Genomic DNA, 105,301 nt, shown 5'->3' on the forward strand with positions numbered 1-105,301 from the left:
AGCACATCGTCTTGATGACTTATCTGGTGATGAGAAGTCATCTTATTTCACGGAGTTCAGAATAAATAGCAACTCTCTGCCATTGAGTTCAAACACTCTGATTTCTTTTTCTTTTCCTTTCTTCTTAAATTAAGTAGAGTTGATTTACAATGTTGTGTTAGTGTCTGGTGTACAGCATAGTGATTCAGTTATACACACATACATTCTTTTTCATATTCTCTGTCATGATAGGTTATTAGAGCTTGGATATAGTTCCCTGTGCTCTACAGTAGGACCTTGTTGTTCACTCCGATTTCTAAAGAGATCTGTGCTCTTGCTCAGTTTACTTTTTTTGTCATCTGTATTTGGGAAGTGGGGAGGGTCCGGCAATCTTATAGCAGACTTTGTGCACAAGAGATTATATATAGCATTCTCTTTCTCTCACACATACGCCCCACCTCCACGGCCTTGATTAAACATAACCAAACACTAACAGTTGTGACAAATACAGCCAAGCTTCCCACTGCAGTGCTGAGCAACAAACCACACGTGGTTGCAGCCCAAGGGCCTCTGTTGACACATATTCCCCCAGGCACTGGCCGGCGCGGGTGAGGCTGGGGCGGGCAGCTGTGAGGGGCTCCAAGTCCCCAGGACATCCAAGAATTAGACCAGGTTTGACTCCCTGAGCACGTACTGGCAGTATTATCTGGGCCAGGTTCCCTCACCCCCCTGAGCCTTGGTTTTCCTATCTGCAAAATGGAATACCTCACCAGGTGATTGTGAGGACCGGATATGGGAATACATGCAAATCGCCCAACCCAGAGCCAGGCACCAAGAGGACAAAGTGTGTGTCAGTATTAGTCACACTCTGTCAGAAGCAACAGATACACAAGGCAAATCGGCTTCAACAGACAAATAATTTACGGTTCTTTAACTGAAAGCCAGGAAATCTGAGATCTGAGATCCCTGACAGCTGCATCTGGAACTCACGCATTATCACAGGGGCTCCTAATCTCCCTCAGGCACCTTCCACATGTGTTCACAGTCATCACTAGCTCCTTAAATCCAGTGGTAAGAGAGGGGCTCTTTTCCTATAGTTCTGGCAAAAAAAAAAAAAAAAAAAAAAAAAAAGGCACAAGGATGATTCTGATTGGCCCAGCTTGATCATGTGCCCTATCCCAGAGCCAATCACTGTGGCCAGGTCTGGGTCACATGATTTCCCCTGTGGCATGGCTCCCCTGTTAGTGAAAGGTGAAGCAGTGCAGGCAAAACCAGCAGACGTCCATCCCGTTCTCTGTCCGATGAGAGTTTTGGGATGGGAGGAGATGTTGTATGAGAAGTTTCTAGCACAAGAGCCAGGATGTGGAAGCAACTTAAATGTCCATTGACAGATGAATGGATAAAGGAAAATGTGATATATACAATGGAATATTATTCAGCCTTTAAAAAGGAGGAAATCCCGAAATATGTGAACACATGGATGAAACTGGAGGACATTATGCTCAGTAAAATAAGCTAGTCACAGGACAAATACTACATGATACCACTTACATACGGAATCTAATAGTCAAACTCAGAACCAGAGAGCAGAACCGGGATTGCCAGGTGGTGGGAGGAGGGGGAAACAGGGAGATACTGGGTACAAAGCTTCATTAGGCAAGATGAGTTAAGTCCTGGAGAGTTAATGTACAGCATGGTAATGATAGTTAGTAATACTGTTCTGTATGCCTAAAACTTTGCTAAGAGGGTAGATCTTATGTTAAATGTTCCTATCACAATAAAAAAAAATGATAATAAGGAAGGCGAGAGGGAATTTTGGAGATGGTGGATATATTTATGGTATAGACTGTGCTGATGTCTTCACAGGTGTAGACTTATCTCCAAACTCATCAAGTTGTATACATTAAACACAGACAGCTTTTTGCATGTCACTCGTACCTCAACAGAGTGGACTTAAAAATGAAAACAGTTCCTGGCATGCGATAGGAACTCAGTTCGTGGTGGCTGTTTGCATTCGGTTTCTGGAGGTGAAACATGAGAACGGCCCTCTGTGGTGCCCTTACCATCTACATGTTTTAAGGTCCTTTACATGCAGCCTCTACCCCAATACCACATTCCATGGCATCTACTTTTCCTCCTTCGCTTTGCACCAAGCTTAAGAAATGGCATGGGAGAGGTCAGTCTGGGGAGGGGGGCGGTTTGAGGCATCCTCCTGCCCATGGCAGGGCACCATGCTGTCGTCTGTGGTCAACCATCACAGACCCTAATATTTCTGTCGCAGACCCCAACCTGGTGACCCGAGGATTCCCTGTTCCTCCAGGACCTCTGGCATCCCCTCAACAGCCTGCACTCCAGAGAGAGAGGCAGACAATATCAAGAAAACAGGTTTTATACAGTTAGACAAAGACCTTGATGGCTCATAACATCAGGGAGAAAATTCCAAAACCCTGGGGCAAGCTGTGATGTGGATGCTCCTTTCAGCAACTTGCTTCTGATTGGAGCTGCCCGGAGCCTCCCTGCCAATCAGCACGGGTGCTGCGAAACCTGGAACTTTATAGCTTAGCAATGAGAAATCTGGAGGAACTCTGGAATTAATTTAAGGAGAGGGGAAGGAAAAAAAGATCAGAAAGAAGAAGAAGGAAGAAGAAAGAAGAAAGAAGAAAAGAAGGAAGAAGGAAGAAGGAAAAGAATAAGAGAAGAAGAAGAAGAAGAAGAAGGACGAAGAGAAGAGCATAAGAAGTACTAATAAAAATAATAAGAAACGAGAAGAAGAAGAAGAAATAATATCCTCCTAAAGACTCCTCTCCATCCTCAATCCTCGGCTAGACAACATTCCGCTCCTCCCTCCGGCAGATCCTCCTCATAAAGTATATTCATCCTCCTCGCCTATATCTCCTCTCCTCCCCGTCTCATCTCCCCTCCTCCGCTTCTCTTCCCCCTGCTTAGCCTCTAATCTACTTCATATTTTTTATTACCCTCTTGGCCAAGGCAATAATGAACATTTTTTTCAGCATTTTTTCCAATTACAAGCTTTTACAGAGAGGGAACCAGCCAGCTTTCTTGGCTCAACCTCTGCCGTAATGTTTTGTTTTGGTTTTGTTTTTTCCTGAGCTGGTGCTGGGGTGGGGTGTGTGTGTGTGTGTGAACCGAGCCAAGAAAGAACAGACAGAACAGGTACAACAATTAAAGAAAAAACACACCCGATCCTGTCCGCCAGCCTCTTGGCCAGTTTTTCTCTGGAAACACCTTCTGTCGTGTGACCTCACGGATACTAGCCTGTCTGAATGGGAACTGGAGGTCACGGTGGCTACAGAGGATTTCTGCAGTCTCGGATGGAGGCCCAGTCAGAGGTGATGGCAGCTTTGGTTGGTCCGTCAATGACTATTTGTCGAGTGTCATTCATGTGTCACCACTGACTCAGGGGCTGTAAAACAGAAGTGAACATCACATATTGGTCCCTGCCCCCATGGACTGATGGTCTAGCTGGGGTGGTGGGAGACTAGATATTAATGATGAGGTAATGGAGGGAGGGTAGAGCTCAGTGGTAGAGCCCTTTCTTAGCATGCACAGGGTCCTGGGTTCAACCCCCAGTACCTCCCTTAAAAAAATTTTTTTTTAATCAGTTAATTATATAAAGCGTGAAACCCTCGTATTTCTGTGGGGACTCAGTGCTGCTTCTCAGCCACATGTCTTGGAAAACATCCATTTAGATGCCTCACTGTGAAACAGCATGATCAACTCATCTCAGTTAGCTCAGGACTTTCCTGGCTTAAATGCCCAAAGTCCTCAGTCCCAGGAAATCCCAGGATGGCTGGTCACCCCACCCTGGCACAGGATTAAATGGGACAGTAATGAGGGAGGGTATAGCTCACGTAGTAGAGCACATGCTTAGCATGCATGAGGTCCTGGGTTCAATCCCCAGTACCTCCATTAAAAAATAATAATAATAAATCTAATTACCTCCCCCCACCAAAAAGAAAAAAAAAAGGGGACAGGAAGAGTCAGCCTCCTTCACCGTGTGAGACTTCCCTGCACCTTCTCCCCTAGCAGCCTGGACACAGGCTAAGCAGCTCGTTGGCTGTGTGGCTTGGAACAAGTTACTTGGCCTCTCTGGGCGCTGTTTCCTCATTTGCAAAACGGAGTTTGACCTGGAGAGCTCTTGGTCTCCTGTTAGTTCTGGTTTCCTGGCCATGCTACTGCATTTCAGAGCTTAATCAATGCACAAGGCTGAGCAAAGAAGACAGGGCAGTGTACCCACAGGGCAGTGTACCCACAGTGCAGCTGTGGCCAAGTCACCTCACCTCTCCATACCTAGCTCCTCCCCCATGAAATGGGAAGAATAGCACTTACTTCATGGAAATATGAGCACACAGTTAAGTGAAAATATTCTGTGGGTCCGGCAGAGCTGGATACTCAGTCGTTGGAAAGTGTGGAGATCCTGATCAACGAGAAGTATGACTGAGAGTTATACGTCCTAAGGACGGACTGCCAGTTTTCAAAAAAATTTTTTACAACTTGTCCTTTATCATTAGTACATACTTTTAATATTGTCTTCTTACCTCCAAGTGTCTAGTTCCATGAGACTAGGTCCTTTTTGCCACTGTCCTCCCATAATAAAGATTTGTTGAGTTAGTTGATGTCACATTATGCCCGTTTTACAGGTGAGAACATCGAGGCCCGGGGAAGTTCAAGGTCCTGCCATTAAGAGGAGAAGTCAAAATTTGAACCTGGATCCAATTCAGGGTTCTGTTCTCTCCACTAATTGGCCTCTACTTCCTCAGAGGGTCAAAGGGAGGGCAAGGGTGATGGCAGAGGGGTACAAGGAGGCAGATCTGGGGGCTGTGATGATCTGACTAGGAATTCTCCAAAGGGAGCAGCTATGGTGGGCCGGGCACAACGCCAGCAGCCTGGCCAGATCCTCATGTGGACAGGAGCCTTTTGGATGCTGCTTCCTCACCTCACTGGTCACCATGGAGACAGGAGGGGATATGCACACATGATGTGCTGAGAAGTATCTCAAGCCTGCTCCCCAGGCTTGCCCCAGAGATGCCAGCAGTGGGTGGGCGGGCCAAACCAATACCCTTGAGAGAAGGGAAGGAAAAGGCTGATTCTTATTTATCTTTATCAGGAAAAAACTTTAAGTGTACACAAGAGTAGAGTACATGGTACAATAAACCCCAGCTACCCAGTACCCAGCTCCAATAATCACCAATTCTTGGCCAATCTTGTTCCATCTATACCCCCTTCCCCTCCTCCCTCATCCCAGATACTTAGAAGCAAATTCCAGACATTACCCATTTCTTCTGCAAATATTTGAGTATATAACTCCAAATAAAAAGGTTTTTTTTCCACCACCATCACCCCTACTAAAACTGACAGTAATGCTTTAATATCAGCAAATATCTAGTGTTCAGATTTTTTTAGTTGTCTCATAAATGTTTTCTCTACAGTTGGTTAACATCAGGATCCATATAAATCTCATACATTGTGACTGGTTGATACGTCTCTGATATCTTTCTTAATCTGTGGGTTTTCCCTCCCTCCCTCCCTTTTCCTTCTCTTGCAATTTATTTGTTGAAGAAACTGAGCTGGTTGTTCTGTAGAATGTCCCAATCTGGATTTTGCTTATTGCATCCCCATCTTGGTGTTACACGTGTTCCTCTCCCTATTATATTTCTTTTAAATCAGTAGTAAGATCTAGAAGTTCACTTAGATTCACTTAGATTTAGTTGTGTGTGTGTGTGTGTGTGTGTAGGACTCCTTCCCAGTGGCTGTCTCGTATTTCTATTTGAAGGCACGTAACGTGTGGTTGTCCCTCTTCGAGGTGTTGGCAGCCATTGATGATCGCTGTCTAGATGCATGAGAGGTTGCAAAATGGTGGCTTACTACATCTCTCTTTCTGTCTTTGTTTGTTAGCTGGGGTTCTTCTATAAAGAAACTTCCCCATATCAACTCTTTGGTTGCTGTAGAGTATGGTTCATACCAGAAAGGACAAATGCTTGATTCTTTCCCTTTATTTGACAAAAATAAGAGGTTGGTTTCCCAGCCTCCTCCAAAGATGACAAGTGAGTTTCTGTTTTTCTCAGTATCATTGTGGACTTGCAGACTTGGATGTTTATGACACGTTTCCATCCCTTGCAGTTATTATTCTTAGCGATGCTCAAACTCTCCCATCTTTGGCCAGTGGGAGCCTCTTCATGTTCCCTTCCTGCCTCCTTTTTGACGTGTCCCCGAAAGTCTCTGACAGCTTCCGTGCAACCAGATGACAAGATGTTCCAGGCTCATCTCACACATTTCCTGCCTCAGACCTGGAATCAGCCCTCTCTCCACAGAACCTCCACAGAGCACATCTGCTTAGAAGTGGTGCTTAGAGACCGCCCTGTGGGTGCTGGGGGTGCTCACTGTTACAGAACTGCCCATTATTTCTCAGCTTTTCAGTGAACAGAGGTAGGAAACGCATGCTTTATTTTGTAAGGCAAAACATGGATGCTTTCAATTCAAATTTGGGACTCCAGTTGTTCACTTCGTCTCCGTAATCTTACATCCACATCTCCTTTCTGCCATGGCAGTGCTCTGGGTTGTGTGTCTCCATCCATCAAGCAGGAAGCATGTGAGAAAGTACTCAAGTCTTTCCCTCAGAAATGAACCTGAGCTCTCTGACGGCTCAGGAGGCTTAAGAGTGGCTCTGAGAGAGGGTCAGGGTCCACAAGGGTCCACAAAGGACCACATGCTCATGGCAGACGAACCAGTTCCTTCCACCATCCTGTGTGTGGACCCTCTCATCTAACTGCCCTCAATCCTGACTGCACACTTAAGTTGCACGGGACACTATAAAAACCCCTCCCAATCACCAGTCAGCATCTCTAGGGCTGGGAGCCTAGCAGCGATACTGTATTTTAAAGCAGTCCAGGTAATTTTAACGTGCAGCCGCACATAGGGTTTAGAATCGCTGCTCGAGTCCCTGCTTCTCAGCCAAAGGAGAAAAAGGAAGCAAGGCGGGGTGGAAGATGCTGCCCTCAAAGCCCATTAGTTTGGGTTTGAAATCTGACCCGGCCAGTTTCTACCTGTGAAATCTCTGGAACGGCACTGGTCAATGGCACAGGACCTTCTGCAGTCATCAAAACGGTCGCGCTCTGCGCTGTCCAGTGTGGTGGCCACTAGCCCCATGTGGCTATTGGGCGCTTGAACTAGTTATTGAGTGCAACCTAGGAAGTGAATTTTTAGATTTTTTAAAATGTGAACTATTATACACAGAAATAGCCCCAAGTGCCTAGTAGCTACCATCTTGGACAGCGCCACTTTGGAAAATTATTTAACATCTTGGAACCTCATAGCTGTAAAGTGGGGACTTATATAAGAGTTACTTCCTTGGGCTGCTGTCAGGATTAGAGATGATGTATGTTAAGCGCCCAGTGCACACAAGGCATTCAGTAAAACACCGCTGATTTTCCTTATTAACATCAACCCGTCACTCTTTAAAGGCAAAAAAAAAAAAAAAAAATGCTTGCCTGGAAAATGAGTCCACAGAAGCACCCCACCACAGACTAAAAATTCTGAGCTGTTCCAGAGAAACTCTCCGAGAATATTCCTTAATTGTAGTAGAAGTTCAATTGCAGCAGGAGGTTATCAGTTGTAAGGGCTGTATTTCATTACAGATCTAGCCACAGCTCAATAAATTAAGCAATCACTCAAAATAACATGTTGCTTTAATCCCCTCTTGGAACTAATTCAAGTTGCTTGGTTTTATATTAGCACAGCTCTTGAAAGGCAACTCACATTGGCCCCATTTCTCTTTCCTCAGTTCATCAGCCCCTCTCTGGATAAATCTTTGTGTCTCCTGACTAGCAGGACGGAGGAGTCCAAGCCGAGCAGACCTCCTTTTATCAAAACCGGAGCGTTTTCCATCCTCTGGCCTTTAGGCATTCCAGGTTTCATTTGCTAAAATTACTGGCAGGTTTATCTGCAACAAAAACAGAAAGAGACTGAGAAGCAGCAGCCCGGTTCTGAAACATCTCTCAGCAGCCCCGCTCGGACGCGCTGAAGCTGACGGCGGCGGCTTTTCCATCCTCATCTTTTCTCTAGTGGTTTATAATCTCATAGTAGAATTTCATTTCCCCTAGAAACTTGGCACCAGAGGTGTCAGCCTGGGAACATATTTGTTTGTGTAAATTAAAAGAAGAATATGTTTTGACCATATTTAAGTTCTAACTGCACTGAAGAAATAAATACTGAGCTGCATAAGGCATCTCGCAGCATGGTTCTGGCTCATCTCCCCAAGCCCTGCCTTTGTTTATTAGACCCAAATGAGAACCCTGGATGGCTTAGCGCCTCCACAGGCTAAAGGGACAACCTTGGAGGCTGTGTCCACCCCTACTCAGGCCCACATGGAAAGTCCACTTACCTGAATTTGGGATTTGCTTCCCCCGATGTGCTGCGTCCTTGCCAGGGTGGGTGAGGGTGATGGAAGCAGGTACCCTCACGTGTGTATTGCTGATGGGTGTGTGGCTGATGCCACCTTTGTGGAGGGTACTGGGCAGTAGCTACAGAAATTAAAAATGCACATATCCTCTGACTCAGACATCCCAATTCTAGGACTGTATCCTATGAATATACTTGGCCAAGTGCCAGGGAGTCTATGTGTTATAATGGCAAAATCCTGGAGTTGAATGGAAATGTTGGCCAGTAGGGGACAGGTTAAGTATGGTGCATTGCTAGAAGTCATTAGAAAGATTGGGGTGGATTGGAGGGCTGTCAGGTCTTCAGAATATATTGTCATGCCCCCAATTTTCCTAATGTTATGAGCAAAAAAAAGTGTATGCTCTCGAATATGCTTAGAAAATTTATGGAGTATGCCAACTGCCTATAGTGGTTACATTTAGAAACTGAAATTGGAGTTAGAGAAAAATTGCAAAGGGCTCTTGCATCTCCCACAATTCTGTACTGTGTTTCTTATCATGAGCATGGTATTATTATTTTTTTAATTGGGATAATTAAAAAACATAAAATGGTGTTTTAAAAATCATTTCCAGGGTCTGACTGAAGCAACATACTCATTACATATCTGTCAGGCCAACAGAGTGGCAGTGGGAATCTTTGCTTTTCTGGTCTTCGTGCAAATAACATAGTGGGCTGAACAGTGGCCCCCAGAGAAAGAAAAGCTATACCCACTTCTCAGCCCCAGAACCTTTACAGGTTACCTTATATGGAAAAAGACGAGATTAAGTTAAGGATCTTGAGTTGAGAGGTGGCGCTCATCCTGGATTATTTGGCTGGACACTAAATGCAATTACATGTATCTTTACATGAGAGCAGCAGAGACAGACACAGAGAAACCGTATGAAGACAGGGACAGAGATCAGAGTGATGCGGCCATAAGTCAAGGAATTCTGGAGCCACCAGAAGCTGGAAGAGACAAGGAACAGATTTTGCTCCGGAGCACCTCGGGGGGTACTCAGCCCTGCCAGATTTTGGACTTCCAGCCTCCAGAACTGTGAAATAATACATTTCTGTTGCTTTAGGCCACTCCATTTGTAATTTGTTATGACAGCCCTAGGAAACTAGTACATCACCTGACTTTTATTAACACATGTGAAATGCATAAAGTGCATCGGCACTTTGAGAAACAAATTTGGTAAGACTGGTTTTGGTGAATTCATCCATTGATTCCACAGATACTTACTGAGCACCTAGTAGGTGCTGAGGATACAGTGGAGAAAAAATCAAAGATGGCTGCCCACTTGGAGCTGACGCTTCAGTGAGAGACAGTAAATAAAATAAATAAAACATGGAGAAAGACCGATGGTGGTGGATGGGAAGAAGAAAGAGAACAAGAAAGGATGGAAGAGGGGCAGCGGTCAAGCAGGGGACTGGGAGAGGGGGGAGGGTATAGCTCAATGGTTAGAGCACATGCTTAGCATGCACGAGGTCCTGGGTTCAATCCCCAGTACCTCCATTAAAATAACTAACTAAATAAAATACTAACTAAATGAACCTAATTACCTCCCTCCAAAAACCAAAAACCCTACAAAGTAAATAAAATAGATATTAAAAAAAGAGGGGAAAAAAGGGGTCTGGGAGAATGTAGTTCACTGGGAAGGTAACATTGGAGGAGAGGCCTGAAGGAGGTGAGGCATGAGCTGTGTCCTCCTGACAGAAGAGTATCTGGCAGAGGAAACAAGTCTAGAACATGACTGTGACAATGTGAGCAACCAGAATCAATAGGAATGAGCGATCCTGTCTCCCCTCCTCCTCTCCTTGCCTCCTTCCCTCCCACAGGTGCTGCCCCCTTGCTGCATGCCAGCAGCTGAGGGTGCAAAGATGAGTGACACCTGGGTCTCCATGCTCAAGGTCACCGCTCATGCGGGGCAGAGTCCTAAGTAAACCTTTACAACTATAACATGGCGGGGATCAGAGCAGAGGCCAGGACAAGCTGCAGGCTCCGTCCTTGGTGGAGAGCAGGGTGGGCCAGAGAGGTGAGTGTGTGTTGGGAGTGAGGTCGAGGAGACAGAAGCCAGCAGCAAGAGGGCAGGACCAGAAGTCCGGGAGCAAATGTTTAGCTCTGATTCAGCGGTAAATTAACTGGGGGAGAGGCAGTCGAGGCAGGGTATGGAGATGTGTCTGGAGAATCTCTCGTTCTCCAGCACAGCAGGCAAACCGAGGGGAAAATGAGTTCTGAGGATAATATACGCCATTTAGCTTCACATAATCCATGTGAGAGAAAGAAACGGTTCCCAAGTCCTGAATTTTGGGATGCTTTGGGCCATCGAGAAACCAGTTGATCTGACTGAGGCAAGACGGGGGATTCATCCCTTATGTAGCTATGATGAATGAGAGGCTGGCTGCTCTTGGATCCAGGGAACAGCACACAGCGCCGGTCTCTCCCGTACTCCCCTACCCATCCCCCCCATCCTGTCCCTTCCTTATCCCTCCCTCCATTCTGGCCTCAGTCTCTGGGGTCACAGGTAGCTCTGGATGCTGGAGAGGGGGTGGGGAAAAAGCAACCTTCCCTCCAGCTAGTTAGGACAATCCTGGACTGGCCCTGCTGGGTCACATGATCACACCTGGCCCAATCACTGCGGCCCACCTCGAAGTGAGCAGCTGTGATTGGCCATGTTAGGTCACGCGCCCACACCTGGACCAATGACTACAGCTGAGGCTTGGGTGTTGTAAGGGGCCACCTTTGGCTGTATTCCCATTGGGCACTGCGTCCGTTACCACAAGTGGGGTAGAAAGTGCTGGCGGTGGAAAAAAAACCCCAAAACAAAACCCAGAGCCACCTACCTCCTCCCCCGGGGCCTTCTCCTGGCTGGGCTGCTTCTGCATCCGCTCTGCCGAGAATTGCTTCAGTCCTGAGTTGGGCTTCGGTTTAAGATCCACTTTGTCTATAAACCCCCAAATTGCCAGTGGGATTTACTCAGACTTGTAGCTGTTTTTTGCCATTGTTAAGACATTATTTTAATCAAATATAAAACGTTTTCTTCTTTGGTTTATGATGGCCTCTCCTGCCCCTGAGGGTAGGGACGTATTGCGCATGCCCAGGACAGCCCCTAATGCAGAGTAGGTACTCAAATAATTGAATAAATGAATGAGCATTCACTCATTGGTTGAACATCCCACAGAGAACAGGAGGAGCTACAAAGTCCTTATCTGTTCTCTCCTCAAGGAGTCCATCTCTTCCACGCTCTCTCTCCTTCCCAGTGGAGTTCTGTTCCCCTTCACGACAAGGTCCTGTTAGCCTGAGTGCATCCTAGAGTGTCATCCCAATACACAAGGTAGGCTCTGAATCTCTGGGTGAATTCTTAGGTTGAGAGTCTAGATAAGCACAGGAAATGAGGTTCCTTTGCTGCCGGAGGCCATGCTTCGAGGATAATGGAGCTCTGTCTGAGCTGGGAGGGACTGGGTGCCATGATTGGATGCCAAAGTCTGCCGTGGCCACCTGCCTCTAAGGGCATCCCTGGTCCTGCTCTGAACTGTTTGCTCACCAGCAGGCCTCTGTTCTGAAGACTGGCCCTGTCATTTGCTGTGATATCAGAGTACACGACAAAATGGTGTGGCCAAACAAAACAAATGCAGGCTCTTAGGGAAGAAGGCTTAAGACAGATGGCTATTTTTCTAATATACTTATAACCCACATGTCAACTGGGGTCATCTTATTTTTGGAGATTCAAATGGAATGGGCTTGAATCCTGTCCTACATGCCATGGGAGACCCAGCTTCCCTCGGAACCTTTCCAGGGACTGGGGAAGAGGGGTGCTTGTGTCTCTCCTAGACACCCAAGGCTCTAAACTCCTGCACCGAATGAACCAGTTCTGCTTGAGTGCTCTTTTGCTGGCCTCATGGCCACATGACCAGTGCAGTTGAGCAGGGTCTACGTTCGGTTTAATGCTCTACTGGTGTCATCTTGAGCTTCTTAAATCTTGAACAAAGGGCTCCACATTTTCATTTTGCAAATTGTGTAGCTAGCTCTGCGTCACTCAGGAGCATTCCTGTTGCACCTCACACTGACCCAATCTAGACTCTGCCCCAATTCCTCCTTTGTCCCCCAAGTCCATCCACATGAGGAGGTGGGTATAGGAGACCTGGACTGAAGGTCTGGTATGGAAGAAAACACTGATCTCTCAGCCAAGTTAACACCATCAAGTGCAAGGTAGGAACTGGCTTCCAGCTACTCAGTGGGAAGCGACAGTGGAGGAGGGAAGGCAGAAGGAACACGACCAGCAAAAGGTTGATTGTGGTTGACCCTGGATGATGGATTCGGGGTGCTTCCTCATTTTCAGCATCGCAGGAAATTTCCATCACATAAGGTTGAAAAAGGCACTATGAGATGTGCCCTGGGCAGCCCCTCAAAGTGTTAACGCGGAGCTGCATATGACCCAGCAATTCCACTCCTGGATAGAACCCCCAAGAGAAACGCAAAAACGTACATCCACACAAAAACTCACACATGAATATTCATGGCTGCGTTCTGCATGAGAGCCAAATGTCTGTCAGCTGAACAAATGGATTAAATAAAATGTGGATGTTATTCGCCATAAAAAGGAATGAAGTTCTGACATGTGCTCCAGCGTGGATGGGCCTTGAGAACATCACGCTGGGTGGAAGCCAGTCACAAAGGCTCACATACTATATGATTCCATCTGTACGAAATATCCAGAACAGGCAAATCTACAGAGACAGAAAGCAGATTAGTGATTGTTTAGGAGTAGGGTTGGGGGAGGGATTGGAAGATTGTGGGGGTAGTGTGTTAAAGGATACGGGGCTTCTGAGGTGATGAAAATGTCTTAAAAGTGACTGTGATGATGGTCACATAGTCCTGAATATACAAAGCCACTGAGCTGTGCACTTGAAACGGGGGAATTATATGGTAAATGATTTATGTCTCAATAAAATTGTTAGGGAAAAAAAGTCATGCCCTCCCTTCTGTCCCCTTCTCCTGCCAGAAATCCAGCCTCCTGTCTTTAGGAAATCTCTTTCTCCTCCACCCTCTCTCTGCACATGTGCACACATGCACGCGTGCACACACACACGCATGCACACACAAATTTCCACCTCCCCTTCCTGTTAACCTTCTTCTGCCTTGAGACATTTTTCATTCTATTTCCATGCTCACCAACTACAGAGAAGTGCCTTCTCCAAAGAGAAGTTCCTTCCACTGTCAAAATGCCCCATTGAGGTATTTTCCTAAACTATAACACCTTCTTCTGTAAAAGTTAACTCAGTTGACAGCTATTAAAGTGACAGTTTTAATGTCCCCATGGTGATCCATCATGGCAGCCAATAACAAGTCCTAATAGTTGTAAATTCCAAAAGCTTCATAATCCCTTCAAGGAAAGAGGGGCCAACTCAACCTCTCCCCTTGCCCACTGGTCTCTGTTCTGAAATGTAACTCAGTCACCTCACAGGAGCAGGGAGATGGGCAGGAAGGCCGTTGCCAGGGCCTGACTCTTCCTAACTGGAAGGCAGGTCTTATGGTCTGGAACCAGGTAGGCAAACTAGAGCCTGGGGGCCAAAGCGAGCGCACTTCCTGGTTTTGTAAATAAAGTTTTATTGGAACACACAGCCCCATCCAATCATTGCACTTACTGTCTATGGAGGGTTTCGGTTCCTCTCTCTACGCTTACTTCTTCATCAGGAAGCCAGAGACAGTAACACAGCCTCCCTTACACACGGCTCGTGCAACTAAAATGACTTCGTACGTGTAAAGAGCTTAGTTCATATCGAGCACTCAGTCCACGGTGGTGGCTGGGATGTTATTTAGAAAATGAGGATGGTAACTCCTACTTCACGTGGTTATTATCTGAAGCACTGGCAGCCAAGCCTGTGAAAACAGTTGGCAAAAAACACGTTTATTATTGTTATAAATATCTTAAAGGCTTTTGAGATGATTCTTTGCTTCTTAGTAAAGCTCAGTAAGGTTTTTGTGGGGAGCAAATTTGGAACTGTGAGAACGTAGGAAAACTCTAATTCAGAGGAAAAAGGACCTGCAATCCCCAAATCTAAACCCTCTCAGTTAGCAGTCCAGGAAACTGGGCCCTCTGGTCCTGATCGGGGAGCTGAGCCTGCCCCGAACTGAAACTGAAAAACCTGAATATTCTTTTGGCTAAGCTCTGCATCTTCCCCAGTGACAGGCGCTCAGGAATCCAGGCCTGCGTGTCTTCAACACTTGTGTTACCTCTGAGGTCCCCACCAGAACCTGTTTAAACAGTAAGCTGCTACAAGCTATTGGCACACAGGTTTGCAGCCCAGGTCTGTAGCCAGGGGATGAAAGAGACCTTTGTCTCCACACCCTTCGAGGGATTGTCACAAGCCGGCAGGGGGTGGCCACCACTAATGACCTGCTTTCCTGGTGTCATTTAAATCTGATTTAGTTCGGAAGATACAGCAGCCTCCCATTCATTTGCTTCATTTCACAATTATTAACTGAGCAGCTAATACATGCCAGGCCCTGGGGATACAGCAATGAATGAGTCACCCCTGCCCAGGCAACTGTCCTGCCTTCCTTCTAATGGGGGGACAATCAAATAGGCATTTGGGCAATTCTGCCCCTTAATATGTCTTTGTGTTCTCCACAGGAACTTCAGTCCCACACTAAATACTGTACCAATGAACTGGAAAACCAGTCTGGACCGGTTCTATGATATATGGATGGGAGGAGTTATGAGTGATGGCTTTGGAGTAAGTCAGATCTGGGCCGGGCTGGCTCTGGAATGTGCAAAATTAAAACGTGGGCCCCTTGTTCCAAAATTATTCAGAATTTAAGGATGATGATCGCAGAGCATTTAATGATACGGAGGCCCACAACCGTGAAGCCAGCCCTACTCCTGGGGTCAAACTGCTCTCCAGCTGTGTACATCTCTTCACCTGCCTGAGCCTCCGTTTCCTCAATGGAACAAGGAGATGCTAAGGCCTACCTGAGGGTTGGTTGTGGCTATTAAGTGAGATGAGGCAGGTGAAAGGCGGGGCAGGGAGGGTGGGCTCCACAATATTGGTGCTGTTCTCAGCCAGCGGTCACGGCTGCATTTCATCCTATGAGAACAGCACACATTATTATTCTTAGATAATAGGTAAGATGTAGACAGTACCTGGTTGACACCAGGCACTGAATTTAGTTCTTTAAGGATGTTCATTTCATCCTCAATGCAGCCCTATCACGTAGGTACCATTATTCCAGCAACTACAGATGGGGAAACTGAGGCCCAAAGGGGAGAGGGCACTTGTCTGAGGTCACACACCAGTTGGTGGAAGAATCCAGATTCAAACATGGGACACCTGGCCCCTGGGTCTGTGTTCTTAGTTGACCTATGTGTCCCAGGGGTTGACGTGTTCCTGGCACACACACGTGCATACACATGCGTGTGTGCACGCCCCTTCCCTGAGATGCTAACACCAAGCACACAGTGTGGAATTGTCCCCATGACGTGGGATTCTTTTTCTTTGCTCTTTTGTCCATCTCCCCCAACTCGACTGGGAGCCCCCTGAGGGCGGAGCCTGACTCACCCTCTGCTGTATCTCCGGCACCCAGCACACAGCAGCACTTGATCCAGAGTTAACAGCTGCAGCTCTCAGACCCTCAAGAGCGCATGGATTAAGAATTTGTTTTGGGGAGATCTTGTGGCTAAAGGAACCATCTCACCCCCTCCTGGCTTTCCTCACTGTGCACAGCAGGGCGTGAAAAGCGTTTAAGGGGCGCCCTGAGGGCCCAGCCCCCATCCCAGCAGGCTGTAAGGCGGGCGTGGGATGTGCTTTGGCAGCTGGGCTGCAGCTGTCCACCAGCCTCTTGGTGCCCGCCCCAGCTGGCCAGCTGGGCCTTGATGCCACCCCCCCACCCCATGACACAGCAGAAAGTGAAACTGGAGCCTGCCCCTGCTGGCTGGGGCCCAGTGCCTGCTATTTCCCCATCCCAGGGGGTGGGTGGGGAGCTGATGCCCAGCCCCGGTAACGGGAGGCCTGGCCAAGGAGTGCCCCTCCGGGCCAAGGGTGCTGCTATGCCCCCTGCCTGCCCCAGGGCCGCTGGTGCCCGCTGCCTTCTGAGCTGTGCCCTGTCTGTAAGCCATCAGAGCTGCCCCGTTGAGCCCCATTAACCCCTGGTCTCCATACTGCCCCGAGACAGAAGGTTAACTATTCTCATTTCACTGAGAAAACTGAGGCTCAGAGAGGCGCCCTGGCCAGGAAGGAGAGTGCTCGGGCACTGTGATCCTAAAATAAGAGACAAATCAGAGCTATGGGTGGGCACAGGGGCAGAGATCTGAGGGGTCTCACCACTGCTGGCAAGCAGGGCTGGGTGGCAGTGGGGTGGGGAGACATGTGACACTTAGGTTGTTGGGGGTGGAGCCCTCCCCAGATTGGAATTGGCAACCTACCTCTCCCTACACCGACTACGTGGCTGCAGACAGTCCCTAAGACAAACAAGAATTCCTCAGGCTGTGGACGACGAAACTTTACAAACCATCATCTTGAGTTCTGCCCCATCCTCAGGTCACCTGTCCTATCCTTGGCCTAATATTTTTCTCAAGCAACTCACCCTCTTTAACTTACATAAACTGATATAAAAAAGATCCCTCCTTTCTTTCCCTACCCCAAACTGAAAACCGACTGCTTGCCATAAATAGAAATTAGCTGTACAAAGAAATACCTATTAGAATAATTTACACTTCTAGCCAGGTACTACTAAAAATCATGGAGTAGGTGTACATGCCTATCGGACTTGGAAAACTTCTGTTCCAAAACATGGGTTTCCTGCGTGGGGAAATGGAGGCCCAGAGAGGTTGAGTCACTTGCCTGGGGGTGACACAGCGAAAGAGTTGCAGAGCTGAGGTTGGCTGATTCCATGATTCCAGAAACCGGTGCTCACTGATGGGCTGCCGTCTCCCCTCCTGTCTGAGTTGTCTCAGCATATTAGGCGTGTATTAATAAGTATCAGCGCTACGGAACACCTTCCAAACGCCCCCATTTTCAAAGCTCCTTCTGAGCTTGTACATCACTTGAACTCACGATAACATTCCAGGTACAAGTGAGAACCCTCTCGGGCCAGAGCATGGAGAGTTGCCCCTCCCTTGCCCAATAAGGAAACTGAGGCAGAGAGTGGGAGAGTGGTCTGACTCAGGGAGCTGGGGAGAAAGTCAGGACTGTCCAGGGACCCTGCCAAGGTGAGGATCCCAGAGGCTCTGCTGGAAGGACCAGGCTGAATGTGAATCACCTCGCCAAACAGGTAGCACTTGTTTCTTTCCCGCTTTCCCCACCTCCCCTGCTTTCCCCACCTCCCCTCCGTGAGCCCCCAGAGCAATCGCTGACAGCAGCCACAGCTGTCCTGTTTCCCAAGCCTCATCGCCAACATTCGGCCCCTGGAGGGTAAAAAGCATGTTTCGCATTTAACCAGCGTCCACGGACGGCATCTTTTTATTTGTCCTGATGGTAACCAGTTCTGAGTGCCGTGAGGGGAGCTCTACCCGGGACCAGAGAGGAGGATTTGGGGGAACATCTTTCTCTCTTCTTTCAGTTGCTGGAGGAACTCACGGCTGGCCCAGGGACCCCCGAGGAATACTGCAAGAGCAATAAGGATTTTTAGGGGCATTATGATAGTGGAATGGAAACACATCTGCCCCCAAAAGTCCCTCATTTTCCCTGCGGTAACGAACCAGCTGGGCAGGAAGTGGTGGCTCTTGGAGCACCAAGAGCCAAAACTAAAAAGGAAAAAATGTACAAAGTTAGAGCAAACTTTAAACAAGCCAACACTTTCCTGGTGCACGGCGGCGGCTCCACCCAGGCTCCCGAAAGGCTGATAATTATTGGCTGATAATTGGCTAAATGTGTCTCCACACAGTGGCCTCAGTACAGCCGCAACTCCTCCGTGCCCAGAAAACCAGGATCCGGAATCCCAGCGCAGGTTGCTAGGATTAATCCCTGCAGCCAGTGGCGTCTCCCTGAGACCCCGGATGATTATTCCAAACTCTCATGAACGATCTAAGTGAAGCACGGACATCAATACCTCCTCCCTCTGGAATGTGGGAAAGTTATCAACTTGGAAGCCCAGATGAAAATGCATGGAAAGCAAGCAGCTCTTCCCTGGGCTGTATGAACAAGTGAAGGGCAAGCGGTTAGGGAGGGGAGCCTGGTGGTTATTGCTGATGGGGCCAAAGTGGGGAAATCACCTCTAAGCTCCAGGGAGCCGACCCTCAGGTCTGGCCACTAATGAATGAGAATTGAGGAGTGAAGGGCAGGGGCTCCACTGGAGTGTGTGGCCTTCAAGGTCTCCATAGGCAGGGGCCCCCATGCCAGCCAGCACCCCCAGGCCTTGAAAGGGTTAACTCCTCCACAGCTGCTGACACCGGAGGAGGAGGCTGCTCACTCAGCAAGCTGGGAGATCACACTGGGCCATCGCAGAAGACAGGGGCTGAAAACAGCCTCTGTGAGTTCTGTGAATGGAAGCGGTCTTATCGCCATCAGAGTGAAAACGGGGCAAAAAGGCTTCCCAACACAGAACCCACGACCCGGGCGCTCGCTGGCTCCTTGGCCCCTGACATGTGGCCCCGAAGCTCTGGTCGGGACACTGGGCATCTGTGGCGGTGAGCACCGGGCCACCTCGGCCAGGCCTGCGAGGGAGCGAGTCTACACTCGCCATGTGACAGCCGGCAACCTGGCCCAGAGCTCGCCTTTCAAGCACCAGCATCTAAAATATTCTCCGGATGAACCTGAGGCTAAATATGGCCTGGCCTATGAGGGCCTGGTCTGGACCTTTTCATGCCATTCGAAGATACAATCTGGAACCCACGGGGACTTCTGGTGGCCTGGAGTCCAGTTACTGAGGCCAAATGAGAGTCTGACTCGGGGCTGGGAGCAGCTTCCCGCATCGGGCCAGTTCCTGTGCCAAGGCTGAGCAGGCATGTCTTCTGCATGTTTCATCCCGGAATGCCCACCCAGTTCTCTCTCTCTGCCGCCCCCCAGGGTGGCTCAGATGTAGGGCTCCTCATTGACTTCCCTAGTCTTCCCCTAAGACCTCCTGATAGTGCACCAAAGCCTTCTCCCCACTTCCAGGCTGCAGCCCTGCCCCTGCCTGGGTTTTCCTTGCACCCTGATGGAAAGAAGAGGGCTCAGCTCCCCAGGGTGGATGGGAGGCCTGCTAGCTAGAGAAGCCAGGAGCAAGCATGCGTGCGCGCACACACACACACACACATACACATACACACATGGGGTAACTTGCACGGTAGCTTAGATGCGTCTGTGCTCTGTGGCTGGCCCTGCGCCACGCCCCCTTGGCCTACCCCAAACGGAAGGATCACAGCCCTGTTGCTGGAGGGCGGAGAGAGCTTCAGCCTGAGCTGCAGGAGCACAGCTCTGCTCCAGAACCTGCCAGACTCGAGCCTGCGCTTAGCAAAGTGGGGTTCTGCCCTCTCCAGAGCCCACGTGGTAACCAGGACAGTCAACCCTGCAGGGTCTCTGGGGAGGCTGTGCTGGGGAGCCTAACACCCTTCCCTCCTTCTAGCCAAGAAATGCTGCAGGGGGGGCCCCCAGGTCCCAGGGCACCTGTCTGGGGCTTGTCTAGGCTCCGGTGGTGGTTCAGGCCTGGGCTGGCCGCGGTCCAGGCTGTTTTGGGCAGAGATGCCAACAGGCCCGGGCACTGATCTCACGCATGATTCCAACAAGACAGCCTGGTTTTCCGCACATCTCTGAGAAAACTTTCACACCACGCTGCACAGCTACCTTAAGGCTCCTGTCCCTGTCTGGGCCAAATCCCCCAGCAGAGGCTAAATTTGCCCCCATCTTTCCAGGGCATTTTTACAATGGCTTTCCTCGGAGACCAACATCAGTTTTCATTTTCTAGGTGTGTCTCCCTTTCATGCTAGTGGTGCAGCCTTTCCAGAGACACTGAGAAAAGTTTGCTTTGTGGTTCCTTAAACTCAGATGTTTTATATAAGGAAGATGATGTAAAGTCAGAAACTTGAAAGCTTTGTAAATATTTGTGCACGCCCCCTACAACTGAGGACCCTGGGAAAGCAGCATCCAATGACTGGGTGTTTTGGAAAGAGACCCCGAGGGGGAGTGGGGGGCTTGGGGGTGACAGGGACCCCGAAGTCCCCTCCTTTCAAACTCTCTTCAACAGCCACCCTTTGGCCTGAGAAGCCTACATGACACTAGGCCTGAAATCTGTGGTTGTTTTACGTCATATTTGTGGCAGTGTTTTTCTTGGGCATTTACCTTCACCTTGTCTCAAATCTAAGCGGCAAAAAGGACTTTACCCTAGTTTGGGATGCTGGGCAAGGAAGAAAACTCCAGAAAGAAAATGGATTATTTTGTTTGCGTATGCCCTTTCCGGCAAGTGATTCTAAAGACCAAGTTTGCCTTAACTTTTCATTAGCCTCATTTCTACCCTCATGTCTAATACTAATAATAGCTGTATTTACTCTACAATCCTAATTACAAGAGGCTGAGCTGCTGTACTCTTAGGAAGCTGTAAATATATCTGGCAAGAATCTTCTTTCTGTCTGCATATAAGGGGCTGGGAGCAAGGAACAGAGGGAGTGTTCCCTTAGGGACTTTTCCAACTTTCATTGGTTTGAGTCATAAACGCATGTTTTATTTTTAAGGAAGCAGTAGTTTCATTGCAGCCCCTCCTCTAAATATTTTAACCACCCCCCACCGCTATTCTATATTCTTTTCTATCGAAACGTTTTTTTTCCCCCTAAGAGATTTGCCATAGCTTGTGTACTGCTATGACCAAAATTCAAAGTTGCTTTTTATTTTTTGATCCACAATTCTTTGCGGGGGGTGGGGGGGTGGGGATAGCAACTGCTTAATGAAATTTCACACAGAGGGTCAAAAGGAGAAAAGCCAGAATGTATTCAGCAGTTTCACCGTTGAGGTTTTTTTCTTATTGGGGGCGGGGTGGGGGGGAGGGCGGTGGTAAGAATATGAAAAGAAGCTGTGATTCTTTGCCGAATTAATGACGACTTCCCACTGCAAAGCACTGATTTATAATCTCTTCACCATACTACTTTGCCTGTTTCCAGACTCGGAGCGGGTCGGGGGGTCGGGGGAGGGGGGGAGTTTGCTAAATGTATTCATAATTACATGCACCCTTTCAGAGGGCTGAGCATACGCAGTGACTGTACTGTTGCGAATACTCGAATTAAAGCAGTCCTTGGTTCACATTCAGCACTACATTCTGATTCTCCACATTTAACAATTCAGTAATTTTAACACGCAGCTTCATCGCCGCGATTATAGCTCAGTATCTTGGCGCGACATTTGGTGTTCCGGCCTCGTTAATTCACGTAAAACACCCTATTTGTAGAAGTATCATTAGAGGCTAATTTGGTGAGATATCCTTATTTAGCAAAGCAAATAGGATCTGACAGTCAGCTCTCTGGCGCTACGATAGGGGTGACAATTCAGCAATTCACAACGTGACAACTTCCCATTGCCCAGCCACGCTGGAATTGTGGACTCCTGAAAATTGTGCTGTTTCATCGCGTCCCATAACAAAGGGAAAGAACTCTGAAAATAAAGAACTGGTTTTTGCCAAGGCCCCGAGAGTGCAAATGTCATCAGGGTGTACATGTGCCATGTCTGTTAGACATGAATCTTCCATCAGGGACTTTGTGTTCAAAAGTTTCTCAGGTACAGCTCACTTTTCTATGCCCTGCTGTGAACACTTGATTGAAATCCAGGTTTGCAAGTAAATAAACTGAAGGTGTGTGGGTGTCTATATAGGTTACAACTGGAGGGCAGGGATGTGCATGTCTGTGTAAATTAACACGAACTAATAAGGTTAATGTTCTGGGAGGGGCATTTGGACCTCTCTCCCACCCTTGCCTTAGAGAATTCCCTGATGACAGAGTTTCCTATAAAAATGACTAAAATCTAGGTAGCAAAGAATTGCAAAGAAATATTGCTCCACGTGGGAGCAAGCAGACAAATGTAATGGGACTACGATTCACAACTTCAGCGGTGTTTGATTTTGGGGGTGTTCAGCGGTTCGACATAACCTATGTATCACTTGTTCCCTTAAATCCTATCTACTAAAACATCTCATTAAACCATTGGGGGAAAAAAAAGTACTTTTGTCTTCTCATAGGCTTTTTGGCCTCCCAAAGAAAGGCCCTTGAAAACAGCAGGTTCAACAAACAGAACACATACACACATATATACAAGATTATCCCCCAGATGGCATTTCACTTTTTTACCAAAAGTAGCAAACCTCCCCCCTTTTCACCAACTAACTTTCAGAGTGAAGCTAGCTCTCTGCCCCTCCCTCCAGGGGCTGCTGGGGCCTGAATCCCTCGCTGTTTAGAATGACCCCAAAAGCGGGACTTTGTGGGCCAGTTGGATAAAACATAAACTCATCTCGCCCTCAAAACCCCGATTCTGGGACCACAGCCTCCAAAACCTTCTTTCTCCAGAAGGATGTTCCCCTCCACAGCTCACAGTAGGGGCAGGCTGCCTTTGAGACAGGATTTTGGAGAATCCTAGATAATTAAAGGAATCATTACTGGGTTTTCCTGCAGGGATGACGGGATGACAGTTTCATCACTCATAAGCCAGGGATCCGCGGTGGGGAAGGGGGTGAGGTGTATCTTTTCCCTCTTTTGCCCCCAGACCCATAGTTGGGCCTGAAATCTTCCCAGGGAAGACGCTGAGCGTCCAAAATGTCCCTTAGCAAAGCGCAAAAGGAGTGCCTGGGGTGCTTCGTGCAGTTCCACCCCACCCCCTTTCTTAAATCAGGCTAAAGTTTAGTTATTTGTGCCCTTAATTGTCTTATTAAAGTCAAATTTGCTGCTTGCCCAGACTGGGGGAAGTGATTTCCATCTTAATAGCTCAATTAGCCTCTGGGTTCTGGAAAGGCCACCCCTCTACACACACCTTTTCTCCCCATTTTAAACCCCCTCCCTTTTTCACAACTTCTCCTAAAAATAAATTATAAATATGGATGTGTCCTCAGAGGATCTGAGCGGCACATTCCAACGCTCCCGGTGGGGCTTGGAAGCAGGAGAAACCAGAAACGCCACTCCCCCTATCCCCAAATCAAAATGCCTTTTCCTTTTTTTCTCCTAACTTTTGCCAGAGCAACTTGGTGTGGTTTCGGGCCCTGACACCCCGATCCGCACCCCGGAACCTTGGTTTTCTAATTTAAAAAAATTTTTTATTCATGTTGAGCAAAAGCTACAGCCAACGTACTAAGGCCGTCTGCTCCACGAGGGAGGGGGCAGCAACTTTACTTCGGGAGGTGGTAACTCCGGGGACTGTCCTCCGGGCTTTTCCGGATGTCCCCAGGGCCCGGCCCCTGGAGGCTGGCGCTGGCCCCCCTGCCCGTGCCAGCGCGGCCCCGGGCGCACGTGGAGTGAAGAGGCGCGGCGGGCGCGGACCCGCGAGCGGGCGGCCTGCTTCTCCGCACGGCATTGATATCGGGGTCACGCAGCGAGTCAGTTTCCCGAACGGGCTTTCTGGGGTGGGGGCGGGGTGGTAGGCTTTCAAACCGCCTGGTTAATTTCCAAGTCCCAGCATTAGGGAGGTGGGGGGCTGCCTCGCCCCCCATCCCACCTCCTCGCCTAACACGCCCCTCTCGGGAGCCAGGGAGCGGGCAGAGGGGGGGAGCCCAGCCCTGCCGCCTCGGGGGGCGGCAGCGGCGGCGGATCGCCGCCAAGACAAGCGTCTAGCGCCGGGTCCCGGGAGAGCCGCGCGCTGCGCCCGCCGCCACCTCCCCGCTCGTGTTGCCACCCCCCCCCCCCCAGGCAGCCGCCCCGCACCCTCTTCTGACCCGGGGGCCTGGGCACCCACCTGCCGCGGCCCCTGCCCTGGCCAGGGGGAGGGGTGCCATGCAGAAAAAGGGGGAGACTCACCGCCGCTGCCTCCGCCGGGGGTGCTGGGGGCCCCCCGGGGCTGCGCCTTCCAGGGCTCCGGGGAGGCTTGCGCGGGGCGGGGGGCGCCCCGCGGGCCCTGCAGCCTCCGCCTCGATTGGAGCCCAGCCTCAAATCCTTCACCGTGGGTGGGGGGAGTACTTCCAGAAAAAAATTCCCCCCGCCCCAGACCAAGTCCAAGTGATGGGCGGGGGGCGTAGAAAAGCCTTTTCTGCCCAGAGCGCGGAGCCGACGGGGCTGCACCCGGCCTCCACGGTCCGCTGCCGCCACAAAGCCGCGCCCCCGCCCCCCCCAACCCCGGCCCGGCCCCCCCCTCCCCCGCTCCCCCCCACCCCACGCCCTATGGCCGGCCCGGGGCGGGGGCTGGGCCGGCCCGGGGTTGGCCGCGCTGGGGAGGCGGCGGCGGCGGCCCAGGCGGCGGGGCGGCTCCTCCCCGGCCCGGGAGAGAGGGCGAGAGCCTGGAAGCCGAGCGCGCCCGTCTGCCCGGCGTGGGGGCTGGGGCGGGGGCCAGGGTGGGGTTGGGGGGGCCCTTCCTAGAAACCCTCGCCAAATATAGTCAGCGGATAGGGGCATTCCTAGAAATGCGGCGGCGATGTCAGCTTTGACCTGTGGGGGCAGAGCCTGGGGTTCTCCAAAGTGGGGGGGGGGGCCCACAGGAGAGGGGAGATTCCCCACTTCCGATACCCCTGTGGCCCAGAGGAGGGAGCCTAGGCGGGCCTCCCTCCTGGGGGGCGGACAGGATTCCTCCAAATGCTCCATAGGGATCCCTCAGCCGGGGGTGTCTGAATGGGAACACATCTACTTAAGATTCAGACTCACCCCCAGATCTGCCCCCCTCTTTCGGGAACACTCAGTGACAGTGCCAGCTGGCGCTTTTAGCCCTTCGTGCGATTTGTGTCACTCCCCCTACCCCCATGAACAAACAGAAGTAGGAGCTGCACCAAGACTGTCTCCCACACCTGACCACCCACCCCTTGGCCGCCCCTAACCTCCACTGGGATGACTGGAGAAGCCCCAGGTTTGAAATTGGATAGACATACTCTGTTCCCAAGAATTCCCCAAAATACCAACCCACCTTCAGGCCAAAAAATAAAGTTGTGCTTCCCTTCCCTGTTCCAAAGTCCCTCGGTTGCTGCTGTTTTCACAGTCCTAGGCTCTGGGAGATAGGCTGGAAACTGGGGGCTGGGGTATGAGGGAACCCTCTCCCTGGCAAAGACCTGGTCCCTGGTGCTGACACCCGCTCCCCTCCCCCATAAGCTACTCCCCACCTCTAAACTACAGAAGGTTCCAACAGTAAGGGAGACCCCCACAGCCAGACCCCTCCCAAAATCAGCCGGCCTGCTCCCCTTTCCCAGAACCCCCAGATTATCCCAGAAGTGTCCCCTCTTGCCCAAAAAGGATCCAAATAACTGAGACTTGACTTGTCCCCTTTGGCTGCCCCAGCCTCTTTTCAAGTAAACGTGACTAGACTGAGCCTCCCAGGATCATAAAAAATGTATTTGCTGTCCTCTGTTGGCCGACGTGTGTCACACTCAGAAAAAACATCACCCAACCCTGTGGGTGCTCCTGATGCCATGGGGTGGGGGACCCAGGGACCCTAGTCAGAGGAAGTGAGCCACACAGGCCCCTCCTCTCCTGTCTCCACTACATTCCTACTCTGCCCCCTCCCCCCTGGGAGGGGGTCCTGGCTTGTAGCCACTGCACTGGACTTTGACCCACTGGCCTTGTGGCTCATGTCCCTTCTCCCTCGTTGGCGTCTGATTCCAGAAGTCTGGAGGGCTGTGCTCAAGGGGAGGCAGGGAAGTCTGCAGTGGGGTCCTCTGGGTTCACTCTGGGGTGGGGACCCCCCTCAGGGGATGGTTTCTCCAATAGCAGCTTGTAGCAGGTGAGGCAAAAGGAGGCTAGGTCAGACCCCTCTTAAGGCAAAGGGCTGATGACTGATAATCATCAGTCCTCATTTCCTCCTGAGGACCTACTATGTGCCAAGCACATGGTATATACTATCCTACCGAACTCACCCCATCACCACCTACTTCAGTTGGACGAAAAGACTGAGGCTGAGAGATCAGTTGTTCACTGGACTAACGCTTGCTCGCCCTCTAGGCGCCAGGCACAGGGCTGATGCTGGGGCCACAGTGGCAAACAGGACAGCTCCCTGCCACTGTGGAGCTTCTCAGGGAGCGACCCAAGGCAGCAGGGGATTATCATGCTGCTATCATGGTCCAGGGCACAAGTTCTGATGCCCAGCTGCCTGGGGTCAGGGCACCGCGAGAGACAGGCTGGGCTGGGATGACCCCCTGAGCCCTCCCTACTGGTCCCACCCTGCTGTCTCCATCAAGCCTGCAGTGTCCTCTGTGTCCCCTCTTGTGGTGGTCGATCCGGACAGAAGCTGTATGCCCCCTGCCACTTCCCACCAGCTGGAAGAGCCCTGTTTAGCTTCTCTGGGCCTCAGTTTCCTCATCTGTAAAGTAGGAATTGTAATACCCGCCTTCTAGGACTTTTAGGGGGATTAAATGAGACAAAACCCATGTAGGAATATTTGGCAATCAGAAGGTTTCTTTTCTCCTGTAAATATTTTCTTTTTATTTATTTTGTGCTTAGAAGTTGTCGTTTTAAGTAATTCTAGCAGAAAATACATAACAAAAGCTGTCTGAGAAGCGAAAAAATTATTATAAATGCTGAAACAATTTGCCTGATTCACATATTTATACTTTTAACTTAATACATACTCCACTGGAAATTAATTATATGACTTTCATACAAGCATTAACATTTCCAGATCATTCTGAGCAGGGAGCACTTCAGTTCTTTACCGTCTATGCCCAAAGTGGAAAGTCACTCAGTTTCTGAAGGCAATGCTGACAAACATCAGACATGGTCAGTCTGAGATCCTGCTGACATATTGTTCTGTTCCTTCCTCTAAAGGTGCTTCTGTTGAGTTAAGTGTCCCTGTGCTGCTTTTTCCTCTTTGCTCTGATCTTCCTGCAGCTTCAGAGTTATGTTTTGGGTTTCTTCTCTTTTTGCTCTCATTCTTGGGGGAGGAAACCAGTTTGCCAAATTTATTGGTAGTTCAAAATTGAGAGCTGGATTTCTCTTTGAATTTGAACATTGGACTGACAAGGGGCTCTGAGTGAATTCACCAGATAGTTGTTGGTGCTCTGTATTATTACCTGGAGGAGGGGATGTCTGCGCTGAGACTGGAAAGAGGAAAAAAACTGGGCCAGTGGGAGGGGTGGAGTCCAGGCTGCAGGTGTAACATGTGCAAAGCTGGCCCTTCTGGGGTCACCTCCCCGGGAGCCAGAGCAGCCTGGCTTGGGGCCCTGTAGGAGCTGACCCCCACCCATGTTTATGCGCTGAGCCATGGGATTCTGGAAGCTCACCTCATCATCCCTAGTTCAAGCCCTAAGAGCTGGATGCAGAAGGAAAAAGCAGGCTCTGGTGGGACCAGCAGGGCCCGTGGGCAAGGTCCCACCAAAGGCGGTGAGGGCCCTGACTTTAACCTTGCACTTTAAAAGCCCCCTTAAAGATGCCCCCCTGATCCCTTGGAGGCCTGACCTCGCCTGTTCTGGCTCAGCTTCCCATGACTCAAGCTAGTGGCAGGCTTGAAATCCAGTTAAGCACCAGAAGCGCCACCAGACTCCGGAAAACAACCCTCTCCTCCCCAGAGGCCCACTCTGGCCTTCTCCCAGGAAGGAGCCCCAACCACACCCAGGTTTCTGGCCCAGGAAGGATGCCAAGGCCCTGGCCAGAAGTGCAGAGAGAGCCTCCAGGAAAGGCCTGGACTCTTGGCTCCCAGGCCCGGGGAGAGACAGAGAAAGCCAGCATATGGGTGTGCACAGGCCTCACCCTGTCTCTCTGTAGGTTTTCCTCGGGGCCTGCAGGAGGGAGACCAAAGGAGGTTGCCAATGCCCGGACACTGCCATCTCCTGAGACTCCTAGAATATCAACAGTGAAAAACTTCCAAAGCAGGTGTACAAAAATCATTGTACCATAGGTTTTAAACATTTGCATTGAACAAATGAGCACTCTTATAAAACGGATTCACACCACCTCGCACCGGTCAGAATGGCCATTGTTAAAAGGTCCGCAAATGATAAGTGCTGGAGAGGGTGTAGAGAAAAGGGAACTCTCCTACGTTATTGGTGGGAATGTAATTTGGTGCAGCCACTATGGAAAACAGTATGGAGATTCCTCAGAAAAACTAAAAGTAGACTTACCCTATGATCCAGCAATCCCACTCCTGGGCATATACCTGGAGAAAACTCTACTTTGAAAAGATACATATACCCCAATGTTCATAGCAGCACTGTTTACTATTTATTGTAGCAAAGACATGGAAGCAACCTAAATGTCCATTGACAGATGATTGGATAAAGAAGTTGTGGTATATATAATGGAATACTACTCAGCCATAAAAAGGAATGAAATAATGCCAGTTGCAACAACATGGATAGACCTAGAGATTATCATACTAAGTGAGGTAAGTCAGACAGAGAAAGTCAAATATATATCACTCATATATGGAATCTGTAATATGATACAAATGACCTTATTTACAAAACAGAAACAGATTCACAAACAAACTTACAGTTACCAAAGGGGAAAGAGAGGGGAGGGATAAAGTAGAAGTTTGGGATTAGCAGATACAAACTACTATATATAAAGTAGATAAACAACAAGGTCCTACTGTATAGCACAAGGAGCTATATTCAATGTCTTATAATAGCCTATAATGAAAAAGAATATGAAAAGGAACATATACATATATAACTGAATCACTATGCTGTATATCAGAAATTAACACAACATAGTAAATCAACTATACTTCAATTAAAAAAAAAGATACACACAAATAGGAATACAGTCATAGCAGTGTAGTTATGCTGGACATGAGACAGGGCAGGAGTTACAAAAAATACATTTTTAGGTGCTTCCAGTGAACCCCTTCATGGGACCCAAGTTCGGTGGCCAATATTTGTAAATCAGGAAGTTTCATATTTAAAAAATCCAGATTGCTGGCTTTTCTTTAAAAAAAAAAATCAGATGATCAAACGATTTGGCAGCCACAAGCCTACCTTCCCATAGGGCAACAGTTGGTTGGAGCAAAATAGTGGATAATAGGATATTAATCAGCAAAGGATAGCTGCTGTAACAAACATCCCCAAGCTTTCAGTGGCTTACCACAAGACAAGTTTATTTCTTGCTCATATCACAGTCCAAGAAGTAGGAGGCAGGGGTGTCCGCACGTTATTTAGGAACACAGGTGGCGTCGTGGCTCTGACATCTTCAAGAGCTTCATTTTTTCTGCGCTGAGCTGAAGGATAGTGAAGGAGGCAGTAGGAAAGCAGACCAGCTTTTAACTGCATCAGCTGGCCAGTGTCCCACACTGGTGAGAACCAATCATAAGGCCTAACAGGGACCCAAGGGGGCTGGGAAATGTGGTACCTGGCTCAGGGCCCAGGAGAAGGAGGAGAACACAGCAGCAACTGTTTCAAGTGGCTGCCCTACCTACTTTCTCCACTTGGTCCTGGAAGTTCTGTTCTTCCTGTTGTCCTTCCTCACCCCTTCCCAACTCAGCCATTTGGCTCAGGGGAAATGACCAGTCATTAGTTGGAGAATGACCATGTGATACAATCCCAACCAAAGAGACAAGATGAATTTGGATGTGATGCCTGGAATTGTAGCAGACACTTTGGAGCCAGCCTTGGCGTGAAACCAACACAGTGATGGCAGAAAGGCGAGATGGAAGGAACCTCTGTCTCTGGTGGCCTGGTGGAGCTGCTCAAACAACCAATCCAGAAACCAACCCTACTTCCAGATTTCCTGAGAATTGCATAATAAATTGTCTTACTGTTTAGGCCAGTGTGAGGCAGGGAACTCCTGTCTCCTGTAGAATAAAGTATCCAAACAGATAAGAGCATAGTTCCTGCCTGGCTGGATTCACTAAGGTCACCTGCCTGGCCCTGTGAGTATTTGAGTTTTGAACTCTTGTCTTCCAATTCTTTCTTCTTCTAGCCAGAGCTGAGGTCTGTCAGGCAGCCCTGATCGTCATGGCCTGGAGTAGAAATTACCCAGCATCTTCAGGATGCACATGCAATTTCAGCGCTTCCTGGTACAATGTGGGCCTATTCAGGGCCTGGATCTTCACCTGCATCTCAGGGATGCAGCATTCTGTGAGCACTGCTGACTCCAAGATGAGCAGGTATGGATTTGAGCCTGGGTTCCACCACTTCTCAGCTTCGTGCACTTGGACTTGGGCAAGCCAGTTTACCTTGCTAAGCTTTGGTTTCCTCAGCTGAACATAACTCTGACACTTGAATTGCTGTGAGCATTGCTGGAAGATTCCGTGACTTGACATGTAAAGGTTCTTTGGCAAGGGTCAGCACCCAGAGAGTTCACAGTTAGTGTTGGCTGGTGACTGGTCACTGCCCAGCCGCTGAGATCCACTGAGTGATCAAACCTGGTGGAAGGTTTGCTGTCAACTGTGGGCTCACTGGGGAGACCCAGTCCTAAAGTACAAGGCCCAGATGGTAGAACAAGTCTGCTTTTAGGTCCTGCACGGAGGAGGATGTAGATAGCTATGAATAACCTAGTAGAAATGTACTCCACCTTTCACTCGTCTTATGCCCCTTCTGATCTTGCGAAGGAGCAAGTCTCAGTCGGGTGCATCTCCGTGTTTAACACTTTCCCAACACTCACTAAGCCCCCTGTTAAGAAAGGGAGCCCAGGCTCCTGGCTCGGAACATTTCATCCGTAGTAGCATCAATACACAATCTACAAACACCCTTTTGTTTGGTTGCATATAATTGTCTATTTGTGGCAGATGGTGTTCTTTTTCCATTTGTGGAAGTGAGATAACATTTTTTTTTCAGAGTAAAATTGTCTAGGCTATCAAGGTGAATTAAGTGAAATCAAAATGTTAGCGGCAAGCAGTGCAGGGGGTGCATGGGGGGTGGAAATCCACCAGGTGAAACACTCAAGCTTGGGGCCTCATCAGGGGAAACCGTGGGGCTGGGGGTACAGTGTGAGCAGAGCCTTTCCAGGTGGTCAGAGGCCGGCGGTCATTCCTAAGAGGAGTGATGAGAGCCGTGGCAGCCCCTCGCCAAGGCTCTTAAGAGAGTCCCTGAGGTGACATTCAAACTGGCTTCCTTTGGAAGGAAGGAGAGGTGGGGTGATGTATCGTCCTGGTCTGCCCAGAATGGAGGGGGTTCCTGGGTCACCAGAGCTGCAGTGATAAAACTGGGACAGTCCCAGTCGAACCAGGATGGTGGGTCACCCTGCCTGTCCTGGACGGGGACGTGGGAGGAGCAGAGATTTGCTGTTTCAGGTCTGTGAGAGGCGCCATCCTTGCGAAAAGAAAGAAAGTATAGCTTTTGATTACTCATGGCAGAAGAATTCTGTCTTAGCCTCGGGGGCATGTCCGGCAGGAAAATAGGTGAGGAGACCGGTAAAAGGCAGCCAGACAGATCAGAGATACACGAGGAAGAGAAAGAGAATAGATCATGTGTGTGACAGATGTGGAGCTGGTCAGACAGAGGGGAGGCAGCCCGTGGGGTTGGGTCAGAGTCTGGGGAGAGGCCAGAGGCAGCTTCTTACTGAGATGCACAGGCCACAGAGAAAGAGGAGGGGGGAGCTTTTTTAAAATTGAACTATAGTTGATTTACAATGTTGTGTTGTACAACAAAGTGATTCAGTTATACGTATATATATTTCTTTTCATTATAGGTTATTATAAGACACTGACTATAGTTCCCTGTGCTATACGGGACCTTGTTGTTTACCTATTTTATATAGAGTAGCTTGCATCTGCTAATCTCAAACTCCCTACTCCCCCTTCCCCCTTTGGTAACCGTAAGTTTGTCTTCTGTGTCTGTGAGTCTGTTTCCATTTTATACATAAGTTCATTTGTATCATTTTTTAGATTCCACATATAAGTGATATCATATGATATTTGTCTTTCTCTGTCTGTCTTACTTCACTTAGTATAATAATCTCCAGGTCCATCCATGTTGCTGCAAATGGCATTATTTCATTCTTTTTATGGCTTTTTATTCCATTGTATAAATATACCGCATCTTCTTTATCCAGTCATCTGTGGATGGACGTTTAGTTTGCTTCCATGTCTCGGCTGTTGTAAATAGTGCTGCTAGGAACATTGGGGTGCATGTATCTTTTCAACTAGAGTTTTTTTCTGGATATATGTCCAGGGGTGGGATTGTTGGATCATACAGTAAGTCTATTTTCAGTTTTTTAAGGAACCTCCATACTGTTTTCCATAGTGGCTGCACCAAACTACAGTCCTACCCACAGCGTAGGAAGGTTTGGGGAGGGGCACTTTTAAAAGCCGCTGAGCTGTGTTATCAGTGGAGCCCCCTCCACCTACACCTGCTCCGATATCTCCTGGGAGCCCACAGTGGAAGTTGAAATGGCTGGTCAGTTCCTTTCCCATATTGGACTGCCATATTCTGCAAAAACCTGAGGAAATCTGGCGCAGGCAGGGGTGGTTCCAGGGGAGGCCTCGGCACTGCCCGCGGAAGGACCACTTCTGCGTCTGCCCACGCTTCTCCAGCCGGGCTCCCAACACCGATAAATCCTCTGGGGTGGGGGAGAGTGGCTCCTCCATCTTCCTCTGCGTTATCCCATCCAGAAAGCAGAAGCAGTATTTCCCTCACCAGCACTGGGCCAGGCTCCGTGCTAGCTGGGAAGATGTGGGTTAGACCACGCTTGACCCACTTTTTTTTTTTTTTTTTTTGCTTTTAATGATGAGCTATTTCAGGCCAACCAAAAAGGGTAGGAAATAAGTTAACAAACCTCCGTATGCCTACCACCCAGCTGAATTAATACATAAATCAAATCCAGATTTGACTAAGACCCCTGCTGTGGCCTGTCTCCGTCTCAGCCCATCTTCTGACCTCCCCGCAGATGACACTGTCCTGAGTCTAGACTTCATCACTCTCGGGTATGTTTTACCGCTTTTACTACCTATGTAGCCAGAAACAGCAGAGTATTGTCTGCCTACCATTAACGCTGTGTGCATGGGGTCACGGTGTGTCATCTTTCTATACCTGCCTTTTTTGGCTCCTCTTTTTGTGAGTTTTCTCCACCTTAAGCGATGGAGTTACAGCTTATGCATTTGAACTGCTGAACTGCATTCCACCCTGTTTATTAAACACCATGGTTTATTTTTTCCCTCCCCTTGATGGACATTTAGCTCTTCCCAGCAACGCTGCCCTGAGCAGCCTAGTGGGCACGAATGAAAATTTCTGCACAGTTGACATCTCAGAGTGGGATTCCTGGGTCTTGTCTACAGGGGTTTTCAGAAACGTGCTGACTTTTCACCTGGCATGTCCTCTCTAGTTTTCCTGGGTCCCCACTAGCCCCTGTTGTCTTGTACCCGAGCAGCTTCGTGTGTTCACATGATCTGTCTGGCACCTGTGAGCATTTGGGCTTTCAACCTCTGGGTTCTTGGGAGATCCATGGACACGGAAGCTAGTAACTGTAACATCTTGGGATAGCTGTTGTCAAAGCCATACATCCAGGGTGCTGGTGGTGCCTGGAGGAAATAACAACTAACTCCACCTGAGAGGTTGAGGAATGATTCAAAGTCAGAGTTAAGTTAGTCATAATTAGGCAAGGTTTTGAGGCATGAGTAGGAGTTTTCCAAGAAGATGGAGCTGGAGGAAGGACATTATAGGCCAAGGAAACAGCATATGCACAGGCACAGAGGACTAAAGATCAAGCTGAATTGAAGGAATAACAAAGGCTGGTGTAGCAAGAGCCAGAGGGAGCTCAGGAGGAGGGCTGCTTGAAGCCCAGAAGGGCAGGCTAAGGAGTTGGGATTTATCCTGGTGGTGGTGGTGGGTCTTTTGTGAGGGACCAAAGGATGAGAGTGACATGTTCACTGCTGTGGTTGAGAGAGGTCAAGTGACAGTGGAAGGTGATGGAAGAGGAACAAGACTGAAAACAAGGGGTACCAGTAAGGAGTCTGCAATTGTCTGGGTGCCAGATATCAAAGGAAAATTGGGACAGGGAGGCCTGAAGCAACGCAGAGAGACTGGAGAGAAATTTGGGCAGTGGCCAATTAGATAAGCAGGTGAGGAGGAGGGGTGAGTGAAGGGTTGGGGAAGCAGAATCATGGGCTCCCTAATATCATCCACACCCTCATCCTGGAAGCTGTGAATATGTTATGTTTCGTGGCAAAAGGGATTTTTGCTGATGTAATTCAGGTTTTCGACTTTTAAGTAGAGTGAGTCGCCTGGATTATCCAGGTGGACCTAATCTAAATCCAGGCGCACTTAAAAGCAGAGAACTTTCTTTGGCTCTCAGGAGAGGGAGGTCAGAGAGATCTGAAACATGAGAAGGATTTAGCCCAGAATTAGGGACAAAACCTGTAGAGAGACCTGTAGAGCCAAACAAACAGACGACTCAGGCCTACAAGGGCAGGAAACTGGATTTGGCCGACAACCTGAATAAGCCTGGATGGAGGTTCTTCCCAGAGCCTCCTGACAGTAGTGCATCTGGTCAACACTTTGATTTCAGACTTATGGAACCCCGAGCAGTGTAACCAGCCACAGGTAGGTCTGAGCTTCTGATGTATAAAAACCACACCGTTTTAAGCTGCTAAGGCTGGGGAACTTGGTACAGCAGCGGTGGACAAGGAACCCAGGGGTGAGTCCCACGGTTCTCGCTGGGCTACTGGGCAGATGCTGTTGTCAACTACGTGGGGGATTCGGAAGATCAGATTTCGGTGTTCCATATCAGACTCTCACTGCGTAATAGTGTTTCCACACTTAGCAGCTGACAACAACACATCTGTGTTCTCTCCTGGTTTGGGGAGGGGGCGGTCAGAGTCCAGGCATAGCTTAGCTGGGTCCTCTGTGAGGCTGCAGTCAAGGTGCTGGCCGGGGTTGGGTTCTCAATGCCCCACCAATGTCTCTTTCTGTTTCGGCTGCTATAACAAAATGTCACAGACTGGGTGGCTTAAACAACAATCATTTATTTCTTATAATTCTGGAGTCTGGGAAGTCTAAGATCAAGGTGCTGGCAGATTCAGTATCTGGTGAGGGCTCTTGTCCCAGCTTGCAGGCAGCGGCCTTCTTGTTATGTTTGCATAAAGCCCAGAGAGAGCTATTGATAAGGCCTTAATGCCCTCATGACCTAATCTACCCCTAATCACTTCCCAAGGGCCTCACCTCCAAACCCCACCACAGTAGGGAATAGGGCTGTAACATGTGGATCTGGGGGTGGGGCGCACAAGCGTTCAGTCCACAGCAACCAAGGAAGGACTTGCTTTTGCCTTCGTGTGGCTGTTGACAGAATCCAGCTCCTTGCAGCCTGGTGGACTGAGGCCCTCTGTACCTTGCCACATGGGCCTCCCTAACATGGCTACTGGTTTCATCATATCAGCAAGAGAGAGAATCTGCTAGCAAAATGGGTGTTGCCATCTTATGTGACAATCAGAGATGTGACATCATCCTGTTTGTTGGAAGCAGGTCACAGTTCCACTCACACTTCAGAGGCAGGGGTTTCACAAGGCCGTGAATGCTGGAAGGCTAAGGTAAAGGGGTAGCTTAGAGTCTGTTCGCCAACACTCCAAGGGACACGTGGGCTTTCTTATCTGGGCCTGTTTCGAGAATTGTTACAGATTTTTTTCATCCAGCCAGGCCTTAAGTTCAGGGGTTCCTTTTGAGCCCCCAGTAAGTAAAATCAGCTCAGCTCACCTGAGTTAGAAGGGCAGGGTAGGGGCGAAAGGAAATACAGTCTTGGGAAATGTTTGTCATGTGCCAGCCTGGTGATTTGCTAAGCAAAACTCAAGTCGATGTGACATAAACAATGTCTGTTGCTTCCAGGGGCCTGCCACAATATTTTCTTTTAAGTGCTACTCACTCCTGAAATACGCTTCTGGTTTTGAAATGTGGTTCCCAGCTCATGCTAGGCGACTCACCGCTCAGTCCCTCATTAAGCATCCCATTTTTTATTCTGTAATGTAGGTTTTCTAAGGGCATGATGTCAGTGCAGATGGGAGACGGGCCAGGGCAGCGGAGCAGAGGCTCCCCTCGGAGAGGGTCAGGGCGGAGGGCAGGAGGGAGACTTTTCTCTGAACACGCGGCATCACGTGGTGTAGTGCCAGCCCCATGTTAAGGCCTGAACTCTCCAGAGCCTGACATCTCTTTACTTTTTATGTTTTCTTTCTTTCTTTCTTTTTTTTTTTTTTTGCTAACTTGGTAAGTTTTTGCTGCAAAAATAGTGACTCCAAAGTAACACAGTTTTTTATTTTCCCCATATTAGGAAAAAATTAGTAATTTTGTCTGCAATTCCTCTCCACCTCTTGCCCCACCGGGAGTTAACCATGGTCAGTAGCATGACGTGGCGCCTTCTACCTGGGATGTGGACATCCTTCCCATTCCAAAAAGCCAACGTAAACACCACTGTGTGTATTGATAAATATACTTATTTATTTTTACAAAAACAGGACATCTTAGAGTCACAGATATACAAGATGGACATGTTCTAGACCTCTCTCGTACAACACAGTGCCTGGAGTTAACAGTGCTGCACTGTCTTCCACACTTGTTAAGAGAGTAGATGTCATGTTAAATATCACATACACAAAAAAGCAAAGGGACGCGGGAAACTTGCAGGTGCTGGATGGTATCCCAGGTGTATGCCTATGTCCAAAGGTGTCAAGTTGGATCTATTAAATATGCACCATTTTTGGTATATGAGTTATACCTCAATAAAGCTGTAAGACAAAACCCCCAAAACAGGATATCAACTTTCCTCAATAAGCTGTAGTGATTCAATAAATCAGTCATTCCTTTTAGTATCTGCCCATGATGCCACGAGGCGGATGGTGCTCCGTTTACTGAACCATCCTAGTTGGTAGATGTTTATGATGTTGTCATCAGAACTCCAGGAGAGGGGAAGCCCATGAATGTGTTTTATTTCAGAATGGAAGAAACCGAGGCACAGTGAGGCTCCATGGCTTCTCCGTGTCTCCCGGCGGTTCCCGTAGATGTGGGCCTGAGGTCATTCCAGCGCTGCTCTAGCTTCGTGCTGCCACGTGGGGTCGCTGTAGAAGCCTGCTCCTGCGCAGCCTCTGTTGACAAACAGCCCTGCCCTGCTAACGCTAGGATCACGGGCTCCCCGTCTGGCTTCAAAAGTCCTATTAAACCTTTTCTTGCCACTGACTATCATGATCTGTCCTTACAGGTCTCTCTAACTTTGCAGAACAGGAAGGTAGTTTGGAAGAGTTTCACTTCTTTCCCAGAAAGCCCTGGGCTCCTTCTGCAAATCCACCTTCTCCCCAGTGGTCGCGTTTGCGGTGAGGTCTCCGAGGGTCCCTCTAGGCTCAGTGACACCTGCCTCTCTTTCCTCTCAACCCCAGCCTCAGGGGTCTTCTCTTCCCTTTATGCTTCTAAGGGACACCAGAGTAGGATTCTTCCTAGAACCACGACTTCAAGGTGACTTTCAGATGTGAAATTCATACAGGAGTTATAGGGATCCAAACACGGCTCTATATTCATGAACACAAGTGATTTAAATAAACACAAAACCTCATGCTTATTTAGACACACGATCCGCTTTATCCATTGAAGTGTAAACAGGACCTGAATTCAGGATTTTGCTCACTGGTTTCTCATCCCACAACCTGAGCCACGTTGGTTCTCTAGCTCCATGGCACCCCCAGATTTCAGCCAGTGCCACGGTTCTGAGATTTGAGTGTAATCTTCCAGGCTTAAAAACAAAAAACAAATAAAACAGCAAGCGTTTCTCCACACAGGAATATTTATCCTTAGATATCTTATGAAATTTTTTTTTGCATAAATAGTACCTACGGTACATTATGTAAAATTTTCTGAAGTCCATTGTTCACTTGGGGCAGGGAGGGGTGCCTTGTGTAGGCTGGGGTGAGGGCAGTGGTGGGGGTGGATGAGAACCAGCTCTTTCCTGGGTTGGGGTCACAGAGGAAGGTGTTCTGCTTCACTCTTTGGAGGGAGGGACAGGAAAATCTGTGTGGACAACTATCCATGCTGTACAGATACTGGCCTGCATATGGGGGCAGTGTGGTCTTATTTTTTAATGGGGAGTAATATTTGGGGATATTTTTAATGGAGAGGAACATAGTGTTCTTTTGTGGCATTTCTTAAAAAAGAAATGATGGACACCCCAGGGGAGAGCAGAGAACATTCAAGCATTTATCTGACTTAATTCTCGGTAGTTCTAATTTGCCTGTGCTCTAATAAACTATCTTTGCCTTTGTGGACTTTGGAGGTGACGGAGGGGAGGAAGAGGGGAAGTAATAGAAGAATCTCTTAGAAAATCCAAACAATGTGAAAGCTCACAGGTAAGAAGTGGGGGAATCCTTTCAACAGCTCCCCCATCCTTCTTCCCTCCAGAGAGGCAACAACTTATTTTGAGGTGGATCCTTCAACCTCAGTGAGGTCCGGGACCTGCCACATCAGCATCACCAAGTCGCATGTTAGAAATGCAGAGTTTCAGGCCCCACCCCAGAGTCAGAACCTGCATTTTAACGCCATCCCCAGGTTGAAGGGTGAAAAGCACTGGTGTTCACTGTTTCCATATACATTAACTCTCTTGTTTGTATACACGCATACACGCGTGCTCCTGGGTTTAATATGGCTCTCTTTAGCGGGATGGTTTCTTCAATGTGTGGTCGGGAAACTAGCGGCACCAACATCACCTGGGAGCTTGTTAGAAATGCAAGTTATGAGGCCCCACCGCAGACTTAACAGGATGTGGAAGCTCTGGGGGTGCGGCCCAGTGATCAGCATTTTAGCCGCCTCTCCAGGGGATGGGGATGAACGCTTCCAAGTGTGAGAACTGCTGCGGAGTCGAGGACTCTTAATCCGGGCCGCTCCTGCCAGGCTCTACCCCCACCTCCACCACATCAGTCTCCTCCTCTTTCTGAGAGAGCCCGCCCCTGTTCACTGAGGCACCCCCAGTGGCCAGCTGCAGCAGGCACACACCAGAAGCTCCACGAATGCTTTCTTCCATTAGGAATCTCGCGCTGATACAGGTTTCCCCAATTTAGGTCAAGCTGGTTTTCAGATTATACAATATGCCAGCTCCTGGAGGTTGAGGTAATTGCATAACATTTTTAACTGCATTGGAGCAGCCCCGTGGTGCCTCCTCTGGTGAGGCAAGGAAAGCAGGTGCCACCTTCACTGAGGCCGCCTCTACAGCCGGTCTCTCGGGCGGCTGCTTCACAAACGCCAACGCCGACCAGAGACCCATTTTCCGAGGGGCAAACGGAGACTCCGAGAGAGGGAAGTTTAGATTTTTCATGTCGGAACAGCTCCAAGTCTGGGCAGGATTTCCTCTCTGTAATGTGATGCCTACAATGGATTTCCTTTTAAAAATAGCAAGCCAGACACCAGCTGACTCTGGGTGTGGGCTCAGTATCAGGCAATGGCAGTTCTCTCATTAGAGTGGATAAAGTTGGACTGTAATGTTTAGAAAAATGCTTAGTGGTTCTTGAAGCGCCATCCGCTGTAAGGTTTTTCTGAGCTAAAATTATCGCTCGGGCCACGGTTTCGACGTGACCCCTGGGGCCTTGGAGCTTGCGATTCCCCCTAGGACCAGGCGTCCGGGGACCGCACGGGGGCGCTGTCCCCCGGGAGTAGAACGCCCCGTGGGCTGTTTGTGGCACAGACGCGCCAAGGCCGGACCACCCGGACTCTGACTTTCCGTGCAGGAGGGAGTCTGAACCCAAACGGGGTTAAAACAGTTGGCCCGGTAGTCACGTAGGGGCGTATATTTACGTTCGGGAACCAGGAGGTGTAGACTACTGATGATCACCCTTGAAAAGTGGTCCCACTCCTAAAAAGTCACCCCCTAGTAGGAAAGACAGACGGTAGGCACGGACGGGGTTCGAACCCGTGATCTTCGGTTTACGAGACCGACGCCTTACCACTTGGCCACCGCGCCTGCGTTAAAGTGGTGGCTCGGCGAGCCTCTATTCTGGCGCTACTCCCGCGAGCTCGCCCCGCGGGCACGAGCGCGGGCGCAAGCGCGCCTGGCCGGCCCCGCCCCCTCGCAGCGGCCGGTGGGGCGGGGCTGGGCTCCAGCGTGCGCGCGCCGACAGGCCGGCCGCACTAACTCCCGGCAGCGGACCTGCAGAGAGGTCCCTCCGCCCCCGCGTGTCTGAGCGGACTCAGGGCGGCGTCCCTGGAGTCCCCACGGCCTCGGCGGGAGGAAGTCGTGTGGAATTTGGGAGCGGGCGGGACGCTAGCTGGCGTCTTAGCCTGGGGTTCGAATCCCGGCTCCGCCAGAGAGACTCCGCGAAGACCAGTTTCGGAGCCTCAGTTTCCCCTCTCGGGTGAGGCACCGGGGAGGCGGAGGAAGGGTGAGCAGTGCGGCTACCAGCAGGATCCCGCGGTGGTCCACGGCCGCCCCGCACGGAGCAGACGCTCAACAAGAGCTGCTGAATGAACGTGTAAGTTTTCTAAAACAAAAATCCCAAAGCTCCTCTTTCCCTAGATCGCCACCGTGGAGTGGGTGTGTGCCTGGCTCCGGGATTAGCAGCGTCACCTGGGAGCTGGTTAGGATTGCAGTTTCTTCGGCTCACCCCAGACCTGCCGAATTAGACCTGGTGGAGCCGAGCGGTCTGGGCTTTAACGAGCTCTTCAGGTGATGCTGATGCGCGGGAAAGGCTGAGCCCCAATGCTTTAGACAATTGATCCGCGTATACATATTTATATAGTAACATGTGCTCTTTTGTTTTTATTCAGATAGACTGACTTTACAGTTCTGTGTACTTTGATTTTCCATGAATTAATGTATGAATTTGGTAAATTAGTACAATGGCTTGTAGTACATAATACGATATAATCACAACAAGTAATGGCTTATACTATTTTAAAATTAAGTTTCTCTTATGCATTAATGTGATGTGTACAATCGCAGTATTGCCTCGTGAACTATGTATACTGTGTCATCTACTATAATATTATGCATGGATGGGTTACCTTATTCTCTTTAATAGCTGCATAGTTTCCCAACTAGTGGCTGTATCAGATTTAATCAGTTCTGGGAGTAAGGCCTTGGGTTGTCTGCAGCTCTTTTGCTGCACAGAACATTCTGCTACATGCGTCTTTGCCACCGGGTACCAGTGATGCTTGTAGGGGATGAGACAGAAATTAAGAATGTCCACTGCCCACCCTGTAGGTGTACAAGCAAATAGAAAACCTAAAAATACCAGGAGGGTGTGTTCACCAAGTTGCTTTAAATGTCAAGGTTTGGGCAGGTGGCTGGAAAAGTCAACAACAGTTACCCTCAGATGCTGGGACAGGAACCCTGAGACACTGCATCCGGAGTGCTTGAGATCCAATACCTGCAAACCTCACTGTAGCTCCTTAATTTAAAAAAAGATTGAACATTTTCAGAATTAAAACATGCGTTACTGAACATTGCTTCCAAATAGTTGATGATTAAATTGGTTCCATTGTCCCCTTCCTTTTTTTGGTGTTCACTGAGTTGTTGGAATTATTGTGCAAACGTGATGGGGCTTATAAAAAGTGAAAAGAAATTTGCAGATGAGAGGACATCACATGGGAGCTGAGCCCAGAACTAACTGGCAGGTGGAATGGAGATTAGATGTTAACAGGTGCTTTTTTCAGCTTTGTCTTCTGAAGGGAGGGAGGAGATTGAATGATAGAGGTCTATCTGTACCTTGATGGGCAGGTGGGATGCCCAAGGTACCCAGGGTCTGGGCTGTCCTGAAAAAGGCTGGTCTGCTGACCTTCTGAGCTCTAAAGTAGAGAACACGGGTGCTGGGTGGTCTGATCCTGCTTGTCTCACTGGTGCAAGGAGCCCAGAGAGGCCACAGATCTTGGACACCTGGCTGGAGGATCTGTCTGTCTTGACCCTAGCGTCTTAGAATGGTACCTGCCTAGGTTGGTCCTCAAAAAATATTGCAGAAGAAATTAACATGTGGATTCTCCAGAACGTTGGTCAGTGCCCTCCAACCATGGTTTCAGGACAGTCCTGGTACTGAACTTCTGATTAGCCCTTCCCTGATCAAGCAGAAACTTACAACTTCTCAGTGGTGAGTTGTCCATGGTTCACCCTTATGTTAAGAACTTAAATCCAGCGAATGTTTCCTGTGTCCTTACAGGGTCACTGGGGCAGGGGAGTCCTGATGCAACACAAATAATTGTGACCCCCACCCAGGCCTCCCCAGATGCTGGGGGCAGGAACTAGGGTTGGTTGATGCAGATGATGCTTTGAGGAGTCTGGGAAGGTGATGTTTTAAAAGTAAGCAATGTGAAAACTGAGCTGGTGACAGGGCCAGGTGACATGATGGAATACTTTTGATCTTTTTGTTTCATCTGTATAACTGAGTTGCCTAGTTCTGAATACTTCATAAGTGTCTACATTTCTTACGTGTTGAAATTGTTACTTTTTTTCCATTTTAGAAAAAAAATACAGTTTTAAACCTTTTTTCCCCCTGACCCTCTATTTCTCTGTGCCTGCCCCCCCCCCCCCCCGAGCAGGAATTCTTTATCTGAGGCACATTGCACTCAAGACTAAGAAATCTGTGAATTCCCCAAAAGTGTATGTAAAATGTGTGTGTTTCTGGGAAAGGGATGTCACAGTTTTTAGCAGGAAGATGCAGACCGACTTTGCCTTTCTTACAACCTCCCAGGCCGCACGGTGCTACTGGTCCAGGCGCTCACTTTGAGAACCACTGCTTTAAAGTATTCGTGGAGAAATTCATTTTCTTGCAGAAGAAGGGGAAAAAACCCCACAGCTCTTCAGGCTTGGATATTTAGGTCACCTGAGGTGATGACAGCAGGCTTTTCTCTGATAACCTAAATCAAGAAATGCCTGAAGAAATCTCACTTAGCTATTCACATGTTAGCATCCCCAACAACCACACTGTTAGTGACAGACAGCTTAGACCCCCAGGACCAGGACCAGAGACCACAGCCCCTGTGCATGGCTTTATCTGATAAATTCCAGGTTTTAGAGCAGACGGAGCGCCTCAAATGCTTTGTGGGGCCAGGCAGATTATATGAGCCTGTGAATTGAATGGGTGGAGGACACATGGAATAAGGGGCCGGGGACCAGTGAGGGGGAGCCATTGTGCGTTCCCATCAGAAATATCTGAGTCCCAGTTTGGTCACATCTTTCAAATCGTGTCTTTTTTGATTTTAGCTACTCTAGGGGGCCTGGTGGTCTCTCCTTTTAATTTGCATTTCCCTGATGACAAATGATGTTAAGCACCTTTCCATGCGCTCCTTGGCCGTTTGTTACATCGTCTTTCATGAAGTGTCTACTCAGATCTTTTGTCTATTTTTAGAGCTTGTTTGTCTTTCTATTATTGAATCATCAGAGTTCGTTGTATATTTTGGATACAAATCTTTTGTCAGATACACGTATTGTGAGTCTTTTCTCCTACTCTGACTTGCCTTTGCATGCTCTTAATGGGGGTCTCTCAAAGTGCAGGAGTTTTTAATTTTGATGAAGTCCAATTTATCAATGTTTTTCTTTCATGCTTTGTGCCTGTGTCCTGTCTAAGAAATCTTGTTTACCTAGGTTACGAAGGTTTTCTCCTAGAATTTTTTTTTTTTAATCATTTTAGCTTTTACCTTTGGGTCTATAATTTTGTGTATGGTGTGAGGTTGGGCTTGGCGATTTTCCACTCTGGATGGAATTGTGGTGGTTCCCTTGTTAAAATTCAGTTGACCATGTACATGCGGTCTGTTCCTGGAGTTTATGTTGTGTTCCGTTGATCTTTATGTCTATCTTCATTTTTTATTTTTTTTTAAGCATTTTAAAAACACTTTTATTTTGAAATAACTTAGAAGTTGCAGGGAAGTTCCTTGGGCCCTCTGGGGTCTCCCTTGCATCTTTGCTGTTAGGGGCTTGGGAAGAATTCACATTTAGATTTGGGTGTTTATTCTCCTGCTTCCAGGATTTCTCTTTTAAATTCCCAGCTTTTTTCTCTCCCTGAATTCTGTTCTCTGGCACCTTGACAGGCAAGGCCTGCTGTTTCCGCTGCCATCAACTTAGGTTCCACTGCCATCAAAATGGGTTCCGCTACCACAGCTCCAGGCTGTAAATCCTGTGGGTGCAGTTCATCAAGTCCGTGTAAAGCTTCCTCCAATTTCTGTGTGTTTTGGGGATGCTTTCTGGGTCCTCCAAATAGTTGTTTTAAAATATTTCATCTGAGTTTTATTTATTTTTTTATCTGTGGGAGAATCCATTCACTTGTGCTTTATACTTTTAAAACACTTTCTCACAGGCATTTCTCCACTCTCTTTCCCCGTGTCTTTCTTTTCTCTTTCAAGTGGCTAATTTCTATTGATCTCTTTTCCAGTCCAGTGACTTTTCTGTCATATTTGGTGATTTAAATTTTCAGTTGGTTCCTGATATAGTTACTATCTCTTTTATTTTTCTTTATTCCCTTGATCATATTATAAAATCTGCTTTTAAAAAAGTCATTGTTTGCTAATTCCAGCGTCTGGGTTATCTTGGGTTTAGTCTCCATTGGTTACTTTTTATCTGGGTTTCGGGCTCTACTTTCTTGCTTTTTGGGGGGGGCTTATTTAGGTTAATTAGGGCTTAATTAGGTTTATTTACTTGTTCTAATGGAGGACTGGGGATTGAACCAAGAGCTTGTGCATGCTAAGCACGCGCTCTCCCACTGAGCTATACCCTCCCCGCGACACTTTCTTGTTTTCTTGTATGTTTAGTAATTTTGTATTGTATACTGATAACACTGCAGAGACTAGATTTTTGTTATGTTACCCCAAAGAGTGTAGTTTTTTTTTCTTTTTCTTTTTCAGCAGAAGTTACTTTGCCTAAACTCAAACTCCATATTCTAAGCTACGGTGGACTGCTTGGTTATCTGCCCCATGCATGCATATTCAGGGGCCATCCAGAGTCTTGGACAGAGGTTATATGTAAAATTTGTGGTACCACCTTTGTGGCTCTCTTTTTTTCAGATTTCGTCTTACTTTGCAGTCTCTGTGGTTATATGTGTCTATCTTTATGCCAATTACCACACAGTCTTGATGATTGTATTTTATGGTGAGTCTTGAAATCAAGTATTGCAAATCCTCTAACTTTGTTCTTCTTTTTCAAAATTGTTTTGCCTGTTCTAGTCCTTTGTTTCCGTATGATTTTTTTACATAATTTTTTGAGTCAGCTCATCGGTTTCTACAACATGCCTGCTGAGATTTTGACTGGGATTGTATTGAATCTATAATTGAATTTGGGAGAAATTGATGTCATTGAGTCCCTCTGTCGGTGAATACTAAAGTTGTTTGTTGCTGGTGCTTTTGAGCCTTGGATTCTAAATTCATTTTGATGGCATTTCATTATGTGAGTTTCCTGTGATTTTCAGTGGCAACGTAGCTAGAATGTTTGTGGTACCTGTGTTTACCTTTTTTGGGGGCACTCTATCCAAGCACAAATCCCCGCCACTTGTAGGCAGTATGCAGGCCCCTGCAGGACGTAGCAAGATGAGGACTGAGGCAAGATGTGTTGCTTGTGTAAGCTCTGTGAAAAATTCAGAAGCAGTGGTCTTCCAGCTAGAAAGAGAGGCAATAGTTGTTTTAACACCCTTTCACAAATCACGCCACCCATCCACAAAATGGTAAAAGGTGAATTCTGCAGAAAAATTACAGCTATGCAGGATGCCCTGGGATCACCTCATCAATCACCTAGAACCTCCAACCTTCGAAAAATACGTTTCAGATGGTTCATTCCAGAACCAGAATAAGATCAAGTTTGCAGCTCTGAGTAATAAAAAGTTTTGTTCTTTTTCTCCTACCCCTTTTTTTCACATATGCTCCAAAAAGGTCAACCAGATTATCTGAGGTACAAACATTAGCGTGCAGAGTTGACAACAGTTTTATGTATATTAAAAGCAGTTGATAGTAACAGAATAAAGTCGTTACTTCTCTTACTATTTGTTCTGCATCTGGTGGAGGATTCCCACCCCCTTAGCTTTCACTTCCCTCCTCCCTCTCTTCCTCCTTTTTGAAGTGATCACTCTTAGGAGTTTATTTGGGATCTTTCCATATCTTTTTCTTTTGTATTGATATGTGTTTATACACAGGAAATGTAGTGTTTGGGTGGGATGGTCCCCTCACAAATGGAATCACATTGTACATGTATTTTAAACATGTCTTCTTCTTCTTCCTTCTTCTTTTTAACTCTACAAAGCATCAGAGGTCTAACTGTGTCATTCCCTATGGCTATAGCATTATTTCTTTTAACTGCTGCATTCTAGTCCCCTGGGGGACTGTAGCACAGTATTAATAAATCCCCTATTGCTGGCCACCTAGGTTGTTTCCAATTTTTTTTCATTACAACAGCTGCTCTTGTGTCTTGCACGTGGCTCTCTGTGCACACAGGTGGAAAGTTCTTTAGCATAAATGTCAGGGTCATTGCTTTCCTAAGATAACTTTCTGCCACATTGTAGTAGCCTTAGTAGGCAAATAGTTCTGCAGGTATCTGCTTGCTGGTGAGTGAGCTGGCCGTCAGTGCCGCTGGGCTACAGGAGTGCTATTTCCTCTTGCTCGAGGCTATCTTTTTCAACTTTGTATGGAGTTGGTTAGAGGGAGGCAGAAACAATCAGCTTTGTGTGATGTCTTGGCTGAGGTCCACCCAGCATGGTGGAGGCATGTTATGGGTCTGAGTGTGTTGGTATCAAACCTAACAAATTCCTTTGGCTTTCAATATTATGAGCTTGTAAAAAACATTGTGTGAATGTCCCAAATGGGTTCCTTCACAAATGTTGCCACTTTCTATCAAGTAGAACTAGCATCTCACATGACTGACACATGGTGTGTGTTCCTCAATTCAACAATCATTTATTTTCCTTTAGGTTTATTCATATTATATGATATTTCAAAAACTCAAGCCATTACTCATTAACCAGGAAGTCATTTTGATAGACAGACAGACAGATAGATAAGTAGGTAGGTGTTGACCTTTTTCTAGGCCTCGTATTTTAAGATCACCATTACATAAGTGACACTTGATCGAATAGGTTTCACAAATATATATATTTTTTAACCAATGCAAAGCTTTGGTGAATTATGCTTGTTGCTAGGCTGTCTTCCACATACATGCCCCCCCCCTTAAGATCTAGGAGTTGAAGCAGTATATATATGGTTAAAGATGGAATATACGTTATGAAGTTTAAAGTGACTATTTAAAAATGTCAGCTTCCATCATCAGACACCAATTATCATATCCCCAGCTTTTGGCGTGGGAGCTGATTATTCCCAGGGCTTTTCTTGGCAACTTGAAAAGATAAATGGGTGGAAGGAAAGAGGAGCCAGTGTGATGATAAATTTACTGACAGAACAGAACATACCTTCTACCTTTTCCCCTCGTGGCTCTGCTTTCGTCGTTTAAACCCGTACCTGGACCTGTAAAGCTCAGGTGGAAAAGTTTCGAACACGAAGGATGACTTTTTCCCTTTTCCCTTGTCCCATGACGGGCATGTTAGAATTGCGTTTATGGAAACACAAGAAAAACCTGATCGGGAACATCTTGCTGTCATTCTCTCTCATTTCACGGTTCTTAAAAAGTTGTCACTGTGTTTTCTGGTGATGCTTTATGTCTCCGTAGCTGCTTGCTGGATGCCAGCTAGAGGCCCTGGAAGTGTGAATGGTTTCTCTGGGGTTTACCTCTGTGTGTTTGCCACTTGTCATGGAATATTAGGGAGTGCTGTTTAACCCTACGCTAGCTCTGAGAATAACTACAAAGGAAAATATTTAGAGAAAGTTTCAACACTACATCCAGACCTCAGTTTATCTCAAAGAAAACTTCCATTCAGGTAAAAAACACCTATGGAAATCCAGGGTGGATTTTTCCTTTGAAAATTTTATTTTTTGTTTGTTTCTTCCTGTCTTTGTGTAATCCATCCTGCCACCCTCCAACAGCCATTCCTCTGTCGTTACATGTTAGTTTGCATATCCTAGAATTTTATATAAATGGACTCAAACAGTATGTTTTCTTTTCCTGGCTTCTTCTCTTCAGTGTAATTGTTTCAAGACCCATCCATGTTGTACAGTATTGTGAACCAAGAATCCGTTCCTTGTTAACTGATGAGTAATAGGGGCATTTGAGTTGTTTCCGGGCCATTATAAATAAAGCTACTATGAACGTTTGTGTACAAACCTTTGAAAGGACATTAAAAAGCTTTCATTCCTCTTGGGTGAATACATAGGAGAGGAATGCCTGGATCAGATGCTCATATTTTTAAGAAACTGACGTTTTCCAGAGTTGTTGTGCCATGTTACATTCCCACCAGTAGTGCAGGGCAGTTTCGGTTCCTCCACGTCCTGAACGACACTTGTAATGGTCAGTCTTCTTAATTTAACCATTCAGACAGGTGTGTAGTGTATCTCATTGTGGTTTTAGTTTGCATTTCTCTAATGACTAATGATGTTGAGCATTTTTTTTCATGTGTTTATTCATCTGTCTTCTTTGTATGTCTTACGCCCTTTTGTTGTTGTTGGGTTGTCTGTAATTAATTGAATTTTGAAAGTTCTTGACATACTGGATACAAATCCATAATCAGATACGATTTCCAAATATTTTCTCCCAGTCTGGGGCTCTTTTCCTTCTCTTAACAGTGTCCTTTTAAGAGCAGAAGGTTTAAATTTTGATAAAATCCAGTTTATCTCTTTGCTGCCTTGTGCATCATTCTTTTCTTGTTGTATCTAAGAAAATTTACCTAACTCAAAGTCACAGTGGGTTTTTCTTATGTTTTCCTTTAGAAGTTTTATAGCTTGAAGTTTTATGCTTAGGTCTGTGACCTATTTAGAGTTAAATTTGTATATGATGTGGGCTATGAATGGAAGTTTGCTTTTTTATATGCAGATATCAAATTGTTCTAGTATCTTTTGTTGAAAAGACCATCCTTTCTCCACTGAATTGCCTTTGCACCTTTGTTGAAAATAAGCTGTTGACATATGTATGGGTCTACTTCTGGGCTCTGTTTTGTTTCGCTGTTCTATCTGTTTATTTTCACGCTAGTTCCACACCATCTTAGTCAACTTAGCTTTATTATGAGTCTTGAAATCAGTGTTAGTATTCCAACTTGCCTCTTCTTTTTGGCTGTTCTAATTCCTTTACATTTCCAGGTGAATTTTAGACTCTGGTAACAATTTTTACATGAAGTCTGTTGGGATTGCATTAAATCTGTAGGTCAGTTTGGAGAAAACTGGCCTATTGGCACTGTTGAGTCCTCCAGTCCCTGGACATGATACATCTCTTGATTTATTTACATCTTTAATTTCTCTCAGCAGTGTTTTTGTAGTTCCCAGTGTATACATCCTTCACGTCTTTTGTCAGATTTATTTTTTGTATTTTGGATGCCATTGTAAATGATTATTTTAAAATTTCAATTCCAGAGAGTCATTACTGGTAGATAGAAATGGCCTGGTATTCTGCCACTGTGTTAAGCTCACTTATTAGTATTTTTTGGTAGATTCCTTTGAATTTCTATGTAGGCAGTCATATCATCTGTGAATAGTGACAGTTTTACTTCTTCCTTTCCCGTCTGAATGCCTTTTATTTATTTTTCTTGCCTTATTGGCTAGAACTTGCAGTATAATGTTGAGAAGTGGTGAGAGAGAACATTCTTAGCTTAGTTCTCATCGTAAGGAGGAAGCATTCAGTCTTTTCATGTTAGGCGTGATGCTAACTGTGGGTTTGTCACAGATGCCCTTTATCAGGTTGAGGAGGTTCCCTTCTATTCCTAATTGGTGAGGAAGTTTTTTAAAAAATCAGGAATGAATGTCAGCTTTTTTCAAATGCTTTTTCTGGGTCTGTTGAGATGATCGTGGTTTAAAATTTTTTTTTAGTTTGTTAATATGGTAAATTACACTGATGGATGTTTTTCAAACATTAAACCATCCTTACCTTGGATACACTCCTCTTGGTCAGGAGGCATTATTCTTTTTATATATTGTTGGATCCAATTTCCTAAAATTCATTAAGAAATATTGCATGTTCATGAAGGATATTAGTCAGTAATTTACTTTTCTAGTTATGGCTTTGTTTGGCTCTGGCATCAGGGTAGTACTGGCATTATAGAAAAAGTTGGGAAATATTGGCTCCTTTTCAGTTTTCTAGAAGACTTTGCGTAGAACATGTATTATTTCTTCCTTTAATGATTGGTAGAATTCACCAGGAAAGCTATCTGGGCCTGGGGTTTCCCTTATCAAAAAGTTTTTCACTATTGATTCAACTTTTTTAATAGACAATAGGGCTAGTTAGATTATCTGTTTCTTCCTAAGTGAACTTTCATAGTTTGAATCTTTCAAGAAAATTGTCTGTTTCCTCTAAGTTGTTGAATTTATTGACAAAGTTTTTCATAACATTGCCTTACTGTCCATTTCACGTTTGTAGAATCTGTAGTGATGTCACCTCGCTCACGCCTACCTTGGTAACTTGTGTCTTCTCCACTTTCCGGATTTGTCTGGTTGAGGTTTATCATTTACTGATCTCCGGGGATAGTTTCTAGTTTCATTGGTTTTCCCTGTTGCTTGTCTGTTTATCCTAGTTCATTGATTTCTGCTCTGGCTTTTATTATTTGCTTTCTTCTACTTTAGAATTAATTTGCTTTGCTTTCTCCAGTTCTTCTAAAGATGCACACTGAGCCCATCAATTTGAGAGCTTTTTTCTTAATAGATGCATTTAGTGCTACAAAGTTCCCTGCATGTACTGTAGCAGCATGTCACAGCTTTTGATATCTTTTGTTTTTTTTCATTCAATTCAAAGTACTTGTTTTCTCCTTTGACTTTTTATTTTTTTGACCCACACGTTACTCAAAAGTGTTAGTTTCTAAATATTGGGATTTTCAAAAGGACCTTCCTTCTATTGATTACTAATTTAATTCCATTGTGGTTAGGAAACACGTGCCTTTGAAAAGCATGTGTATTCTGTTGTTGGGTGAAGTGTTGTATAAATGTCAATAAGGTCAAATTGACAGCTAGTATTGTTTAAATCTTTTTTTTTTTTTAATCCTTGCTGATTTTCTGTTGACTTGTTCTGTCAGTTACTGAGAGAGGATATTGATGTCTTTGGCTCTAATTGTGGATCTGTCTCTCCTTGAAGTTCTGTAATTTTCTGTTTCATGGAGTTTGAATCTGTTGTCAGGAGCATACACATTTAGCATTTTTTGACTTCATTAATTTATCATTATGAATGACCTTCTTTATCTCTGGTAATATTTTTGCACTGAAATCTCTGACATTTTGTCTTCTATAAATATAGGTATAAATATAAATAGTTGTGGTATACCCTTTTCTATATGCTTCCTTTTAACCTATACTTGTGCCTTTATTTGAAGTGTGTTTCTTGTAGGCAGTATAGAGCTAGGTTTTGCTTTTTTAGCCATTCTAAAAAAAAAAAAAAACTCTGCCTTTTAATTGAATTATTTAGGCCATGTACATTTAATGAGACAATTGATATGAGTAGGTTTAAAGTTACTGTCTTGCTCACTTGTTTTCTATTTGTCCTATCCATTTTTTTCTTCCCTTTTCTCTCTTTCTGCATCTTTGATTTTGTTAGTTTTTATAGTTCCATTTATACCCTTGCTTGGCTTATTAGCTATAATACTCTTTGCTTTTTAATTTAGTGTTTGTTATAAGATTCATAATACACATCTTTAACTTATCATGGTCCACCATAATATTCAAAAAACTTTATGCTCTATGTGGAAATCCTAAGGACACAAGGTTACTTTTTACCTCAAATTAATATAAACAAGCTTGAATCCAGCATCTTTCCTCTCAAACCATCCCAGCTGTCTACATCAGAACCGTGCAAGTAAACACTGGCTTTTCCCCAGTATAATTTTGATCATCAGTTGGTTTTAAATGACAGTCTAGATTATTTTAAATTCCTAGTGCTTGAAATAAAGTCAAAATTCTTCGACTAGCATTGACTAGCATTCACGTTTGACCCTGATTTATCAAGAGATATCTTAGCTCCCGGCAAAACCCTCTCCCTGTATTCCCAAGGTGCACCATGTTCTCTTGCGAGTCCGTGCTCTTATAAAGCAAGCTGCTTCCCCAAGGGAGATCCTTTGACTTTCTTCACTAGACTAATTTCTTACTTGTCTGTCAAACTGCTCAAGCATCATCTCTTACCTCCTAATCAGCTTCCATCCCTGAGGTTAATTTTGCCTACTATAGTCCTGTGACAACTCTTAAAATGCTTGCTGTTTTACTGTTTTGATGATCAATTCCCTGTCTGTTTCTTCTCTAGGGATGGGATTCTGTTTAACTTTTCTTTGTATCTATCATGGATTCTGACACACAGTGAGAGATTTGTTACTATTTGCAACATAAATGCCTCTTTGATGAACTCATCAAGTGAATAAATGAGTGAATGAAAGCACAGCGGGCTACAACTGGAGTAAATGCGAACCTAGATGATATCTGAGTCATGGTGCATGAGGCAGATCACAAGAAGACTGGACTGAAAATTAGAACTGCCATGCACCAAAGTCAAGAAGTTTTCAGTTTGAATCTAGCTTAATGGCCTCCTAAAAGTCATCAACATTTTTGTAGCAACATAAGACAGTCCAGAATCTCTAAGGCATAGCATTCATAACATCCAGGATTGCAATCCAGTTAGTTGACACAAGAAGAAAGAATATGTAATTCATTCTCAAGGAAAAGACAATCAGCAAATGTCAAGCCTAAGCTGATGTTTGTGGACATTGAATTTATCAATCACAGACCTAAACAGCAGTGATTCTAATTATATTAGAGATAAGAAACCTATTCCATTAATGATTGAAAAGAAAAGAAATTTTACCAGAGAAATAGAATACACAAAAAGTAGCAAATGGAAATTCTAGAATTAAAAAATATATTGTCTGAAATTTTAAAAAATTACTTGATGGGTTTATAAGCAGAAAGGAGATAGAGGAAAGAAAAAACTAACTTAAAATAGATTCATAGAAATTCAACATGAAGAAGAAACAAAAGAACAGAGCCTGTGGATAAGATGAAAACTTAACCTTGGATTATTGTAGACTCAGACAGAAATAACAGAGAGAATGGGGCAGAAAAAGACATTTGAAGAAATAATGGGTGAATTATTCCCCAAATTGTGAAAAGACATCGGTTTACAGATACAGGAAGCTAAACATAAGGCTAACAGCATGTTGCTCATAAAGATAAAGAGAAAACCTTGAAAAACTGCAGAGAAAAAAATAATATATTACATAAAGGAACATCAATCCAAATTATCATGGATGGCTTATCAGAAACTATGAAAATGAAAAGGTAGTGGAATGACAACTTCATAGTATAGAAGAAAAAACAACTACACAGAATTCTTTGTCAGAAAAAAGATTCTTCTTGATTTGAAGAGAAACACATTTTCAACTTTAAAAATTACGAAGTCTTCACCACTAAACATATTCTACAAAAATGCTAAAATGCTAACAGATAAAAACTTAAATCTTCATAAATAAATTAAATCTTAATAAATTAATAAAGACTATTGGAAAGGTAAAAATCTGAGAAAATATAAAAGACTACATTGCTGTTTAATTTATTTAAAATACACATGAATGTTAAAATAGAAATATAGCATAGTCTTACAGGTTTTTTAAATATATGTACTTGAACTCTGTAAGACAGAAACAGCAGAAAGATGCTGTGGTTCTAAATATATTAACTTAAATTAGACTGTGAGATCAATAACTGCATTTAATTCTTAGAGTAATCCCCAAAATAATGCAAAACTGGATGGCTCATAAGCAAATAGGTAGATTCTACTGCTGCTTGGAAGAAGCTGAATAAATTCCAATCATAAATTTTCTTTGACCTCCTGGAAAACTGAGATCAGCACGCAGCCAGCTATTCTGAATTCTTAATGGGATCAGGACCCCAGAAGAGAAATGGGGCACATGAACTTTTCACGTTGGTCACAGTACAGGAGGAAGATGAACCGTCATAATGCCAGTGGGGAGAAGGCGGCTGAAACTTGAATGAATATGTACAGACTACATGTGAGCCAGCAGAGTTTAGTAGCCCTGCAGCTCTGTGACTCATCGGAAGTCCTAGCTCATGCAACAGTTTTTTCCCATGCACCTTCCATCAAGCACTTAACAAGAAAAATTGAAGCTACAGCAGAAGACCTAAGAGAATCCTACTCAGTGAAGCATAGGAAAGAAACTTTGCTTGGTTCCCAGATCTTTCTTTTATTTGACACTAAGCTGTAAGTCACTAATGAAAGGGGAAAAAGCTTTCCTGACTCCTGGCACAAAGCAAATATTCAGTGACTCTAAAAAAGGGACAAAAGCTAAAGCTGTCTTCCACAGGGGGGTGGGAACGAAGAGAAGGAAACCAGCTTGATTCTGTGACATTGCATTGATACCAAGCAGAGATCTGCTATCTCAGAGGCTGCCAAGAAACTTACTCCTGACTAAAACACCTCATTGATACAAAGAAAGCTTAATTTTTTTAATTAAAAAAAATTTTTTATTAAAGTATAGTTGATTTACAATGTTGTGTTAATTTCTGATGTACAGCATAGTGATTCATATATATATATGTAATATATGTATATATATTCCTTCTCATATTTTTTAATTATAGGCCATTACAATGTATTGAATATAGTTCCCTGTGCTGTACAGTAGGACCTTGTTGTTTATGTCCTTTATATATAGTAGTTAGTATCTACAAATCCCAAACTCCCAATTTATCTCTCCCCACCCTCTTTCCCACCTGATAACCATGTTTGTTTTCTATATCCGTGAGTCTGTCTCTGTTTTGTAAATAAGTTCATTTGTGTTCTTTTTTTTTTTTTCCTCTCTCCTTCTGGCTTACTTCACTTAGAATGATGATTTCTAGGTCCATCCATGTTGCTGCAAATGGCATTATTTTATTCTTTTTTATGAATGAGTAGCATTCCATTTTATATATTATATACCACAATTTCTTTATCCAGTCATCTGTCAAAGGACAGTTAGGTTGTTTCCATGTCTTGGCTATTGTAAATAGTGCTACTATGAACACTGGGGTGCATGTATCTTTTCTAATTAGAGTTTCCTCCAGATATATGCCCAGGAGTGGGATTGCTCTATCCTAGGGTAGGTTAAACCTCGAGTTTAATGACACAAAAGGAAAGAAGAAGAAAGCTGAGAAAGCTCACGGCAGAGGCCCGCCAGCACACTGACTCCCTAGATTAAGGCTAGAGTAGAAGAAAGGAGAACCCCTGTCCCCACCACAACCCTTGAACTGAGCAACAAGCAACAGCACTGTATTGTGTGATGAGGGGAAAGAACTGGAGAGAAATCTCAGTGGGAAAGGCATGTAGGGGCAGCTGAAAGTTGAAGGTGGGTCAGGAGCAACAAGGAAAAACATCTGTCACTCCAGGCCTCAAATTAAGCACAAGGCAGTAGCAGTTAGATGCTGAACAGATTTGTAGTTTGTGGTGCAATGTAGGCAGTTACAGCAAAAACAAAACCTACACCCAGGCCAACTACTGACTAGACTGACTCAGAACTTCACATTGAAGACCTTTCAGTACAAGAGCCATGTCTATTTCTAAGCATAAATTTTAATTCATACACAATAGCCAACATCAAATCAAAATATACGAGACATACAGAAAAGTAACAACAAAGGACACAATCCATCTGAAGATAAAAAACCAGTATGTAGAATCAGACCCAGAAACGACAGATGTTGGAATTTTGACAGGTGGTTTTAAATAATTATGACACTTTTGGTTTACATTCAATTTTCTAGCGTAATAGATACCACTACCCTTCACTTACAATAATTTTAAAAAGTTTCTAGTTTAGAAAGCAATTTATACGATCATCCTACTTGAAAGACTTCACATATTTTATTTATTTTAAACTTCAGTAAGGATTGTGAACCAGAAATTATTATCCTTGTTTAACAGATGATAAAACTTACCTCAACAGGCATAAAAATTTGCCCAAATCACATATCTACTCAAATACAGTCTTTTACTTAATGCCTCAAGTTTACCCACTTTAAGCATCACTAAATCATCTAATTCTTAGATTTTCATACATTTTTCCTATTTTACCATAGTTTGAATAAGTGATTACTTTAGCTAATTTATGAAATTTACTAAAAGTCTGAGTTTCCCGGTCTACCTTGGTTTTTCTCTGCAAACTCAGTTGGGCAGAGATTAGCTTATTCTGATCTACTTCCCATGTATTTTCAGCTATTTTAAAGACCTAATCATTGATCTTTCTTATTTCTGAGTTTAATATCATATGCAAAAATTTTCTTTTGCATGTACTAGACTGTAAACACCAACAAAGAAGAAATGCTCTCACCTTCTGAATCAAAGCCAATTACCAATTAAAACTTCAGGATTATTTTAATTAAACTCAGAAGCAACAAAATTAAACATTCTGTTATAGTGATAACAGCATAAAAGAATATTAAAAGTATATTAACGGAAAGAGTCTAGAAAAATCTCCAAAAACGGCCGGCAGCACCTCGCCTGGCAGGGCGCGCAGGCGCCGCCGTGGCCGTCCTCCCGCCGCCCCGCCTCCGGCGGCCCGCGACCCGGCCCGGCGCCCTCACCTAGAGGTCCCCGGCGCGCGTGATGGGCTGAGCAGGGCCCGCGCCCCGCGCGGGGACCCGGCCGACGGGCAGCGGCAGTTTTCCCGCCCCGCTGGTGCGCGTGCGCGCAGTCCTCGCAGGAAGGCGGTTGCGCGCGGCCGTCCGCTTGCGCCTCAGCTCGGGAACCGTTTCCCCGCCGGCCCGGCCCGTCAGCGAGGCCGTCAGCGCCACGGCCGCAGAGGGCGGCCCGGACCCACGTCTGCGCGGTGCTGCTGGCCTGGGGAAAGTGCCAGCAGAGGGCGGCTGAGGACTGCAGGTCCGTTGAAAGCCAGCCCCGCTCCCGAACCCCGGCGACTCCCGGGTAACAACCCCACCCCACCATCAGGAATAACCCACCAGAGAGGTTTGCGGGGAAACCAGGTCAACGGCCGGGCGCTCCCGGATGGGCCGCTGAGGTGAGTGCGGGCGGCGGGATGGCGCGGCCGAGCGGCGGCCGCGGCGCGGGGGCTGGAAGCGCCGAGCCTGGAGGGAGGCCGGGAGGGAGCGAGCGATCGCGAGCGGGGAGCGGGCGGGCCGGCGGGCGCGGGTCCCCGCGGGGGAAGGAGGCTGCGGGCCTTTGCAGGACGGGGCGGGCGCCGGCCGTCCGGGCTGCGGGGCACGGCTGCGGGCGCGGGGAGCATCCCGGAGCCCTCGTCGCTCCGCACCCCTCCCGCCGGCCGAAACACTGTGCCCCCGCCGCTCGGGCGCTCCGGCGACGGGCGCGGAAGCCTCTGTGGAGCTCGGGCCGCCGCTGAGCGCGACCCCACCCGTACCCTCAGAGTCGCCCGCCCCGCGCCCCGCGCCCGGACTCTCGGCGCCGCCCGCCCCCCACGCGGCCAGGCCGGATGGGGCTGCTGCCAGTGCCTCCCGCCGCTCTCCCAGCCCCTCCCCTAGCTAGTCTTACTCCTTTATTCCTTTTGGGAAAACTCCCATTCTCAGAGTTGCTTTTTCCATTTTAGAGAATTATAATTCTCCTTTGAGAATTTTGTTTTGTGGTGTTTCCTTCACGTGACAAAGGAATGGTTTTATTCTTTGGACACGCTAAGCCAACCAAGTGAAGACTGACATTTAGGTCCAAGGCCGGAAAGAAAGCAGTTTCTTCCTAGCACCGGTTATGCTGTGGGCATGAAAAACATAAAAGTGGAAAACAGAGTCACCATTCATTACAGATCTTTAGAGTACTTAGTGGCTCATTTGGCCAGCATGGAAGGAGTTACAGAGAACAGGAAAGACATCGCCTAATGTTTTCTGGAAAAAGACGGCTTTTTGTGCAACTATATACTCTATCCCCCAAATTCTTACATGTTACTTTTATAGAATAAAAAGTTAAATGTGTGTGTGTGTGTGTGTGTATATATATATATATATATATATATATATATATATATATGATGTTTATGTATAATATATATTTTATAATATAAACATATATACAGAATGGAATATATATATATTCCATTCAGTATATCACAGTAATTAATAACCATGGAGAAAATTAGTTTTCTCAAATAAAGATGGCCTATGAATAGCTTTCTTCCTGGAATAAAATTTTGAAAATGTTTAACTTTAATTACACCAGTAAGTGCAGGTTGGCAGATGATTACACAGATCTTAGCAGCAATGATAAACACCAATATCAGAAAGTCTAATTGCCTTATATTCATTCTAGATTAGACAATTTGGTCCTATTACAGTTTATCAGTTCCTAGGGTCTTTCCTAAAAATTGATAAATTGACTTTTTCAAGGATGTATGGTGCTTGAGTATGCTGAGGGTGAAATGAACATTTATTAACTATTTTCCCATGGCAATCCTGCAGGAATTGCATGGGACAAATTAGTTGAATTTCAGCTTCTCTTTATCTACTGTGATTTCTGTCTCCTTTTCAGATTTCAGGGACTTATGCATGTCTTTCTTGGCTCAACAACTGACAGGTGCATTGTCCAGCCATGGTTTTTTTCCCTTTTAATTATGCAATTGTTGCTTTTTAAAAGAAATGTCACAGATGCATGCAATTCTTCCCAAATACATCACACCAATACCTCATTTTTTACATGATGAATGGAAAGAGTACGTCCCAGGACTTGTGAATAGTGAACACTGTGACATGCTCTCTAACAAACTTATTTAGTCAAACTGATGTCTTATTGCCACCCACTGAAATTCCATTTGTGCTGTGTTCTACCTCATTAGTTTTAAAATTTGCAGTCATTCCCAATGCATGTAAAATTTCTACACTCAGAAAAATGCACGTATTTATTCATTTTTAGGGGTAGACATTTAGCCAGCCACTGAAATTAATATAAAAGTAATGCAAAATACAGTCATTTACCATAGGAATTTGGATTTGTTGAATGATGTGTAAACATACTGGCATCATTCCTGCCAGGGCAAAGCACCATAGAAGCCAACTTGTAACAGGGTGACGTGCTCATGCGTTATCAGAGAACAGCTAGTTTGAGCTGGAATGGTTGGGGCAGCTCTGTGACATTTCTGGGAGAGTAGAACCCAAATGGCCACTTAGTTTGTGGTCTGTAGAGACCATGGGAAGTTGAGATTTATACTTAGAAACATGAGTGCACCTCGTTAAGGAAAGTGAAGAGCTTGACCTAGCTGAAGGAAAGGATCTACACAGGAAAATAGTGAAAACTGATTACTAGAGCAGGTTGCATTGTGGAGACTCTTAAAAAAGAAATTTTTCTGAAAAAAAATCTAAAGATCCATTGAAACTTATTGAAGGTTTGTGAGTGAGTGAGTGAAAGAGTAAAATTATGATTTAAGAAGGTAAATTGAGAGCATTGCTTACTAATGTGTCTGCCCAGGATCATTCAGCAACAGAGTTTCTCCAGAAGGCTCTCCCAGGTCAAATACCTGGGGAAATACTGGGTGTCTTTCCTGTGGGTCTTCTCTAAGACATTAATGTGTTAATGGGCATTTTGATTTCCAAAAGGAAAAGACAGCATTTCCCAAACCTATTTGACCACAGAACACTGCCTAGGAAAACAATGTGGGGACCACGTATTCCATATACTTGTGCCAGTCTGTCTACGAACTGATAGATGTAAGATGGATACTGGTCTATAATTTTAAATAACTCATTTGATTTACAGCTTAATTCTTTGCTCCCAAATTGGTAGCAATGCAAGATCTCTCCATTTTATCCATGAGTGTGTCTGTGTTTTGGAGTTTTCTACAGCCAAGGAGTTAGGAGGTAGTAGAATGTGGAATGACACCTACCTGGCCCTCTGTGTCATCTGTGTACACTGGGCACCTGCCGAGCTGTCCTAGTTGCTGTCTGGCCCTGGGGAGCCGGCCTGCACAGCTGTTGCTGAGACGTGTGTCATCACATCCAGTGACTTTATCCCTTCCCTAACATTCTCAGATTGATGGAATCATTTCACTGATCTGTTCCATGTTGCGGTGCAAGAAGTTCTGTATGACTCTACAAGGCTCTGTCTTAGAGATGCGATTTAGCTGTTCTGTGAGGGCTTCCTGATTCCTCTTGGTTTCTATTCAGGAAATGGTGCACATGTCCTATATACCTCACTGTTTTGGGATTTTCCCATGCGATTGCCACCTAAATCTTCATGCCATGAATTGTTTTTGTTTCCTAGGAAACTGAATTTTTAAAACTCAGAGGCAACAAACAGCTGTTATCCCTCATATTCTTCTGTAACTTCTGTTCTCTGAGGAAATGATCTGTCTCTTAAGACAGCTCACGACAGAGAGCAAGACAGAGGTAAGAAATACCTGGGGGGAAAAATCAATGGTTATTTCAAAGACACTCCCTTCCAAACTTCTTAATACCCTGTGGAAAATGCTGGTGTAAAGAATGGAGGGTTAACAACTCATGAATGAAAGTAGGTGTGTGGTAGGAATGCTGTCTTGAGTTTTGAGTATCATGTGTGGTCGATGACTGTCACAGCCCTCAGTAAGTGATGGATGACTCACTGTCTTTGTGGTCCTTCATGCAGTCCTCCCCTACATGGACTCTTGAAAAGCATCTTGCTGGTGGGAACTCTTCCTCCGCTGTATGAAGAAGGCCGGGCTAGCTTGCTGAGGAGATGGGGATCCACCTAGAGCCAGCACCAAGCAACAGACACGTGAGTCAGTCCCAGCTGAGCTGCCCGCTGACTGCAGGTGCAGAAGTGACCTTAGCTGAGACACAGGCTGCCCAGATGCGCCTCCTCCAAGGTAGTAATATGAGCCATAAGCAAATAAAGTGGTTATCTAACCCATTTTTATTGAATCAATATGAAAATGCAGAATACAGTAGGAACAAATGTAAAACAATAGGTGAGGAATAGAAGATAGAGTAGAGTCAGATGTGATTATGGCCATTTCTAATCTTTAGGAGCTTCGAAAATTGTGGACAGGCATCTGCGTAGACCCATGGTAGATGGGGCCTTGGCCTAATACTGTCCTTGTGCATTTTTGAAAATGACTGTTACTGTCATTCACGTGGATTCCAGTGGTTGTTCTGTTGTCACTGATGAATTGAAAAACAAAGTTATCTTAGTAAAGCACATTCTCAGGTACTAGACTCAACGAAATTCCTGATTAAATAGATTTTCCTAAAGATTTCCTCAAAACAGTGAGATAAATGTCATAAAACCAAAAAATGTCAAAAATGCAAAGAGTTTGGGAGAGGGTTATAGTTCAGTGGTTCAGTGTGTGCTTACTACACATGAGGTCCTGGGTTCAGTCCCCAGTACCTCCATTAAAATAAATAAATGAATGAATGGATGAATGAATGAATGAATACATACATACATAAAATAAAAATAAATAAACCTAATTACCTACCCCATCAAATACAAAGAATCTCATGATACATGTCCCTAGGTTCTGAATCTAAACTCTGCCTTATCAAATGGACTGCTCCCAATTAGCTGTGATTACCTAGGCTCAGACAATCCTAGCTCAGAGTTCTCAGAGGAACTTCTACTGGCCTTTGTAATTGGTTTTTTACATATTTACTTTACTTCCATTATTAATCTTGACAACAATCCTAAAACTTAGATGTTTTTATTCGCATTTTAGAGATGAAGGAACTGAAACTGAGCTAAAATAATTGGCCAAAGTTAACACAGCTGTGAATAGTAGCCCAGGAGTTGACAGTCTGGAAAGGTGGTTTGACATCAAATCAAGTCCTTTTTTTTCTCAGTGATGCTGGTTCTTTTCAACCTGTTTCAAAGGCATTGGAAACCTGTGGTACCTCAGGTACCATTAAGCAGGAAAAAAGGGGGTGGGGAATAAACAAGGCAGTGCTCTGGGCCCCTCACTCTATTTTCAGCCTGAGCACATCTGATATATATGAGTCCCATTTAAAGTTTTGTTTGAAAAAACTTCCAAACACTGTGTTATACCCTGATGTCTCGTAATGCTGTACTAGCAACTTCCTGCAGTCAGACCTGCCTTACCCTTTCTTTGGTCTCACGACGGTATGAAAGCGTCCCTGACCTGGAGCAGGTGAAAATCATTGCTCTTGGGATGTGATTTGGGCTCCAGAACGGCACTGTCTAAGCAGTCTCCCATGAGCCCTGGCAGCCTTGCTGTCTTTCTCACCAAAGCCACTTACATGATTCACACACCCTGCAGCCCCCTCCCTGTTACTAGTGACGTCACCTTCATCAGGAGTGGCCACGCGCTCTCCCCAGAGGGAAGGGGTGTCTTCTCCCCAGAGCTGGAGGCCGTTTTCCAGGAAAAATTGCACAAAAGAAGTCTGAAACACGTAAGGGCAAAACGGGGTGTTCTTTTCCATATGGCATAGTTATAAATCATTTCATATCTAACTCTTGAATCTAAAAAATGTAAGAGAATTCTGAGAAAAATTCGGAGTTGATTAAAAAATGAGTATACAAATTAGTTTTCTCTAATAAGTGATACTTTCAAGAGTACTTTGGGTACAGATTTTAAAATTCTTTTAATTAGTGGGCTAAAATTATATTTGTGGCCTCGTTCAATAGCTAACATGTTTGTAACGATGGTTACATCTTTAAAACTAGGATAATTTTCAAGTGACCCATGAAGGATACTTGGGGTGAATCTGTGTATTCTCTTACTAAATTTCATTTATTTGTTATTATTTCATTTTTTCCAGTTTTATTAAGTTGGCATATAACATCTTACGGTAATTAATAAAGTATCCAATAGATAAAAACTTGAGAAATTCACCTCTTAAGTGAAGAAATATCTGAAACTTCAGAAGCAGAGATTTCTGTGATTTTTCTTGTGAAGGAAGGAAGCAGCTGGAGAGAAAACAGGTCTTTCTAACTGCCTTGCCTCGTCTTATGCTGGCTGTCGGGTTGAGCTCGGGGAAGACCTGTGATCTTACTAGGCCTGTTGTGGCTCTGTTCCGATGTTCTGGAATATTTTACTAGCCTCCTCCCCCTGCAGTGGGGGTGACATAGAAGCTGAGTATCCTTCTGAGGGACTACAGCTGGCAGAGGAAGGCCAGTGTGTGTGGAGCCATGGGTGTTCATGTTGCCCAAGCCGCCGAGATGTGCCAGCAGTGACCAGAGGAGCTGGGTGTTGTTGTCATTATGAGATGATGAAATCATGGGACCTTCGCTTTAGTTCACACTCCCTCAGTGATTAGGCTGAGAATTGAACCTCGGCTGTCAGACCCCAAAGCTCAGGTTCAGTTCTGTGCCATTATCCTGCTCTTACCTCTCTGTGGTTCAGTCTCCTGGATGGGAAAGGAGAAATGACTCAACTGCTCTGTTTCCCACTTAACAACCCGCCGTCCCATAACCCCCAGATCAATGACTCTGCCCCTCCAGGGGAGCGTATTTAAAGTGTGCACTTTAAAAAACTGGTCCATCACAGTTAGTACCACAGATTTCAGGTTCAAAGTGGGGACCGTGCCCCACAAGGCGTAAAAATTAGAGATCTCATTACATTTTTTGTGAAGTCCTTTTCTAATTCTGAGCTGGTGGCATGAGGTGGACCAAGAAGGCTTGGGGCTAGACAGCGTGATAAGTTATAAGCTGATCATCTGATTGAATGAGGAGTGTTGCTCAGTGTTGTGGAGCACTCAAAAAAGGTGTGTCAGTAGGTCAACATTGGCTCTTGGCAGCTGATCTAAAAGCCTACAGACAGAAAAATGCGCTTTTAAATAAAGCATGTCATTTTGCTTAGGAAGTGGAAATACAGAGACAGAGAACAGAGTACGTCTTTGTAAACCATGCACACAGTCCTCTCTTGCAGAGTTCTAAGCATGAATGCATACAGAAATGTTTCATTGATTTCAATTCCTGAACCAGATAATAACTTTTGTGGTTGATTAAGTGTTTGAAAAGTTAAGATCATAACACTGGCAGATTGATTCTCTAGCACCTCTCTTTAGACCAGTGGATTTCATCTCCAGCAGTTCCATGTCTTCAGCAGGTGTTAAATGGTCATGGATTCAATATTAATAAGATTAGGATAAAAATAAGAATTCAGTAAGAGCAGTAATGCATGCATCTGTTTTTCAAGTGGCTTCTATGGGTAGCAAATGCAACCATTTGACATTGGTCATTATTTTAGTGGACAGAGCTGCAAACTATAAGCTAATATTTTCCTAAGAGGATGTTGGTTGTGTTTTTGAGGTGTGACTGTCATTACCTCCGGGTTGCAGTTATTTTTCCTCCGCATTCCCTTGATCAAGAACACTGAACCATCTGTCATGGAGACTGGCTGTAAAAATACTTCGATATTTTGAAGGAAATGCTTCTCTAGATTAAAAAAAAGATATATATTATTATGATAAATACATATTAGAGAAATAACAGAGAAAACATTAAGTTGAAAAATTCCGTTCAGGCCTCACTTCCTTCACAACGTCCAGTTTGTGACCCCGGCAGAGCTGGGCTGTGACTCTACAGACTCGCACACCCAGGAGGGGCTTGGACTCTCTCTGTCTAAAACTAGAAGCATCACAGCAGAGTCTGGACGGCAGTGAGAGTGATGAGGGAGGCTCCCCCACCAGCTGGGCCTCGCTCTCTGTGTCCGTGTCAGCACTGGTCCCAGCTGACAAGGTCTGGTGCTCACCCATCCCGAATCCTGCGAGTGTCTGAGAAGCCCCGCGCACGCCCATGTTTCTTGTTTACTTCAGACAGTGCTTGCTTTTAATTCAAGGAAGAGAGGTTGTGACATAGAACACACACCCCTCACACTCTTGCACACATATTACAAGAGAACTAGGCTTTCTGAGCGAGGTGTGCATGCTTCATGGGGAAAGACTACTCATAATAGCTTCAGTCTTCTTTTTTAAGCTGTGTGAAAGTTCAGTTTGCAGCCTTTTAAGCAGCAGGTGCTAACATATCAAAATCCCCAGTGGGTGCCTACATGTTACTCCTTATAACTCCTTGAATGGAATACATCCTCCCAAATAGGACACGTAAAATTTAGATAGAGTGGAACTTCAGGCCTCTGAGTGTCAGGGCTAGAGGTACGCAAATGTAAGCTTCCTACGTGGGGGCCTGGAAAATGTGTCACTTTAGAGGGCTGATGAACAAATCTTTTTTTTTTTACTCAAAGTATAGTCAGAGATAATGTATTAATTTCTGGTGTACAAATCTTTGTATCACAGAATTGGGCCTATTAAAGTATATGAAGTTGTAATTTTTTTCCTGGGGGGTGGGTAAGGTGATAGTTGGGTTTCTTTGTTTGCTTATATATTTATTGATGGAGGTTCTGGGGAATGAACCCAGGACTTCGTGCATGCTAAGCATTCACTCTACCACTGAGCTATACCCTCCCCACCCCTGAAATTGTAATGTTTTGTGCAAGGGAAATTTTTGCATCACCTTGCTAGTTTCAAAGGCACACTGGGCTTCCACTGGTCTCACTCCACAGCCCAAGACTTCTCTTAATAGGAGCTTGTTCAGAAAATGCCTCTAGGCAACTGTGATGATTGTAATGCAGTCGGTGTTCACATGCTCCAGTCCTTACTGAACTGCTGTGTGTGCGCCAGCCTCTCTCCTGAGCACTGCCGACGGAGCAGTGACGGCAGGGGACAAGGTCTCTACCCTCTCATCCCTGTACTGTGTTCTTGGTGTGCAGCACCCTCTCTTGTCATTAGGGTTTTTCTCTGTGTTCCCTCTGGAGTAACCCCAGTGTATTTGGAGGGAGGAAGCGCTCCGACTGTGGCTGGTTCCGGGAGTCTGGGAGGGGACAGCAGGGCCTGTGCCTCATGTGTGCAAACTCCATGCACTAGGAGCATGTGTGTCCTCCTTCCTGGACCCTGTGCTGTGGAGCCCATGGGTGAGGCTGCTTGCTGTGAAGCCTGAGCATGATTCAAGCAGGATATGCCAAGGGTGTTGCTGTGGGACCTCTGTCTACAGTTTAATGGCAAACTCAATGTGGTGCTGATAAATATTCATTTCTGGTTTAGACCAACTGTCTGGTTATTTGACACATGGTATTATCAAGGCCAAGTTTGCAAAGTCTGATTCCCCATTAAGATCAGTCAGCTTCAGGAAGCAAGAACTTTAGGAGTGTCTTAAGAAGTGTACCCTTGAGTAGCCAGCCTCTTGCTAGTCTGTGCTTATAATGGGAAATAGACAAGAGCCTCACTCTTACTAGATGATCAAATTAATTCCATGTGCACTTACATACAGCAACACTCATCTTGCTCTTTGCACACCTAGTGTGTAGTATTGTGGTGCGAGTGTGGTCGGGGTCAACTCTAAGTCAGTTCTGAACTGTTGCTATTTATCCCACAATCAGATTATGATCCAACATTACTAGGGGACAAGGAAAGCCCAAATGTAATGGAGTTTCTAAGATAATTTTAATAACCTGTTTGTAGTCATTACTACATTAATATATTTTTATTCAGAACTGCTAACAAAAACCAAGATGGATTGATTAAATTCTTTTTCTGTCCTATGATTCCCTTTGTAGAAATGTAACTAGATACCTGACTTAGCTGTATTATTTCAAAATCAGTCTATTTCTTCTATAAATCTATTGAATTTTCAGAATTCCAAACTAATTTTGACTGCTGCACCCACTTTAGAAGACAGATTTATAGAAAGAGGCATGTGGTAGGAGCTGGTTACTGTGTAACTCAAACCATGGGTGGTGGGTTAAATGTAACAAACATGAACAAGGGAAGCCAAAGGTGGTAAAGGAGGTGAGAGGAGGCACACGTGGTGCCATCCTCCCTACACTGGCTTTCAAGTAAATGCATTAGGAGACGGGGAGGGAGGACGATGAAATGATCACAGATTTCAATGGCTTTACTGAGCATGTTTTGATTCATTGTAAGGCAGATGTTTACTTACTTTGATAAACTTGTATAAGTATTTCCAAAAGCTTAATATGAATTTGTGTGTGTGTGTGTGTGTGTGTGGAAACTGCCTTCATTAGGAAGATGGTAAGGAAGTCAGAAAGCTTGTTTTGGTACATTCTGTACTGGTGAGTGTTTTGAATTTATTATTTATTTTTGTATTTGCATGGAATTTTCAGGAGTGAAGATGAGAGGGTTGTGATGAAAAAGGAAAGTATACCTAACATGGGACTTCTAACACCCAAAGTAGCTTCCTTAAATTTAGACTTTGTGGATGTTTTCCATTTTTTCAGGTCCTTCATCTATTACACCTATTGTTCTTTGGCAGTCATGACGAAGGACCCCTCACAGAGCTTCAGAGTCACTCTGTGCAGATAATGCTAGAGCTTTCCCTACCTTTAAGACGATTGTCACCACAAGAATGGACTCATCCTCCAAGTTCACTTTGTCCCCAGATTTCAGCTTCTCCTTTAGGGCTCTGCATGATTTTATATGGGCTGATTTTTTGAAGATGTGTTTTGTGAGTGGCCCTTTTTGATTTATAAACGTAAGTGTATCCTAAAGGGAAGAAAAGAAAAGCATGTGGCATTTCATATCTCCCAGCCCAGAGCAGATGCTTGTCCTCTTTTTGGAGATAAGGAGCATGTGTGAGGGCCCAGTGTGGAACTGGAGGGACTAAAGCCAATTTGCAGTTTTTTTTCAGTGTCTCTAAATGTATTTTCTACCCAGCAATCCATTTAACATTTATACACTGAAATATTTTAAATGCGTATTTAATCAGATTTTCCTTTTCTGTGAATGTACACTGTGAAGTCAAACTTCTCTGCATTGAGACCTTTGTAGAGTCACCCTCTCCTTCCCCGGTCCTGTCTCATTCTTCCTTGATACAGATGCTCTTCCCCAAATATGGTCATCTTTGCCGCATTCATTCTCTGTTTAACCCCCCTTCACTGACTGTGTACCCCAATTCTACTGCCTGTATTCCTCCCCTCTTTTAAATCAGGCTCAAAACCCCTCACCTCCCCTCTGGGTGCATCCCCTGCTCATCAGTCTTTCCTGTCCTTTTGCTGAGTGGCTTTTAGCACAGACAGGTGCTGGAGTCAGGGAATCCAAGGACTCTGGAATCTGTTATGCTGTCTATCTGACCTTGGGCACAGCACATACTTTACTGAGGCCTTTTTATTCTTCATTTTTGGGGATGATGATCATCACAGCTACTCTAAATTTGCTGTGAAAGATGCCGGGACTGGGGTGGGGTGACATGTAACTAGTGTGATACATTTCTTCACATCTGGCATACAAGTTCTTACATCTAGTATAGTGCTCAGAGAAGCAGTGGGTGGTGAATAAATGTTAACACTGACATTTCAGTATATGAATTGTACAGAACACAAACCAAACTCTGTGACTTTGATTTGATACATTCTGTCAGGATTAAACAATTCATATTTACCAGAGGATGAGGCTTTTTATACTTAAACCCTCGGGTTACAAATCAAATCTCTGTGAGAGCTGAGTTATAAGACTGAGTAGACTCAGACGGAGGAGACTTGAGACTAGTGTGCAGTTCAAGGAAGGAGACGAAGAAGGATGACGAGGGTGGGGGGACTCGCAGAGCTTCACATACGCAGAGCCCATTTTAATGGATCTGAGCAAGTGGATGTGGGTCTTTGCTGAAACCAGTGGAATGGACAAGAATAGTTTTTCCTGCTGTATGTGCTTTATGACTCTGCGGTATTGAAATCAGATTTTATTCTCTGAAGTAATATTAACAAAACTTCTCAGCCAAAGCCAGGGGCTGTGTAAAGACTTCTCCACGTGGGAATGGGTTTGGATGACAACACGTGACCTGTGAGAGCTGCCCTCGTCAGAGGAGGGCTACAGAAGATCAAAATGAGACCCACCAGAACTGGGGCTGGCAGCTTGTCATCTTTGCACACGTCCCCCAAGCTTCAAAGAGCTGTCTTGGCTTTGCCGTTGGTAGAGTTGGGCACTGGTTGTCCTGGCAAGTGCTGGAGCGCCGCCAGAGGGCCCAGCTCCTGACAGAACTTGTGTTGGCTGTCTTGCGACCTGAATGTGATGAAGAAGAGAGATTATTACTAGAAGTAGTTTAATTCATGTAACCTTATCCCCGCTATTTCCATTTTACGGCAGATTTCTTGCATGGCTGGAAGAGAGAGAAGCTGAGCCCCTTGTTGTATAGAGTTTCCTACATGCTGACATTGGCTCATTGGATTCTTGTGGTGTCAGTGTGTCCTTCTTCCCCAGGCCCTGCAAACTGCTAGTGAAGCGGAGAGGCTTTATGAGAGTTAGGATGATTCTCCCAGTGACAGCACTTCCCGGACAGCTCTCTCTCCTGCCTCTGCCCTGCGTCATGTGGGTCCCTTAACCTGTAGGTATACAAGGCTCCTGACAAGTATTGTCAGCAGATTCTAGTGTCAGATCTCATTGTAAAAGCTAAAAAGATTTGGTATTCCCTAACAGAGTTTGGTAATCACCTACCTTCATAATGTTTCCTCCTACTCTTAGATTTTCTGTAGCTTTCTGAATAGCCAATGATGGTCAGCCTCCTCCCATCACAAGGATCTGCCTTTCATGACACAACCTGCCTGACCCTACTTCTCAGCCGGCCTTTGGACCCTCTCCTTTGGGAGGCCACCACCCTCGGGCAGCTCCATGGATGACTGTAGTCAGGGGCCTTGGGAAGTAGTCATTAAATGCTGGCTTTCTGTTAAGATGCTAGGTCCTCACGTTCCTGGGACATCCTACCAAGCCACCCAGAGATGATTTTTACTCAACAGCCCCTGTCAAAGGAACACTGAGGAAGGGGTTTTCAAAGAAAAAGTGTTAAGCAATGAAAAGCTGAGTTCAAAATTTCTGCTGCTCAGCTATGAATATTTTCCTGTTATTTTCTTAATAACCTGCTTCACATTTGCTTAAATACCCTGCTCAAATAACCAACTAAAAAAGTCAACAGAGGAGCCAAGTTGTAGAAAAGTAAACAGATGAGTAACATTTTACTAAGTATCCTTAAACATCCACCCACTTACCTTTTCTGGGATGTAGCGAATGCATCACTGTGTCCACTCAACGTGGGCAAAACACTCATGCTGGATGAGGGAACCAGGAGGCTTTGTTCTGCCATTTAGTTGGATAAGTTACTCAAAACTCTGTGAGCTTTGGTTTGCTCAGATTTAACATAAATGGCGCTACGTACAGCCCACTACACTAAGTAGTATAATGTACTACTCAGCCCAAGACATGGCTCATAGCAGCCTTGGTCAAAGTATTTCCCTCAGAGGGTCTAAAGCAGCCTAGATATCAGTGTCCTCCCCCAAAGCAGTCCCCACCTCTGTTCTCCACTTGGTTTTGCAGCCTTGAGAAGGTATGCATGCATGAAGGAATGCCAGCATTCTCCCTAAGGCTCTTCCTGCCCTGACAGCCATACCACTGTCATTTTAAAAGGAGGGAAGGATGAAAGCAAATATATTCCTGAAACCAGGAGGAGCTTCCTCTGCACTAACATGCAGAAAGGCTTATTAAAGATACATGTTTGTATAGGTTAAGCCGTTTAATGCAACGTAGTTTCCCTACTCTTAACCAACTTTATTATTTCTAAAACTCTCCAAATGTGCTCCATTGCTCAGCTTTTGTGAGAGGGATGCTCATAAGAAGAGTGCTCCATCTCTTGCTACAAAGCTATATACCCAAATACTCTTATGAGCGTAGACAGAAAGCAAAGTAGACACTGAGTCCTGTGCTTTCTCAAACATACTTTCAGGCTCAGTAGGACTTTTCATAATGTACATTGTTTGGTACTAGAGTTCATGTTGCTTCTGTGACCAGTAAAAATATATGCTATATACATGAAAAATATGGAAACTATTAAGGTGGTTTTATAACCTTGCCTTTCTTAAACCTTGCCTTTCCTGGCAAGATTTAGGTTAGTGTTTCATCATGTTCAAATTCAGGATTGAATATTACAAAATAAAATTTTTGAGACATTGTGCTTATAGAATAACAATCATAAAAATGAAAATACTTTTTTAGTAGAAAAGAGAAATTCTACTCTCACCGCAGTACTTCCCAGATTAATAACACTTCCTCCAAAGAAAGAAAAGGGGGAAAAATTGCAGGAGGAAAGATTTAAAAAAAAAACAACAACCCATGAACATTCAGTGTGGTTTCAGTTGCAAGCTGAGTGTGAAGCAGACGTGGGAAGTGAGCTTGCTGTGGAGGTAGAATTCAGAGTTCAGTTCTGACTAGAACCCTCAAGGCCACTTCAGCCTAAGGCCATAATAGAACCCAATTCAACTCCATAACTCTCCGTCGCTGGAGTTCTTCCATTCCAGGTGTGTCTGACTCATACAGTCATCTGACCGCCTCCTGTGAGGGTCTGAGATGCTGGACAAGACACTGGGACGGGTACGATGTGTTCCCAGGCTGGAAGAAGCTCATGTTTTATTAAGACAGACAGTAGTGGACACACTTAATTTTATGTAGGAAGAGTAGTGGACACACTTAATTTTATGGGACACAGAGAAGGGCAGTCTGCCTGGAGGAATGAAAACAAACACAAAAACTGAACCTTCCTAGACATGAGTTGGGTCTTGATCTCAGACCTTTAGGGTTTCTCTGAGCTTGATCGTGGGTGGGTAGTGGGTGCCCACCTGTACTGTCCCTGCACCCCCACATGGAGAAGCAGCTCTATGCGTGAGTTTGGTTTCAAGAGCAGAGATGTGAGCCAAGAGAATACACCTGAGGGAGGGAAGGGGCTCACCTCTCCCTGCTGGCTCCTGGCTGGGTGCCTGGGCTTTGGGACGAATTGGCCTTGCATCTCTGGGGACCTCTTCTCCAAGAGGATGGCCTCCAGGAGGGCAGAAGGAGAGGCGGAGTCTTCCGGTCCCTGTGGCAGGAGTGCAGTAGCTGGAAGATGGCTCAGTTTAGTTCTGTAAGGATGTTCATGCCCTGTGTGCAGATAAACTAAATATGGATCCAGGCTGCTGGCTGTGGGTGTGGTCAGACCCACCTCACCATGGGCGAGGGCGGCACCCTGATGTGGCTGCCGTTCTTCTAGGGCTTCTGGGCAAAGAGGTCTGTGCCTCCTGAACGAGCATGAAGTGGGCTGACATGGAGGACCCCCTGCAGAAGCAAGGTGCCCAAGCAGAGGAGTTTGAAAAGGAAAGAGAAAACTCTTCCTCAGACACGGTGCTTGGCTCGGAATGTGTAGCTGTGTCAGTGCGTCGCACAGCATTGACTTCCCCTGTGTGTCCCTCTGAGGGTGATGACGGCCCCGTAGTTTCTGCCTTGACAGGAGCACTAGGTCTGTACGTGTTAGGCAAGTTACTGGCCTTACATTCCTCCTTTTAACCGCTTACCCCCACATAGACCCATAAGCGCCAAAGTAAATGTATTAATACATGTTGGTGCTTAGTATTTTTTACGAAGTTGGACTGTGTTAGGAATTGCTGTGTTCTCTGTTGTCTCACCCATGTCAGTTCAGCAAATAGAGTTTTCCTTTTGTCAGCTCAGTAGCCAGAGCTGCTCAACAGCAACAGAGAGGTTTGTCTCTGAGTTTCCCTCCCACTGCTGCCTTCCCCTCAGGGGGCCCTGCCGGGGAAGGCTTAGACACGAGGCTACACGGTGATGGAAGCTCAGAAGCCAAGTGCAAATCAGTGTTTACAGAATGGAGACCTTCCCAGGAAATCACTGGGACTTGCCAAGTGATTTCTTTTGCTCGTTCGTGCTTTAAATTTCTTAGGCTCCATAGAATTCTCAAGGCCCCTGTGCACTGATGTGGATTTCATTTTTTAAGAATAGAATGAATGTTCCTTGTCTTTTATTTCAGATTTATTATTGAGTACAACTTGGGGAGCTCTTGCCTTTGCTTTTCATGTGGTGCAAATGCAATTTCAGTGCTCTGTTCAGAACAAAAATCATAGTGACTTCCAACTTTTAATACAAAGGAAGCTTCCATGACAGCAATAAAATACAACCAACTCACCAGGATAACCAGGAGCTTGTCCACAATTGAGAATTCAGAGCATGTAAAAAATGCCTGCAGAGCGACTGCTAAGGTCCCATCATGAATGACAGGCTCTTAGGATTCCTTAGAGCAGCCGTGGTGTGTGAAGCCATTCTCAGGCTGCAAGTTGTCATCTTCGTGATTTTATCTAAATTAATGCATTTTATTAAAATAAATATACCTAAATATTCAATTCTTTTCACTTTATTGCTGACAAAGATTTACAAAGATGTCAACATTTTAAAAATTATGAAATAGTTGAGGGGACTTTAGTCCTCAGCTATGTACTTGGTGACCCCATATATTCTAAGAGTAGAATATACATTTCATAGAAAAAACTTGGTGGTTTGGATTTTCCAGATCATTTGAAAATGTTCTTCAGATCAGTTGAAAAAGGGTAATATCCCTGGAGGATTGTTGAATGGATTAGAAAATAGGAAAGGAAGAAAGGAAGGACGAAAGGAAAGAAAGAAAGAAAGATCTTGCTTGTAAGAGGGAGCGCTCTAAGATTTCTAGCAGGAGTCACTGTTCCCATTACCATATTGCAGGGTCTGCTGCAGATCCTGCCCTTCCCCTTGTTTGAATCCCTCTATTTTCACGGACCACACTGCACAGACTTCCTGATCCAAGAATAGGTATTATTTTAGCTAATTTGCTCTAGTAACTATTTTAGGAGAAGTGTGATGTAGTTATAGAAAACCTCAAGAGCAATGCTGGTAAACTCAGCTGCAGAAACAGCAAAGCAAGGTGCTTTAGGCCACGAAGACTTGAAGAGTCTGAATGTGATTATCTCATTTTTTTCCTGATGCTGAGAAAAGTTTTAGGCATGGAGCAGGTGTTAAATAAATATTGGATTTAGAGGCATGGCTGGATTTTAGAAGATTCTTGTAAAATGGAGGCTGCTTAGTGGCTAGGAAATGGAACAGAGAACTTTAAGACTGGAATGTGGAAAATAATGTGTGAGGAAAGAGATTCCAATTTATGTTGCTTTCATGCCTATGTAATGAAGTAAATAAACAAGTTAATAAATTTTTTCAAGATAGCTCTGTCTGTCAAGGAAAACAGCAGTGAAGAAAAATTCACCTTCTCTACCCAACTAGACCATAAGCTGCAGAATGAAGAGATGTTCTCCAAGCCTGGGGTGGAGTAAGTGTCTGGGGCTATTGAGTAAATGTATGAATGAGCATTGCATGAGATTTTCATTGTTGAGGGTATTTAAGCTTCAGACTGATTAACTGTCACTTTGAGACTTCAGGGTTACAGTCTGTTATGCAATCAGCCTACCTTAGGTTTCCCTGACACTTACCAATGAGTGGTTACGAGGCCTTTTTCTTGCCAGAACTGACCCATAACTGGTACTCTTTCTCAGAGCCACTGGGGACAGAAAGAACTGTGTGTCACTGCAAATCTTTCCCAGTAGGTACTTGAAGAACACATTTCTTTAGCATTACTATATTTCCAAAAAGAATTTGGACCCGTAGAAATGGTATTAGATCCAGAGGGGTGGAACAGTTTTTGAGTTAACAGTCCTGATATCAGTAATAACTCCCGGTCCTTCTTGCCAACAGGCCACCTGAGATTTTTGTCCCTTTTGATAAAGGCAGAGGATCTATGGAACCACAGTGCAAACAGCCCTGTCCTTTGTGGGTGGTCCATGGCATAAAAAAATCACGGCAGTGCCCCTTCACGGTGGAGGGAAAGTCTCATCTCGAGAGCCCTCCTTTCTGCTGTCTCTAGACTCGTTGGAGAATGTTGGCTTTCCCTTTCAATGTCCCTGCCCAGACAAGCATGTTGTCCAGAGCCACGTACTCTGCCAAGGCTGTTCTTGAGCAAGGAGAACTTGGGCAGTGTCGGCTCAGCAGCTGGGAGCAAAAGGAGGGAAATGCCCAAGAGGCCTGGGGATGGGAGAGAGAAGGCAGCCCCGGGGCCTTGGTGCCACCCAGCCCCGCGCCAGGGGGACGGGGGACGGGGGACAAGGACTCTGACCTAGAGCACAAGTGAGATGCAGAAAACACTCTGTCCCAGCAGATTTACTGCCTAGAAATACTGGAAATCCCATTTGAAACAAGTTTAAATTATAAGGGCTGCTGCATTATATTAAAAGAGTCCTCCAGGGAAAGGAAGATAAAGCAGAAAGTGTTTGAAATAGTGTTGGTTGCAGGTGCTGTGCTTGTCATGTCACAGTAGCAGGTTTTCCCATTTACAGAGAATTGTATATAAGCAGCTGTGTTTCCTTCAATTCTGTCCATTTGCATGTCAGTTCCCTCCCCCTTTTTCCCTTTCACGACTTCATCCTCAAACATAGCCTTGTCTTTCACCAAAAAATTTTCCAACATCTCACAGCAGCCCTAGCAAAACATACAGGAGCAGAGACTGGAAGGCAAAACAAGGTGAAAGCGATGTGTACACACACGTCCCCAGATCCATCATCTTATTCAGAACTTGTATCCTTTACCAATTTACAAGAGGCATTAGCCATCTCCTCCTCAGGACCTGTCTCAAGGGGACCTGCCTCTAGCCAGCTGGTCTTTATGTCAAAATTTATAGCAAAAACCCTCATTTAGGATTTATCATACTGAGATTGAGTCCTCAGCTGACAATCAGGATAAATGGGGATGGGATGGGAGGTATAGGGAAGAAGATATAGAAAGAACAGTCCAATAGAGTAGGTAATATCTGGGCTCATATACATATTTTATTATCTATTATATAATGTATATAATAAAGAATGTTATTAGCACTCTAAAAGTATAGCCCTAATTCATTATGCTGTCACTTTCAACTCACATAGAATTGTAAACAGAAATACAAGAATAACACTATTGTATAGGTTGATAATCTAGCTTTACTGCTTTCAATTTCTAAATTCGGGGGGACAAAATATGACTTAACCATCTGTAATAGTCTTCTGTATCATGATGGGAGGTACACCACACACACACACACACACAAATCTCAAAAATAAAAGTTGGTTTCTAACTAAAAAGAACTTGCAGGTAACTTACAGTTATTCCTAGCTTTGAGAGTGACATGTTGATCACATCATTTGCTGTGTCTGAATTCATTATTCTTATAGTTATAGACTGTAAAAAAAAAAAAAAGAGAGAGAAACATTGCTCTAAATTTAAAAAAAAATTAAAACAGATGAGTAAATAATTATTGTCAAATCATGATCCATATTCTACAGGCAAAGCTTGTGTTCAGGCAATGACAAGGAAAGCACATGTAGAGCCCAGCCCCCTAATTACAATTTATTTTCATTTGTTTATATAACATGAAGCTAGTAAAAAGCATTTCAGTAAAATGTTTTCATCACCCTAAAGCAAAAAACTCTGTGTCCAGTAAGTACTAACTCTCCATTCCACCCCCATCCTCAGCCCCTACGCTACCTTTTGTTTATCCATTCCTTGGTTGATAAACACTTAGGTTGTTTCTTTTCTTTCTTCCTTTCTTTCTTTCTTTTTTTTTTTTTTTTTTTGGCTACTATGGATAATGCTGCTATGAACATTTCTGTATAAATTTTTGTGTGGATGTTTGTTCTTATTTCTATTGGATGTTCTGCAGGGGCTGCCACATTTTATCTTCCTACCAGCAGCACTGCTCCTGCCTTCCCCATCACCATGTCAGGACCCAATTCATCAGGAAAGTAGAATTCCCACTTAGCTCCCCACCCTGCCTATGTCCATGGACACAGCTTGTAATGACTCAGGCCAGTCTGCAGAAGAGTAAAACAGCTAATAGCCACGCACTAGGTGTCAGGCAGTGTCACTGCCTTATATATGTTTATGCAGCCTTTGAACCAGTATAACATGTAAATGTGGCTTCTACATTTCCCCCCTCCCTAGAAAAAATGTTTCTTGGACACTCCCTTATCAAAACCTTTGTATATTCCCAATTGAAACTGCATCCTTTCACCTGCAACATGGAAAAGATATTAAAGAATAGCAACCATTAATCTTTAGAGAAATAATTCATTTAAAGAAAATATGTAGAGAATGATACAAATATGATTCTTCCCAAAAAGCTTTCAGAATTTTCCTTAAGTCAATAGCTGCATTCTAGAATTTGATAAATTAACAGCATGGTAACATTTTAGTTGTCTTATCTTTGTGATGATAGGTGAGATTTTGGTAGCATGGGGTGAGGAGGACAAGAAAGAAGAGTTGAGTGCTGTGATGCACACTCGATGTGCATGACAAGAATGAGACTTGGGCTGTGATTGTTGCAGGTGAAAGTTGCATGACCCCTGTGAACCCAGAAGTGCTGACTCAGGATGGCTACGTTCCCCATCCTCAGTCCAGCCAAGAGTGTGTCTTGGAAAACTGCCCTGCACTCCATGGAATCACACCTTTGCTTTAAGATGGTCACCTGTCTACAGACACCAAAGAAGATAGTCCGCGCACAGCAATTCAGACCATCTAATATTTGATGATTCATCTTATTTCTATAATTAAATCCTGTCTTTAAAGGAATTAACTTGGGAGTGTAAAGGCAATTTTTCAAATGTATTTGAACTACTTGATAGGACTTGCACAAGAAAGGTATTCCAGGGATTTAGAAACACAGGTGCTCTCTGGGCATCGGGGGCAGGCTGTGAGAGAGGGCCCTGGAGACTCGACCTCGTGATCCTCCTTCCACTGACATCCTTTCACCATGGACACGTGAGCTCCAGCTCCCCAAAGGGCTCCTATAGCCCACTTGAAAAACCACGGAGCAAAGCTAAAGGAAAGTCCTCCAGTAGTTCCCCTATTTATCATCAATTGCATATAAAAACCTTTTTGGAGGGGAAGTGCAAGGCACACAAGTGTCATATTGGGAGGTCAAAAAGTGGGTCACTGACTTAATATATAATCCAATTAAAGTGTTTCTCCTTTTTAACTCATGTAATATACAGGGCCAAGCTGTAGGTCTTACTTAAAGGTGGCCATGAAGTTCACTGTGGGCCAGTCCAAGACAAAGGACTTCCATGCACTGATGGCTTCCCCTGCTTTGTCTGTACATTTGGCAGACCACATGGTGTTCAGTTCTATTTCATATTTTATCTTGAAGTTGTTATTGTACCTGCAAAGATAACCAGACAAGACTTCTATTAGTTTGTTTCTTAAATGTTGGAGCCACTACATTCATGGTAAAAAGCTAGTTCTCACTGCTCCAGGCAAAGCATGGCTCCTTCATCTCTATGACCCTCTGTGCACAGCACATGGAACGGTTAGATAGGCCTTTCCCAAGTGTGTGTTGAGCAGAGGCTGGTGCAGGAAGGCCCTGAAAATGATCATATGAATAATGATCATGAATATACTCAAATGTTATGGGAATGATTTTGAAGGTAATTTGCTAAAAATCATAGGAACTTGTACAAGGTGACAGCATTCAGGCCGGCTAGTTACTGCTATCTATGAAATTGCATCTCCCTCATCCCTGCCAGCACCACCTTTTATACACTGAAGCCCTCACTGACAGTATGGCTATATTTGGGGACAGAGCTTTTAGGGTGCAGTTAAGGTTAAATGAGGTCATCAAGATAAGATTCTAATCCAGTAGGATTGGTGGGCTTCTAAGAGGGAGAGAGATCTCCCTACAAGCAGAAAATTTTGCTAATATAAACCAGATATGGTGACTGCTGGTTAAAAGCCTTTCAGCATAGTATTTCAATCCCTTTCTATGGCCTGTGGAGACCCTGTGTGACTGGATCCCCTGAACACAATGCCATATCTACTGTGCCCCATGCTGTGGGCTCCAGTCACATTGGCCTTCATTGAACTCCTCCCTTCCAGGGTCCAAGCTGCACCCACTTAGGCCTGCTGTTCCCTCGGCCTACAAGGCTCAGAAACCTTATCTGGGAATGGTGGCAGTGGCTTATCCCATAAGTCCAGTTCAGAGGCTGCCACTTTGAGCAGTCCTGCTAGACAACCCCTCTGTAATACGGGCCCATCATCTTTACATGGCATCCTGTCTACCTTTTATCAGAAGCACTAATAATGATCTGTAGTTGTCCCCCTCATTTATCATCTGTCTGTAAGCCCCAGACAAGAGAGACCCTGCCTGTCATATTTTCTTACAGTAAGGGCTAGTGAACATGCAACTTTATGATTATTGGGAGAGGAAGTATGTGCATACTTGATGTTTGATATTAGCAGTTTATCCCTATACAGGAAGAGTTGCCTCTTCTGCTTCCTTGGAGCTTTGCAGGACTGTGCATCAGCACGGTATGATTGGTGCCCTCAGATGATGGCGTATTTGCACTGTGGGCATCCACCTCAACAGAAGGGCTTTTCCTGCAAAACATCAAATACCACAGAACAGCTAGTCACTGGTCAAGTACATGATGGAATTTGTTAAATGTCAAGGTTGACACTAAAAATTAGCCTCAATCTCCCAAACAGGGCTTCACAGCTCAAAATCAGGAGTTAGTAAATTATAGAAAGCTATTGAAAGAAAAGAGGTCACTTAAGGAGTTGATGTAGATGGAAAACAGTTTTAGGGACAAAGTGCCAAGGCATGCCACTCTTAGTGGGGAAAAGGAGAAAACAGCGAAGTTGATTCATGAAATTTAAGGAGGAAGGAACCAAGAGGCTTAAGTGAAAAGTGTATTACAAGAATGTAAAAAAACTAATCAAAAACAAACAAACAAAAAACCCAAATATGATAACTTGTGGCCTAACATAGATAAAAGTATGTGGAGATTACAGAGAAGTTTACAGTTTGGTTTCATTTTAACATAAAAATTTAAAGAACTGAGGATTCTGGTAAACTGACTCTAAATCAATATTCAGATTCTTGGGGAAAATCCTCAAAGATCAGCAAATAACACTGGAATCATTAAAAAGTTTCTAAATATGGGGAAATGCTTAGCTATTATTTGGCTGAGCTACAGCTAAACTCTTAACAGAGCTTCTGGTCATAATAGGTAAAACACCTGAATTGAACTGAGCTTAAAAACTGATATGTAGACCAGATATTTTCATTAATCTACAAAAAATTCTTTCCCAGGGAGTCAAGTAAGTGAGCCCCAGCCCCAACCAAGAACATAAAACCTGCTGTCTTGTGCTCAGCAGCACTGAATCTTGTGGACATGAGTAGCTTTTCATGAAACCAATGCTGAAGGTGAAAAAGAGTTCATATATTCTAGAGGAAACAAAGCACCTCCTAGGACCACCAGTCTGCTTTGATGATCAGATATAGTGTCTGTATGTGTATGTATGACCACACTATTATGCTGTACACCAGAAATTAACACAGCTCTGTCAACTGACTATACTTCAATAAAAAAGCTGTACAGGATATAATGTAATTAAGAAATACAATGTTAACAGTGAAAAAATAGTGTATTAAAAGATTACCTTATATGGTGAAACCTTGAACGATCACCTACAAGCTCATTGCTTGAGGTGAACATCCTGTCTTCTTTAATTCTTTGCTCTCGAAACCGAGTGTGTCTCCAGCACTTGGCAGAGGGCTGTGAACTCCTCCAGGAAGCCTGAGCTGCTGCTGCAGGCAGGGTTCTGGCCATTGTGATGTCAAGGTTCTGAGGCTCATGCTGTAACTGACAAACTGACATACTTGTTTCCCTGATTTTGCCTCCATCTTTTCACTTTTAAAAATTAACTTTTTTTATTTTGACGTAACTGTAGATTGACATGCAGCTGTAAGAAATTATAAAGAGGGTCTATAATCTTTTACCCAGTCGCCCCCAATGGTAACATCTCTCCAGGTTTTACTGCAATATCACAACTAGGATATTAACATGGATACGGTCAAGATACAGAACATCCCCTCACGGATTCTTCATGTTACTCTTTCTCAGCCGGACAGACTTCCCTCCCACTCTACCATCTCTTAATCCCTGGAAACCTATGATATGTTCCCCATTTCTTTAATTTTGCCATTTCTAGAATGTTCTGTCAGTGGGATCATACAGTACATAACCATTTGGGATTTGCTCTTTTGCACCCAGCATGATTAGAGTTTCATCAGGATTGTGGCAGGCATTAATAATTGGTTCCTTGGTAACCCTTAGCAGTGGTGCATGATAGTGATGATCACAGTTCGCTGAAGGGACGTCTGGGTCGGTGTTCAGTTTGGGTCTCTTACAAATAAAGCTGCAACAGATGTGTGTGTGTGCTGGTGGTTGTGTTAACACAAGTGTTCATTTCTCTGGGCAAATGCTGGGTGGTGGTGTAGCTGTTGTAGCCGTGTGTCGTTTTTTAAAGAAACTTACAAGTTGTTTCCCAAGTGGTGACACCATTTCTCATTCTCATCTGTGCCTGATTCAGTTTCCCCACCTGCACACACACAGTAGATGGTGTCCTTTTTTATTTTAGGCATGTGATAGCTGTGTAGTGCCGTCTCACTGTGGGTTTAATTTGCATTTCCCTCGTGGTTAGTCATGCTCAGTATCCTTTTGTGCTTATTTGCCATCTGTGTGTCTTCAGTGTTGTGGGATCTGTAGTAACCTGCCAGAAACATTGCATGTAGAGACAGCATCCTCTCTCCACTAGAAAACTGACCAGTGTGCAGATGAGGAGGCTGCTGCCCAGATGGTTTAGATGCTATCAAGCCAGGCCGCCGTGATGCAAAGGATTCAAATTCAGCTGACTCAGGAGGGCCCCTAGCCTCTTCTCACAGGAGCAGGCACTTTCTTTGACAACTGCAGAGGACTGTAATCCAAGCATACTAACAAAAAAGTGTGTGGTTTCTTTTATAGGCTCCTGTAATAGTTATCTGAATATATATCTTTTATTCTTCAGTAACTTCTAAGGACCTTGAGGAAAGAGTCTCTATCTGATTTATCATTTAATTCTCACAGGCATTGGCACATTGGAGGAATTCAAAACATTTTATTGAATAAATGAATGAAATAGCTTTCTACCATGGATGAAGAAAAAAAGGATACTCTGAAATAGTCTTTCTTTAATTTCATTCATTCAGCAGAGAGGTTTTGAGCATGTGTTAAAAGAAAGGCACCTGGTTATGTCTGGACAGCAGGGAGCAAAGGGACTCAGACTCAATTCTCAGAAAACCTAGATTTGAACGGTGGAGACAGAAGTTAAACCGAGTTAACACCAGGCTCTGGTAGGTACAAAGCAAAATTAAGGAGTGAGATGAACAATTAAAACAGGGACACCTGACTTTGATTGTGGAGGGGACAGGCAAGGAAGGCTTCTTTGAAGGGCTCTTTTGAAATGAACTTTAAAAGGTGATTTTGAATTATTTGGAGGGGATGGGAAAGTCAGGAGGAGAGAGAAAAAGAAGAAAAGAGAAGAATGTGTGCTGGGAGGGAATGTTTCATATTTTCATGCTGAAGGGATAGAATTGAGCATATGAAATTTCAGAGTCATGAAAGAGTTTCCTAGATTGGAGGCACTAAAAGAAGGTACATGAAAGTGAAATAAGTCTGAAAAGATAGGTGGAGGCCAGAAGCACAGGTCTTTTTAGTCCTTTGGACCTTGTTCAGGCCTCTCATTTAAAAACTAATCTGGCCCAAGTGGCATCTAGATAGTGGCCTCCAGAGACTTCTCCCCACTTGTAAAGGGAAGTGCTGCTCTGGACCTGCTTCACTGTCTCCAACCGTGGCGGCTCACGGGGCAGCACTTTCTGGCCTCTCATCAAGCACCTGCCAGTATCTGCCTAAGGCAAGAAATGTAGGCAGACATGTCTCTGCACCTTCCCCAGTTCCCAGATCATCTCCACTATCTTCCTATCCTTTTTGGAGAGGGAGGTTAGAGGCCAGGGAACCATCTCCTCTTCTGGAATCCAGTCACTGGTCATCAAGGTTGATGTATCAGAATGGCTTTGGGGAGCTATTCAGGCTGTCCTCCCCCAGAGGTTCTGAGGCAGCAGAGCCAGAGAACCAGTACATATAACAAGCCTTTGGCCTGATTCTTACATGTAACCAGGACTGTGGTTGTGTTTTAGGCATCCACTGAGAAAGAAGTGATGTTCTTACACCATTTTCTCCTTTAGTGTGAAGCAAAGGGGAGACATTTTTTTCCCCAGAAAGACCAAAGGAGGTTTCCTTAGTCCTGAAATAGTTACTTTTAAATGTAACAGCTAAAGCTTACTTTCTTCCAAAATACCATTGTCTTTTCCTTTTATCAAAGTGCTATAAAAGGAAAAACAGTGACAGGGTCTGTTTTCACGTATTTCATTGAATACTGAATTTTCACCCTAAATACCCAATAGAAGAGGTGATACTGTGTCACTAGTACCAACACTTAAGCACTTTGCAAAGTCAATTTTCTTAGTTCTGTTTTTCCCCTTAAATTTTAAAATCTTTGATTAAATATCTGTATTGGAAAACAGGGTGTGTAGTGTCAGGAGCGTAAGTTCTGGAATCCAGTTACCTAATTCGGAATCCCTCCTCCTTATTTACTACCTACCTGAGAAGACTAGGAAAATCGGCTACACTTTTAAAGCCTCAGTACTTTCTTTATAAAATAGAGGTTGTGATAAAAGTACCTATCTCATAGGGTTGTTATGAGAATTGAATGAGGTAATACTTCAGAAAACTTACTGTGGTACCTAACAGCAAGCCTTCAATTAATGTTAGTTATGCTTTTAGGAGACAGTGAGACTTTATATTCAAAAATAGCAAGCAGTATCATGGGTAGTTTGAGGAAAAAGGAGTTAACTTTCCTTTGTAATACTGCATGACCCCTATACAAACTAGGGGACGAAGAGGTCTGGCCAAAGAATGGGTCATTAAATTACAACACCGTCTTACAACTAGACCTGTTTTGTAAAAGAAGAGGTAAACGGGGGGGGGGGGGGGGGGGGGGGAGTCCCATATGCCCAAATGTTTCTGACCCTATCCCAAGACCGAGGTCTAGGGAACTCCTGGGTGTGCCTGGCTCACTTGCCCTTCAAAGCATCTCCCCCAACAGGAGCTCAGTGTTTTGGGTGACTATGGGTCCAGCTCCCCGAGGCCCACAGCCAGGAGCTTTGACCTCCCTTGACTCTGAGGGGGGATAGTCTTCCCAATCATCTACCCCTAAGGCCACTTCTGGGCAGCTGGGGACCCCAGGTCCCCATAGATCTGGTGTTTGAAGTATTTAACAATAGAGACAGGGCTAAAGAGGCAAAAAGGATTCAGGGATAACAGTGAAAGGCAGAATCCCTAGCAGCAGCCTTAATCCCTGCCTCACCTCAGGGTTACCCTCCACAAAGACCCATGGCGAGGACAGGATCTAGGATGCCTGAATCAGAGCCACTGTCTCGCCAAAAAGGGACCCGTTTTAAGTGCAGCCAGGACGGCCACTGGAAAAACAAATGCCCCATGTATGGGGAAAGTCCATTGGAACCCTGCCCCATGTGCAGACAAAAAGGCCACTGGAAGCAGGACTGCCCCCAGTCCTGAAGAGGGCTTGGGGCTCCCAAACCAATGATGGCTGAGATGACTATAAGACTGATGGACCCTCCCTGGCTCCCACGGGACACCTGGTCTTTTCTCCAGAGGAGCCTCAGGTAACCCTTGATGTGGCAGGTAGAAAAGTTGTCTTCTTACTAGGTGCGGGAGCCACCTACTCTGTGCTGACTGATTTCCCTGGACCCTTGTCCTCCCAATCCTGCGAAGTAACGGGGATCGATGGAAAGCCCCAAACCAGGCGATTTACAGCCCCCCTTAGCTGTCTGCTAGAAAATTTTACCTTTACACATCAGTTTTTGCTCATGCGTGAGTGCCCCATCCAGGCAGTAATACAATTTGGAGATCCTCATGAAGAAGGCACCCACCAAGAAAAATGACTGCTCTTGGCCTTGGGAACCCACCTCAGTACTAAACCAGAAGAGGTCTCCCTTCCACCCCATATTGTTTCTCAAGTGAACCCTGCTGTCTGGGAAACTGAGATCCCCAACAGAGCTACTGTTGTCAGGTTCTCATTAGAAATGGGACCACACGAGGCTATAGGCAAGCCTCTTCAAATCAAAGGCTGAACCAAGAGCCTTAATTTATAAAACTTGTCAAACCTAGGAAGGCTCTTCAAAAGTATTTGTAAATGGGTGGCCAAATGGGAGGCCATAGTTTGGACTAAGCTGACCATAGCTGATATTCAGAGTCTGATAAAAAATTTTGGGGAAAGCCTCACTTAAGCTAAATGAGGAGAAACAAAACTGTCTGTTTTACAAATCTAGTCTTTAGAAGACTAGAGGTGTGGCTCCAAAAATGTTAGAAAGCCCACCGATCCTTCTACCACTCCCAAAACCTCCCCTATGTATTTATCTTAAGAGACAAGTATTTTAAAAAGGTTTTTTTTTCTAGCCTTAAAGAAACAAAGGCTTTCTAGGAGAAACTTGCTTTCCTATGCCTTTGAGATACAAATATTCTGCATTGTTTCCTTTGGGAACTCTGATCTCACCATCTTTTTAAAATGCAAATCTCAAAAAAAGGAGAAATAAATAATTCGGAACTTAATTTGCTAAGAACAAGTAAAAATTTTGTCTCTTTTTCATAAATATTAGTAAAAAGGCTTAGCCATCTAGACGGGCAACTTTGATTTGTTCTATCTGCCAAAAACCCAGTTTAAATCCAACCTCTTTTGTAGCTAATGGATTTTACTTTGTTACATCTGATTCATGACTAAAGTTTTAAAATGAATACTATAATGTATCCTGGTTTGTATGTCATAGATGTATGGTATTGGCAAAATTAAATGGTAAAAGAGCTCTTTAATTGGCTTAAGAAAATTAAATACTTACATAAATATTCAAACATAGAGAAAACTGGCCAAAATAAAGTTCAGGTTCACGTTATCTAAAAAATATTCAGTACTGGTATTGGTATTAAAGCTAGCTTAAGCTTACTGGTTTAAGTAATAGAAACATGTCTTTAGAGACATCAGTGTTAAGTATAATACTTCTGTTGTGTAAGGCTTACTAGAGGTCAAATAAGACTATTATATCTGTTACAAATCTGTCAACAAGAAGAGTAACTCAATGTAAAAAATGCTTTCAAAAAAGTAACAAAATAAGAGATTTTGGATAAACTAGGATTTTTGTTTCAGAAATAATCTATCTAAAATTGTCTCCTCAAATTTTGGTACTTAAAACTTGAAACTAAGTTAAAATTATCACTATCTGTCATTTATAAAATATTAAAACATTAATTGCTGGGCAAGTCTAGGTTTATCTACCTTTGCCTTAGGAAAACAAACAAAAAAAAACTAAAACATAAGTTTCCAGTCAGAAAATGATGATATGACAACCAATTCACAGTTGCTTGCTTCTTGGTTTTTGCCGGAGATTTAAGGTTTTTAAGGGTTAAAATTATAATATGTAATTAAAGCTCCTAAAATAAGTATTTTAATATACAGTGGAAAAGTATGTATGTTTTCAGTAAGAGTTTCATAAAATTCAAAAAGAAAATTTCATGCATAATCAAGATTTTAAATATTTTACAAATTCTAAAAGTTCTTTATAGCTCCAGCTACCTTTGAGATGCTTTAAAGGAAACTTGAGTCATTTTAGATGTTAAGTTAACTTGAATTTATTTTAATGTTAAGTTAAATATAATCAGTCATAATTCTAGTAATTACAAACAAGTCTCTTTATTGATTACAGATGTTTAACCATGCCTTTTAAGTCTTTTTGTTGTTATAGACTGCTGTTACAAAGGTGCTTCATCTTTAAGAAAATTCATCAGAAGTCAATGGAAACAGTGGGTTACAGCAGCCCCACATCAGACGATGGCTGTGTGAGGATTCCAGCCCATACCCTCAAACCTCTGGACCCCAAAACAAATGGCTGTCCTGCCCCTGGGGCCCCTAGAATAGACATTCAGAGGTTTTTACTCCCTGATAGGCAGGGTCAACGCCCCTACTCAGCCTGGAAGTAGTTTCAGAAAACAGACCTTCGCCCCTCTGCAACCCCATAAGATTATGGGAGTAAAACCTCTGAGGGGGGAGTGAGATAGGAAGAGGGCAAGGCACAGCCATTCAAGGAATGCCACAGCGATTAACATCAAAATGGTGGAAGATTCAACCCCCAGTAGGCCTTGAGGCTCAAGATGGTGGGAGATTTAACTTCTAATCGCTCTTGAGCTTCATTATTTGCTTATTGTAATACATTAGCATGGTGAAATAACAGGCCTACACGCACCGTAACAATCCCAAGGCTAGCCAGAAAAGATCAGAGTCGGAAATGGCCAACTACCTGGGAATCCCAGCCCCTTCGCCAGGCTAGTTAGCCGTCCTTCCACTTATTTGCATATGAAGCTACCAAAGCGCATAGAACTGGGCAACTCTGCCCCTCACGGCCTCTCTCTCCATTCAGAGACAGCCTGCACTGTCTGTGGAGTGTGTATCTACTTTTAATCTGAGCACCCAACCCCTACACCTCATGGCCTTTCTCTTGCCTTTCAATGTATCTCTCTGAATAAATCTACCTTTACTCAACTGTGGCTTGTTCTTGAATTCTTTCCTGTGTGAAACTAAGGACCCACACTTGGCGGGGCATGTCTCGGGCTCAACTGAAGCCTGACACAGCCCTCCTCACGTCCCACATCCGTTTTTCCTGCATCATTATGACCTATTTTAACAATATTGATTCTTCCAGTCCAGGAGCATGGGATATCTTTCCTTTTTTTAAGTCTTCTTTAATTTCCTTAATCAATGTTTTATAGTTCTCCATGTGTAAGTCTTTCACCTCCTTGGTTAGATTTATTCCTAGGTATTTTATTACTTTGGGTTGTATTTTAAAAGGGATTGTTTCTTTACTTTCTTTTCCTGTTGATCCATCATTAGTGTAAAGGAATGCAAGTGATTTTTGTACATTAATCTCATATCCTACTACCTTGTTGAATTCTTTGATGAGTTCTAGTAGTTTTTGTGTGGAACATTGAGTTTTCTATATATAGTATCATGTCATCTGCATATAGTGAAAATTTTACTTCTTCTTTTCCAATTTAGATCACTTTTATTTGTTTTTCTTGCCTGATTGCTGTGGCTAGGACTTCCAAGACTATGTTGAATAGGAGTGGTGAGTGTAGACAACCTTGTCCCAGATTTTCATGGGAAGATTTTCAGTTTTTCACCATTGAGTACTGTGCTGGCTGTAGGTTTGTCATAAATAGCTTTTATTATGTTGAGATATGTTCCCTCTATACCCACTTTGGTGAGAGTTTTATCATAAATGAGTGTTGAATTTTATCAAATGCTTTTTCTGCATCTATTGAGATGATCACGTGGGTTTTGTCCTTTCTGTTGTTGATGTGGTGTATTGCATTGATTGATTTGTGTATGTTGAACCATCCTTATGTTCCTGGGATGAACCCATCTTGATCATAGTGTATGATCTTTTTTATGTGCTGTTGGATTCTGTTTGCTATTTTTTTTTTCCCTAGGATTTTTGCATGTATGTTCATCAATGATATTGGTCTGTAATTCCTTTTTTGGTAGTATCTTTGTCTGGTTTTGGTATCAGGGTGATGGTGGCTTCATAGGTTGGGTTTGGGAGTACTCCCTTTTCAATCTTCTGGGAGTTTTTTGTTTTTGTTTTGTTTGTTGGGTTTTTTTTTTGGTTTTTTTTTTTTTTTTTTTGAGTTATAGTCATTTTACAATGTTGTGTCAAATTCCAGTGCAGGGCAAAATTTTTCAGTTATACATGAACATATTCATTGTCACACTGTTGTCACTGTGAGCTACCATAAGATCTTGTTAGAAGAGTTTGAGAATGATCGATATGAGCTCTTTATATGTTTGGTAGAATTCCTCAGTGAAGCCATCTGGTCCTGGACTTTTGTTTGTAGGGAGGTTTTTTTTTTTATTACTAATTCAATTTCATTTCTAGTGATCAATTTGTTCAAGTGGTCAATTTCTTTTTGGTTCAGTCTCGGTGGACTGTATGTTTCCAGAAACTTGTCCATTTCTTCTAGGTTATCCATTTTGTTCCATATAGTTGTTCATAGTATTCTCGTATGATGTTTTGTATTTCTGTGGTATTGGTTGTAATTTCTCCATTTTCCTTTCTTATTTTCTTTGTGCTCTCTCTCTTCTCTTTTTTGTGAGCTTGGCCATAGACCTCCACTCAGATGATGCAGGGCAAGTGTTTGCTCATTGGATGATGAGTCTTTATTGGGAACTGTGCTGGCTCCACAGAGGAGGACCAGACCCACCAGCCACTTACCCACATGGAGCCTATATTCCAGGAAGATTGGGAAAATGAGCAATCGAGATCATTTCAGAGTGACTTGCACCTGCCTCAGAAGGGCAACTGTATACTGCAGAGGGCCAGGAGGCTGGAAGGACAGGTCCTACCTTAGAAGGGGTGGTTGAGGATTGCCTTTCTGATGTGAAGTACAAGCTCTGGAAGCTTCCAGGAGAAGCAGCCAGCTAAGTAAACATCTTGGGGAATGGGTTTTCAGGCGGCGGGAACACAGGGTGGCCAGGGCCTGAGATCCAGAAAGGTTGGCTGTGTGACCTCCTGGGTTTCCTCCCATTACTCCATCTTCTGTTGGTGAATCTAGGCAGATACAGACAGTATTCTGGGGAGGAGATGCTCTAGACAGGTTAGCCCTCGTCCTTGTATGTAGAAGGGACTCAGTCCTCCCTATTCCCCTGCGGACATGTCAGTCTCATCCAGGAGCCAGTGTGAGGGGGGAAAGCTTTTAAGAGTCCCACTGGCCTTAAGGAGCACATTTTTATTTTCCTGGAGCAAGTGCTAATGTTAACACAAATATCAGCACGTACATACACTGTGCTCAGGGAGGTTTCCATATAGATGGCTGCAGATGATGGAGGTGGGCATTTATTGGTTCTAGTAGTTGCAATATTTTTTCCTTTTAACTAGTGTGCATGAAAAATACTGCAAGCCATATCAGTAAACAGTGCTAAAGCCATCAAGTCATCAGCGGCTGCCGCCACCCCATAATGAAGACAAGCCTGCAGCGCAGCCTCTGCAGCCACTCACAATGGTGCACTCTGAGGGGACTCAGAATAAGAAAGGACAGGATACTGGCCCTAGAGAGCCAGGTGCTTGTTAAAGGAATGAATTCATTGAACTCAAATGTTTGCTCCCTCCCACTACATAGAAAAGCACTAAATTCTTTAACTTGATTTGCCTGGTTTTCTTTAGTTAACAAGTAATCTTTTAATGTCCCAACTACCTGGTCTTTGTTGTAAAACTCCTGTATGTCCTAGCTCCTCCCCTACCTCTTCAGAGCAGTCCCTCAGAGCCATCTGAGAGGCTGTTATCCTGGGCTGAGTCCTCAGAATTGTCCACCAAATAAAACAAACTCTCAACTTTTAGGTTGTACATTTATTTCGATCGAAACTAGAAGACTCGCATTCTGGCTGTTTCTTCAGTGGGAGGGAAGTTTTGTGAGAATTATGTCCCACCTTGATTTCTCATGTGTTGATGCTCTGGAAAGCAGTCGCGGTGACTACCTCGTTCACATTCTCCATTGAATGAGGGAAAAAAGAAAGAAAGAAAGAAAAAGCCAGAGATAACTTTTGAACAGCTCATTTATTATTTTTTAATTTATTTCTTATTTTTCAGTCAGGGTATAGTTGGTTTACATTGTTGTGTCAATTTCTGGTGTACAGGGTCATGTTTGTCATACATATACATACATATATTTGTTTTCATATTTTTCATTATAGGTGACTGCAAGATACTGAGTATAGTTTCCTGTGCTATACCACAGGACCTTGTTATTTTATTTTATATACAGTAGTTAGTATCTGCAAATCTCAAACTCCCAATTTATCCCTTCCCACCTCCTTCCCCCTCTGGTAACCTTAAGTTTGTTTTCTATGTCTGTGAGTCTGTTTCTGTTTTATAAAGAGTTCATTTGTGTCTTTTTTTTTTTTTTTTTTTAAGATTCCACATACAAGTGATACGGTATTTTTCTTTGTCTGACTTCACTTAGTATGATAATCTCTGGGTCCATCCATATTGCTGTAGATGGTATTATTTTATTCTTTTTTATGGCTGAGTATTATTCTATTGTATACCCAGTCATCTGTCGGTGGACATTTAGGTTGTTTCCGTGTTGTGGCTATTGTAAATAGTGCTGCTATGAACATTGGGGTGTGTGTGTGTCTTTTTGAATTAGAGTTCCCCCTGGATACATGCCCAGCAACTCACTTATTTTTAACTCAAGGACTAATCCTCAGAAACACTCATTTTTCAGCTCTGCCTTTGAATGGGTGGTTCTGTTCTGCAGAATCACGGACTTGGAGAAGATGAAACACCTACCATGAGGGTGGAGATTTGTTTTGTGTTGCTTTCTTCTTTATATTTGTATCAGCACCTTCCAAAGGGCCTGACACATCACAGGCCCTCAATAAAACAAATGTTGGCTAAGTCAATTAAAGCTAGAAAGCTCTAAAAGATATCTTTTTCCGACTCCTCCATATCATTTTCTCCTTCAGGGTGGCTGAACCTGAGAGCGTTCTGATCCACTCACCTAGAGGAGGGCCGCTGTGGCCCCTTTGTTCTACTTTTACTATTAAAGGACAAGTGAACCAGATAGACAAGAATGTGTTCATTCTTCATATTCAAATCATGGGTGAACATTCAGCAAATCAGGAGCGGTTAAAATTGACCTCATGGATATGAGATTTCATTAGAAATCTCAGTCTCTAACATTATTTTAATCTATATGTCTTTTTAAAATTTTTATTTTATTTTAAAGGAGGTACTGGGGATTGAAATCAGGACCTCATGCATGCTAAGCACTCGCTCTACCACTGAGCTGTATATACCCTACCCCCAGTATGTGTCTTTATATTTATAAAAATGGGTTTCTTGTAGACAATATATAGTTGGGTTATGCATGCTTTTTAACCCACTCTGATCTCTTTTAATTGATATTCAAAATGATTATTAATCCAGTTGGATAAATATCAACCATATTCCTTATTGTCTTTTATCTGTTGGTGTTCTTTATTCCTGTTTTTGTTTCCTACTCTGTCTTCCTTTTGTGTATTTTTATTTTATTATTTATTTTTAAAATTAAGGTATAATTGACATATTAGTTTCAAGTATACAACATAATAATTCCATATTTGTATATATTAGAAATGATCACCACAAGTCTAGTTAACATCTGTCACTACAGATAGTTACACATTTTTTTTCTTGTGATCACTTTTATGATTTACTCCCTAGTAACTTTCAAATATGCAATACCATATTGTTAGCCATGGTCCTCAGGCTGTACATTACGTCCTGGTGACTTATTTATTGTATTTCTGTAACTTTGTATCTTTAATCCCCTTTACCTATTTTGCCCGCTTCCCACCCCTTGCCTTTTTCTGTGTGTGGTTTTAATTGAGCATTTTATATGATTCCATTCTCTCTCCTTTCTTAACAGATCTGTTGTACTTTTTTACTTTGTTTAGCTGTTGCCCTAGAGTTTGCAATAGACATTTCTACCTAATCCAAGTCCAGCCTCAAATAGCAGGGTAACTCTTTATAGGTAGTGCAAGTACTTTACAATAACAAAGTAATCCTAATTCCTCCCCCCCATACCTTGCATCTTTGCTGTCATTCATCCACATATATACACACACATACACAGAAATATATATATATATTAATATATACATACATAATCACATTGTTGGTATTATTTTGAACAAACTGTTACCTGGTAGATCAATTAAAAATAAGAAAAATAAAAGTTTTTATTTTACTTTCACTGATTTCTTCTCCAAGTTCTTCCTTTTTTCATGTAGATCTGAGTTTGTATTAATCTCCTTTAAAAAAAAATTATTTGCGCTATAAACGAAGTCCTGTTGCTGGTTTGGGATACATATATGTGTGTTTGTGTGTGTGTGTGTGTGTATAGTGTGTATATATATATATAGTCACAAATTTTCCTTCATAAAACCATAAATCAAAAATAGCTCTCCTCTTGGCATGCCCTCATTTACATAAATCTGATGCATCTTTCTGGGTTTTTAGTTTTAAAGGTAAAAAAGAGGAAGAGAACCATGTACAGCATGGAAGCTTTTTGTCATTTCTCAACTGTGGCAAGATTTTAATCTGCTCCCTTAAAGGATCCCTGAAAACCACCCCTGTGAGGTAAAATGCAGTGCAGGCAGTTTCCATGGCCTTGCTCACATGCTGAGGGTGGGCTCGCTCAGGGACCCCGGCCTGACCGCTCACCCTTCCCAGGGCCCCCATGCAGTCCTGACACCTGGGAGAACTGAGCTTGGAGAAGGAACAGGCCTGGAGGAGGATAATGGAATCTGTGGCTTTGTTCTGTGGATACAGGAGCAGGGTGGGGGATGGACAGAGCCTCACACCCCTTTCTTTCCTAGTCCACCCTCGCTGCCTTACTGCACTGGGACTGAAATGGGTGCGAGTTTCTTAATAGAAGACATGGGTGAGATGAGTGCAGGGCAGGCTTCCATGGGACAAAGGGGCTGGGGGTGGCAGCTGAACCAGAGCGAAAGCCACAGTGTGGGAAGAAATGGGAGGTGGGGCTGGGCCCCACCACCTAAGAAGCTTCCCCAGCTTCTGGACCTCTACTCTCAGCCACAGAAAGAGAGAGAGGGAAGCAGTGGGCACATATAGAAAAGGGCTTGGGGCCCAGGCCCCCCTCAGAGCTGAGCCCAGAGCGCTAATGCTACTGCTTGGCAGTCCCCCGAGGCCCCGCGTCCAGCAGGACAGCACAGGGCCCCTATCTCCTGCCTCAGGCAGCCTGCAGGGACCACCAGAAGGGCAGTTGGGAGGGCAGAGAATACAAAGGCTGCCTGTCCAGCCCGTCACTCACAGCCCGCGGCAGTCCTCACAGGGAGCTGCAGTGCCGAGTCGGGCTGGGCAGAGAGGGGAGGTGTGGGCAGGGCTCAGGGCTCCAATGCCGGGGGAGCAGCTAGCTGCCCCTTTCAGAAGCGCTGCTGCAGAGGTGGAGGCTTCACACATGTGCCAAATGCATTTGGTCGAGATCAAGGCAGGGTTTGTCTTCATTAAAAACAAAAACCCAAGAACTGCTTTTTGAAATAGAAAAACAAAATTGAGAACATTTCTCTCTCGCAGGATCAAGAAAGAGATAAAATACTGGTTTATACAATCCACTGTTGCCTGTAGCCTGAAAATAACATTTTTCATTAAAAAAACAAAAATCAAGAAGAGCATGAACACTGTGCTCCAAGAAGCTTGGATTTACCTACCAAAAGTAAAAAGTAAACTCAAATCCATGGATGTGTCTTAAATAAAAATAGCCAGACTGGCTGGGCCATCAGCAGAAAAGAGTGTCCTGGGGCGAGGAGGGGGCTCCGCTGGACTCACCACGCCACGGGTCTGAGAGCTGGGGGGGGAGGGAGGGGGAGTCCTGCGGGGGGAGGCCTTGCTGGGGGCCGTGCTCACTCCAGATGGCGAGGGAAGCTCCGCCGCCCATCAGCCCGGGCCTCTGGGCACATGTGATGTCCGGGTTCCTCAGGCCAGAGGCAGCGGGTGTGGGCCCTGCCAGCTGGTCCTGGGGAGGGTGGGGAAGACCCAGCCCCCGTGCCCCCGGCCTCACGTGGACTCGAGCGTGTGGAGCAGGGACAGGGTGCGGCTGGCGGGCGTGGAGAAGCAGAGCTGCTCGCTGGGGGTGTGGTTGTCACACGGCTGCTCAGCCCCAGCGTCCGCCCGAAGCCCAGCAGCTGCCCCATGAAGTTGAAGTTGGGTGAGATGTTGGACTTGTACCCCTTACAAAGTCGTAGGTGTCGCTGAGTGATAGGTTCATCTTCTGCATCAGGTAGGCGACGGTGACCGTCACCGAGAGGCTGATGCCGGCCAGTCACTACTCCAGGACCCCGTGCTCCGTGGAGCAGGCCTCATCAATGAAGCTGATGGCCTCGGGGGAGAACCGGGAGAGGTTCTGGCTCCAGTGGTCAGAGATGGGGCTGTGCTTGTCGGTGCTCGAAGGCGTTGGGCAGGTTGGGTGTGACTGTCGACGATGCACCCGATGCTGTACTCGCCGAGCACATCCAGGCTGATGGAGTCCTTGGCGCAGCCGAGGTAGAGGTAGGACAGGATCTGGATGGGGAAGGCCAGTGGGCTGGATGGCACAGGGCTGCTGTCCGACTCGGTGGCACTGCTGGGCAGCTGTCGGTCAGACTCACCAGTCGGAGCAGAGAGCTGATGCAGAGGCCCCCCAGGCCCAGCACCGAGGCGGGCAGTGAGCAGCTCGGTGGGGATGAGCTGTCCACGTAGGTCTCAGTGCTCTGAGAACTCTGCCTGGAACTTGTTGAACCACCACCTTGGAGGTAGCAGGCCTGGCAGCTGACCTCACACAGCTTTTGCAGGAGAAGGCCAAGCACTGAGGCCAGAGTGCTGGGCTCTGGCTGTCACTCAGCCGCAGCCTCGGCGTAGAGCAGCACGGTGGCCACCTTGCAGTGGGGTAGCCGGTAGCGATGCGCTCCTTGTCCAGCGTGGTTGGGGATGATGGAGCAGATGGGCGGCTGCCCTTGTGCAGGTGGCGCTGCATGAGGCCCGTGATGGCCAGGTTGATGGCCATCTAGCTGTACGAAGAGCTCGTGCACCTGGCAGTTGAGCAGCAGCAGGAGCACACTTCCAAGTGCCTCCAGCTCCTCCTGCAGCCACTCGGTGCTCTTGCAGGACCTGGACCCAGCACTGGGCTCAGGATCCTTCCCCAGTGTCCCCAGCCGCTGACTCCCCCAAGAATGACATCTGTGCCCGTGCTGGGGGGCCATGGAGCTGTTTTTTCATGGGCAGCGCAGGTGGCCTGGGGTCAGGGCCGGGCAGTCCTGCCCTAGGCTGGCACCCCAGCCATGTGGGCCCTAGCCCAGTCTCTGGGTGCCAGCCTCCATCCTGCCTGGCCCTCTGCTCCAGTCTCCTTTTTTCTTAAGAAGTTTTAAACATTCCTTGCAAGGCAAGTCAACTGACAACAAATTCCTTTAATTTTTGTTTGAGAAAGACTTTTTTCTTCAATTTTGAAGGACAGTTTCACAGGGAACAGAATTCTAGGTTGGTGGGTTTTTCCCTTAACTATAAATATTTCACTCTGCTTTTCTTGCTTGCAAGGTTTCTAAGGAGAAGTTGGGTGTAATTCTTACTTTAATTCCTCTGTAGTTAAGGTTTTTTTTCTTTTTGGCTTCTTTCAGGATTTTAAAAAAACTTGGATTTTCTGTGATTTGAAAATGATACATTAAGGTATAGTGAGTTTTTTCATTTTGTTTTGGTTTTTGGTTTTTGGCATTTACCTTGCATGTTGTGTTCTGAGCGTCCTGCATCTGTGGTTTGATGTCTAACATTGGTGTCTGATTTGAGGGAGATTCTCAGTTACTGGGTCTCAAATATTTCTTCTGTTTCGTTCCCTCTTTCCTCTTCTGGTAGTTCCAACACACATATGTTACACTTTCTGTAGTTGTCCCATGGGCCTTTGATAATCACAGCAAAGTGATTCAGTTATACGTATACATACATATTTAGATATATTTTTTTCACATTCTTTTCCACTATAGTTTATTACAAGAAACTGAATTGAATATAGTTCCCTTGTGCTATACAGTAGGTCCCTGTTGTTAATCTATTTTATATCTAGTAGTGTGTATCTGTTAATCCCAAACTCCTAATTTATCTCTCCCTCCCTTTCCCCTTTGGTAACCAGTTTGTTTTCTATGTCCATGAGTCTATTTCTGTTGTAAATAAAATTCATATCCATTTTTTTAAGATTCCACATGTAAGTGATATCCTATAATATTTGTCTTTCTCTGTCTGACTTACTTCACTTAATATGCTATGAAGAAAAAATTCCAAGACATACCGAAAGGCAAAAGACACTATTTGAGGATACACAGCAGGGGGAGAGGGTACAGCTCAGTTGTAGAGTGCATGCTTAGTGTGCACAAGGTCCTGGGTTCAATCCCTAGTACCGTCCATAATAAATAAATAAGCCTTATTGAAAAAAGATACACAGCAAGCATCAGAACCAGATATGGCAGGGATGTTGGATTGTCAGATTGGGAATTTAAAACATGATTGATATTCAAAGGGTGCTAGTGGATCAAGTAGCCAGCATGCAAGGACAGATAGTGTAAGCAGACACGTGGAAATCCTAGGAAAAAAGAAATATGATGCTTGCTGTGTATCTTCAAATTGTGTTCTTAGCCTTTCGGTATGCCTTGGAATTTTTTCTTGACAGCTGGTTGTGAAATACCAAGTTAAAGAGATTGCTGTAAATTGGCTTGGAGAAATGTGGCGGTGAGGTGTGGGGGAGGGGAAGCTTATAGTCGGGCTAATACTATGAGTAGGTCGAACAGTCCTACGATCAGGGGTCAGTCTATTAGTGAGCCTGTGCCTCTGGGCTGTGAGCCTCTCAGGTGTTTCCAAATTTTATTCTCTGCTCTTAGGGGAAACAAGATGGCTAGGGTGGGCTGGGTTTTGCTACTTCCTTCCTCAGATCAGTTAGGCTCTGCTGACCCCCCACAAGGCTAGGCTGTGGTTTCTGCTGAGGGTGGGCCTTGTTAAGAAGAACAGAGACCAGAGGGGATTTTTCTCCCATATTTACCGGTGAACCTGGTTGGGCCCTGGAGGTAAGTCTCACAATTTCATGGCTTCCCCCAACTCCCACTGCCATGACTGGATCCCCTTGGACTTTTTAACTCAGAGTGGCCTGCACTCAGCTGCCAGCAATTTGCCAACCACAGTTTAGGGCTTCCTGCAGCTTGGGTTCCCATGCCCAGCTGCCTGTGAGTCCCTCTCATCCCCCATGAGCCTCTCTGCTCCCATAAGCCGAGACTCCCTGTGTGCACCTGCCTGGCTCTCTGATCTTAAGGTCTGGAGTTTGTTTTTGTCCTCCTTGCTCTTACAGACCCAAGAGGAGTTGCTGATTTTTCAGTCCATTCAGCTTTTTACTATTTTTTTTTCCCATCCAGGTGACTTCCAGGCTCCATACACGTGGAATCAGAAACCAGAAGCCCTCAGCATCATTTTAAATGATCATCAAACAAGCAAAAGTTTCAAGGACGGATAAAGCAAAGAGGAGATCCCCCAGAAACGTGAGTCTTAAATTAATGTTGGTGTCTCCACATCCCTTATCGTCTGGCTACTACCTTCCTTTCTGTCCCCTCCCCTGCCCGCTGCCCCTTGTCTGGCCTTCCCACCCCTGAAGCCCTCGCTGTTCTCTGGCCCTCCGTGACCCCGCGCTCCGCCTTCCTCTGGGAATCCCCCTTCTCCTGTCCTCACCCCGTTTGACCCTCCCATCCTGGACTGAGCTGCTTATGCTGAGCTCTGGGAGCATTTTGCTCAGATCCTGTAACATTTACATGATTTTATTTTTTTATCATGCATCCTTCCCTCCCCATTTATAAGTCCCACATGAATGCTCCCTTGTACTCCAAAATGCTGACGCAGCTTCTCTACTTGCAGGTGTAAGCGCTCCAACTCACTGGGTCCAACACTGCTCTCTGGGTCCCTGACCCCCACTGTGTCTGCTCCCAGCCTCCGCTGGTGGGTGACAACCTCATCTTTTCAGTTGCTCTGGCCAGAAACTTTGGAGACAGCCTTGATTGACTCCCACTTTCTTCCATAACCCACATCAGTCTGTCAGGGCATCCTGATAACTCTGTCTTGAAAATACATCCAGAACCTGATCACTGACAATGGCCACCTCGCCACCGTCTCTCTTCTGTGTTGTTGTTTAATTGAAGGGTAGTCAATTTACAAGGTTGTGCTAGTTTCTGGTGTACAGCATCATGATTCAGTTACATGTGTATATACATACATGTATTCATTTTCATATTCTTTTTCATTATAGGCCATTATAAGGTATTGAGTATAGTTCCCTGTGCTGTACAGTAGGACCTTGTTGTTCATCTGCTTTATACATAGTAGTTAGTATCTGCTAATCCCAAACTCCCAATTTAATCCCTCCCCACCCCCTTTCCCCTCTGGTAACCATAAGTTCATTTTCTATGTCTGTGAGCCTGTCTCTGTTTTGTACATACGTTCATTTGTGTCCTTTTTTTTTTTTTTTGATCACACATGTAGATGATACCATATGGTATTTTTCTTTCTATTTCTGGCTTAATTCACTTAGTACAATGATCTCCAGGTCCATCCATGTTGCTGCAAATGGCATTTCATCCTATTTTTTTAAATTGATACAATTTGATTTTTTAATCTTAAAAAGAACTTGTAAAATAAAACTGAGTTTAATTTCAAGAAAAAGATTTTTAAAACAATTTATCCACATTTAGGTAGCACCAACTGTCCATAGTTTTTTCCCATTATGTACCTATTACCATCCTACACCAACAACTTAGAAATAATGCCTTATAAAAACGCATTTGCCTTAAAAATCCTAACAGTTATTCACTCATTTCACACTGTAAAAATGCCAAAACCCCTTGCATGGAAAAAAACCACTCCCAGCTGTCAGTGCGGGCAGAGGTCTCCAGGCCCGTGAGAAGCCTGGGCTCTGCCCTGTGAGCCAGCTGGAGCTGAAGGCCAGAGGCCCTGCCCCTGCCCCACTGCCTCTCTTGCTCATCACTTCTACAAGGCTCACTCCACCCCTCAGAAAAGTCTCAATTCTGCTCCCTCGCAGAAAGCTCCACTTATTTCCATGTTTGGCATGTCAACACAAATAGTTTTGGTTGAATGATCATGAGAGAATTTTCTTTAAAAACCTCAAAAGTCCCAGAGCAAAAATATAATACCCTTTGTTGCAATGTCAAGTTATTTGTAAACAACTAATCAAATTAAAAGGCAGCCGTTAGGTCCCTACCACCGATTTAACGCACTTTTCAGCATAAATACACACAAAGCTGCATTTGGGTTTGAAAAGCAACGTCCCTTGGACGCTCTCATCAAGGCCTAGGGGCCCAGCCGGCGCGCGCGCCGCAGGCGTGCAGCAACGCAGCACACGCGCACGAACATGCGGCGGTGACGACAGGCAGCAGCTGCCGTCCGCACGCCGACAGCTGGGAGCAGACGGAAATTCCAGTGTGTGGAGAGAGGTTCTATTTGGAACAATCTGGAGAGTCCCTGGGGAATAATTAGCATTTCCTAGCGAGCAAGTTTGTTTTTCAAGCAGAGTAAATGACAACCTCACAAAACCAGAGAACCAGCCAAATTGCCTTGTCACAGGACTGACAGTTCCTCGTGAGGCTGTCTTAATTAACTCTGTATGACCTTATAAGAACTCCTAAATAATCAAGTGACTTTCAAAAATTATGTTGAAAGTGTCCAGTTTTCCCCAAATTTTTAGATTTGAAAATTTATCACCTTCAAGAGTTTTCCATTTTTAGGCAACAAAAAATATGAAAAGTTCCTGCAGCTTAAACAACTGTTGAAACAATGTGCTACTGAAAATACCCCGAACAAAAAGGAAGTAACACATAACCCATCATCAGTGAAGATACAGATTTTAGGTTTGGGCCATTCCACCAACCAGAGTTGAACACTTCGGCACTGTACCACATACATGCTAATTATGAAAAACAAATGCAAACTCCCAGAATGCACAGAGAAGCACAGAAACTCTCAGCCCACGTGCACAGTTGCCTGAGCCTCCAGCTTCGGGTAAGTAAGGCTGAGGATCCATGGCAGGGCTTGTGGTCTGCGTTCTGGTCATGGGTCCGGTGGGTGAGGCCGGGAGGCGGGGGCCTGGAGTGGGATCTGGCCAGGGTGACAGGGCTGGGGTCGGGGTCTCCTAGGAGGAAGGCTGAGGCCAGAGGTCCTGATGTAGGTCCTGGATGAAGAAGGCCTGGGTTTAGGGTCAGGCTGCAGTTCCGAGTTTCGGTCCTATGTCCTACATGTGGGGAGGACCTGGGGCTGCGTCCTGGCCATAAGACGTAGGTCAGGGGCAGCGGGTCTGGGTGGTGGTCAGGGCCTGCTTGGATCTGGGTTCTCCTGGTCCTGGGTGGGGATCAGGGACCGGGTGGGTCTCTGGCCAGGTCGCGCATTGGGGGCGTGGGCGGGGTCAGGGTCCAGGTCGGGGTGGAGGTCCCGGTTCCAGGCCTGCCGGCCAGGTCGCAGCCCCCATCCACCGCCAGCCCCACTCACACCTGCTGCAGCTGCATCGGCGGCGCCGGGCGCCTCTGGAACACGCCGTCCGCGAACACGCCGTTCTTGCGGAGGCAGAGCAGGGAGAAGTCGCTGCGGCGGGCGGGCTGCGCCTGCGGGCTCTGGGGCCGCCGCGCCCTGGCCGCTGCCTCCCGGGGGCGTGAAGATCTCCGGGTGGCGCCACGGCATGAAGTCGAGGGGCCCGTGCTCACGTCCACCGCGCCCTGGGGCAAGCTGCCCACGTTGGTCACCGAGCGCTTCATCAGGTACCGGAACCAGCGGCCCTGGAGGTGCGCCTTGGCCTAGCCGCCCGGGGCCCCGCCGCCCGCGGGAGGCCCGCCTGCGCCCGGCAGCAACGCGGCAGCTGCCATGGGCCTGCGAGGACCCGCCGGCCTTCCGCCGCCGCCAGGGAGCGAGGCCGCCAGCCGGCAGCGAGGGGCGGGGGCGAGGGGCGGGACGCGCGCGGTGCGCCGCGGGCTGGCGCCAGCCCGTGACTGTTTCAGTTTTCTGTGGCTGAGTAATATTACATTGTGGAAAAGCAGTCATCTGTCAATGGGCACTGAAGATGCCCCTGTATCTTGGCTATTGTTAATAGTGCTGCTATGAACATTGGGGTGCGGGTGTCTTTTTGAACTAGAGTTCCCTCCAGATACATGCCCTGGAGTGGGATTGCTGGATCATAGGACAGGTCGATTTTCAGTTTTTTAAAGAAATCTTCATACTATTTTCATCTCACGTGGTTTACTATGACAGTTGCCTAATTAGTCTCCTCTCCTTGTCTTACTTCTCAAGAAAACAACCAGATTGACTTGAATATCTCAGTACGTATCTATGTCTGTGTCTGTCTGATGCCATTCTGTTGGATGAGGCTTCTGCTTCACTCAGGAAGAACCAGAGCCTCACGATGGTCTCTAGGGCCCTATGAGGTTTCTGCCTCTTCCCCCTGTCCCCCCATCTGCTGCTTGTCCCCTCTTGCTTACTCTGCTCCAGTCCCACAGGTCCTCTGCTGTTCCTTGGCTGGGTGTGCTGCTGCCCCAGGCCCTTTGCATGGGCTTTGCCCCACCCACCTAATAATTGTATGGCTCACTCTTTCACCTCTTTTAAGTCTGCTCAGATGGAACCTTTTCAAGGAGAGTTTAGACTTGCTGACCCCTTCTCTGCACTCCCAAGTCCCTCTTAGCCTCTCCTGTGCTGTCCCTTCAGCACTTGTCACCTTTAAACATAGTGTTGCATTTCCATGTGCATTGTGTTTTGGCTTTGTCTTTCTTCCGTTCTGTTCTAAGCTCCACAAGAACGGGAATTTCTGCCTGTTTTCTTGATTGCTGTACTTCCCATGCCTGGAACAGAATAAATAGTTCAAATTTTCTTTCAGTGAATTAAGGAATTCAACTATGCTTTCAATACCTGCTGTATGTCCAGTTGTGTGACCAAAATTAACTCATGTGTCTCGTTGAGCACCTACGGGTGTCAGGCACAAGGGAAAGCTGGTAAGCAAAGGAGATATGCCCCCTAAATATCTCCCATTTATTGAGCATTTCTGTGGGGCAGAAACAGAGAAATACTCAGGGCTTATAGATCTTATTTTGTTTCATTTACACAGCAATTTAGAGTATGTTTCAGATGATGAAACTGGGGTGCAGAGAGGTTGAGTGACTTGCTCAAGATCACACAGCAAGTAAGCAGCAGAGCCCGGATTTGGATGCAGGCAGGATTCCATAGTCCTGTGAGTTAGCCGCTGGATCATGTTGCCTCAAAAAAGTTACCCTATAAGGTGGGAGCCAGACTTCAGACAAGCAATCACACAGAAACATATTTAACTGCCACCTGGAGGAAATAAGTAACTCCTAGAGAGTTGATACAATTTTTTTTAATTGAAGTATAGTGGATTTACAATGTTGTGTTAGTTTCTGGTGTACAGCATAGTGATTTAGTTATACATACATATTTTCTGTTTCAGATTCTTTTCTGTTACAGGTTATTACAAGCTACTGAATATGGTTCCCTGTGCTCTACAGTAGGGCCTTGCTATTTGTCTGTTTTATACATAGTAGTGTGTCTATGTTAATCGCAAACTCCTAAGGCGGCGGGGGGTGGAGGGCTGTAATTTTTTTCTTGAGAGCTTGACACCTAGTAGGCTGTCAATAAAGGGTAACTGGGTGAATAACACCCTCTTGACCCAGGAACCACTGCTCCGGGAGGAAGTTAACCGCTAAGCAAAGAACTACCTGTGGCGTGCTGATCTAGAGTGAGAGCTGAGCGGTCTGGGGGACGTGCTCTGACTTCTAAAGGTGTGAACAGTGCAGAGAGCCTCACCGGATCACCATGGGCTGGGAGCAACACAGCAGACTTTTTGGGGGGAAACATTTTTTGATGATAATAAGAAGACCCAGTTTTCAACCACAGGTTCAAAAGGCAGATTTTTTTTTTTTTTTTTTTTTTACATCCTTTGTGTTTTAAGGCCACAATGGTTCTGTGCTTGTAGACAACATGCTGTACTGGACACTTAAACATCTACGAACAGGATCGATCTCATGTTAAATGTCCTCAGCACACACCTCGCCATTTCATGAACATCTCCTCTTCTTGTTTCTGGTAGGCTCGTGGGTGCAACATTCTCACCCTTTACTAGTGAAGTGTCTCTTCTTCACTACATTGCAGAAACTGGAGTCCGGATTCTAGTTTTACATCCTGGTGTCACTCACCATTCGCTCCATGCTCGTGGGATAGAATCAACTCTTCCCATCCCCCATGGATCATTTTTGTCTTCCAGACATTACAGGTGGCCCACAGAACCCTTTCCTTATGAGGGAAGATGTGGACTTGATCCTTTTAGAAGGAAGGTTTGCGTGTACACAGTATGGAGAAAAGCCAAGAATTTAAAATTTCAAGAAAAGGTTGACCCAATTACAAGGATAATTTAGGAAGGGGAACACAAAATGTTTAATGTTTGGGGAAAAAAGTTCTGGGACTCTGAACTATTTTGCTCCATGTATTATTAAGTTTAGTGAAACCACATGTGTGTGGTCATAGTATTTTGACAGAAGCTATGTAAAATGGCATGTTCTCATCTAGGTCTCAGGGAACAGCTTGCCTCCTGTAGCATATTTTCCTGAAAACTCTGTAGTTGCTTCTATTACCTGTGGTTTCTGAAAACTTAGCCAAACTTGATTTTTAGAAACTATTCAACCTTATTTTAAAACTTAGAGTTAGCTATACCCGTGACATGCTAAAAGCAAAAACCATTTTCTTCTCATTCTATCTAGTGGAATTTACATTCTACTCAGCTTATCAAACTACCATTAAATTATCAATGTTTTGCAGGGTCTGGACTGCATGAATTCAAATTAGATGACATTAGCATGAGAATATGCTGTGACACTCTGACAGTAATTTCCCTTTTACCATCCTATACAAGTTGTTTAAAAAAAAAAAAAAAGAAACAAATATTGGGTCAGAAAGTTCCATTCAAAAAATTCTAACAATTTGTTAATAAAATGAAAAAAGAAACCAACATCCTGCATGTGTAGGAGTAACGAGGCTAAAGCAATAGGACTACATTTTTGAAAACCAAATATGCAGGGACTGGCTTGTTCAAATAATGGATGCTCTTTCTTCAAAAATAGTTATGTTGGGGGTGGGGTAGATACAGCTTAGTGGGAGAGTGCATGCTTAGCATGCACGAGGTCCGCAGTTCAATCTCCAGTACCTCCACTAAAAAAGAGTTATGTTGGGAGAAATATACTTAGTACAATGATGTCATCAATTTCCAAGCTATCTTTGGAACCCATCTTTTGATATTGTTTTCAAAACCTAAGGCACAACCTTTGGATACTTCCATTGGTGTGGTAGCCGGGATCTGATTTCAGGAAAGGACTTGCTTGTTACCTAGCTGCCAGCGCTGTGGTTAGTTGACAGCTCTACTTGTTGGCTTGTCAGAGTTGCCCTCAGCTTTCAAGCTGAGGCCATCCTCTTCTTGAGTGCACCCCCCATGTCTAAGGGAGGTGTATGGGGTCCAGTCGCTCTGCCCAATGTTGAATCCCCTTTGATGGTCAGTCTGTGCTCCACACGCCTTGCTGAGGAAGCAGACACAGCCAGGTGTG

The 105,301-nt window shown here is 45.1% G+C and overlaps 1 protein-coding gene, 3 long non-coding RNA genes, 1 other non-coding gene and 1 pseudogene across 10 annotated transcripts; all 6 read right to left on the reverse strand.

Moving 5' to 3' along the window:
- Positions 1 to 2,935: 2,935 nt before the first annotated feature.
- On the reverse strand, positions 2,936 to 24,584 carry LOC106728945. Of its 6 annotated transcripts, none has more exons than XR_004312814.1 (7): positions 24,312 to 24,584; positions 15,390 to 18,018; positions 7,756 to 14,296; positions 7,044 to 7,184; positions 4,539 to 4,674; positions 4,330 to 4,417; positions 2,936 to 3,403 (listed from the first exon to the last, which is right to left on the reverse strand). It is a non-coding gene; the product is annotated as an uncharacterized LOC106728945 (long non-coding RNA). The 6 variants fall into 6 exon arrangements; XR_004312815.1 differs by having other exon boundaries at positions 7,756 to 13,143; positions 14,062 to 18,018; XR_004312818.1 differs by having other exon boundaries at positions 7,756 to 7,939; positions 11,260 to 18,018.
- Positions 24,585 to 40,208: 15,624 nt separating this feature from the next.
- Positions 40,209 to 40,280, reverse strand: TRNAT-CGU. Its single transcript has one exon. It is a non-coding gene; the product is annotated as a tRNA-Thr (tRNA).
- Positions 40,281 to 42,913: 2,633 nt separating this feature from the next.
- On the reverse strand, positions 42,914 to 60,910 carry LOC116657427 (translation initiation factor IF-2-like). The gene is made up of 5 exons (XM_032459474.1): positions 60,892 to 60,910; positions 57,299 to 57,831; positions 56,924 to 57,179; positions 45,745 to 45,892; positions 42,914 to 43,165 (listed from the first exon to the last, which is right to left on the reverse strand). The coding sequence occupies exons 1-5, from the start codon at positions 60,908 to 60,910 to the stop codon at positions 43,123 to 43,125; spliced, it is 999 nt and encodes a 332-aa protein (XP_032315365.1). The 3' UTR covers positions 42,914 to 43,122.
- A 388-nt stretch (positions 60,911 to 61,298) lies between these two features.
- LOC102513721 lies at positions 61,299 to 63,247 on the reverse strand. Its single transcript, XR_004312821.1, has 3 exons — positions 63,118 to 63,247; positions 62,569 to 62,665; positions 61,299 to 61,429 (listed from the first exon to the last, which is right to left on the reverse strand). It is a non-coding gene; the product is annotated as an uncharacterized LOC102513721 (long non-coding RNA).
- An 8,887-nt stretch (positions 63,248 to 72,134) lies between these two features.
- Positions 72,135 to 76,317, reverse strand: LOC116657629. Its single transcript, XR_004312826.1, has 3 exons — positions 76,253 to 76,317; positions 74,554 to 74,621; positions 72,135 to 72,190 (listed from the first exon to the last, which is right to left on the reverse strand). It is a non-coding gene; the product is annotated as an uncharacterized LOC116657629 (long non-coding RNA).
- Positions 76,318 to 93,422: 17,105 nt separating this feature from the next.
- LOC102513484 lies at positions 93,423 to 96,290 on the reverse strand (annotated as a pseudogene).
- Between the last annotated feature and the right edge of the window lie 9,011 nt (positions 96,291 to 105,301).

This window comes from Camelus ferus, chromosome 18 (genome assembly GCF_009834535.1).
Source record: "Camelus ferus isolate YT-003-E chromosome 18, BCGSAC_Cfer_1.0, whole genome shotgun sequence".
Classification (NCBI taxonomy): Eukaryota; Metazoa; Chordata; class Mammalia; order Artiodactyla; family Camelidae; genus Camelus; species Camelus ferus.

What these genes read in the sequence shown, in the direction of transcription:
- LOC116657427 (XM_032459474.1), bottom strand. An exon ending in CGCGCGCCGGGGACCTCTAG is followed by an intron (nt 45,893 to 56,923) that starts GTGAGGGCGCCG and finishes CTCTCTTTCTAG; the next exon opens with CTGGAAGACCACTGCTTCTG. An exon ending in ATAGAGTGCCCCCAAAAAAG is followed by an intron (nt 43,166 to 45,744) that starts GTAAACACAGGT and finishes TTCTTGATTTAG; the next exon opens with GTTATCAGAGAAAAGCCTGC.